This window comes from Panicum virgatum, chromosome 6K, assembly GCF_016808335.1.
Source record: "Panicum virgatum strain AP13 chromosome 6K, P.virgatum_v5, whole genome shotgun sequence".
Classification (NCBI taxonomy): domain Eukaryota; kingdom Viridiplantae; phylum Streptophyta; class Magnoliopsida; order Poales; family Poaceae; genus Panicum; species Panicum virgatum.
Window position 1 is genome coordinate 33,899,847 of NC_053141.1, and position 144,179 is coordinate 34,044,025.

At 43.0% G+C, this 144,179-nt stretch overlaps 9 protein-coding genes, 2 non-coding genes and 1 pseudogene across 16 annotated transcripts; 8 read left to right on the forward strand and 4 right to left on the reverse strand.

The window, feature by feature from the left end:
* Positions 1-3,761: 3,761 nt before the first annotated feature.
* LOC120712283 (momilactone A synthase-like) lies at positions 3,762-5,241 on the forward strand. Its single transcript, XM_039998039.1, has 3 exons — positions 3,762-3,959; positions 4,042-4,137; positions 4,226-5,241. The coding sequence occupies exons 1-3, from the start codon at positions 3,922-3,924 to the stop codon at positions 5,019-5,021; spliced, it is 930 nt and encodes a 309-aa protein (XP_039853973.1). The 5' UTR covers positions 3,762-3,921; the 3' UTR covers positions 5,022-5,241.
* Positions 5,242-23,914: 18,673 nt separating this feature from the next.
* LOC120639175 lies at positions 23,915-24,809 on the forward strand. Its single transcript, XM_039915185.1, has one exon. The coding sequence runs from the start codon at positions 24,002-24,004 to the stop codon at positions 24,683-24,685; it is 684 nt and encodes a 227-aa protein (XP_039771119.1). The 5' UTR covers positions 23,915-24,001; the 3' UTR covers positions 24,686-24,809.
* Positions 24,810-45,223: 20,414 nt separating this feature from the next.
* Positions 45,224-46,052, forward strand: LOC120712285 (calmodulin-like). Its single transcript, XM_039998042.1, has one exon. It carries the CDS (start codon positions 45,452-45,454, stop codon positions 45,737-45,739), a length of 288 nt encoding a protein of 95 aa, XP_039853976.1. The 5' UTR covers positions 45,224-45,451; the 3' UTR covers positions 45,740-46,052.
* Positions 46,053-47,971: 1,919 nt separating this feature from the next.
* LOC120712284 (momilactone A synthase-like) lies at positions 47,972-49,704 on the forward strand. 2 transcript variants are annotated; one of them, XM_039998040.1, is made up of 2 exons: positions 47,972-48,349; positions 48,431-49,704. In XM_039998040.1, the coding sequence occupies exons 1-2, from the start codon at positions 48,312-48,314 to the stop codon at positions 49,404-49,406; spliced, it is 1,014 nt and encodes a 337-aa protein (XP_039853974.1). In that variant the 5' UTR covers positions 47,972-48,311; the 3' UTR covers positions 49,407-49,704. The 2 variants fall into 2 exon arrangements, with proteins under 2 accessions (XP_039853974.1, XP_039853975.1); XM_039998041.1 differs by having other exon boundaries at positions 47,977-48,353.
* Positions 49,705-67,001: 17,297 nt separating this feature from the next.
* Positions 67,002-72,391, forward strand: LOC120712286 (annotated as a pseudogene).
* Positions 72,392-72,836: 445 nt separating this feature from the next.
* Positions 72,837-72,907, reverse strand: TRNAG-GCC. The gene has a single exon. It is a non-coding gene; the product is annotated as a tRNA-Gly (tRNA).
* Positions 72,908-75,023: 2,116 nt separating this feature from the next.
* On the reverse strand, positions 75,024-75,094 carry TRNAG-GCC. Its single transcript has one exon. It is a non-coding gene; the product is annotated as a tRNA-Gly (tRNA).
* A 13,433-nt stretch (positions 75,095-88,527) lies between these two features.
* LOC120712287 (heavy metal-associated isoprenylated plant protein 23-like) lies at positions 88,528-90,509 on the forward strand. Of its 2 annotated transcripts, XM_039998044.1 has the most exons (3): positions 88,528-88,832; positions 88,904-89,137; positions 89,968-90,509. In XM_039998044.1, exons 2-3 carry the CDS (start codon positions 88,990-88,992, stop codon positions 90,252-90,254), a joined length of 435 nt encoding a protein of 144 aa, XP_039853978.1. In that variant the 5' UTR covers positions 88,528-88,832; positions 88,904-88,989; the 3' UTR covers positions 90,255-90,509. The 2 variants fall into 2 exon arrangements, with proteins under 2 accessions (XP_039853978.1, XP_039853977.1); XM_039998043.1 differs by lacking the exon at positions 88,528-88,832 and having other exon boundaries at positions 88,843-89,137.
* Positions 90,510-92,900: 2,391 nt separating this feature from the next.
* LOC120712289 (probable glycerol-3-phosphate acyltransferase 2) lies at positions 92,901-94,664 on the reverse strand. Its single transcript, XM_039998047.1, has one exon. The coding sequence runs from the start codon at positions 94,590-94,592 to the stop codon at positions 93,099-93,101; it is 1,494 nt and encodes a 497-aa protein (XP_039853981.1). The 5' UTR covers positions 94,593-94,664; the 3' UTR covers positions 92,901-93,098.
* A 118-nt stretch (positions 94,665-94,782) lies between these two features.
* Positions 94,783-102,814, reverse strand: LOC120712288 (ribosome biogenesis protein BOP1 homolog). The gene is made up of 17 exons (XM_039998045.1): positions 102,648-102,814; positions 102,452-102,562; positions 102,171-102,325; positions 100,866-100,983; positions 100,350-100,451; positions 99,437-99,596; positions 98,971-99,079; positions 98,784-98,886; positions 98,545-98,695; positions 97,575-97,707; positions 97,386-97,492; positions 97,232-97,302; positions 97,086-97,146; positions 96,679-96,906; positions 96,455-96,539; positions 95,769-95,947; positions 94,783-95,362 (listed from the first exon to the last, which is right to left on the reverse strand). The coding sequence occupies exons 1-17, from the start codon at positions 102,744-102,746 to the stop codon at positions 95,277-95,279; spliced, it is 2,058 nt and encodes a 685-aa protein (XP_039853979.1). The 5' UTR covers positions 102,747-102,814; the 3' UTR covers positions 94,783-95,276.
* An 18,738-nt stretch (positions 102,815-121,552) lies between these two features.
* On the forward strand, positions 121,553-122,649 carry LOC120639176. The gene has a single exon (XM_039915186.1). It carries the CDS (start codon positions 121,626-121,628, stop codon positions 122,409-122,411), a length of 786 nt encoding a protein of 261 aa, XP_039771120.1. The 5' UTR covers positions 121,553-121,625; the 3' UTR covers positions 122,412-122,649.
* A 10,930-nt stretch (positions 122,650-133,579) lies between these two features.
* LOC120712290 lies at positions 133,580-135,173 on the forward strand. Of its 4 annotated transcripts, none has more exons than XM_039998048.1 (2): positions 133,580-133,721; positions 134,019-135,173. In XM_039998048.1, the coding sequence occupies exon 2, from the start codon at positions 134,081-134,083 to the stop codon at positions 134,855-134,857; it is 777 nt and encodes a 258-aa protein (XP_039853982.1). In that variant the 5' UTR covers positions 133,580-133,721; positions 134,019-134,080; the 3' UTR covers positions 134,858-135,173. The 4 variants fall into 4 exon arrangements, with proteins under 4 accessions (XP_039853982.1, XP_039853984.1, XP_039853985.1 ...); XM_039998050.1 differs by having other exon boundaries at positions 133,581-133,729; positions 134,074-135,173; XM_039998051.1 differs by having other exon boundaries at positions 133,583-133,721; positions 134,074-135,173.
* Positions 135,174-144,179: the final 9,006 nt, after the last annotated feature.

Below are 144,179 nucleotides of genomic sequence, written 5' to 3' on the forward strand. Positions count from 1 at the left end.
TGGAGTAGTCGAATGAGTCGCCGAATTGTTGATGATGCTCTGTCTTGAGAATCATCTTCGGGTTGTTGTCTAGATGGACAGTGACTGTGATTCCTGGTGGAGGTGAAGGAATTTCGCAGCTAGTTGTTGTTGGTTCATTCATCTCTGGATCAGAAAGGAAATCATCATAGTCCAAGTCTTCTAACGCTACGGGGTTAGCTTTTTGGTTTGTGGCGTCCGAGAGAAAGGCCATGAAGATTTCGCGATTATGATCGCGAATTTTTGAATTGAGGTCTTCTTTGAGCGGGAGGCCCTGTTGGAACGGTAGTTCTTTCCCTTTTGAGAGTTGCTGCCTCTCTCCCCGATTTGAGTACTGCCGTTCTTCTTTTGTAGTGACTGTGGAAGTCGACTCCTTGTTGGATTCATTCTTCTTGTCCGAGTCAGGTTGTATTGCGAGTTGGCTTCCTTGAAGAACTTGGCCCGAATCCGGGTAGAGTTTCATGTCTGGCTTGACTCGGGAAGAGAATCCGAGAGTGAGTCGCAGAAGGTCTTCGTAGTGTTGGATGTGGTCTGCTGGGGGCCATCCGCCTTCGATTCGAACTGAAAGTTCATTTATGAATTTGCTGTATTTTTCCAAATTGTCCTTTTTTCTGAGGAACTCGTCGGCGATATGCACTGATCTTCTTGCGGGGTGGGGGAATTTGGAGTTTGAACAATATTACACCAGCGACTCATGTAGTCTTCGATTGACACAGAGTCTTCTGCATGGTGGTGTTGTGATAAATGATGATCCCGTGACCTGTGCGAGTCGTCCCACAGCTTCTTCGCTTTGGACTATTCCCAAAGAGCTTCAAGCTTGTCGGGATTAGCTAATTCTTCCATGAATAGATCAATGTCGTGTGACCATTCAGCTAGTTCGTCTTCGGAGATAGTTTCGCCCAATTCTTCGAGATATTTGATGAACGCTTGATCTTGTTCCAGCTCCGGAGAGTTGGAACTCCACTGGTTGGAGAATTCTTCGAGAGAGGTGTTGATGTTGAATGTGTCTTTAGCTCTCTGGAGGCAGTGCTTGATCTTTTCATCAATGTCGTCGACGTTTGAAAAAGTGTTTTTCGACCGCTTCTTTTTGCGAGTGATTTTCTTGAAGCTAGTCTTTGACTTTTTCTTCCGAAGACCTGGTTCAGCGATGCGGATGCAATTGGGAAGTATGGTCTTTCCGTTCGTAGAAGTTTCTTGCTTGGAGTCTTCCAGTACTTTCTCCAAATCCTCTTCTAACTCGGAGAGTGTTTTAGTTCTGATTGCGTCGAATTCGGGTTGAGGTCCGAGAATTCAATTTCTTCGAGTTGACCGATGAATTCGTCTAGTTTGCTTCGTTTTGCAGCTTCTGAAACCTCTAGAGGATCTTGATCATTTGGGCGGCTTTCGAAGCCGCCTAATCCGTCGGCGACGAAGATCCAGGAGCCGACGCGAAAGGAAGTGCCGTTTTCGAGCACAGGATTGTCGTCGAGAGAAGCCATCGAGTTCTTCTGACGATCGTTGGCGAGAGGCCCCACGGTGGGCGCCAGCTATCGGTGTTTTACCGTCAGGTTCTCCAAGGGGTATCCCGAAGAGAGTGGTTATGAGTAGGGACTCGCCGAGATCAGAACACGATGGTGCAAGGAACACAATGATTTAGACAGGTTCAGGCCGCCAGACCATAATACCCTACGTCCTGTGTGGTGGTTTGTATTCCCTCAGGTGATGTTCAATCATTTGGAGGGGTCCCTGCTTGCCCTTATATAATCGGGGGAAGCAGTGTTACATGGAAATCCTAGTCGAGTTCTGTTAGGATTCTAGTCCGAGCGGTTCAGCTAGTTCCCGAGACCATCGACTAGTTCTACTCCTATTCGGGTAGGTACAAAAGAGGTAGGGTACGACCATGTTTCATCCCCTACTCTATAATATTCCATCCTGATGGGCAGTCCTGCTGCCCCAGGTCTGACAGAGGGTGAGGGAGAGGTTGAGGTGACTTGGAGAGTCAATTTGGAGAGCCTGTTGGTTCCACTACCATTTGATAAATTTTTATTTTCTTATCCAGTCTTTTACCTCTTTATTTAGCTGGAATTTTTAGCTAGTCTTTTGGAGATGCTCTAACCCAAGCAAAGGATTGCTGGAACTGAAGTAGCGAACTAGGTCCTCCATCGATCTGACACACCTTCATTTTTGGCTTCTACTAATTTGGATTGATCTGATCTTGACAACAGGCCACAATTGATGATTTCAGCGGATCGATTTGGGGATGCAGCCACATAGAGTTCTTTTTTGGAGTGTCTATCCCCTCACTTGAGTAAAATATCACCTCTTCTCACTCGATTTTTTGGACAACTGGATTAAAATCCAATGGCACTCCTTCATCCTCTACCTCCACTTCATCTTCTACCTCCAGCCTTCCAATGCCGGCCCGCCACCTGCCGCACCCCTTCAGTGAAGGTGAGCTAGGGCTGTGTCGGCCCCTCTCGCCGCCGCTTCCCGCCGCCCTCACCCTCGCCCTTCCTCCGCCGCCCGGGCTGGCGGCACCACTGCCGCCCCCGTGCCCACCACCACCGCTGGGTCGGCCTGCTGCCATCGGTCCTCCTTCTAAGGCCGGCGGTGAGCAATACCCCCCCCCCAAGCAACCCCAAACCCTAACCTTGCCGGAGCTGCTCACCGGAGTTGGAGAAGAAGGTGTAGATGGGGAAGAAGAAAATTCGAGTGAGGTAAGCTTTTCCCTCTTTTTTTTGCCTTTGGTTTTTTTGATGGATTTAGAGAAATTGCCTGTTGGTTTGTTTATAAGGAATTTTTGAAATTGATATGCATCAACTTCACTGCAATTGATTAAGAGCTATGTGCCCTGATATTTCGTAGGCCAAAATTCCATGTATGGCTCTTAAAGAAATGGCAGTCTCTTTCGTAACCCTAAAAATTTCACACTCCCTTCCTTGACTCTACTGTTGCATCCGTCAGACCCATCCCATTATTAGAGTTGCCGTGGTAGGGGAGAATTAGCAGTTTTGGAGGCCTTGTTTAGTTCCCAAAAAATTTTGGCCAAAAACATTACATCGAATGTTTGGACAAATACATGAAGTATTAAATATAGACAACAGAAAAAATCAATTGCACAGTTCACATGTAAATTGCGAGACGAATCTTTTGACCCTAATTGCGCCGTGATTTGACAATGTGGTGCTACAATTAAAATTTGCTAATAATAGATTAATTAGGCTTAATAAATCTGTCTCGCAGTTTATAGACGAAATCTGTAATTTATTTTGTTATTAGTCTACGTTTAATACTTCAAAATGTGTGTCAGTATACTTCAAAAACATTACACCCATTAGAATCTCCTACGCCTGCCCCTGCAATTCCACCCGGCACACGCAGGGCGACCCCCCACCCCAAATTGAATTTGTAAGAATCAGACAGCCTAAAGATCAAACTTGATGCTCGCTTTGACCAGAAAGCTTCATAATCTTAGCTTTCTAGGGTAACCACATAATGCATAACTGCTGCTATACCTTTTGCACTTTTTGCTTTTTTTCGAGAGGAAAACATTCGATAATGATTTCCATTGGTGCTCAAGAAGATCGAAGCCTGTAATTTAGTTAGCGTAGTACTATTCCCGGTAGAGTCTTGATAGTTATTATACCAATTTGGGCATGTTCTTTCTTTACAACTGGTTCTCTATAAACAAAAACTCCTCGTGATCTGTCACTATACCCGTGATGAGCCACAAGTCAAAACACGTTCTCCGGGGAACATTTGGCTCTGCACCGCGATGAGACAAGTCAAAACACATGTCTCCACCAGCACATGGTTTGTCTTTAAGAAGGCTCGCGGCAGCGGAAGACCCTGCCATTAACCAGCTCCATCAGCTCTGCTGCCTGGAGGTGTGCTAGTATCTGTTCAACGAGCAAGCGTGTGGCCATGGCGATGTTCACCAGAGCCTTGCAATTGGCTCTCAGGTAGGTGTGGTCTGAGTTCAGTTTCAGGCTTTCAGCTAGTGTCTGGCAGAACCATGGCATCAATGGATTTCGTGTCTCGCAGGGAGAAGAGGAGCAGGATCATTGGGCCAGGATCGCCGTCAGTCTTCCTCGCAAATTCCTTCTCATCCTCGGCTCCGAGCTCCCAGAGTCCGCAGAGGTGATGTACACAGTAGTGCTCTGTTTTCCTACATCGGAGATGGATGCATGGAGGTGAAGTGTCATGTGGAATTATTGGTGGCCTGTAGGCTGGCCGGGAAAGTCGCCGTCATCACCGGTGGCGCGAGCGGCATCGGCAAGGCGACCGCCGCCGAGTTCGTCAGGAACGGCGCCAAGGTGGTGATCGCCGACATCCAGGACGACCTGGGCCACGCCGTGGCCGCGGAGCTCGGCGGCCCGGGCGCGGCATGCTACACCCGCTGCGACGTGGCCGACGAGGCGCAGGTCGCGGCGGCCGTGGACCTCGCGGTCGCCCGCCACGGGCACCTCGACGTCATGTTCAACCACGCCGGCATCGGGGGCGCCACGGGGACGCCGCCGCCGCTGGGCGCCGTGGACCTCGCCGACTTCGACCGCGTGATGGCGGTCAACGCCCGGGGCGTGCTGGCGGGGCTCAAGCACGCGGCGCGGGTCATGGTCCCGCGCCGCCGCGGCAGCATCATCTGCACCGCGAGCGTCGCCGCGCTGCTGGGCGGCGTGGCCACCCCGGCGTACGGCGCGTCCAAGGCGGCGGTGCTGGGGCTGGTGCGCGCCGCGGCAGCGGAGCTGGCGCGCTCCGGCGTGCGCGTGAACGCCATCTGCCCCAGCGCCATCGTGACGCCCATGTGCCTGCAGAGCCTCGGGTCGTGGCTCCCCGGGATGAGCCCGGAGGAGATCAAGCGGATGGTGGAGGTCGACACGAACCCGATGGCCGGGACGGTGCTGGAGGCGGAGGACATCGCGAGGGCGGCGCTGTACCTGGCGTCCGACGAGGCCAAGTACGTGAACGGGCACAACTTCGTCATCGACGGCGGCTTGTCGGTTTCGGTGGGCAAGACAGCCTAGTAAAGATACCGGCGCCACCATGCCGTGAAGCAAGGATCAATCAGCTGCCGATTAATTTCGGGGGCTATTGGCCCTGTTTGATTCTGCTTTTGTGAACCTCTGAGAAGTAGGATTCGGAGATTCTGCTATCCAGAGAATCGGCTGTCTAAATAAGCTGAGTATTTGACAATTCTAATTATTTCGAGTCGATTATCTGTGTTGAGTGGTAAAATATCTAAAATACTCCTAAGTCTGATGGTATCTCTTTTATATTGAATACAAGCATATATTTCTAAAGCAAGGATTGTATCTTTGGTCCGTTAATCGGAGTTCTAATCAGAATCCGGTGACCGTTTGCTGAGTTAAGGGTTCGAGACCGTTTAGAATTAGAATTATTTCGACCGCGTGATGGCGGTCAACGCCCGGGGCGTGCTGGCGGGGCTCAAGCACGCGGCGCGGGTCATGGTCCCGCGCCGCCGCGGCAGCATCATCTGCACCGCGAGCGTCGCCGCGCTGCTGGGCGGCGTGGCCACCTCGGCGTAAGGCGCGTCCAAGGCCGCGGTGCTGGCCTGGTGCGCGCCGTTGCGGCGGAGCTCGGGCGCTCCGGCGTGCGCGTGAACGCCATCTGCTCCAGTGGCATCTTGACGCCCATGGGGCTGGAGAGCATCGGGGCGTGGCTCCCCGGGATGAGCCCGGAGGAGAGCAAGCGGACGGTGGAGGTCGACATGAACCCGATGGCCGGGACGGTGCTGGAGGCGGAGGAAATCGCGAGGGCGGCACTGTACCTGGCGTCCGACGAGGCCAAGTACGTGAACGGGCACAACTTTGTCATCGACGGCGGCTTGTCGGTTTCGGTGGGCAAGACAGGCTAGGGCAATCCTAATGGGACATTGATGGTAGGAGTAGTTTCTATCTTAATTACCTTGTGGCGGTAGCTTTATTGTGGAGAGAGAAGAAAAAAAGATAGAAACCGTTCCTTACATAGGAAACTGGGTCTTCTCGTGAATCGATACGCTAAGAAACCAGCAAACTCGCATTGGGGAGACTCGGCTCGTTTCTTCTTGCTCTCCCTCGGATTCCTTGTGCCCGCACCCGAACGTGCTTTCCTTGCCGAGCCTGCAGTCGCGTGGCCGCCGGCGGTACATCACGCGGCCGTCCTGGCGCTGCTGCTCGCCGGCTCCCTCGCGCGGCCGTCCAATCTCACCACCACAGCGTATATTGAGGGGTACACATAAAAAATTTGGGATCAATATAAAATTTCAATCTCCGTCAATCGTTAAGCTTCTAGAACCACCATACCAGAATTACTTTGGTTTTTCCCACAGAGTTTTCCAATGATTCTCCTCACATTTTTTTCTGAAAGGTTTTTGGGGAGTTATATATTATATCGCATCTGTTGGTTCGATTGATTACAAGACCACAAGAAGATCAAATTGATTACAAGACCACAAGAAGAAGAAAATTGATCAAGGGGGAGTATTATGAAGAAATTAGAATTAGTGATCAATTTCTATAATAGTTAATTAGATTAGTCATTAGACGGTTACCTATCACGAAAGGAGCAATCCACGAAAGGGCCAACTCACGAAGGGGCCATCTCGAAGAGGCCATACCGAAGGGGCATGTCCCTTTGGCCTCCATTGGTCTTGTATATAAACAGTGATCTCTCTATCAATCAAGATAATCCAACCATTCCTTGTACTTTTACTTTTAACATGCTCACTATGCTTTCAATAAAGTGCGGCATAGTGCCTTTGGTCAAAAAAAAGAATGATTTGGGGAAACTTCAAATTCAGGAGATTTAAGTGAGTGATTAGCTAGAGAATCACCATAGGTATGCTTAGAGATGTTCGAGCATCAGTTACCTCAAAGAAATTTGTTTCATATCCCACTCAAATCCGATGATCAAAAATCTCTGAGAAAATCACCCAAAAGTGCACAAAAAGAAAAAAAAAACTCGGGGACAGGCAAGATGCACACCAAATTTCCAACAGACGGAGAACATGAACATTAGAACATGTAAGTTACAGTGTTGCTCTAGCTAGGAAACCACTCTCATCCTCCCTCTATTGATGGGAACTTGAGACCAAGAGTAATCGCTGTCCTTTCTCTTCCATCCCCTCTCTTGAAGCTCTCTCCTAGCAAGATGCAAAATAAAATTAGGGTTCCAATAGATACCCCAAACCAGCCATGCCTGTGCATATATGGCCCATGGCAAAGATAGAAATACTGCTCATTCGTGAGCCGTGGGAGTGTTCCGTTATTTGCCACGCCCGTTCAGCTGATTTTTACTTGGGGCACACACTGCCACCGCCGACCAATAGACATTCAAGTGCACGTCAAACCGTCGCTGCTTACAGGCCTACAAGCCACGCCCAACATGTGTTGCTTCAAACATGAAAAAAAAACAAGAATATAACACAAGGAGAACAAAAGAAATAATTGACGGCAATCATATATGCATGCTGCGTGAAAAATAAAAGAAAAAGTTATTACTTTCCAAACTGAGTGTGCAAATTAAATAGTTGTGTCTTTTATGTTGACATCTTTAAAGAAGACCACATTTAACAATGTTTGGATTATATTTTTGTGGAACTTTTTTTTAATGAATGTGGAACAATTTGTTTGTTAAACTGGAACAACTGTTTCGCTTTGGCAACCAATTTTTTTACCTTTACAATCAAATTGCTCAAGCTAAAAGTTTTCCTTGTTTATAAAGAGTGTTCTAGCTTCATAGTGAAATTGTTCTAGCTTTATGATCAAATTGTTCTAACTTTATGGGAAAAATATTGTGGTGTTCAAAGAACAGAAAATTTAAAATCTCAGATTAGTAGTAGTATACTATGTTTGTGAAGAATTTTTTCCTCAATAAATAGCATCAACTACAACAGCTCGTAATCCATATGCACATTTGAAACAAGATAAGCATGCGTTTTGTAATAATAGAACAAGTCCACCTTAAGCATACTTGAAAAGATTTAGAAAAATGGATAAGTTTAGAGCATGATTAGGGTAAAATTTGATATAGAAGCCCCATAAAAATGATATAGAAGTGACAAGAAGTGAAAAAAGTAGGAATAAAATTTAATATAGAAATAGAAAAATAAAAAAATAAAATGGGAAAGAGAAAAGCAAATTGGAAACGCAACAAGAACTAGAATGCATTGCGTCGCTCACGTCGTCACGATGTAGCTGACCTGAAAACGTGGGCCAGAAGCAAAGTAAATGGGCAGGAAACATATCGCACCTGGCGGCGCTGAGCCTTTTGTGACGCAGCGCATGAGCTGTGTTAGAGGTAAAAGTAAATGGAATGGTTGGATTATCTTAACTGATAGAGAGATCACTGTTTATATACAAGACCAAGGGAGGCCGAAGGGACATGCCCCTTCGGTATGGCCCCTTCGAGATGGCCCCTTCGTGAGTTGGCCCTTTCGTGATAGGTAACCGTCTAATGACTAATCTAATTAACTATTATAAAAATTGATCACTAATTCTAATTTCTTCATAATACTCCCCCTTGATCAATTTTCTTCTTTTTGTGGTCTTGTAATCAATTTGATTTTCTTGTGGTCTTATAATCAATCGAATAACTCCTTGAAAACCCTTTGGGAAAAATCAGGAGATGCGATATAATATATAACTCCCCAAAAACTTTTCAGGAAAAATATGAGGAGAATCTTTGAAAAACCCTGTGGGAAAAACCAAAGTAATTCTGGTATACTAAGCAAAACTCCTTAAAACCCGGTGGGAAAAATAAGGAGAAACACCATAATATACAATTACTAATGTTAGTAGACCCTTGAGATAAATCCAAAGTCTTAGTCTAATAGCATCTTGACTGTATGGCCAATATGCTTCACATATCATCTTTCAAAAACCCCTGTGGGAAAAATAGATGATATAGCATATACCTTTGCGCTGGCATTGCCTCATCAAAAACTTTATATGAGAAACCTTAAACAGAAAACTCACATAAAGAAAAGAGTGCAATGCATGTCCGAGTATCATCCACCAAAAACCCCATGGGAAAAATGGATGATATCACATGACCTTGTGTTGATATTGTCTCATTAAAAACTTTATATGAGAAACCCCAAAGAAAAAACTCATAGAAAGAAAAGAGTGCAATATGATGTTTGCAACAAGTTACTATTCAGAGAGACTCTCCCCCTGATACTTGTAAATATAAAATTAAATTCATACCAATGTACTCAACACATAAGAAATGTTGAGTATGGTAGACTCGGTGAATATCTCAACTAGATTATCACGTCACTTATTTTGCAAATATTCGTATGTCCATATTACTTATGGAGCAGAACCATCTTAGTGTAGAAATATTACACTAAGTGTAACTTGTCTTCATCTACACAACACAAGTTACATTACCTTTATAGGTAATGACTATTGATTCAATAGAATCAACACCACAGAACTTCAATATGGGATCTATCGTTCTGTCAAGCTATATACATTTATGTGAAGACTTGTGCAATACAATATCAGAATGATTATTGGAATTAACCATTAAATGTCTAGTTAAAGACTATCACTAAATGGTCTTTTCATATGTACATTAAGCCTTTCAATGATCTGGATTTTGAGATTTTAGAGATAACCAGAATCATTATATCCATATAATCGGATCATGGATTATACCAAGATCACATGTGCTATTTGAGATATCAATCTACCAATATTTGGTTGGACTAGCGCTGCTACTAGAAAGCAAATCTTTGTAAAATAATATCCGGCCAAGAACTTTTGCAAGATATATTAGCACATCAATAGCACAGAGATAATGAACCATATGTCCTATTATCTCATCTCAATCACTATGGCATACAATAACCTTTCTCTCTTCTAGAGATAGAACAACCATAGGATACCATCATATTGAATCGCTCAATATGATCTGGATATAGAAGCTTTGTACAAAATCTTGAGAGAAGATGCTTAGATCATAAACACAAATTAAATATTGGTTTAGTCTGTATCTTCCAACTTAAACTCCGTCTTTGATTATCACGCGCTATCAATGTGTGTTCATTACTAATGGTGTCAAATTTATTGACCACCATATAAGACTATGAAGTCCAATCAAGGACATCAAAAATGAACACCCATATGTAATCAACCTTATATCCCATAAGTTTAAGGAATGCACACAAAGTCGATTGTACTAAATTCGACTTAACTACTTTAAGCCATATATTGATTTAAGCAATACACAATATATGTTGCGATTTTATGTATGAGGTTTGGGTATGTGAACTCCTTCCCAAAAGCTTCACAAATATACCAAATCAAGTGATCATGTAAATATATGCAATCACTACATCTATCAACTGTAAAGATAGATGCTTTTGTACCGCCAATCAAAAAATAGTATCTGAAATTTATAACAATTATTTAAGAGAATAATTTGCATTGAAAATCAATGCCTGGGCTTTGCGTAAACACCTTGTGCTACTAGTCTTGCTTTGTATCTCACCACCATATTATTCTCAATCCATTCTAGGATGAAAACACTTATGTATCCCACAGTAAAGATGTCTTGAGATGTTAGCTCCATAGGCTAAAACACCTCTTTTTTGTGAGCAAGACTATCTCTGTATGTACTACTTCATTCAACAAGTTCCAATAAGAGTGTTCAAAACACTCTGCCATGGTTTTACTAACTGGATGACTTGGAATGTTGTATACAATTTATTCAGAGAAATATGTGTCGACACGTGTAGCCTTTCTATCATATAATTCTCCAGTCTATCAAGACTCAAAAGTATCATTAACGACTCATCGTGACTTCCTGAAACGAGAGTCATGGCTTTCCGATATCCTAGTATCAGTATTTAGGTGCACCTAGGAGCTAGATTTGTGGAGACATTCTTCCACCGGGTAATAACCAATATTTACCCACAATATGTTGCCAACCATAGGTTGACCTGCATTTACTATCTTAGAAGAAAAGCCTTCTGTTGCTAGCAATGAATAATCCTGCTTTATGGCCATACTTCTCCCCCTCTTATTTACACTTGTGAGTTGAGTGGATTTATTTGGTACCTCCACTCTTTCTGGCACATAACTTGCAAAGGATTAACAAATTTAAAACATATTTTAGTAATCAGTAAATGCATTTGGCAGTCTATTTACAATATTTTGCAAATAATAGTTCTTTGAACTAAAAAATTAGTCATTTAATACGTGATCCTGAGCTTGAAATGCTTTAAGCATTCTAAATATTTTCCTGGCATTGTATATGGTACTTTAAATCTCCGCATAATGCCTGAAAATGCTTGTTATTAAAATAAACCCAGCATACGGGCTGTAAATAGGTCCTCCTTGAGAGGTTCTAGAAACTTAATGATTGACGGAGATTGAAATCTTATATTGATCCCAAATTTTCTGTGTGTGCCCATCAATGTACGCTGTGGTAGTGAGATTGGTACGTATACAACATAACCCAATCTTACGCAAATAGGAAATCTTCAAGGATTCCCACGTACAGGGGATATGCAATTAATCTTAAGTCAAAATGAGACTTATCTCATTACTTATATGCATAATACAGTCAAAATGAGACTTATCTCATTACTTATATGCCATATCCAATATTGTCTTCTTGTGTTTCCAAACGAAAACACACATTTGGATATAGGAGATATGCAGTTAATCTTAAGTCAGGAGTGTGTAAATCTACCTGACCCCAACACAAAGTTGGCAAATAGCAATTCTCTAACACTGGTTCTCTAATATTTTGATGTCTTTGGTATAGATTTCATTTATCCCTTTGGATATTTAACTGAATTCTAAAGCCAAAACAATCATTTTAAGGCATATAAATTCAGTAGTGTTCAGGATAATGAGCTCACAACTTGAGCAATTATATACCAAATGCATGGCTGAGTGTGGATACTTCACACAATCTAAATCATCTTATAGATGAATCCTTACAACCATAAATACCTGAACTGTCCATACAATGTTTGTATCAGATCTAAACTTATTCTCTTGAATATGATCAAGGAATCTAAGACATTGAAATATGATTTTAAGATAAGATTATCTTATACGCAACATTTTGTACGGGAATGATTGTATGCATAATACAGTCAAAATGAGACTTATCTCATTACTTATATGCCATATCCAATATTGTCTTCTTGTGTTTCCAAACGAAAACACACATTTGGATATCTCTATAATTTGGTAAGATATGAGTCAAATTAGGACATAATTAAATATCCGCAATTGTTAACTCATATCCATAGGAAGAATGATAGTGGTAGAACAAAACAAACTATCATTACATCTCATCAACGATGGCCAAAAATATTCCCTCTTCTTGTCATAAGAACCAGGACCATTTTGCTTCTCCAATTATAGAGTTTGTGGTAAAAAAATCCAGTAGGCACATACCATTCCCACATTGGAATGATTCTCATACGATTTATTTCTATATATGGCAAGAATTTAATGAAATTCTCATCTAATACATAAAAATCCATAAATATTGTCAAGTATCAAATTTATCAATTTGATACCTACAATACTTATGCATTGACAATAAGTATGACATCATAAAATTCTTCCCTTAGTCAATGGGATAAAACCATTGCTACTTTCCACTGTCCATGTGGGATAATGATACCATCTAAAGCGAGTTCATCAAACTCCTCTGAAGTCAATATCCACAACATGTGACAGACCATTGATTTAATTAATTTACACCAAAAGTAAATTAAAAATCACAATGGTGATGTTGTAATTTTTTTCAATGCAAAATTTAGGGAGATCCATATTTTTACTTTGTTTTGGATAACTGGAGGTAGTCAACAAAACTTTAAACCTTACAGCAATTAGAGGTAATCACTACCTCACAGACAATCATTATTAATATGGCACATGTATAGTAGATAATCTCTATGTCCGAGACATAGAGTAGATCTCTCAGTAGTAGGCAAATAAATTGCTGGTGTAGGCACGGTCTCTGGGCTGATATATTTATTTGAATATACCGCAACCAATGCTTAAGACTCTACTACCTGTGTGTAACTTTTAATAATGAATGATGGTAATCACCATAAAGAGTACCATTCGTATATTTCCAAAACACTTATTTGGGAGAACACAACATAGGTAATCATCAAGTTAAAATAAATGTGATGTAGACCTCCCAGCAATGAGCGGATAATCGCTGCCATAGGCACGGTCTCTGGGCTGAATAATTCAATATGAATTAAACACAGCTAATGCCTCGGACTCGATTACTTGTGTTAGAATCCCAAATGTATCCAAGATATAGATATAACAATTTTGCATAACCCCTCAATAATTAAGAAATTCTTAATAAAGAGGAACAATCTTAGTTAAAATGTTACTTATAGAAAAATAACCAAATTTACAATGTTAACAAAGTACTCTATCATATTGATACTGTTTAATTCAGATATTAAAACAGAAAATTTACTAAGCACATAGTGTTATAGATGGATAGTGGCATAAATTGCGCAAATCCTTTAGGGATCAAGCAATGGTTTGGCTGCCATTTTGCCCTTTCTATACTTAGGCCAATATATGCCTAAATACCACAGTCATTAATTAAGCATCGCTTAATTAAGAGGATCCGATTTTGTTGCAATTAAAATAATTGCCAACCAACAAAATTGATAAACTATTTGTATTTATATATACAATTTTCCGGTCTCAAAAGCAAATAATGTATAGGAGTAAAGTTTCTACCATACAAATTCTGTCAGAGTCCATGACTAAAACAGAAAATTATAGACACAGAAAACTTATGTAAACTTTAAACAATGAATGTCTCCGCAATATAATATCTTATGATGCAATTTTTAAAGACTCGTAGTTCTCAAAAACTATCTATTTACTCTAGGTAAATAATTTGCACCATAAGTTATTTAAACACAAGGTTTAAAACGAGCAATTATATCATCAATTATAAATGCAATCTATTGCAAAGTTGTATCTAGTATAGGGGCTAAAAACAGAATATCTAGGACCCCAAATATAAATATGCAGAACTAGATATCTTAAACATGCAGATAAATATATGTTTGGAGACCTTATTTTGAAATTGAATGAGAGAATGGGGTGCTCGGCTTGGCCTGTTGGCCCGGTTAGGCATGCAATCAAGATGAGCTCTCCCTCTCCCAAGGGGTTACTTCTTCAGGAGTCTTCACTCCATCAGTTACCTCGAATACCAACCTTTCTTTGTTTACTCAGAGTCAAAGGCACAGCAAATCGAGTAATTGGGGCTAAGGGACATGTGCCTTGCGGCCCTAGAGACAAGTTCTCTAACTTCAGGAGTAAAACCTATGAGACATGGGATCACCCTCCCAATTGGTGGTAACTCCTTCGACTACCTCGAATACCAACCTTTTTTTGTTCACTCAAAGTCAAAGGCACGGCGAATCGAGTAGTCGGGGCCTTCGGCCCTAGAGACAAGTTCTCTATTCTCTCATCCATAAGACGACCTAATTGACTACTGCAGTACTCGATTTTCGGATGGGACCAGCTCCCTATTCTCCTCGTCCATGAGACGACAACTTATTCAACTACTGCGGTACTCGAATTCCGGATGGGACCAACTCCATATTCTCCTCGTCCATGAGACGACAACTTATTTGACTACTGCGGTACTCGATTACTGGATGAGGCCAGCTCCCTATTCTCCTCGTCCATGAGATGATAACTTATTCGACTACTGCGGTACTCGATTTCCGGATGGGACCAGCACCCTATTTTACTCGTCCATAAGACGACAACTTATTCGACTACTGCAGTACTCGATTTCCGGATGGGACCAGCTCCCTATTCTCCTCGTCTATGAGACGACATCTTATTCGACTACTGCGATACTCAATTTTTGGATGGGACCAGCTCCCTATTCTCCTCGTCCATGAGACGACAACTTATTCGACTACTGCGGTACTCGATTTTCGGATGGGACCAGCACCCTATTTTTCTCGTCCATAAGACGACAACTTATTCGACTACTGCGGTACTCGATCTTCAGATGGGACACACTCTCTATCTCCAAAGATGAATTTATTCATCCATGAGGCGACAATTGATCGACTACTATCATACTCGATCTTTGGACGGGACAAGATCCCTACATCCAAAGAAGACTCATTCTTCTCTTCTGCAAGACAACGAACTATCCGTCTACTCTGGTACTCGACCTACTGATGGGACGTGCTCCCTATCTCGCAAAAAGATCTCTACATCCACGAGACAATTGGTCGACTACTCAGAAGAACATTCGACTACTACTGTACTCGAAGAAACAAATCAAGACAGCCAATATCAAGGCAACCAGCCGATCGGCCGTCAACTCAAAAGAAAGTACTATACATCAGAATGTTAAAAATACTGCAATGGACAATTGACCACACAAAAACCAAGAGGATATTACAACAACTGTCTAAGCCTCTGGCGCTGGCTCCAAGCTACTAATAACCTTATCAGCGATGGGCTTCATCTCCGCAACATATTCAGAGAAACGCTCCTCCGAACAGCCAACGGCAACCCCATCGCCAATAAAGGACAAGTTCACGGAAGGGAGAATGGACTTGACTAAACCTAAGGCATGGGCCAAGTAATCCCGGGAGGTGTCGGAGAAGAAGCCACTGAGTCACTGGAGGGCTTCCCGAAGATGATCCAGCAGACTTTTACCACTAGCTTCCTCATCCTCAACCATGTCGACGACTACTGGAGCCGCCGCTTCAATATCAGCCAGCTACTGGGATAGCTCCCTGATCTGCTTCATATCACTGAGTGTCTGCTTGTCAGCATCAGCTTTGATCTTGGTCAGCTTCTCTACAGCATCTGCGTGACGATACATAATATTTGTCAGATCAGTCACCTCATTATCTTTTCTCAACAACAAGCTCTTAAGCTCTGTCAAAGCAAGGAAAATATGAGAACAAAAAAAAACTACTTAAGGACAAAGAAGAAAGAAGAAAATACATTTCTTCTCCTTGGCAGCTGCCTTGACCTCTCCTTTAGATTGGAGGCCTTCTCCTTTAGAGAAGAATTATCCTGCTCCAAGGTATCCACTCGGGCCTCCAACAGCTTGACCTTCTCTGACTGCTCCCGAGAAGACCTCTCAAGAGCAGCCATCCGTTCAAGCTAAAGCGACTGGTCAGCCGTCAGCTGGATATCCTCGCCAGTCCGACGAAGGAACTCGACCTGCTCCACGACTTGATTGGCCAGACTCTACCAACAAAGCAAGATCAAGACAAAAGTACTCGACAGCACAACAAAAAGTACTCGAGTACAAAAAAAGCTACTTACAACAAGAGCAGAATGACAGCCCAGAATCTCCCGGGCCACAACAGTCGACCCCTCGACTGGCTTCTCCACCTCCAGCCACGGCACGTCCAGCGGGATCAGGTCAACATTGCTAGCGGCCACAGGACTCTTTGGTGGATCCTTAGCTTGCTTGTCTAAAAAGACACAGAGACGTCAACTAAGCTCGACAGAAAAACTAGTCGAACACACCAAGACACCAGTGTCAATGGCAGGAGACTCCCTGCCCACCTCCCCAAGGTCCTGATCCCCCGCCGTATCACCAGCGGCAGAATCAGCCACCCGATCACCCTCCTTTAGCGAACTAGAAGGCAACTGGGCGATGTTCCTAAGGGAACCAAAAATTCCTTTCTCCGATTCATCAAAACCAAGAGCATCGGGACTGCTACAAGAGGAAGAAGTACCAAACACCTCAATCACAATATCAAAAGATCAAATAAGAACATCCGATCAACAGACACACTTACTGAGAGGAGTGCTTCAGAACAAATCTTTTTGCCTTGACAAACTTCGGGACCACGGTCTGCCCCGAACCACTCTGCCCCTTAGCGGAGCCGCTCCCACCAGACTCGGCTGGCGCAGCAGGAGTCGAGTCAACAGGGCTCACGATAGAGCCCACAGCCTGCCTCTTAGAAGAGGAGAAGCCATCAAGAAAAGGCCACAACTCAGAAGAGTACCAATCCATACTCCCCTGTCACTACCCCCGGCAGAAGCGGCACTCTACTTCCGAGTCCTCACAAACTCGACGGATGGCTCATCCGCCGCCCGCTCCTGGACGTCCGATGCCGTCCGACTTACCGAAGGACCTGGAAACAAGATCCAATTACGGTCAAACAAGGATCTAAAGGCAATTCCAAACCAGAATACAAGGAAGTCAGATGCACACTTGAGTCAGTATGCGCCAAGGGCACATCTTCAGTCAGCGGAGGCCTACTCTGATAGTTTTCGGGATTAATCTGCATGAAAGATATCGAATCAACTCGACTACCCGACAAAAAGTACTCGAACTACACTTCAGTCGACTACTCAAAACAGTACCTCACAAGGACGCCTGGCAGCGCTGAAAGTCCCAACAACATTGGCCGTCTCAGGGACATTCTTCAGCAACTCCAACACCCGATCCTTCAGATCATCCTCAGTAATCTTGGTTCGGGTCTAACGGGATGGATCCGTCTCCCCTGCATACTGAAAACCCAAATTGACCCGCCGCTGCAACGGCTGGACCCTGCGCATCGGCCAGCTCGCAATCACAAATGCACCACAAACCTGGTGATCTATCTTCAACCTCTCAATCTCCCCGAGAAGGAAGTTAACCTAGTCCCCTCCACTCCCCTTGGAATTCCAATTCGACTTCTTCACAGGGGGGCCAGGAGTACGAAGAGGAAGGGAAGAAGAAATATTCCTAATATAAAACCACATCGACTTCCAGTCGATGACCTTGTCACTCAAATCATAGGGGATATACTTGGGTTTCCTCCCCTGACGAAATTGCAACCCGGCTCCCCCAACTACATCCACCTTCGAATCGTTGGGATGAGGTTTCAGATGAAAGAAATACTGAAACAAGTCGAAGTGGGGCTCAATCCCTAGGAAGGCTTCACACAAGTGGACAAAGATAGAGATTTGAAGGATGGAATTAGGGGTCAAGTGATGCACTTGAACCCCCCAGTAATAAAGTAGGCCATGGAAGAAATCGGAAACGGGAAAACCGAGGCCCCGAAGAACATGAGGAAGGAAAACAACAGATTCGTTTCTTCCCTCATGAGGAAAAAACTCCCCCACGGATCCACGCCAATGGATCACTTTCTGAAGTTGAAGAAGATGACTCTCAACCAGATTCAAAAGGTGGGAGTCAGCGCACTTACTCGACTTCCACCCATGGACCTCCACCTCACCAACAGCATCCTCGTCCACCTTTCCCTTTGAAGCAAATCTCTTCGGTGCCATTGGAATAAGTCTCTCTCACCTCACGCTCGGGGGCTAGCGGTGGCTAGTTTCTCGCGGCACTCGAGGGCGAGAGCAGATGAGTTTTGCAGCGGCGGAGAAAGAAGAGGGAGCGTGCTAAACCTAGATTTACCGAAGAGGTTAAATAAACAGAGACAGGGGCAGTACGGTAAAAAACAAGAAGTACAAAAGGCGTGAACCTAGTTCCCAGAGTTATCTCAGCCAACAAACCCCTAAACTCATCCCAAAGGAAATACAGTTACAAGGATTACATTCAAATAAAGGAGAATACACAGATCTCGAAGGTTTCACCACTCGAAACCACCCGATCTCAACTACAAAGAGGACAACCCAAAGGCTGATACAAAGATACAAACCTTGTTACTCCCGAAAGGGAGTAATCTAGATACATTTAGGGAGGAAAAGGCTTGTTGTAAGAAGATATGGATGGATCCAGAACTTAAGAGCTTGTCCTTCGAGTAGTTTTTTTCCCACATATAAGATATGGTGGTGAGATTGGTACGTATACAATGTAACCCAATCTTACGCATATAGGAAATTTTCATGGATTTCCACGTACTAAATGCATATAGGGGATATGCAGTTAATCTTAAGTCAAGGAGTGTGTAAATCTACCTGACCCCAACACCAAGTTGGCAAATAGCAATTCTCTAACAGTGGTCCTTTATTATTTTGATGTCTTTCTCGTAGATTTCATTTATCCTTTTGGATGTTTAACTGAATTCTAATGCCAAAACAATCATTTTGAGGCATATAAATTCTGCAGTGTTTAGGCATAATGAGCTCACAACTTCAGTCATTATTTACCAAATGCATGGCTGAGTGTGGATACTTCACAGACTTTAGATCATCTTATAGATGAATCTTTACAACCATGAAATGTCTGATCTGTCCACACAATATTTGTATCGGACTCAAACATATTCTCTTCAATATGATCAAGGAATCTAAGACATTGAAATATGATCTTAAAATCTATTTCACTGTGGCACTTATCTTAACCACACCTTGTGAAAAATATGACCAATAAAATTGCTAATAATTTTTCAACTAATCTCATATGATGGGCAAGTTGATCATTTCAAATTTAGAATGCATCAACAGTGTGAAAAATTATCTTATACGCAACAACTTTGTAACACCCCACACCCCAACACCGCACAGCCCAGCCCTTCCGAGGGGCGAGCCCGCTTACACATAGCACCTTACTTACGCTTTCGTTCTCGCTTCGCGTAAAAGGGTCAATCCGAAGGTGCTATGGCTGGAGGACAAAAGCTTATAAGTTGGTTCCACCCTTGCTCAACTAGCAAGGTGGTACTAAACATGTGCATGCAGCACTCATGGGCTACAACTGGGCCATCTAAATTGGGCCGGATGTCACAAACTTTAACTGGAATGATTGTATGCATAATACAATCAAAATGAGACTTATCTCATTACTTATATGCCATATCCAATATTGTATTTTTGTGTTTTCAAACGAAAACACATTTGGATATCTCTATAATTTGGTAAGATATGAGTTGAATTAGGACATAATTAAATACCCTCAATTGTTAACTCATATCCATAGGAAGAATGATAGTTGTAGAACAAATCTTTGATGTATAACGAACAACCCCTAATTGAGGTTCATGAAATTCTTCCCTTAGTCAATGGGATAAAACCAATGCTATTTTCCACTGTTCAGGGGGATAATGATACCATCTAAAGCGAGTTCATTAACCTCCTCTGAAGTCAATATCCACACATGTGACAGCTCATTGATTTAATTAATTTACACCTAAGGTAAATTAAAAATTATATGGTGATGTTGTAATCTCCAATGCAAAATTTAGGGGATCCATTTCTTTACTTTCCGTTGGATAGTTGGAGGTAGTCAACAAAACTTTAAACCTTCCAAAAATTAGAGGTAATCACAAGGAGTGTATACCTCACAGACAATCATTATTAATATGGCACACGCATAGTAGATAATCTCTATGTCCGAGACATAGAGTAAATCTCTCAGTAGTAGGCAAATAAATTGCTGCTATAGGCACAGTCTTTGGGATGATATATTTACTTGAATATACCGCAACCAATGCTTAAGACTGTACTACCTGTGTGTAACTTTTAATAATGAATGATGGTAATCACCATAAAGTGTACCATTCATATATTTCTAAAACACTTATTTGGGAGAACACAACATAGGTAATCATCAAGTTAAAATAAACGTGATGTAGACCTCTCAGCAATGGGCGAATAATCGCTGCCATAGGCACGGTCTCTAGGCTGAATAATTCAATATGAATTAAACGCAGCTAATGCCTAGGACTCCATTACTTGTGTTAGAATCCCAAATGTATCCAAGATATAGATATAACAATTTTGCATAACCCCTCAATAATTAAGAAATTCTTAATAAAGAGGAACAATCTTAGTTAAAATGTTATTTATAGAAAAATAACCAAATTTACAATGTTAACAAAGTACTCTATCATATTGATACTGTTTAATTCAGATATTAAAACAGAAAATTTACTAAGCACATAGTGTTATAGATGGATAGTGGCATAAATTGCACAAATCCTTTAGGGATCAAGCAATGGTTTGTCTGCCATTTTGCCCTTTCTATACTTAGGCCAATATATGCCTAAATACCACAGTCATTAATTAAGCATCGCTTAATTAAGAGGATCCGATTTTGTTGCAATTAAAATAATTGCCAACCAACAAAATCGATAAACTATTTGTATTTATATATATAATTTTCCGGTCTCAAAAGCAAATAATGTATAGGAGTAAAGTTTCTACCATACAAATTCTATCAAAGTCCATGACTAAAACAGAAAATCATAGACACAGAAAACTTATGTAAACTTTAAAAAATGAATGTCTCCGCAATATAATATCTTATGATGCAATTTCTAAAGACTCATAGTTATCAAAAACTATCTATTTACTCTAGGTAAATAATTTGCACCATAAGTTATTTAAACACAAGGTTTAAAACGAGCAATTATATCATCAATTATAAATGCAATCTATTGCAGATTTGTATCTAGTATAGGGGCTAAAAACAGAATATCTAGGACCCTAAATATAAATATGCAGAACTAGATATCTTAAACATGCAGATAAATATAAGTTTGGAGACCTTATTTTGAAATTGAATGAGAGAATGGGGTGCTCGGTTTGGCCAGTTGGCCCGGTGAGGCTTGCCGGCCTGTAATTGGACAGGCAGCCCATGTGGCTCGGTTGGACATGACCTTGTTGGTCTGTATACGGTCAGGGAGGGCGGTTAGGGAATCGGCGTCGCTGCCCGCTTCGTCGCTGCGCCGCTCGCCGATGCTGCAGTGCCGCCAATGCCCGTCGCCGGATCGACGGCACCGCCATCACTGCGCCTAGCGCCGCGCCCAGGGCCCTGGTTTGGTTCCTCCCCTCTCCCTTGTGCGCCAGCCATGGCCTTTGTTCATAATTTTTTTCTGCATGTACTCGATTAACAATGCAAGAAAAATAAATAAAATGTAAAAATAGTAAGATTGAGATGGAGTTCAGTTATCTCCGTCTCTTGTTGGTCTGAGCATGTCGCCGGCGAGCGGTTGTCGTTCATATGGTCTTCTTTCTTGATCGTCGTGCCCGGCGTGAGCGACGTGGTGGAAGAAGACGTGATGCAGCGGTGAGGTCATGCTTCCTTGCGTCGTCTAGAACCGAGGATCAAATAGCAATCCATTGTTCTAATCTCTGGCTGCGGAGCATAGTCCTTGCGTTGGTTTAGTGCAAGGCTTCGGACCGCATTTTGCTATGAAGAAGATTGCAGCATGGCCGTTGTTGTCTTGTCAGAAGATCGGCTGTCACTTGCTGGCGGTGACGACGTCTCCGAGAACAGCCGCCGGCATGAAGTCATTGTCGAAATTAAATTTAGGCCTCATGGCCTCTGTCCTCTTGTCTTTGCCAATGTTCTCGTCAAGTGCTCGTAGACGCATATCTCAGCGTGTTTCTTGTTGCTCTTGCCGACTTGCCGTGATGGTGCAGAGGCCATCGTGCCTCTGCGTTTGCTTATTGAGAGTTGTCGCCGAGTTCCAGTAGAAGCAAAGCAATTTGACGAGTTCTGTTGTCTCGGTGAGATGGCCAATTGCTCAACGGAGAATAAACGTGACTGATAACGTGTTAGAAGTAAAGGTGAATGGAATAATTGGATTCTTGATTGATAGAGATCACTGTTTATATACAATATCAAAGGAGGCCGAAGGGACATACCCCTTCGGTATGACCCCTTCGTGAGTTGGCCCTTTCATGGATTGACCCTTTCGTGATAGCCCTTTCATAAAAAATAACTATCTAACCACTAATATAATTAACTATTACAGAAATTGATTACTAATTCTAATTTCTTCATAACACTCCCTCTTGATCAATTTTCTTTCTTGTGGTCTTGTTTCTTGTTGTAACCATGACTCGGGCTTATAGTGGAAGAAGGGATCAGATAATAATAATATAAATAGTGTGGACCTTTTTTTTAACGAACTAAATAGTGGACTCACATTGGTATACAGGTTAATGCAGGTTGGTAACATCAAGTGGTGCCGGTTGCTATTAATGTGCCTCCAAAAGTGATGTTCGTTAGAGAATACTCCCTCCGTTCCGAGTGTAAGGTATTTTGGTTAATTCTAAGTCGAAGTAGTCTAAAATTAAGAATAATATTAAAATCTAACACATCAAATAAGTAAATTATAAAAATATACTTCATAATGAATCTAATCATTTCTTATTTGACATTTATTTCAAATATTATTACCCTTTTTATAATTATGGGCAAACTTAATTAGAACAGTTTGACTTAGGACGAACCAACATTGCCGTACATTTTATGACGGAGGGAATATATACTGATGATAGTGGTCAGCACGTATATTTATGCTGATCCAATGCGGGGTTTTGCGGAGATCGCATTGTCATCCCAACAAGAAAGAATGTATACGGCCATGCCTACGTATCTCCTTGCGATCGAAGCTTAGCGACTAAGCATACACACGTCAACATGCACAATCCTGCCTCTGGATATATATAATAAGAGACAATGCAAACGAAAGCTAGGTAGGATCCTATCCTATGCGAAGAATCCACTAATAATTAGGTAAAAAAACGAGAACACCGTATCAAGCATGCTAACCACACTTTCGTCTAGCACACCCAAAAGTCAGTAAATGTCAAAGATCACGCCGCAGGTTGAGCTAATTAACCATTGTTAATCTCATGGGGAATCTTCTTGCAGGCTGCAGCTGCGGCAAAAAGAATCGAGTTCAACTCGTTCTTCCTCCTTCCAACTTGCACGAACTACACATGCACGATGCGGAAGCAGCCAAAAGAAACGCTGGGGGCATCCATCTTTTCGGCAACCGCGGCTTTTGTTGGTTGGCGCATCCTTTACGAGTTTCATTTCCGGAGAAAAAGAACCTTTTGCAAGCTCGCACACGCTCCATCTTTTCTTACAATAATTGACAGCACAACTGCAAGAATGCATAATCACTGCCTGTGGATTGGTTGTCATGAACTGATGAAAGTCCCCTGCAGCCTGCTTGTTATAAATGCTGGTCTCTGGTGTCTTCACTTGTGCAGCCTAACGAGCAACTAATTGTAGCTGAGCTCCATTTTTTTTTTAAAAAAGTCTAAGCTCCAGTTTGTGACGAGGAGCTACAGCCAGTAGTGGCTGCATGCTCATGGCGATGGAGGAGAACTTGTCGTGGTGGCCGCTGCCGGCATGGATGAGCCCCGGCGCGGCGCTGTTCCTGTTCTGCAACGTGCTCGTCGGCGCCATCGTGGTCACCTCCCGCGGGGGGCAGGGCGCGTCCACAACGCGGAGGCTCTGCCGCAGCGCGTCGTCCATGGTCCTCGGCCGGCTCCGGTCCTTCACCATGTTCTCCGTCCTCTTCGAAGAGGGCTACCACCCGTCCCTGGAACTGGAAGCCGAGGAGGAGCAGCATCAACCGGCCGTCGCGGAACCAGCGAGCGCGGCCGCCGCCACAGCATCGACGGCGTCCGAGAGCGCCGCCGCTGAGGAAGTGGCTGGAGGCAACGGGAAGGACAACATGCCCGTCTGCTCGGAAGAGGCTCATGAGCCGGCACGGCAATCGTCACCGCCATCAGCTGCTGTCTCCACGGCCGCCGCCGAGGCAACAGCGGCAGCGGAGCGGCCGGCGGCGACGGTGGCGGAGTCGATCATGCAGCGCGCGCGAGCGTGCCGGCGGGAAGTAGTGGAGGAAGCACTGGAGGGGAAAGCGGCGCTGAACGCGCGGGCGGAGCTGTTCATCCGGCAGTTCCGGGAGGACCTCAAGCTGCAGCGCCTCAACTCCATTGTCAACTACACCCGCGCGCTCCGCCGCGGCGTCGGCCAGTAGATGTGCTTGAACGGCCTTTCCTTTTCTAGCAACCTGATACAGGGTTTATCCCTTTTTGGCAGAAAAATTGCTACCTGCTTCATTTTAATAATGTTCTGCGTTCCAGAGCAGGATAATGACAAATTAATCTGAGGTTTAAAAATATTATAATTTTACAACCGAGCATCAAAATCATTACAGCAAATGCCTATTTGCTTTCCTTCCTGGCCACACCATGACTTGCACTGCTTTTAAGAAAATAACATAGTTAGAGGAAAGCAGTAGAGGTTGAAGACTTTGCAGTATGTTGCCAATATTATTGCCTAGTTCTGAAAATACTTCTAGCATTTGATGTATTTGCCTACTGAAAAGTATTAAAATGCGTCTCGTAATTGATGTATTTGCCCACTAGAAAGTAATAAAATGCTTCTAATAATTGATATTGGAAGTACTGAAAATACTTCTACTATTTGACAAAAATGCTTCTTGTTCTTGTTCACCCGTGAACCTGCATCCTCTCCACACTTCTTCAGCTGTAGAGAAATTTGATGATTCTTTCTTGCTCCACTTCAGATAAGAGCGAGGAACAACTTAAAAGGAGAGTAGCAAAAGAAGAAAGAAATTAAAAAATCGTCAAGAACACTAGAACTCGTACTAATGGCAATGCGGGCGCGATCAAAGAATTTCAAACCAAAACAAACCAATAATCACTATCCACTGTATGGCAGATCTTATTGCATTTCAGATTGCTGGATGCTGATTGCACATAGTGGTAGAGAAATAATATCAGTACAAATGCTAGCGGATGTATGTGGATATACTACTTAAGGCAACTAATCAGAAGTTGCACAATTTTGCCTACGAAGAACCATATTATTCCATAGCACAGAAACATGGGTGTTGCCTACTGAAATATATTGTATTGCTTAATTTGGAATTACATTATTGCTTACTGAGGAAAAGTTGCATGCAACGTTTATGTACTAATTGACAGAAAATAGAAACTTTTCTAAATTGCTTCATGTTCGCTAGTTGGATAGTATTTAAATGCCTACTGAAATTTATTAAAATGCTAATAAAGATGAACTTGCATGCAACCAGTTTCAGGACTGAAGATAAAAATTGTCTCTCATGCAGAAATGCAAAAGCCAACAACCATGCATAAAAAAGCTAACAGGCATGCAGAAAATAATGTTATTGCCTAATAAAAATCATATTATTACCTAATGAAAACATGTTGCTGCATTTATTAAGCTTCAAGGACAAGCATCATCCAACATCATGCAGGTTAATATGTTTACAGAGCACAACAACAACTGATCATAACATTCATAAAGTGTTGAAGCATCAACATTGATCCAGGAAAAGAAATCATGTAAAGAAAAATTTCAACTAACTTGAGTTTTTTGTTTGCTCTTTCAACAAGTCTGCTCCTAACATGTCTCTTCAAGCACCTGTCAGGATCTTAAAGATAGCCATTATAGTAACTCCATGCACTAATCTTTAAGGTATAATCAAGAAATATGATAATGAACTTAGGAGCAACTTAAAACAAATGAGCAGGAAAAAATAATCAAAACCCGTACAACATGATTCCTAGCATTTTATATGCTGGTAAACCAACTCAGCAAGTTAGTGAGTTACAATAGGCTATTTTTAGAAACCTCTTAAGCAATGTGTAGAAAATTACGATCAAATTAGAACATAGACAGCAACATTTTCAAAGATCAAAAAGGCATCATATAGCTACATCATTGGTTTGCATGAGCCTACTCTAACACCAAGCACCAAGCAGTAAGTAAATCAGTAGAGGAAGCTAGCGGATCACAAGCACAAAACTCTATAACTCAGAACTTAAATGGCATAGTTTGGCAATATTGAAATGCTTACAATTCCTATATTGTCTATTTAATTTATGATTCATTTGCACAACTGTAGTCCTTAAATTTTACTAACGAAAAGAGATCAACTTGTCTCTATTTTGAAGGCATATTTCCATGTAGACATGAACTGTTTATACCAAACTAAAAAAACATGTAACTAAAACAATTAAAATATTTATGAATTTTGCCGAAACTGTGTACCTCTCTAACATAAAAGAAAAGTCATATATTCAAATCAAAAGGAGCACCGATTGGTTGCATCACTGGTTTGTGTGAATCTACTCTAACACCAAGCACCAAGCAGAAATTAAATTACTAGAAAGAAAAGGCCAGATCATCATACCAAAAAAATTGCTACCTAAGAACATAAAAGCAAAATTTGACAATCTTGAAACACCTATATTTCCTAATGGTATTTCCTAATGGTGTATCCTGATTTATGATACATTTATACAAACAAAACAAGATAGACATCAAGGGAAGAGAGGATTCCTAAGATAGCATGATTTCTGCAAACCAAAACGTGCGGTTTTCGTCGAGGCTCGGCAGAGGGCCTCTCCAGGTCGCGATAGCTATATATCGCGCATGCTGCAACAATGGGATCCATCGCCTTAATAGATCCGATGTGAACTAGTAACACAAATTCGGCTCATTATGATATTCACATCTGTTGTCATGTGGTTTGTTCTTTTATTTCTCGTGGTCCAAGATAGTATCAGCCGGAGGCCCAAGTCTTTCTACCAGTAGCCTACTACTTGATGTGCTGCCACCGGAGCTGGCCCACCAGGCCACCATCCCACGGTAACAGGCAAGGAGAAATCCGGCAGCTTGCTGTTTCTTGTTTCATTTTTTTGCTCTTTTTATTTCATCCATTACTAGTTTGATTTTGTCACGTCCATTTCTCCTTTTCATTGCACTTTCTCATGTACCCATTCTACAAATCTTTGTAGTCTTATTTTGTTTTTCTATTTTATTTATTTTGTATTTATTTACTTATTTTTTCTTCTATTCCTTAGTAGATGTTTCCTCTATCAATTATTCGGCCATATTGACTCATTTGTTCACTTTATAGATTAAAATGTTCAGCCACATTGACTCATTTGTTCGTGGTATTTATTTCCCATTATCTATCCTGTACAATCAAATGTTAAAGATGTTCAATGTTTTGTTCCTTGCACATTATTATTTGTTCGTTATGTTTGATTCTTTGTTCGTAAAAATAATTATTTATTCATATTGTTAAAATATTTGTTCTCAGCAAATGAACCTAATTATGTAATATTAAAAAATATATTTTAAAAAATATTATACAAACGTAGGCAAGTGTGGTCTTGTTTTGAAGATCTTAATATAAAATGATAATGGTGCAATCTAAATTTAGTTTGGACACACCGTTTAAGATCTATGATTTTTTTTAAGTTCTAAACTTCCTTACACGTGGGGTGATGTCATCGCCTTTGTGTTTTCTATGCATGCACTGGCTCTTTTCTTTTTGGAGTTGAATCGTAAGCGTCGGTTACGTAGTTAATTAATTAAAACACCTAGCTAGGTGGGTTGACGGCCCATTTAGTTGAATGTGGAGAATGTTTTTCAGGTGATGGTTATAGATATTGTCGCCTCTTGTGACATATAACTGCGGGCACAGCTACATATCGCTGAAGTTGCTGTAATAGGCCTTTTTGATTCAGCCCAAGTTCCGATATTTGGACCTTCCCCACTCCCCCCCCCCCCCACCCCCAGAAAAAATTCCTTACATGCAGAAAAAATAGCTGTGATGATGTGGTCCACATGCAAGCAATTCTAAATTTAAAAACCTATAAATAATAAATGGAGTATCCAAATTAAATTTGGATTGCACTATTATCTTTCTCATGACAAAATCTTCAAAACAAGACCGCACTTGCCTATATCTGCATAATATTTTATAAAAAATATTTTTTTAGTACTAAATAATTAGTTTAAGCTACTGAGAACAAATATTTTAACAACATGAATAAAAAATTATTTTTACGAACAAAGACTTTAAACGTAACGAACAAATAGTAATGTAGAATGAACAACACATTAAACATCACGAACATTTGGTTGTATAAGCTAAATAATAGAAAATTAATATCACGAATAAATAAGTCAACAACTCAATATTTTTAAATGGGCTGTCCTCAGCCAAATTGCAGGATTGTTGGGATGCGTAACATGGTCCAATGCTTTTACTAAAGAGGAAAGATTTTTTTTACAAACAAAAATATATACTAAACGAACGAATAATAATGTACAACGAACAAAATATTTTACATATCACGAACATTTAATTCTATAGAATAAATAATGAAAATGAATATCACTAACAAATGAGTCAATATCACTGAACAATTTAATCTACAGTGCGAACAAATAATTTGGCACTGTGAACAAATTAGTTACACATAGACAGCTAAGTTTACATGAAGATAAATGCATCTATATCATAAAAAATATTTCTATAAGCATATATACGCATGCTAAGTTAGCATATAAGAAATAAATTATTTATCGCACCAATTCATATATCTAAAATTAGTACAAAGAAAATAATATATAAACTTAAAATCAACCATATGAACTCACAGAACAAATTTGGATACAAAGTAATGCACCGTATAAAGAAAAGAGAGAAGTCATCGTAAAACACATGGAAGGAAAATATAAACAAAAGGGAGAAAAGGAAACATAAGAAAAAACATTTAAAAGTGAGAAGATAAAATAATGGAAGAAAATATGAAAGAAAATATGGAAGAAAAGGAGTGAAAAATAATTGAACGAAATAAAGAATTAAAAAAGAACAACCAAGGAAGGTATTGTGTGATATAGTCACAAATGTGTAACTTTGTACTAAAAAGTCTATATAAAGGAATTAAAATAAAAATGTAAGAGAGAAATAAGTCTAAAATTATAAATATTGTATAAACTAAAGACAAGTTAAAGTACAAAGTAACCAGCTAGAAAAGAAAAGAAACAGAAAATTACAAAAACGTTACTATAAGATAAGAAATGTTGTACGGACATGAAAGAGAAAAGAATGAAAAAGAAACGGAGAAAATATAAACAAAAGAGAAGCTAACGGAAGGGGAAAAAGAAACAGAATAAAAAGAGTCACATCTCTATACATCCTCGTAACTTTGCAAATCTCTGTTTAACTTAGCATGAGGCCCAATTAAAAAAATACTATTGGGCTAAGAATGTCTCGGTGCTCGGTGGATTGCAATTCTTTCAGGCGATGGGTCTTATTTTTATCGCGCGCGATATATAGCTGTACTGTATAACCGTGCCCTCTGCAGGTTGAAGCAAAGTGCTTGATGTTTGACTTAGCACGTTTTCACGTCAACACAGTCACATCATCACCAAACTTTATTAGAAACTAACACATTTTCACGTCAACACACTCACATCATCACCAAACTTTATTAGAAACTAACACATTGCACCGTTTCTTCTGTGGAACGGCAAACTTTATTAGAAACTAACACATTGCACCATTTCTTCATGTGGTCCCGTAATAAATGGTGGCCACTTCTTCCATTCTCCCGTACGTCGTCTTCTTTCTCCTCCATGCTCCCTTCTCTCTCCGTCGTGGCTGCCTCTTCTGCTCGATTTGCTTACGAAGGAGGGAAGGAGGTAGCACTGGTGCTTGGATTTGGTGCGGTTCGGTTGAGCTCAGGTGCTCAACCGTTGTTGCTTTGGTGGACAAAAAGAGAGAAGCAGGTGCTGCTTGCTTGCATCTCGTAGCAACTCGAACTGAAGATTATATTGGATTGGTGAAGAAAGGGTAAAGATGATATAGATGTTATGCTGCAGGGAATATCGCCGTATTCGAGCAAAATTTCTGCGACTTGCTAGCTTCAGTGAGCGGCGACGGAGGCGGAGCGGCTAGCTGCTGCAGTGCTGCCGCGCGCGGACCTCGAGGTGAGCGGAAGCGACGGCCGAGCAGCTCGCGGCAGACACAGCGGCGGGCTGACGCGTGAGGCCCCGGCAAACGCAGCGGTGGGTCAACACGTGAGGCCCCGGCGGCCGCTTGCCCGTGGTCAGCGAGCGACGACGACGGTGTCTCGTGGGTATAGATTGCAACAGTTAGGCGCTTACTACTTACAAACTGTAACATTCTACCCATGGGCCGGTTGGACCACAATTGGAGTACCATGTATGGGGTTTGGTAGCTTAAAAATAGTACTAAATGGGAAGTTGAGAGTGGGACGATCTAACTTAAATAGCCAACTCTAGAAAATATTGCAACCTTAAGTTAAAACTTTTACGCGAAGCGATGATGAAACCGTAAGCAAATTGCAATATGGCGTGGTCCACTTAGCGTGTAGAGTGAGCATGAACCACAATTGGAGTCATTACATTTGTTGTAACAGCCCAAATCGTGGTTGTTGGGTTGAAATTGGCCCAGCATGCATAGGGATGGCAACGGCACAAACCCGTTGGGTTTTGCTTGCACAGACTCGTGCCCGCGAATACAAAACCCGCCCATTAAAAAACCTGTGACCCATCACGGGTACAAGATTTTGCCCAAAACCATGCCCGCTCGGGTCGTGGGCAACCCACGGGTCGCTCGTGACCGACAACCATGTGCCATGTTGAGGGAGACGAGCGGGCAAGCTGCAACTGCGAGGGAGGCGAGCGGGCGAGTTGCAACTGGGAGGGAGATGAGCAGCGGGTGAGCTGCGACTGGAAGGGAGGCGAGCAGCGGGCGACCTGTGGCGGTGAGGGAGGGCGAGCGGACGGCCTACCAGCGACATTGGGGAGGGCGACCTGTGACTGCAAGCAAGGGAGGGTGGTGTCGGGGGCACAGACCGCCGGCCACCGCAAGCAGCCTGTGCGCCTAGGCGCCTGGCGGCCTGGGGTCTGGATCGCTGGAGGCGTGCGGCACTGCAGGTCTGTGGCTGCTGGGGTTGGGTGGGGCTGGCCGGGTGGGGGAATGCGGCTGCTGCGGGTGGGAGGAGGTGGATTAGGTTTAGGGTTTGGGTGGATGCTCTCTTATATACAATTTATATTGGGCCAGGCGGTTTGGGCTGTTTTGGGCTTAAATGTTGGCTAATTTGATTTTACGGGTTCGTGTTCTATGTTCCCAGACCCGAACCCGCAAACCCGATGGGTTTAAATTTTTGTCCATTAACAGCCCCTCGGGTCGAGAAATTGACCTAGACCAGTGCCCTAATGGAGTAAAAATCTATCGAATTTCGGGTACCCATTGCCAACTCTACGCATGCTAGTGCTGGGAGCACTAGCAACAGCCAGGGAAATAGTCCCATATTACCTAGGCAAGAGGAGCTAAACCAGCTTCAATAGGTGGTCTGAGGAAGTTATTAACTCCGGTCGCAACCTTTTTGTGTGAAGCGAGGACGAAAGCGCAAGTGAGTTAATTAGCAGGTGTGGTTAATTCAACGTGTAGAGTGGATCTTAACCTTTTTTCTAGGCTATGTTGCTACATTGGGTATCAGAGCCAACTTTCGCTGCATGACGGGCACATACGGTTCAGACGATGCCCGGGCATGGTGTGCATGACGCGCGTGGACCCTTTGTGGTCACGCTATGGTACATGCGTTGGCACTAGACCTACGAATGTGGCCAAGAAAGTCGACCCTAAACCTATGTTTTAATTTGTATGAGTAAGCTAGTTCGATAGCTCGATGAGAACGTCGAGTTCTCAGGGTAAATGTGTTGCAATAGCCCAACTCGTGGCTGTTTGAAATTGTCCCAACACGCGTGCTAGTGCTGGGAGCACTAGCAGTAGCCAAGAAAATAGTCCCATATTGCCTAGGCAAGAGGAGCTAGACCAGTTTAAATAGGTGGTCTGATGAAGTTATTAACTCCGGTCGCAACCTTTTGTGTGAAGTGAGGACAAAAATACAAGATAGTTAATTAGCAGTTGTGATACATTCAACATGTATAGTGGATCTTAACTGGCGGCCCGGACGTGAGGGCCACAGCAAGAGCACAAATCCCCATGGCGGCCCGAGGGTTTATCGCATGGGGCTGAGGCGCTCAGGCAGCAGTGGCAGGCCTCCGGTGGTGTGGCTAGCACGAAGAGGTAGCAGCGGATGATGATAATTTAGAAAGTCCTACGTATGCCACGCAGATGTTGAACAAAGCTGTTAACATTTCCTTCCGAATAAAATTGCAAGTCAACACTTTAAAAAACAAGAATACCTCCTTTTGTGTTATAATATTTAGGGTCCCTAATATTTAACAAATGACATAGATGTAAGCAATTTTGATTATTAGCTATGGCTCTATTTTCATAAATTTCTTATACCTCTATCAAGAGATTTGATACTCTATACCGTGCCTTAATCATGATAACAGAAACTGAGAGCACCCGCATGAATAAATAAGGCAACGGATACTAATAATGGGGCACCAAGGTCATTTTATTGCGTCACTATTTTTTTCAAAAAAAATTATAATTGCACTTCTCATAGGATAAATTGAGCTTGTCTCTTAAAATTACTAGCTCGTGCAGAAGCACATGTAACTCCTTAATATGGTCTTCCTTTTCTCCCTCACCTTTCCGTCTAACACTATTTTTCCCCATGCAGGGAACTGGTTATTGCCAATGTCGAGGCCTAGGAGAAGGCAAGTACAATGGCCACCTCGCCATTGACGCACTATACCACATCCTCGAATCACCGACTACATAGGAGTCAGTATAAGCCGTTATACTGACTAATCATCAGTCGGTATAGAGCTTTGCCAACTCCACCTTTTTGTCGCTGCAAGTGCGGGCGGTATTAAATTTTACCGACCGATCATCCAACGCTACATGGAGTTTTTAGCGACTGATAGTTCAACGACATAGTTTATGTGGATAAAAAAAATAAAAGTTGATCTGTGACCAATAGTGCAATTGTGATGCTGTGTTTCAAATGTCCATTGTATCCATCATAAACCCGAAATTATTATCAGTGCATCAACTTTCATCTCAAGATACATCTATCATAAGAACATGGATACAGATTCAATATGAGAATACAAACGTTGACATTGATCACCCATACAAATATTAGTTGTCCAATGTTTTTTCCAGAACTGTAGACAACAAGGGTTCCATATAAGCCAGCAATTACAAGAAGCATATACAACCAAATTTTCCATCACAGTAAACACCAAAAGGCGCTCAGGAACCCCAAAAGACTTAAGTGCAGAGAAGACCTAGCCTATAAGCACAACCTAAAAAGCTACATACCAGGAACACAGCTAACACTTGACTCCTTATAAAGCATCCTCTTGGAGATCCTTGTTTTATGTCTAGGAAGTTCAGAAGAAACACAATTTCAATGAGCTGGAACTGGCAGACAAAAGAAGCATGCCCTCCCTCTGCGATTAGGCATCCTTGCTCGCACCTTGAAGGAAAAAAATAGAAACATACAAAATTAGTATTGAGGGTCTTTTTGTTGTCAAGAATAACCACAGTGCAGCCAATGTGTCCCTTCAAATTATTCTCATCTCTTATAACATCTGTAGTTAATGCCTTTGCGGCATGCTTGAAATTGGGGGAAATCAACCAAGAAAAAGGCATGCAAATAAACCGAGAATAATGATCAAGTGTAAAATTTATAGGCTTTATCCCCTCTCCCAAAATACACACACACGAACACAAGCTATGAGTACACACACACGAACATAAGCATGTAGGTACGCTGAGAACTATGACGAATTGCCAGGACCATAATCTTTATTATCTTCTTTTACACACACACACACACACACACAAGCTATGAGATTACAGTTTGTTAGCTTTTGCAGTTGCGTATTCGTGCTTCATAATTAAGAAACTTTACAGGGAAAAAACTATAATTAAGAAACATACACAAGCAAATATTGGTAACCATACCTAGTTTGTTTACAGTATAATCAAGCTTGAACATACATTCTTTGCCAACTGCAGCTGGTCCTTCAGCAAGCTAAATATGATTGAACACTGCACGTTTTGGTAGAAAATTGAATAGGGCACAGTTATACCATAAGTTACGGTTTCAGTTGTACAATCTAGTAATGCAAGAGTTAATTTATGAACGTGGATGTGATCAGGACCATTGGATTGGCGATCTACTGTCAGAAGTAGTTGGGCTATTTGGGCCAAAACAGATCTAATTTCATTCTTTCTCTGCTAAATATTTTTCCTTTTCCCTTTTTTATTTATTGCACCATTACGAAGTAACATATGAAAATATTTATCCCATATAAACCAACATATTTTTTATATGCAATAGACTGCATATAAGTTTTTTATAATTTTTAAAATTTTAGAACTGATTTACTATTTCTTGTATGTTAAATTAATTTCTATATGGTTATAAAAAATAATTCTAAATTGGACTACACGTGATTTAATAAGATACAAAATGTTGCATAAAAATTATATTTAAAATCGTATGTTCTATTCTAGTTTATAAAATGGAGATAGATGAAAAAAATGCAATTATTTTATAGGGATAATTCAAACTGTTATCTCCAAATTATCACAATAATTACAGTAATATCTCAATGGGGTCAGAAAATTCTACAAATTGATATGACAACATATTTTTGTCTATGAGATTTCTATATGGAAATTAAATAATTTTGATGAAGTGGGAATATACATTGTTTACAAAATGATACATCTCTCATATAGTTTCTTATAACTTGTCATACTTTGAGATTTGAATAGCTTATAAAGTTTTTAACTCGTATGCACCTCAAATTTGTACATAATCTTATATTTACCGTAATATTAGAAAATATGAAATCATATCACTATATGTTATGCAGAAATAATTTTTTATTCTGTACATGGGTGGAAGAAAACAAGACATACGTAAAATTTCTAGAAAACAATAATTAACACAAAAATACCATTAAATGAAAAGTTCATGATTTTAGAAAAATTCAGAAAAAAACAACCATCAAATTTGAAGTTTATTGAGAGAGAAATACCAATTAAAAGTTTTAATTTTGGATTAAAAAGAGAAAGATGAACCATACATATGTTTATCATTTAAAGAGCTTTCCCGACTAACGAATATATGTCCAAACACTGCTAGAAAATCTCTCATTAGTACCGGTCGGGAACCCCCGGTTTGTACCGGTTTCCCGACCGGTACCTCTCCTCCGGTACTAAGTCCACGTGCACTTAGTACCGGTCAGCTGGCCCGGTACTAAACAGTCTGTTTAGTACCGGTTGGTAACACCAACCGGTACTAAACTGCTGGCCACGCCAGCAGCTAGGCCGAGCAGTTTAGTACCGGTTGGTAATACCAACCGGTACTAAACGATTTTTTTCTTTTTGATGCTTTATATTTGTTCTATTTTCCTTTCAATTTCAATTAATTAGTATTAGTAGTCGTACTCGCAGCGGTTTATGTATTTGTACTCGTACTCGTATCTAGAATTCGTATTTGTATATGGAGCAAAGCAAATAAAAAAAATTATATACATACATGGATAAAAAGAAATGTTAGAAATTATATACATACATGGATAAAAGACAATAATATTTACAAGTATGGATTCTCATAAGTTTTTTCCGACAAATTCTTCAATAATTCTAATCATCCGCATCGTCATCGGCACCGACATCCTTCTTGCGGCGTTTGTTGAGTTTATCAGCTCGAGCCACCTCATCCAACAGGAATCCACAGAGTGCTTCTTAAATTGCCCTGATTCTTTCCGGTTCGATGAGGTTCTCTTTCATTCTCCAAATCTGTCAACAACAAATAAACACCAATAGTTTAATTTAGTACTTGCATGAAATTAGATACAAGAAATTGTTACTAATTACGTACTTCGAAGTTTTCTTGTGTCACCCTCTTGGTATCTCTGCAAAAAAAGTGCATGTGCTCACATACTTAGTATCCGCAGAGGTTGGTTCCTTAGTTATGTCTCAAACACTATATATATATACATGTTATGATATATTCATGCTGTTTGAATAAATGAAAGTAGATGTGCGATATTCGTACCGGCTTATTATGGTTGAATTCAAGCTCAGTCGGTGTTGACGCGACTCCTAATTGTGTTTTGAGGAACCGAGACCATGCCCGTTGCATGATATCTACGAGATTTTGATATAATTATGGTGGCTTATTCAAGGAGTCCCACAGTAACTCGGGACCGATCGATTTCGATCACAAGTAGGATCTAGTGGAAACTGTTGATACATACATATGGATACAAGAAATGTTAGATATATACACTTATTGGCTAGTTGAAGTGACTCAAAAAGTGAAAGGACTCACTTGAAGTTGTACGGCAACAGAATGAATGTGCGATCATGCTGCCCTTCCAAGGACATGACTAAATTATTCTCGGTCCGATTAGGATATTGGCGTACACACTCCTCATGTATAACATTCGGATCTATGAAGCCAACGTTGTAAATCCCGATCTTCCGGCATTCTTGCATTTTCATCCTGCACGATTACAAATAAAAGGAGGGAATGAGAAATCTAAATGACTTAGTAGAGCTAGAGTATACAATTGACAGAAAACACTTAAATAGACCATACACTGACGAGGGAATTGTCTAGGGCGTCTTGATGGAATAGAAACAAAAAATGGTCAAAATCAATCCAAATGTCATCCATTCCCCGATAGAAATGTGTATGTTTAATTCGAGCAGCTAGCATTATATACCCCTCTGCACATGCTTTCAAGTATCACTTATGTAACTCACGCATTATTGTTGGTAGGGTGTTAATCGACTCTAGTCACAAATACTATTTTTATTATTTCTACGTATATATCTACAAAATTTTTACAAATATCTACAAATTTACTATAATTTGAAAAAATATCTATAATTTCCACTATTTACTTCATTTGTATAAATATCTACAAATGTTAGACAAATTTACTATAATTTTTTACATGAAAAATATTGTAACCGTTCGTACTATTTTCTATAAATTTTTACTAATGTTCACAAATTTTCACAAATGTTCGATGCAATTCATCATTTTCTATAAATGTTCACAAATTTGTACAAAAGTTCACAAATTTCATCGATTTTAACAAATGTTTACAAAGTTCATAAATATCTATAGACATTCCATCGATTTGAACAAATTTCTAACAATTACATCAATTTTCTGCAAATTTCTAACAATTAAATAGCTTTGCTGACGTCAGCCCCAGTTCTCACAAATGGCGACGGCGGCAATAGCGGCGGCGGCATTCGAAGCGGCGGCATTGGAGGCGGCGGCGCTGGAGGCGGCGGTGCCCGAGATTCCGGATCCCCCGGACGACAGCGCGGATCGAGCGGCGGACGGCGTGGAGGATCGTCGCAGGGCGCGCGGTGGACAGCGCGGAGGAGGGCGGTGCGTTCGAGGTGGCATACGTCGGCGCGCGTGCGGATCGTGCGGAGGCCAGCGCGGAGGTGGCGCTGCGGACGGCCCGGGGCAGCGCAGGAGCCGGAGGCGGAGGGGGCCGGGAGCTGCGCGGCGGCGAACGGCGGTGTGCGCGCGCAAGGAGGCGCCAGCGGCCGTCGTGGAGATCGGGGGCGCCCGCTTCCGAGGAGGAGAGGGCCCGGCGTCGCGGTGGAGGAGGCAGAGGTGCGACGGGGCGTCGGCGCGGAGACAGAGGCGCGGCACGGCGGCGGGGTAGATGCGGAGTGGCGACCGGCGGCAGCAGCGGCGGCGAAATCGATCTGGGCGGAGGTGAGAATTGAAGGTGAGGGGGAACGGCCGGGGCTGTGTTATATATATAGGGGTGCCACTTTAGTACCGGGCCAAGGCATCGCCCGGCACTAAACTGGTGCCAGCGCAGATTAGTACCGGGCGTAGCCATGGCCCGGAACTAAATGGCCACATTTAGTACCGGTCAAGGGCATCGCCCGGTACTAACCTGCCCCATCTAGCCGGAAAATTTTCACGTAGCTCTTTAGTACCGGGCTAAGATTCAGCCCGGTACTAATCAGCTAATTAGATAGCTTTTCTGTTTTTTTTAGTGTTTTACATGTTGTTTATTTATAATAAACTAATTATAAATACAAATATATGTTGTTTTCACCATGCAAAATTATATTTCTGTATTATAGGTCACTATGTTGGATATATTTAATGTGTATGCACTTAATTTATCATATTGAGTCTAAATTTTTTTAGGGAAAATCCGATTCATGCCACCACAACTCCGTGAAATTGGGTGTCATGTTGAAAATCATGCCACTCAATGGCATGATTTTCAACATGAGATCCAATTTCAAGAAATTGGAGTGGCATGGATCCAACTGACCCATTTTTTTATATCTGTTTCAATTGTGTTTTCTGTGCAAACTATTATATAAATGCATAAAAATTAAAATATAAGTTATTTCGTACACCATATATTACATCAATCACTTGGTTACATGAACATGAAAGTATAACATAATGATTACACATTATTGTTTAATTGAACATTGACAACCTTTCTTTTTACAAAAGTCCCTTGATCATGATCGAGGCGTAAGTAAGGAGCGTCCTCTTTGGATAACAGGATGCTAGGGTCAACATCGATAGAGAATGGAGGATGGTCGTAAAATTGATCAAAGTCTTCTGACTTGTCCGAAATGTCTTCAACTCCAACGATTTTTCTTTTTCCTGGAAGAACTATGTGGCGTTTTGGCTCATCGTCGGACTTGCCTTGATTTTTCTTAGGTTTGCTTGCCATGTCCTTCACATAGAAAACCTGCATCACATCCTTAGCGAGGACGAATGGTTCATCTTTATATCCAATCTTTTTGAAGTCCACTATTGTCATTCCATACCGGTCTATCGTTACACCGCCACCTGCTCGGTTCACCCAATGGCATCGAAACAAAGAAATCTTCAAGAGGCCATAGTCAAGCTCCCATATTTCCTCTATGACACCAAAGTAGCTGTACTTATTTCCATCATGGCCTATTGCATCAATACGCACACTACTATTTTGGTTCGTGCTCTTTTCATCTTGGGCTCTTGTGTAAAACGTATATCCATTGATCTCGTATCCTTGGTATTGCATGATTGTGGCCGATGGTCCCCTAGCAAGCCATTGTAGTTGTACATCAATCATGCTGTCACCTATGAGTTTTCTTCTCAGTCAAACCGCAAAACTATCTATGTGATGACGTGTAATCCATGCCTCAGACTTCCCTATGTTTTCATATCGGACAATATTGATGTGCTCATCCATATATGGGGCCACGAGGGATGAATTCTGTAGAACAGTGAAATTTGCTTTGCGGATTTTACTTTCAGGGATGTGCATATTAGATTTCTTACCTAGTGTGCCCTTTCCTTCCAATTGCCTATCATAGTGTGACATGGGGACCCAATCGGACTAAATTCATCAATAAAATCAACACAAAACTCAATGACCTCCTCTGTTCCACAGCCCTTGGCGATACATCCTTCTGGCCGAGAACGATTCCGAACGTACTTCTTTAAGACTGCCATGTATCTCTCGAAAGGGAACATATTGTGTAGGAATACAGGGCCTAAAATGTTTATCTCTTTCACAATATGAACCAGGAGGTGGGTCATAATATTAAAGAACGAAGGTGGAAAGACCATCTCAAAACTGATAAGACGTTGGACCACATCATTCTGTAGCCTTGTGAGCTTATTTGGATTGATTGCCTTCTGCAAAATTTCATTAAGAAAGGCACATAGCTTCACCACTGCTAATCTTACATTTTCTGGTAGAATACCCCTCAACACGACTGGAAGTAATTGGGTCATCAAAACGTGGCAATCATGAGACTTTAGGTTTGTGAACTTTTTCTCAATCATATTAATTCTTCCCTGCATATTCGAGGAGTAACCGGACGGTACCTGCATATTAATTCTTCTACTCTTTGCTGAGAGTGTAGCTAGCAGGACGTAAGTAGTGCTGTCCATTTTCTCTCTTCTCAGGACGTAGGTCTTCTCGTTGTTTTGTTTCTATCAAATCACGTCTTGCTTCTAGTGTATCTTTTGACTACCCATACGTACCAAGGAATCCTAGCAGGTTCACGCAAAGATTCTTCGTCAAGTGCATCACATCGATTGCGTTGCAGACCTCCAGGACATCCCAATATGGGAGCTCCCATAGTATGGACTTCTTCTTCCACATTGGGGCATGGCCGTTTTTATCATTCGGAACTTGTTTGCTTCCACGGCCCTTTCCAAACACGACATGGACATCCTTCACCATCGAGAAAACACGCTTCCCGTTTCGAAATATAGGCTTAGCACGAGTTTCTGGTTCCCCGTTGAAATGTTTTCCTTTTCTTATTAAGGGGTGGTTGAGGGGAAGGAATCGACGATGACCCATGTACACGACCTTCCTACAATTTTTTAGATACAAGCTGTCGGTTTCTTCTAGACAATGAGTGCATGCCTGGTATCCCTTATTCGACTGTCCAGACAGATTGCTAAGTGCAGGCCAATCATTGATGGTAACAAAAAACAATGCTCGCAGGTCAAAATTCTCCTGTTTGTACTCGTCCCAAACATGTACACCTTACTCCTTCCACAGCATCAAAAGTTCATCAACCAACAGTCTTAGGTACACGTCAATATCATTACCCAGTTGTTTTGGGCCTTGGATAAGCACCGGCATCATCATGTACTTCCGCTTCATGCATAGCCAAGAAGGAAGATTGAACATACAGAGGGTCACAGGCCATGTACTGTGACTGCTGCCCCACTCGCCGAATGGATTCATTCTGTCCGTACTTAAATCGAACCTTTTGTTCCTTGGGTCGTTATCAAAATCTGGGAAATCTCTATCCACGTTTCTCCACTGGGACCCATCCGCAGGGTGTCTCAGCATCTGATCTTGCTTACGCTCTTCTTTGTGCCACCGCATCAATTTAGCATTGGATTTATTTCTGAAAAAGCGCTTCAAACGTGGTATTACTGGGAAATACCACATCACCTTATCGGGAACTTTTTTCTTGACGGGCTCCCCGTCGACCTCACCAAGATCATTTTGCCTGATCTTGTACTGTTTTGCATCACAGACAGGACAAGCATCCAGTTTCTCATATTCTTCGCCTCGATAGAGAATACAATCGTTAGGACATGCGTGAATTTTCTGTACCTCCAATCCAAGAGGGCAAACAACCTTCTTTGCTTTGTATGTTGTAGAGGGTAGTTCATTTCCTTCTGGAAGCATGTTCTTTACGATTCCAAGTAGCTCCTCAAATCCCTTATCGGTGACACCATTAGCTGCCTTCCACTGCAGCATTTCAAGTGTGGTACCCAACTTTTTAAGCCCCTGCTTGCAATCTGGATACAATAATTTTTTGTGATCCTCCAACATCTTCTCAAACTTCTTTGACTCTTTTAAAGTTTCACAGTCTCTTTGTGAATCCACTAGAACCTGACCTAATTCATCAGGTGGTTGGTCTTCTGCTGCATTTTCTCCAGCCTCGTCCATTTCTTCAGCATCATCCATGGGTTCATCTTCAAAGTCTCCCGCTTCATATAGATGAGCCTAGTCTGCAATATTATGATCATCATCTTCTTCACCATCTTGCATCACAACTCCAAGTTCACCGTGCTGAGTCCAAAGAGTATAGTTATCCATGAAACCCTTTTCATAAATGTGGGCGTGTAGAGTGCTCCTCTTGGAGTATTCCTTTTTATTTTGGCAAACGCGGCACGGACAACACATAAAACCTTTCGATGACTTGTGGGCCTCCGCCGCATCGAGAAAAGACTTTAGACCATTAATCCACGCCATGGTGCACCGGTCGCCGTACATCCATTGTCAGTCCATCGATCTTCAATTTTGAATTAAGTAACAACATTATTTTACTTGTATTCATATCATTTAAATTGGCACATAACATAATGAAATACAAAAGCCATTTTTGCGAATTTAACATTGAAATACAAAATTAATAGAAGTCCAAATTAATAAATACATGTTGCGAAGGCTTTGTTTCAGGGTCACTTCCTCTAAAACCATCGAGGATTTCATTATTGGGACCAAGACCGTACTCCTTCATCGCGTCCTCATATATACCGCACCGCATCGTGGATATCGATTCTAGCCCCAAATATCAGAGTTTTCACCAAAGGATCAAGGTTAACGACATATTCACGATCCGAAACATACATTTTTTAAACTTCTCGATGGTTTCCATATGAGCCCCAATAAATACATCATTAGAGTGCCAAAATAATGCAACTAAATGCATAACAAATACCAAATGATGCATTCCACAACACATACATAGATTCCACAACACATACACATTTTATTCCACGACACATACATTCCACAACGATCACCCCCACCGGTGCCACTCCCTCCAGCTGCTGAAGCTATATTTTACTGGAAAACACTATTATTTTTTACAACATTATAAATTCTTACAATTACAATAAAATCTGAATAAATTAATTAAAATAAATCACATTAATTTGCAAATTGATTGAAAAAACTCTTACAATTACAATGTAAATATGTACATCATTATATCCTCATATTCGAATTGCACAGGCACTTACAATGAAGTCTGAAATGTAATGAAATTAGAGTTGCTATTGAGGTATTAATCATCATTGTGTGCTGTGCTATGTCACAGCTCTCTCTAAGCCCTTATTCTTCGTCGGTCTTGACCTCACCCTATCTACATAATGAAGGGTCTAGAAAGAGCTGTGACAGAGCAGGCACAATGTGACTAATGCCCCAATAGCAACACTACTTCGTTTACATTTCACACTTGCTGGTAAGTGTCTTTGAACTACAATGCAAAATCACATTAATTCTCAGTCAAAAAAACTTGAATAAATTAATTGAGAGAAATCTCTAATTAATTGAAATAAATCTCTATAACTCCTAATTATTTTGACACCCTTCAGTTCCAGGAGAACACTCTTTTCAATATCCAGAAACCATCTAGAAAAAAAAGACTTTATTTCGGAAAATGTATATGTCGGTAACCTCGACCCTGCGGTGATGACAATGCCTTTCGGGGGGGCACGGTGCGGTATAAGGATGTCACCAATCGGCTAGTCGCAGCACCAACATTTCCGATTAATAGGAACACAGCACTTGGCACAGGCAGCATGCTCGTTGATATGCTCTCAGTGCAACAACGGCCACACTGACTGCGTCAAATGCTGTCTTCGTATCAATCGGAAGTGCTGGTGATGCGACTAGCCGATTCGCGACGTCCATATAGCGCATAGTGTTTCCCCGAAAGATAGTGTCATCACTATTAGATGGAGATTAACGACGTATACTTGTTTCGAAATAAAGATTTTTTTAGCTTATAGATAGTTTCAATGTGAGCCTGAATAAATACATCACTAGAGTGTCAAAATAATCAATTCATAATAAAAAAATCTATTATAATTCTTTTATTAGTTCATTATAAAAAAATTAACTATCCACATTATGGTTATATCTACTACAATCACATGTTTTGTCTACACTCATTCTAAAAATTTCTACTATCCACATGCTCATCTAAATCTAAAAATAAAAATATGCTACGGTCATTTGTAATATATAGAAAATGATTGAAAAATATGTCAATAAATTTTTCATATTCAACCTAGCCAATAAACCTACTCCCACATTCAAGTCATCGGTTCTATATATCTCAAATCATTGTATAAATCAAAGAAATCATACTCATCCTCACTATTTCTAAAAGTTACAAATTTCTCTAACTATAGAGCATAAAACGAAGAATAAAGACTATCAATGAAGAGATGTTGAAGTTGCAAACCTTTGGCGTACGTGGATAACTAGAACACTCACTAAAATTAGAACAAATGGCGACAACTCTCTAAGGGAAGAACAACCCCAAGCTCGAGCTTCTCTGGTGAAATGGCACTGGCTCGGGCTCGGGGAGGAAGAAGGGTGCCAATTTATAGTGGGCGCATTAGTACCGGCTGGTGGCTCCAACCGATACTAACGCGCCACATTTAGTACCGGCTGGAGCCACCAGCCGGTACTAAATTTCCTCGCGGCAGTTTAGTACCGGGTGGTAGTTCCAGCCGGTACTAAACTGTCACTAGCTGTCGGTGGCAGATGTCAGAGTCTGTCGGTGGCGGACTTTAGTACCAGCTGGAGCCACCAGCCAGTACTAATAGGCTCCCAGGGTCACTGTTCCTTTGGCCCGGTACTATATTTGCACGTTAGTACCGGCCAAAACCGTGACCGGTACTAACGGCCGCGGACAAATGTGCGTTTTTCCAGTAGTGAAAACATCTTATAGCAACATATCCTCAGACCTTAAACACAATTAAATATACCGACAAATAGTCTATTGTGAGACCTTGAATCGCCGACTAATAGTTGGTTATATTTTTTACCAACTGATAGTTTGTTGGTAATGATAGACTTCTACCAACCCACGTGCAACGCTATTTTGGTGTCGTGGTATAGCGACAGACACCCCTTCATCACAATATGGGGCAGGGGCAGTGGTCGTTGACTCCATAAGTCTTTTTATAACTCATAGCTAGGGCATGCACACATCACAGTACACAGGTCTGTCACGTCATCATCGATCGCACCTGGGCTCATATAATTATTTATGCGTTGCAGCATGAAAAGTTTCATTAACGGTTATAATAGATGACAGAGCAGTTATTAAACACATGTCATGTCACGATCTGGGACTTCTCCTGGTTTAGCACCTCCCCTGCTTCCCTCTCTCCCCTCGCGGCAACCGTATGTCAAGGCCCCTCGCGGCGGCGCAGCACCACCTGCAGAGGCCTAGCCCCCGGATCCAGGCGGGATCCAGGCCACACCTTGGCGCGGGAGGCGAGCCAGCCCCCAGGCAGGTCCTTGCAGGGTGACTCGGGCCAATCAGCGCGACCATGGACAAGGTGGAGCAGCAGCCTATTGAACCGATCGAGAGAAGAAGAGGTGGAGCAGCAGCTGTCCAAGCAGCAAATCAAGGACAAAGATGGCGACGGTATGCCTGCGTTCGCTGGGGCAGATCTCGACAGAGGAGGAGCTGACCCTCCTGACGCGCCATATGCATGAGGCCAGCAGCGCCGACGAGGAAGAGCTCCGCGAGGCCTTCCGCATCTCCGACCAGGACCAGAGCGGCTTCATCTCCCACGATGAGATTCGCCACGTCCTCCAGAACCTCGGCGAGCGCCTCTCCGGCCTCGAGCACTGCCACCTCAACTCCACCTGCTCCAGCTCGCTCACTGCTGAGGCGGCCGAGTCAGGATCAGCCGCGTGTTAGACGACCTACAGATTAGTGCGACGAACCTGACGTCCTCACAGGATTTGCTAGCCGAGGTGGAGGGAGAGGTTGAGGTGACTTGTTGAGTCAATTTGGAGAGGCTGTTGGTTCCACTATCCTTTGACAGTTTTTATATTTTTATCTAGTCTTTTATCTCTTCATTTAATTAGGATTTTTAGTTAGTTTTTTGGAGATGCTCTAACCCAAACAAAGGATTGCTGGAACCGAAGTAGCGAACTAGGTCCTCCGTCGATCTGACCCACCTTCATTTTTAGCTTCTTCTAATTTGGATTGATCTGATCTTCACAGCAGGCCGCAATTGATGATCCCTCTGTTTCATTCTCTACTTCATCTTCTACCTCCAGCCTTCCCGCCCTTCCAGCGCCGGCCCGCCACCTGCAGCCACCCCTTCGAGCTAGGGATGCGCCCCACCCGCCGCCGCTTCACGTCGTCGTCGTCCTCGCCATGGCCCCGCCCAACCGTCATCCTCCACCCCCGCGCACCACCGCTGGGCCGGCCTGCCGCCGCCGGTCCTCCTTCTAAGGCCGGCGGTGAGCAACCCCCCCCCCCTACCCCACCCCAATAACCCTAACCTTGCCAGAGTTGGAGATGAAGGTGTAGATGGGACCCCCCCCTAGTACCCCACCCCAATAACCCTAACCTTGCCAGAGTTGGAGATGAAGGTGTAGATGGGGAAAAAGAAATTTCGAGTGAGGAGAGCCTCCAAATCACTCGAATGAGGTAAGTTTTACCATTTTTTCCTTTTCTTTTTCCAATGAATTTAGAGAAATTGACTGTTGGTTTGTTTCTAAGAAATTTTTGAAATTGATATACTTCAACTTCACTGCACGTCTGAAATTGATTAAGAGCCATGTGCCCTGATATTTTGTAGGGCAAAATTCCATGTATGGCTGTAATTAAGAGTTCCCAAAATTTTTCCAACGCTGCAATAACTTCGAATGTTTGACCACTAATTAGGAATATTAAATATGGATAATTGATAAAACTCATTCCACAACCCCCGTGTGAAATTGCGAGACGAATCTTTTAAGCCAAATTGGACCATAATTAGACAATATCATGCTACAGTAAACAACCTTTAATAATAGATTAATTAGGCTTAATAAATTTGTCTCGTGATTTCCCGTCTATCCATGTAATTAGTTTTATAATTAGATTATGTTTAGTCCTTCTAAACTTCGATTGAAAATTGCTATGGTGAATTTCGTTCAAAAATTTTCATGATCTAAACACGAAATGGTAGTCTCTTCCGTAACCCTGGAAATTTCACACTCCCTTCCTTGACTCTACTGTTGCATCCGTCAGACCCATCCCATTATTAGAGTTATTGCCGGTGGTATGGGAGAAGTAGCCGGCTTTGTTTAGTTAAAAAAATTGGCCAAAACGAACATCAAATGTTTGAACACATGTATGGAGTATTAAATGTGGACAAAAAAATAATTGCACAGTTCACATGTAATTTGCGAGACAAATCTTTTGAGCCTAATTGCGCCATGATTTGACAATGTGGTGCTACAGTAAACATTTGCTAATGATAGATCAATCAAGCTTAATAAATTTATTTCGCAGTTTACAAGCGGAATCAGTAATTTATTTTGTTATTAGTCTACGTTTAATACTTCAAATGTGTCTATGTACTTCAAAAACATTACACCCAAAGAGCTTTACACCCATTACAATCCCCTACGCCTACCCCTGCAATTCCACCCGACACAAGCAAAGGCGAACTCCCCCCACCCCCACCCCCGCCCCCCAATTGAATTTGAGCATCTCCAGCAGACTACTTATCTTTCATACCTTATATATTTTCTCTCTCCATTACCAATAATTTTTTTTACATTTTTGATAGCAACTGTTATAGCAGATTACTCAACGGATAGGATGGAGGTAGAAACCCCCTACATTTGAGGGAGAGGGAGATGTGTTTTGACGATTGCCAAAAAATTTTTGGTATTAGCGATGGAATTGGTAGTCTGCTGGAGCATCACCCATTACCTAAAGGGCAGGTTTTTGATATTGGAGAGAGAGATAGGTAGTCTGCTGGAGATGCTCAGACAGCTTAAAGATCTTGTTTGGATTTGATGCTCGCTTTGACCACAATCTTAGCTTTCTAGGGTAACCACATAATGCATAACTGCTGCTTTACCTTTTACTTTTTTTTTCAAGAGAAAAACGTTGTAGAATGATTTCCATTGGTGCTCAAGAAGATCAAAGCCTGTAATTTAGTTAGCATAGTACTAGTCCCGGAAGAGTCTTGATAGTTGTTATATCAATTTGGGCATGTTCTTTCTTTACAACTAGTTTTCTATAAACAAAAACTCCTCGTGATGAGCCACAATTCAAAACACGTCTCCGGTCACCAAGATTCTAGGGGGATCATGTACTGATGTAAGCCCGCGATGAGACAGAAGTCAAAACACATGTCTCCACCAGCACATGGTTTGTCTTTAAGAAGGCTCGCGGCAGCGGAAGACCCTGCCATTAACCAGCTCCATCAGCTCTGCTGCCTGGAGGTGTGCTAGTATCTGTTCAACGAAGCAAGCGTGTGGCCATGGCGATGTTCACCAGAGCCTTGCAATTGGCTCTCAGGTAGGTGTGGTCTGAGTTCAGTTTCAGGCTTTCAGCTAGTGTTGGCAGAACCATGGCATCAATGGATTTCGTGTCTCGCAGGGAGAAGAGGAGCAGGATCATTGGGGATCGCCGTCAGGCTTCCTCGCCAATTCCTTCTCATCCTCGGCTCCGAGCTCCCAGAGTCCGCAGAGGTGATGTACACAGTAGTGCTCTGTTTTCCTACATCGGAGATGGATGCATGGAGGTGAAGTGTCATGTGGAATTATTGGTGGCCTGTAGGCTGGCCGGGAAAGTCGCCGTCATCACCGGTGGCGCGAGCGGCATAGGCAAGGCGACCGCCGCCGAGTTCGTCAGGAACGGCGCCAAGGTGGTGATCGCCGACATCCAGGACGACCTGGGCCACGCCGTGGCCAAGGAGCTCGGCGGCCCGGGCGCGGCATGCTACACCCGCTGCGACGTGGCCGACGAGGCGCAGGTCGCGGCGGCCGTGGACCTCGCGGTCGCCCGCCACGGGCACCTCGACGTCATGTTCAACCACGCCGGCATCGGGGGCGCCACGGGGACGCCGCCGCCGCTGGGCGCCGTGGACCTCGCGGACTTCGACCGCGTGATGGCGGTCAACGCCCGGGGCGTGCTGGCGGGGCTCAAGCACGCGGCGCGGGTCATGGTCCCGCGCCGCCGCGGCAGCATCATCTGCACCGCGAGCGTCGCCGCGCTGCTGGGCGGCGTGGCCACCCCGGCGTACGGCGCGTCCAAGGCGGCGGTGCTGGGGCTGGTGCGCGCCGCGGCAGCGGAGCTGGCGCGCTCCGGCGTGCGCGTGAACGCCATCTGCCCCAGCGCCATCGTGACGCCCATGTGCCTGCAGAGCCTCGGGTCGTGGCTCCCCGGGATGAGCCCGGAGGAGATCAAGCGGATGGTGGAGGTCGACACGAACCCGATGGCCGGGACGGTGCTCGAGGCGGAGGACATCGCGAGGGCGGCGCTGTACCTGGCGTCCGACGAGGCCAAGTACGTGAACGGGCACAACTTCGTCATCGACGGCGGCTTGTCGGTTTCGGTGGGCAAGACAGCCTAGTAAAGATGCCGGCGCCACCATGCCGTGAAGCAAGGATCAATCAGCTGCCGATTAATTTCGGGGGCTATTGGCCCTGTTTGATTCTGCTTTTGTGAACCTCTGAGAAGTAGGATTCGGAGATTATGCTATCCGGAGAATCGGCTCTCTAAATAAGCTGATTATTTGACAATTCTAATTATTTCGAGTCGATTCTCTGAGTTGAGGGGTAAAATATCTAAAATGCCCCTAAGGCTGATAATATTTCTTTTATATTGAATACAAGCATATATTTCTAAAGCAAGGATTGTTTCTTTGGTCCGTTAATCGGAGTTCTAATCGGAATCAGGTGACCGTTTGCTGAGTTAAGGATTCGAGACCGTTTAGAATTAGCGTTTGGCGAGTAAAATAATAAAAAACTAAAGTTCTCGACTGACACACTATGCTAATCAATATATATTTATAATTTTATATGACTTCCTGCTACGTACAGGCATATTAACTAGTACAAGCAGAATTCAATAATTCTTATGTTTTTCTGAGTATCTTGATCATATAATTATATTATAATTAGATCACAAATTATGATTCACACCATTATTAGAAACGAGAAAGCAAAAATCCGATCCAAATTTCCATGAATTAATCACAAAAGCAGCGGTAAAAAAGCTTACACAATTATAGAACCAAGGCAAGCACCGAACTAGAAGTCTAGAACAGAGGCAACAAGACAAGAAGCAATGGAGCACAAATTAAACACGGCACCCGCAGACAAGCATTCATAGGTCTTGAGGGACTTGGAAACGACGATGCTCGCTTGCTTGCTTCTGAATCGATGAAGCTTGCTTGCTTGGTCGGGGGACGGAAGGGCCGGTCGCGGAGCTGCTCCACATCGGGGAGAGCAGGGGTGTGAGTCAGCGGCGCCGGAGCCGCTCCACATTGGGGAGGGCAGGGGCGCGAGTCAAGGGCACCAGCGCAGCTCTCCTCGGAGGCGTCGTAGATTCGGAGTCATGGAAGAGGGGCGGCGGCGCACTAGGGGCAGGGAGGAGGCGCCGGAGCCCGAGCAAAGGCGTCGCAGGGAGAGGGCGGCGGGGAAGGGGTGCACATGAGTGGCATCGGAAGGAGAGGGCTGACGGGAAGATAGAGCAGTCATTAAAAAAAATCACTCGCTTACTAGGTACGCGAGGTTTGGGACGCGTCGGGGAGAATCGGACTTTCAGTTGTTTTGACGATTTTTTTATAAGTGGCGGCCGATAGAAGCAAAAATTAAATGAGACGTTTGTGTGGACTTTTTGGCTTATTTTCATCTAGAATCCGCTTATAAGCGGAAATAAACAGGACCATTAGCCTAACCTCCCTCGCTCATGTAGAATAAGCTGTGCATTCTTGACTTCTTGTGCGGTCGAGAACAGTCCAGCGCTCATTCAACGCAGCTGCTGTGATTCAAGAAAATATCGCATGTCGTTTGGCTCCATCCGAGCAGTCTACCTCATGTACGGATTCATGGCGTCAACTTTTTGTCCGTGCCGCCGGGGACACAAGGAACCGACGGTTTCCGGGGGCTGTCGCCATCGGCCTCGTGGACCTCGCGTGTGGTCTCTGTGGAGACCTGTTATGTAATGCGCGCCACTGCCCACTGGCATGGCAGATACTCCCTTCGTATTTTTTTTACATGTGAGGTGGTTAATAAGCACCGCCTAATCTTCTCTCCGCGAAGTAAGTATTATAATAAACTGTAAACATATTGAATGATGAAGTGGAAGAGGAAGATGAGATAAGAGATAAGAAGCGGGCAGTAAAATTACTACGAAACTAAAAATTTTTGGGAGAGAGACAAATAGATCATATATTAATGGTGAAGGACTAACTACTATAGAAATGAATTGAGAGATAGGCCGCAATGATCATTAAAACCAGCAACCATCTGTACTATTAACCTTTCTCTTAAAAGTGCATCGGTTTCTTCCTCCGGCGATTAATGAGTCCATCAGTTTCTCCCTTGCATGCAGCCCGTCCGTTAGCCTCCGAAGGACCGGAATGAGCGGCAAGAGGGGATGAATGAGAGCCGATAAAAAAGATCTCTCCGAAAAGTTGATTCCAATTCACTGCTCAAAACATCTCTTTTCTAATCGTGAAGATAATACGAGTCAACTAGTCACATGCTCATTCTAGGAGCGATTAGGAATCATTTACACAAAATGGAAACAATGCGGAAATAAAGCACGCATCAAACAAAAACTTGCATTGAAAAGAGGCTAAACCACCTCTAAAGCACCCTAACTAAGCATGCATAAATTAATTAAAACAAAGTAGTGATTAGTAACATGGATTAATTAAATCTAAGCAGGGTTAGCGTGAAGGATTAATTATGTAAATAAAATTCAAACCATATTAGCACTTAGATTAACGAACAAGCATGCAACATATTGAAAGAATAATTAATCGGAGTATGTATGCACGATGAATAAACAAGGGCCACCTGCTGTTGTGCTCCAGCGTGTGGGCCTGCCGATTGGGCCTGGTCTGCGCTGCTGCCTGACCCGCTGGGCCGCTGGCTCCCACGCGCGCGATTTTTTCTTTTTTATATTTAAAAAAAACAAAATTTCAAAAATATATGTCCGTTTCGAAAAATTTCGAAAATATACCCCGGTCGCCCCGGCGACAGACCCTAAATGTAATTTTTTCTTCTAATTTGCAAATAGGTGCCCGGCCGGGGGCGTGCGTGTGCAAGGAGGACCTGTCGCCCCCCCCCCCCCCCCCCTCGGGCGACCGGCTCTTGCCCCCCATATAAGCATTCTACTCTTATTTCCTCCTCATTTGAGCCCAAAAATTCCACCAGAAAAAAAAGAGAGGGGTGAGGAGAAGGGAAGCGGCGAAGCCCTCCCGGATTGCGCACTTGTGATCTGCAGGTTAGTACATTTAGCTTATGTATTTTTTCATTGGTATTGTAGAGTAATTTAATTTAATTAGTGCTATAGTAGAACCATTTAAGTAGGAGTTTAATGATACTTTAGTTACGTAGTAGTAAATTAGTTTAGAAAATTAGTATTACGCGTTTATAATTACAATTGCAGTACTATTAGAGACGTGTTTATAAATTAATTACGATTTAGAATAGAATTTCGCATATGCAGTATAGAATTTGAGTGTCATCGCGTAGTTATGAATACTTATATGTTATAGTTGAAATTCATACTTAGTTTTTACGAATTATTGAATAAGATAGTGAAGTAAAGAGTATAACTCGATAAGTATTCTGTGATATACAGATAGGTCGAGCAAGATGCAGTTTCAAGTATTTTTTGGTGACTACAATGTTTTGTATGGGCCAAATGGAGTAGACATTTTTGCCTTTAAGTGCACATCTAGCGCCATAGATAAACCTCTGGAGAGGAATTTTGGTTCCATATGTAAGTGGCTGCAGCGTGGGTTCCATGTTGATCCGGAGACACATGTGATGACCGTCCAGTCTCTTGTTAATATTGGAGGTAGAAAGTGATTTATGAGAATTGACGATGATACATAGCACTGATGACTGGCAGAAATACATGTAAGCTGCTCTAGAGCATGGGTGGCCTCTGGCCATTCTTGTTCAAATCCGGGAGAAGAAACAAAATGAAATCCAACATGGTGCGGATTAAGAAACTCCGAGTATTCGAAGAGAGACCAACTATGTTGAGCAAGATGAGTCAGAAGAGATAGAGAACCAAAACATCGGACCACAGGGCCTTACTGATGAGGGAGAGAGGATACATAGCATTGTGGACGAGATGGAGGCATATGACCAAACCGCAATAGAGATGGAAGAATATGAGGGCTCATCTGATGACGAGCAGTACTCATTGCCAAAATAGTGGAAGGAACATGGTTTTGCAATCATGTCGCAGAAGACGTACGAAATCAGGAGTGGGAGTACAGAGGGAATGAGGTAGTGCAAGGTGCAACATATCTAAACATTGAAGCCGTAAAAGATGCTGTGAGATTATGGGCAATATCATTGAAACGAGAATTTAGAGTCGTAAAGTCTGGCAGTAAAGAATATGAGGTGAAGTATGTTAATGATGGATGTCCATGGCGAGTACATGCATTCAAGGGAAAATGGAAGTCGAACTGGAAATGTTCCATTGTGATAGAGCACACTTGTTTGCTGTCAGAAGTTCTTCCCTCGCATCGCAATATATCATGCGACTTTGTTGCAAAGCAAATATATGGGTTGATTATGGACAACCTAAATTATGAGCCAAAAATGATTGTTCGACACATTGAGCAGACTTACCAGTACACCATTAGTTATTTGAAGGCATGGCGGGCTATACAAAGGGTGTTCGAGATGCGGTTCGGCACATACGAGGCATCATATGATAACCTACCTCGTATGTTATCCTAGATTGCTGCTAGAAATTCTGGAAGCTTTTATTACACATACCTCGTACCAGCCGTGACTAGGGGCAAAGCATTCTGCAACGAGCCTTCTTTTGCCTAGGTGCCTGTGTTAGGGCATTTCAGTGTTGTCTTCCAGTGATCTGCATTGATGGCACATTTCTGACTAGAAGGTATAAATGTCAGATACTCACCGCAATCGGGGTAGATTGCAACAACCAAATAGTTCCGCTAGCATTTGCATTTGTTGAGAATGAGAACTTAGACAGTTGGTATTGGTTCCTTAAACGAGTGAAGGTTCATGTTGTTGCTGCACGTCCAGATGTGTGCCTTATTAGTGATAGGCATGCAAGTCCGCTACAATCAATACTGAAATTGCAACGTGGAACTGCGACAACGCCTCCATTGTGGCCCGATGTCCAAAACAGGTGTTGCATTAGGCATATGCTCCATTAGAACTAACTACGATTCAAACTCGACATTATGTACATGTCCAGTGAATGCAAGTTAGGTACGAGACATACATACAAGCATAATACATCATTAACAATACTAAATGCGAATGCATCTTAAACCGATGAACATCATATGTTATAGATCATGACATGAAATCATCTAGGTCGTCATCCCAGTTGACAGATGGTGGTGGTGCAGGTGGTGTAGTATGGCTCGACGAACCTATTGTCTTTCCCTTTCTCTCTTTTCTAGATCTACGTTCATGTACAGGGGGGAACATCATGTGTTGGAGGCCATGGTTTGGGGGCCATAAAGTCATCCATGTCGTCATCCCAGTTAACACAAGTTGGTGCTTGAGGTGCTGCAACATGACTTGACGAACCTCTTCCCATTCCCTTTCCCTTTCTCTCTTTTCTGGATCTAGGTTCATGTACAGGGGAAGGAACATCATGTGTTGGAGGCCATGGTTTGGGGGCATGAAGTCATCCATGTCGTCATCCAAGTTAACACAACTTGGTGCTTGAGGTGCTGCAGCATGACTTGACGAACCTCCGGTTATCTGTTCTTGTGGAGGTCAAGTACTATCACCCGAAGATCTTCTCCACCTCATTCGTCTAGTTTGCGGCATAAGTCCACCGAAGATACATACTAATTTACGGAAATTTGATATCGATTTGTTAATCAACTCCGTGCCCTCGGGATAATCCTAGCATATAATTAAACAATAATGTTACTGTTTCAAACATATGGATTCCAAATGACGGACGGGATTAGAACTGAATGAGAGTTACCTTAATATGCATCTCATACACCTCTGGCCGCATCCATATCTTACAAGAACTTTGTAAGAATCTAATGATATTAAGATGATTCGCTAGTTCACATACTCTCATGTATATCTTCCGACGTTCTAGCAGGTGTCCCTTTACATTTTGCGTTGCAATATCTCGAAATAATGTGAAATCTTTAAACTCTACTACTTTGAACAACACCATCTCTATCGTACCATCCGCTAACGGATCCAACTTCTTACTGATAACAAGATGGGTCATGATATCAAGTATTATACTAGATTTTTTTTCGGTACATGAAAATCCTCCACAATTGGAGGCAGCCATTGCAATATCAATAAGGTAATGTCATAATTCTATTCTAATTCATAATTAATTTAAAAATAAGTCAATAATAGTACTGAATTTGTAATACTAAACGAGTGTTCTAAAGCACCAAATCTAATTCAACTAATCCGCTAATTAAATTAAATTGTTATACAATACCAACGGATTCATACGGAACTTACCGGTAGATCACAAGTGCGGAATTCGGCAGAGTTTCGCCTGCTTTTCTTCTTCTCACCCCTCTCTTTTTTTCTGAATTTTTGATGTAATTTTTGGGCTCAAATGAGAAGGGAATGAAGGTCATGGCTTATATATGGTGGGAGACCCCTGTCGCCCGTGGGGGGGCGACAGGCCCCCCACCCCCTGCCAGGGACCTCTTTGCAAATTCAAAAAAAAAATACATTGAGGGCCTGCGCGGGCGACAAGACCTCTGTCGCCCCTGGCCGGGCGACCGGGGTCATTTTCGAAATTTTTCAAAACGGATATATATTTTTAAATTATTTTAATATAAAAAAGAAAAAGAGAGGACGTGGGCCTGACCGTGGAGCGCGCCTCCGGCCCGTGGAGGCTATGCATTGCCTGGATGGCTGGATTCATCGTCTGGAGCATCAGAGCATGTTTAACTGGCCAACGTGGGATATATGCTCTAATTAAAATTTTACAGCCCATCATGGACGCGCTACGGCTCCGATTGCATGCATGCATGCAAAGCTAGTCCATATTTTTTTTTCTTTTTTCTCTTTCGGACTTTTCTTTCCGTCTTTATCTTTCTGTTTTCTTACTTTTTTCCATATTTTCTTTTCTTTAATTTTTTTCCTTTCATTTTGTCTTTTGTAGATTCTTTAACAAAAAATCATATATTCTTTACCATTATCCCTCACAAATAATGCAACAAAACAAGATCACATATGAATATATTTAATTTTTATTTTCTATTTATTTTCTTCTTACATTTATTTCTCTTGTTCTTTTCTTCTCTTTCCTTCTATTTTTATTTTCCTTTCTTTTTCCAATCCTTGGTGTCTATTTATTTATTCTCATGTATATAATCTTTATTTAAATTTATAAGTATGTTAACAGACTTACATGTACTATACTATAAACTATGTATTCACATTTAAGAGCGACTTGTGCTTAATGTATACTAATTTATTTGTATTGTAGACTCATAAGTTGGGGTGTGAAATGATTAATTTCCTTTATATGCTAACTTGTTTAGAATGTTTATATATATTTATAAAAATAAATTTATGATGTAGATGCATTTATTCTCTATAAAATTATCTATATGTGTGTAACTCATTTGTTCGCAATGCCAAATTATTTGTTCGCTTTGTAAATTAAATTGTTCAGCGTGACTGACTCATTTGTTCATTATATGCATTTTTTGTTATTTATCATATACAATCAAATGTTCGCTATGCTTAATATTTTGTTCCTAGCATATTATCATTTGTTCGTGATGCTAAGTTGTTTGTTCATAGAAAATTATTATTTGTTCGTGTTGTTAAAATATTTGTTCCCAGTAGCCGAAATTACTTTTTAGTACAAAAAATTACTTTTAAAAAATATCGTGCAAAGATAGACGAGTATTGTCTTGTTTTGAAGATCTTATCATAAGAAAGATAACGGTGCAATCAGAATTTAGTTTGAATACATATTTTATGATTTATGTTTCTTTTAGTTTGAAACACTTTTGCATGCGGCTGATGTCATCAATTTTTGTCTCTACTTGCACGTATACATATTATGTTTTCTTTGGTGGGAGTACATGCTAATTTTCCGGTGAAGTTTGAGGGACCGGAAATCCAATTATGCATAACACGTGGTGACAGGTCTAATATGCGACGAGATCTAATGTGCCAAAATAGATGACCGCACCCCGCATCCCCATCACTTGAAGCAATCAATAATCGTGTCCCCTCCGACCTGCATGCGTGGGCCTGCGAAGCAGCGAGCAGGTGAGCCATCTGCCCCGCACTGCTCACCGGGCCGCGCTCTGACTTCGCATCCGCACCGCTGCAGCAGAGCACTCGAGTTCTAAGCCTCCACTCGCTCGTGCCCGACCTGAAGCATAGAAAGAACAGCAAGAACACAAGAGCTCCCCAAACATTAAAACCTAAATCCTTCCTGTATACAAAACGAATCGAGATGAAACTTGAGACACATGTTCATCTCCTCATGGATTGAAAGATCTAGGAGTGAATTCAAAAAATCTCAAGCACACACCACGATTTCGGAGGAAAAAAAAAGACCTCCACAAAGAATGATTTGGGGATATGCTCGTTACGCTTTCAATAAAGTGGGGCATAATGCCTTTGGTCGAAAAAAGAATGATTTGGGAAAACTTCAAATTTAGGAGATTTAAGTGAGCGATTAGCTAGAGAATCACCATAGGTATGCTTAGAGATGTTCTAGCATCAATTCCCTCAAAGAAATTTGTTTCAGATCCCACTCAAATCCGATGATAAAAAATCGCTGAGAAAATCACCCGAAAATGCACAAAAAGAAAAAAAAACTCAGGGACAGGCAAAAGGCACACCAGATTTCCAACAGACGGAGAACATGAACATTAGAACATGTAAGTTACAGTGTACTCTAGCTAGGAAACCACTCTCATCCTCCCTCTATTGATGTGAACTCGAGATCAAGAGTAATAACTCTCCTTCTCTTCCATCCCCTCTCTTGAAGCTCTCTCCTAGCAAGATGCAAAATAAAATTAGGGTGTTCCAAGAGATACCCCAAACCAGCCATGCCTGTGCATATATGGTCCATGGCAAAGATAGAAATACTGCTCATTCGCGAGTCGTGGGAGTGTTCCTTTATTTGCCACGCCCGTTCGGCTGATTTTTACTTGGGGCACACACTGCCACTGTCGACCGATAGACATGCAAGTGCATGTCGAACCGTCGCCTTACGGGCCTACAAGCCACGCCCAACATGTGTTGCTTCAAACATGAAGAAAGCAACAATATAACACAAGGAGAACAAAAGAAATATTTGGCGGCGATCATATGTGCATGCCGCGTGAAAAATAAAAGAAAAAGTTGTTGTTTTCCAAACCGAGTGTACAAATTAAATTGTAATGGCATTTTTTTTGTCTTTTATGTTGACATCTTTAAAACTAGACCACATTTAACAATGTTTGGATGATATTTCGTGGAACTTTTTTTATGAGTGTGGAACAATTTGCTTGTTAAGCTGGAACAATTGTTTCGCTTTGGCAATCAATTTTTTTTACCTTTACAATCAAATTGCTCAAGCTAAAAGTTTCCCTTGTTTATAAAGATTGTTCTAGCTTTATAGTGAAATTGTTCTAGCTTTATGATCAAATTGTTCTAACTTTATGGGAAAATGTTGTGGTGTTCAAAGAACAGAAAAATTTAAAAGCTCAGATTAGTAGTAGTATACTATGTTTGCAAAGAATTTTTTCCTCGATAAATAGCATCAACTACAACAGCTCGTAAACCATATGCACATTTGAAACATCTTAAGCATGCATTTTGCAATAATAGAACAAGTCCACCTTAAGCATACTTGGAAAATATTAGAAAAAAGGATAAGTTTAGAGCATGATTAGGGTAAAAATTGATATAGAAGCCCCATAAAAAATGATATAGAAGTGACAAGAAGTGGAAAAAAAGGAATAAAATTTAATTCTAGAAATATAAAAAAATAAAGAAAAGAAAAATGGGAAATAGAAAAGCAAATTGGAAACACAAGAACTAGCATGTATTGCGTCGCTCACGTCGTCACAATGTAGCTGACCTGAAAACGTGGGCCATAAGCAAAGTAAATGGGCAGGAAAGATATCGCACCTGGCAGCGCTAGTGAAGGTTAGGGTTTTCTTCGTTATATAGTGTTCTCAGCGAATGGGTTCATGGGCTCATTTGGGCTGGGCCGAATTTTTTGAGGCGGACACTTTGTACATGTCCGTCTCCGTAAATTATTAACCGAGGCAGTTGTTTTAACCGCCTCAGTTAATAAAACAACTGCCTCGGATAATATATTTTGCGAGGCGGTTTTTTTAACTGCCTCGGTTAATAAAAAATGACCGCCTCGGTTAATCGCAGGCATTAACCGAGGTGATTTTTTAACGTTCCCGCCTCCAAGGCCTTTTCAAAGCGCCTCGATTAATCAGTTTTTTTGTAGCAGTGAGCCTTTTGTGATGCAGCGTATGAGCTGAAACTGAAACTTTGGGCAGCCAGATAGCATAAAAAAGAGTAAGGGTACTGGCACCGTGAAAACACTTCTGCGATGGAATCCATCATTGCACCCCCCCGCACGTAATCCTTAACATTAGCATTCGTGTATGTCCCGCGGTGGTTTGGGACACCACATGGGCACTTTTTTACACGCAGATGTCTATGCTTTGCTCCCTTCTGCCGTTTTCTACATATCCATATGATATCAGCTAAATTCAACAAAAAAGTATTAATTTTAAATGAATTTTTAAATAAATTTTGATAGTTGCACATCTAGATAGAATAATTTTGTTTAAATTTTGTGTAAATTAGTGGAAGATATAGGTTATGGTTTTTAGGTTGCAGTCTACAAGCACCGATTCCTTTCACTCCCCTCCTCATCTATGTCCCCCCTCGCAGCACTGTTGGGGCCTACGTGAAAAAATATTAGGAAAAAGGTTAAGTTTAGAGCATGATTATGGTAAATTTGATCTAGAAGCGATAAGGAGTGAAAGAAAAATGTAAGAATAAAATTTACTTTTAGAAATAAAAAGAGAAAGAAAAGGAAAAAAAGGAAAAAAAACAAACCAAAAACGTAGCAATAACTATCACGTATTGTAGCGCTCACGTCATCTCGTTGTAGGCATGGGCCAGAAGCAAAGTAAATGGGCCAGGAAACACAATACACCTGGCGGCGCTGAGCCCCCCTATGATGGTGCGAATGAGCCGAAACTTTGGGTACTCAGATAGCATAAAAAAGTGACAAAACAAAATCTATAATGCAAGCGCAGGCAATATTTAAACTATAAGGCCACGCCATTTTCGCGGTCTGCTAGAAGGGCCACGTTAGCCTAAAATATTAGCTACATCCGATTCGGTCTGGATGGCTCGATCCACTTGTGTTTTTTTTGGCTCATCTGATATGGTTTGGACGACTCAATGTGGCTTATGGACATCTCATAACTTGGCAGCATTTGCCGCATCGATCCATCGCTCTCATTAACAGTCATCTAGCAGGTACTATGTCCAGACATGATGAATATATTTTTCCTATTCACTTAGGCCTAATACAATGATACTTCTATAGTGGGCCAGCAATAAATGCCATGCATGTGATAACAAAGGGTAAAAGTACTCTTGGTTAAGCACCAAATGCGAACATTTAGGCAACACAAATTTAGTAACCACACCAGTAGTACATGCATGTGATGTGACATAACAAAAATGTAGTTGTTCATGAACATGGAAATTTCCTATAGCAAATAACGTGTTGTTTATGTGCTACACCGAACCAGAGCATAGTGCTAGCGTCCTTCCTCTGACCCTTGAAAGGGACATGAGGTGCAGATTGGTGGGCTACGCACTATTACATGCATCGATCCATCCTCTCACTCGGCTGTTCATCTTGAAAGTGACATGTGGTGCAGATTGGTGGGCTACGCACTATTGCATGCAGTGATCCATCCTCTCACTTGGTTGTTCATCTTGCAGTATGATTCTTTAGCTCCTGTCTTTTTCTTATTGCCATGTTCCCACAGTCATTGCATCCCAGATTCCATCTCATGCCTATATAAGCATGACATTCCCTTCATTTCAATGAACCCCTTCTCCACTTTTGCCCTCGTTCGGTGCTTGTTGTACTACCTGCTTGAAAACCTATTCTCAGATAGCTCATAACTGTAAGTTCCAATAGTACGATGAGAACCATGTTGTACTGGCATATTAGAACACTCAACAATTTATACATACTGCTATTGAAATGAACATAATGAAAAGTCACGGTATATATGCATACATAGGAAACAAAGGATGTAATGGCCGTGCTTTATAGGGAGGCTGTATGTGGTTGTTGCATGCACATTGTGTCTCCTAGAAACTAGACTATTTATTTGCTATAATTCTAATTTTGGTTGTAATCAATTCTTTCTACTACAATTTTCATATTCTTGTTGTTTCTTCCCATGCATTTCCATTTTTTCCGTCCAACCAATCCTTGAATGTATTTTTATTTTACTATTTTTTACATATATGTATATATATATTTATATATGTAACTGTATCAGTGTATATTTAGGTAATTTTATCGACATTGGTTCATAATCCAGCTGCCAATCTAAAGATAGTCCATACATCAAGAGCTATCCTAAACTTTGGCCCAAAAAACTGACTTCAAAATTTTGGCCCAGATATCCAATCTAATCCAAATCACCAAATCAGTCATGTTCCTCCTCTTCCCGTCACACCCAAGCCGGCCACCCCCAACCTCATGCGCCTCAGGCTGTGCCTCCGGCACCGGCGGCCGCTCGTTGCCCTACCTGCCGCTGCCCGCATCCTAGAAGGTTTCACAGGGCCGCTGCATCGCCGACTCGCGCATCCGCCCCACGCTGCACCGTCGCCTGCGCCTCGGCTCCCGCGGACCCCTGCTCCGGCTAGACTGCGGGTCTTCCCGGCACCCCGCACGGCCACGCCTTGGCCCCAGATGCTCGGCATATATGCACTAAATTTTCTCTCTTATATATTTTTTTATTATTATACTTCCTTTGCGTAGATGCGGATTCGGGCCTGACAAAAAATACAAATATAAGAGGACAAAGCTCCAAGTCTTCCCACTGGCAAATCATATTCATAGTTGAAATAGGTTCAAATTAAATTTTGTAGAAATGTTAGAGCAGGCATTCATGGTATTTAGTTTGGAAGAGTGCTAGGGATTGGAGTAAATAGTATAAGAATTGTTTGATTCATTGAATGAATATAAACTCCTGAATCTTTCTCCGGTGGTTGAATCATAAATGACATGCAATTGTGCAAAAATAAAGCAAAAAATTATAAGAAAAAACACCAAGAACAAAGGTAGGCATGCGTTTAATAATATATAATATCTATACTTTTAAGTAAATGAAAACAAATCAATTTAACCATCAAACCGTACCACATCTTTAGCAAGAAGTATGTCACTTCAATACCCATAGAATCAAACAATTTTTTCACGGAAAATAGAATCACTTCAATACCCATAATTTGAGAGGATTGTCAGGAATTAGAAAGTATCATAAAATTATTTTTTCCTTCATCATTGACTGAGCTCACAAAAGCTATCTCCGTTACTGGAGTTAGAAATGACATGAGCAGAAAATTAAAGCAAAACAAAATTGGTAAGGAAATGTCATCAAAGCATCCCAAAGAATTGGTAGAATCATTGGATAAGATAGGCATGCGTCTAATATATGATAGAATATCAGGCTTTCAGTAAATGGAGATGAAATCATTTAAAATTTAAATTTAACTACATCTTTAAGTAGCAAGATGCTTGCTACTCTAATAATCAGACAATCTAGTTTTCGCTCACAAAAAATGAAATAGCTAAACCATTGTCGATTCAGTACATTTAGCCCTGGAAACTTGTTTCACATTAGGACCAAGCCTGTCCAGCTATCATTGTATCGATGTTTTCAGCCCATTATGGCTCCTGCCTTTGGTTGCTCACATCTTTCTGGCACATCAGCTTATTGATATTGCATCGAAGAACTATAGAGTTTGATTCTCTCGGTCTAATGTAAATTATTTGTCCACTTTTAGTTTCTTTGAAGGATCTTTAGTGAAATTTAGGAATTTGGGTCATGCAAACAAACATTTTAATGTTATTATTGCCGTGTGACGTGTTTGCATTGTCATGGTCTAGTGGCTGGCAACCAGCCGCAGCGAAGCGCGGGCATGGTGGCTAGTATATATATAGTCTCCGCCTCTTGTCCTACCTCTGCTTCTCTTCCAAAAACTAAGCAACTGACTGAAGTGGCATACCGATCAGTGCAACTGGCCTAAACGGCATGCCGTTCAGTGGTTGTTGCGTGTCAAAGCGCCAACACTTGGTGCTCTAGATCACAAGAATTCTCACATTGAATTGCGGTCTTGAATACCTTGTTTTAAGAAATAGGAAGAAGCCCACTTTACACCCCAAAAGTATAACAAAAGTCCGATTTTCAACCTTCAACTACAAAACTAGATAACAAAAGCTATCCAACTGTTGAAATAGGACAAGTTTGGCTCTTAGGGTAGTTTCAAAGATGGGTTTGTTAATAAAATTGAAAATTTCTAATTAGATCTAAAAATAAAAAAACATTTTAAATAAAAAAAATAAAATGGGTACCAAAACTTTTCTAAAAATATAGCATATATATTTCTATTTGAATCTTATTTATTTAAAAGTAATAGACATAACTACAAGCAACCAACTATTATGAAAATAAAATGGATCCAAACAACTGAGAAGTAGAGTGCCAATAGATAGGGTACATTTATAGAAAACTTTTGATACTAGTTTCATATTTTTCTAATTTAAAATGAATTATTTATGATTTTTTAGTTTAAATTTGAATATTTATTTTTCTAAAAAAATGAAAAACCACCTTTGAAACCACCATAAGGGTCAAACTTGCCTGATTTGTTGAAAATCGGATTTTTATGATAGCTCGAGGGTGCAAACTACAATTTTCCCTAAAAATATATTTGTGTGATTGAAATTTTATTTTATACATTTGGTATAGGAAATATAACTTTTTTAATTGATTGAGGATGATGTCTGTACTTTCTATCCTGACTTGCATGAAGCAAGGAATGCTTGTTTCAGGGTTTTTTTTTTGGGTGGAGGGGGATACGAATTACTATTCCCAAGCAAGATTCAGTCCAACTCATTCTTTCTCAACTCTCAATTATGATTTATAAATAATGAATATACTTTTGTCCCAGGAACAACATAAAAATATTCCCATAAAATATAAAAAGATATAATGGGGAATTGTTGGTCTGGGGGCTATCAGCATGTTAATATTTGCTCCAGCTCGTTAATATGTTAAGATTTTTTTTTCAGCTCGTTAAGCTTGCCAGCGGCTCCGCTAACAAGCAGAGCCGAGCGAGCTAACTAGTTTTTTTTATCCAGCCTTACTCCTTTACAATTTCAATTGGTCACGACCAACAAAATAACTTCACATGCTCTTGTCTCCATGTACAACATCATTTTCTTGTGATCATGAGTGCTCAAGAACCGTAGAAGGATAACACATTTTTATTGGAATTTTGGAGCTGAGTAAGGATAGGATAAATCTCGATTTTTCCAAGACATTGATGTTTCAACAAAGGAAAATGTTAATGCGGGATTCCAGTTTGAAAAGGAACTCTATATTCTGATAAATTTGCTTTGTTAAATATACATAAATATGATAGAGATCAATATAATTAGAGTTGTTGTTCCGAGATCAGGTTTGCTAAGCAACATTTATTTGCAAAAGTGAAAGACCATCACTTTCCTTGGGATCAAAAGGCAACACATTTTGGTTAAAGCAAAATTTATTGCGCAAATTCACCGGTGGTCCTTAAACTTGTCTTGAGATCTCATCCAGGTCCCGGTACTCTTAAAATGTACATAACACTCCTTAAACTTGTCTCACGCTCTCATCCCGCTACTTAAACTTGTCTCGCGCTTTCATCCCGCTCCTTAAACTTGTCTCGCGCTCTCATCCCGCTTCTTAAACTTGTTCCGAGTTCTTATCCCGGTCCTTGTACTCTTAAAAGGCACCCCTAAACTTATCCCACGTTTTTATCCCAATCCATAAACTTGTCATATACCCTCATCTAGGTCCATATGCATCTAAAATGCAGTATCTTTTTAAATAAAACTTTTACAAATTATTTCAAATTTGATTGGATCGAATTCAAATTTGTTTTGGATTTTAATTGTCCCTCAAAGTGGTTCAAAAGTTTATGGATAAATTATCACGAATTGAATGTAAAATATCAAAATCTCTAAATAACTTAGATTTGAATTATATTTCTAATTTTTTTAGGATTTGTTGGAGCAAAGGATAAATGATTTTGATATTATTTTAATCTCCAAAAAAATCAAGTATTAAATAAAATTATTAAAATAATAACTCTAGAAATCATCAAATATTGTATCCAAGATAATTACCTCATGAATTTTTTATCAATTTTAAGTGAGATTAGAATTTGATTTGCAATTCTAAAAATTTGAAATAATACGTATATTTTTTTCTAAATATTTACTTGTCATATAATCTCATCCAGGTCCATATGCTTCTAAAATGCACTATTTATTTAGAAAAACTTTTGCAAATTATTTCAATTTTGTTGGATCGAATTCAAATTTTTTTGGAATTCAATGTTCACTCAAAGTGGATCTAAAATTTATGAATAAATTATCATGAATTAAATGTAAAACATCAAAATCACTAAGTAACCTAGATTTGAATTATTTTTTGGGTTTCTCAAGATTTTTTTGGAGCAAAGGATAACTTATTTAGTATTCTTTTAATCTCTAAAATGAAATCAACTATTAAATAAATGTATTAAAATAAAAACTCTAGAAATCATCAAATATTGTATCCAAGATGATTGCCTCACGAACTTTTTATCGTTTTAAGTGAGATTAGAAATTGTTTAGAAATTATAAAAGTTTGAAATAATTCATATATTTTTTCTATATATTTTGAAAGTATATGGACTTGTTTGAGAGCGTAGGATAAGTTTACAGACCATTATGTGCATTTCAAGAGTATGAGGACCGTACAAGAACTAGGGACAAGATTGAGGACCAGAATGAGAGTGTGGGACAAGTTTAAGGACTATTATCTGTACTTTAAGAGTACCGGGACCGAGATGAGAACTCAGGACAAGTTTAAGGGCCATTGATGAAATTTAATCAAATTTCTTTGTGAGAGGAAGTACCCACTTTTTTATCTTGCGAGGAGAGGAAGTATCAACTTAACATGATGCAACATTAAGTATTTCAAAATCCTTGCGGTGGTGGAACTTGTCCATCTGAATTCAAGTCCTAAACTTAGCAGGGGTGCTCACATTTTTCTAAATTTATTTTAGGATTTAACCGGCGCCATTCTTTCAGTGGTAGACAACGTGCCCATCAATAGCGAGGCGACTATGGTGACTTTATCAATCTCGAGAATCTGGCGGCTCTATGTTTACTTGCGTATATTCATAAGGGTGAATGTGCGTGCGTGTATGTGAGTGTTTGCGTATTGTTTTTTTTAAAAAAAAGCTACACTATTGTCTTTGATAAAAATAGTACTTCATATTGAATTTAGAACATTACAATTATGTGTATGTCCCCTATTTTAAGGTACATATTTACAAAAAGTTCACAAATTTACAATGTTATGTTACCGGGAGAACTTACACACAACTAACTAATATTTTCAAACTAAAGAATTCAAAAGCTATAATAGCCTATCTTTTAGGTTTCCGTTGCAAAAAAATGTTTAAAACAGGATCTGAGAGAGAACATTTGGGGAATATAAATTATTTCTTCATGCTAAGTGTGCAGTTTTATGTTTACTCAAAGTTGAATGTTCGTTTGAAAAAAAAAGAAAGGAGAAGATGTTGAATGAAATGCAGTGCAAAGGCAAGCTGCAAAACCCTGCTAAATCTCGCCGAGAGCCCGAGACGAACCATGGGCCATGCCCATGCTCCCAATTCCCAAATTATATGTCCCGCCTCCTCTGCCGCCGCCACCTCTCCTCCTCCGTCTTCGCCTCCGCCTCCGCGGCCTGCCTCAGCGAGCTCGCCTCCCTCCTCGCCGCCGGTCGCTTCCACCGCTCCGTCGACTTCGCCAAGTCCCTCCTCCTCTCCTCCCACCCCCCCGCCGCCAACGTCCCCGACCTCTACCACGCCCTCGCCGCCGCCGCCGCCGCCGCCGACTGTCACGGCGACCCGGCCCCTCATTCCTTCCTCTGCGACGCCGCCTCCGCCCTCGTCGTTGCCTCCGCGCGCCTCCGCCAACCCGACGGCGCGCTCCGCTTGCTGTCCCTCCTCGCCAGCGCGGGCGACGGCGCCGTGCGTGCGCCGCTGCCGTCGCTCTCATCCTGCAACCTCCTCCTCGAGTCCCTGCTCTCCCTCGACCGCCACGCCGACGCGCGTGCCGCGTTCGGCGTTCTCGTGGCCGCCGGGGTACGCCCGGACACCTTTGCGTGGAACAAGGCCATCCAGGCCTCCGTCGCCGCGGGAGACCTCGATGAGGCCGTCGGCATGCTGCAGCGGATGGGCCGCGACGAAGGGGCTCCTCCGCCCGACGCCTTCTCGTACAATGTGGTCATCGCGGGACTATGGAGGGCAGGGAAGGGCAGCGACGCTCTCAAGATGTTCGATGAAATGGCGGAGAGGGGAGTTGCGCCAAATAGGATCACATATAACACGATGATCGATGGGCATGTCAAGGGTGGGGACCTGGAGGCTGGTTTCAGGCTGCGGGATCAAATGCTCCATGAGGGCCCAAAGCCGAATGTCATCACTTATAACATCCTGCTGTCAGGGCTGTGCCGTGCTGGCAGGATGGACGAGACGAGAGCCTTGTTGGATGAGATGGCATCGCATAGGTTGGTTCCGGATGGTTTCACATACAGCATTTTATTTGATGGTCTCACTAGAAATGGAGATTCATGGACCATGCTTTCTTTGTTTGGAGAGTATTTGAAGAAGGGCATCATGATTGGGTCTTACACTTGCAGTATCTTTCTGAATGGTTTGTGCAAAGAAGGAAAGGTTGCAAAGGCAGAACAGGTGTTGGAGATGCTGGTGCACACGGGATTGACCCCAACACGAGTGATCTACAACACTCTAATCAATGGCTATTGTCAGATTCGGGACCTTCAAGGGGCCTTCTCCATATTTGAGCAGATGAGATCACGTCACATTAGGTCAGATCACATCACTTATAATGCACTAATAAATGGTTTGTGCAAGGCAGAGATGGTGACCAAAGCAGAGGATTTGGTGATGGAGATGGAGAATAGTGGAGTGGATCTGAGTGTGGAAACTTTCAATACACTGATTGACACTTATGGCCTTATGGGAGGGCTGGCCAACTTGAGAAATGTCTCATTGTTCTATCTGATATGCAAGAGAAGGGTATAAAGTCAAATGTTGTCTCTTTTGGTTCAGTTGTAAATGCTTTTTGCAAGAATGGAAAAATCCCAGAAGCTGTAGCAATCTTGGATGATATGATACACAAGGATGTTTTACCAAATGCACAGGTCTACAACTCAATCATCGATGCTTATATAGAGTCTGGTGCCATTGAGCAGGCTTTTGTTCTTGCTGAGAAGATGAAAAATAGTGGAGTATCTGCAAGTATAGTTACCTACAATTTGTTGTTAAAAGGTCTTTGCAAAAATTCACAAATAGACGAAGCTGAACAATTGATCTGCAGCTTAACAAATCACGGGCTGAGACCTGATGTTGTCAGCTACAATACTATAATATCAGCATGCTGCAACAAGGGCAATGCTGGTAGAGCATTGGAGCTTCACCAAGAAATGCACAAGTATGGCATCAAACCTACACAGAGAACATACCATACACTTCTTAGTGCATTGGGTAGTTCAGGGAGAGTACATGATATGGAAAGTCTGTATCAGCAAATGTTGCACAAGAACGTGGAGCCTACCAGTAGCATATATAGAATCATGGTCGTAACTATGCGAGATTCGGCAATGAATCAAAGATGGAATCTCTGAAGAAGGAAATGTTAGAAAAAGGAATCGCCATTGATGACACTGAAAGTACTAACTGTGAGCTAGATAGGAGTATAGAAAGTCCAATTTGATTGTATTGGTTTGAAAGGTACAGGCTGGAGGGCTGCCTATTATGTTAATATAAATAAAAAAGACTTTCAGAGTTACGGTTCAATTGTACAGAAACAAAAAGAAATAGCAGTATGCAGCTCAAAAGGTACATTCTAGGTATATTTGATCTGAATCATTTGCTCCTGATAAGACCCAGGTCACTTATTTCTTTTTTAATCTTATCTAGCAGTGTATTTGGATCAACTTTTTTTATTCCTCTATTGTAGAAAACTCGTGCACCATACACATGCTCCATTACTTCCTAGGTTGCAAGGACAACGGAGGATATTATTCTGAAAATTTTGTCATTGCACCTCACGGACAGAATGGTATAGTTGATCACTATTTCCTTATCTTACTACTGTGGTTCTCTAAATTTACTATATAATTTATGTACAGAATTCAGGGCATATGTTTTTAGTTATGTACTGCAACATCTTTTGTTTGCCAAATTGCCGTACCTAAAATGAAAAATGACATTTCCTTTACCGATGAAGCATGTAAACACTTATTAGATTAAAAACTAGTTAGATGTTGTGAAACTGAATAGGTTGTGACAAGAAAATAACTTGCTAATAATTGCTGTCACTTTTGTTGCTTTCTGACTTTCCACTGATTTATTTTATTTACGACTTCTATCATAGGTTGAAAGATAATGATTGAATGATCCAAAAGTACAAGGTGTTAAAACTGATGCTACTTTAAGGTTGTTTTCCTGTTACTGACAAAACAAATTGTACTAGTTTTCATTGATTTTTCACATCTCTAAAGATGTATATTCATATTACGAATACTCAAAAATTGAAATTATCCTTGGGTGGTATGGTATCTACTTATTACTCGACTTGTTGATTTGGATAGTTGCAGTGTATCTTGAAAATGAGGAATAGCATCTTTGGATGAAGTTGCTATATCATAGCTCGATGCCTCTATGCTGTGATTTGTTATGTGTATATGGCTATATGCAGTTCATTTCGATTGGATCCCACTTTTCCTTTTGTACTCCCTCCGATTCAAATTGTAGGTTGTTTTGGCAAATCTAGATACATAGTTTTTGCTATGTATCTAGACATAGCATATATTTAGGTGCATAGCCAAAACTATCTATTTAGATTTGTCAAAACGTCCTACAATTTGGAGCGGAGGGAGTAGCTCTGAACATTTATCTACATTCCTGTTCTCTGCAGTAAATATATTTTCTATTCTGAAACCTGATAGTTTTTTTGTATTCATTCACCTTTTTGTAGTTCTGATATTCATTCATGACATAATTTTCTATCCACCAGAAGAGAAGGTGCAGTACATCTCCAAGTAAGATCAGCTTACGCACTCATTCTTGATTTGTAGTAGTCTCGGACCCTTGGAGTATACTTTTTCCTAGAAGATGCCACTTCCTTAAATGTAAGCCATCGATTGCAAGAAGATAGGACTGTACCAAGTAGCAAGATATATAAAACAAACCCCAGCTATTTTCTTTAGAAAGCTTTTCGGCTTTTGCTAATTTCGCCTATCTATTTGCTCCTTACACTTAATATTTGTTATTTGGTCCTCAATAGGATCTCAACTAAAGGTTTTTGTTGACCTATAAAACAAGGTCCCTGTGAAGATTTGGCCAACTAGCCTTTCACTTGACAGATTAGTTTCACAATCTCATCCTCGAAGTTATATATGCGGGCATGCGGCTACAGCATCTGTCAATGTCCAGGCCAACTATTCATGTTGGTGTTCACACTTCACAGTAGTTACTTGCCCACATGGATTGGACCTGTAGCACTTTTTAGTTAAATTGTTTTTTTTTCTGTCAGCTTAGCTAATTAGTCATTCAAGAGCTGTATTTACACGCAGTACATTACCAATTCCAGGTTCACTATCTGGTCAATTAGATGTAGACTGCTGTGCAGTCAGGAGTAGTGGATTTATCTCTTGGTTTTTCAGTTTTTCGCTGACAGCAATTAGAAAGTTATTGCTTACATTGTTGTGGATAGTACTTCCTGAAACAGAAGTTGTTATGAGAGTAAAGGCAGAATCCCTCAAGAATTATTCAACATGCTATACTATAGATCAATGAGCAGTCATCGTCATACTTATTTCTCATAAGACAATTTCCGCAGGAGTGAACTCAAGAGTGTTGGCTGCCCCCATAGTGGCTGGCTGCAAAAGGTAGTTCGTCTAGATTGGAGATCAGGCATAAGTTCAGGGAAATGCATAGCAGCATGGCAACTGCAAACAGTAGAGTATGGAGGCCTTGGTGTTCTACATCTAAAGCTAGCTGGTTGTGGTATGCACCTGAGATAGATCTCGTCGCAAAAGGTACATTATGGGCACAATTGTAAATCTTTCCAAATTGATTTTGAGCTTAAGTTCCAGCCATGTTTGATAGCCAGAGTGATGATGGAAAAATTGCTCCTTTTTGGTGAATTGGGTAGAGGCACCGCAATAAGAAATGTAGCACCCGACTTACGGGAGCTTGTTACTATTAAAACAAAGATGCTACAGATGGTCAAACAAACTCTTCACCAGGAACAGTGGATCAGGGGTATTATCAGCCTGTTGTCAGTGCAAGCTTAATCAACATAGTAAATCTTCACGGAAGGGCAACACAGGGAATCGATGATGGACATGCTCAGGTCAGCACAGTGCTGCATCAGCATTCAAGGTAATTTTTTTTCAAGGATCGATATTGATCTCTAGTGCAATAGCACTTTGGGAATCTTGAGTACCACTCTTGGTATGAATTTTGTATGCTGGCTCTTCAGAGGCAGCTTTGGACACCATAGCATATGAGCTAGAGTTACAGATTATGCAATGACTCACGACCAAGAAACTGAAACAGCAGGCCACGTTCTTACCAAACGTGTCTTTCGCTCTTTGCTAAGCAAATGTTGAATTGCTGTAACCTTCCAGGTGAACCAGATTGGTGGTTACTCCTAAGATGATTGGCGCAGAAAGTCAGTCGTCAGCCGTGTGAACAAACCAGGGAAGAAGCTCATGACTGCAAAGACTGGAAGGTTCCAACCATAGTCCGCTTATCATTTTTCGCTTCAGGTATCTGCCAGGGTGGTTTACGTGAGTAGGCATCTGGTGGATTTCATTATTTGTTGATATTTAATACTTTGGATGCGAAATAACTATAAGAACAGCGCAACAAGCTAGTGTTGTTCACTATACCAATGCCAGAAGGAAAAAAGAAAGAAGAATATTCTTCTTTTTTATAGAGTGAGTAAGAGTTTCCATCCTACGCTTCCCTGTTTTACAAATGCGGTTCTTTCGATTTTCGTGGTATGGTATCTTTTTCAATACACTTTTGAATTCCAGGGAATTAGACAACCCTGACATTTTCTCCTCAAGGTACAGCTGCAGCGGTATGCATCTTTTCTACTAAGATGTTCTGTGGGATTTTCTCTGAATTTCTAAAGACTAAACGGTAGGACAGTTGGGGGTACGAGACTATGCATTCCACGAGTGCCAAATCATCGGGCACTCCAGTCCCTAGATAGCAAGTCACTGTGACATTTAAAATACAGGGGGAAATGAGGCGAAGAGATTAAAAAACTTAATGCACCAGTCCGCTGATAGTGAGTCAATGCGACGTTTAAATACAGGGGGAAATAAGGCGAGAGGTCAGCTAAATACAAGGGAGAATGAGGTGAAGAGATTAAAAAAATTTAGTGCACCAGCCGGGAATCGAACCCGGGTCTGTACCGTGGCAGGGTACTATTCTACCACTAGACCACTGGTGCTATTATGTGAGATAGCCGTTTCACATGATTAATTCAATATTTGTAGAACTATACATTAAGCCTCCACATGGTTTGCAGTGAGCATTCTCTCTTTTAGTACTACAATGGTGGTGAGTGGTGACTGCATGCATCTAGTGAATTTTTTTACTTATTCCAATAGTTTGGATGCGAAATGCTATATCAATGATGTAGCAAATTAGTGTTGTTGATTGAGCAAAAGCCATTGGGCAAATCATAATTGAATATTCTTTGTCTTTTATGCTTTATAGAGAGTTAATGTTCTGGAATGGAGGCGTTTTCTTCTTACGCTTCCCCCAATTTACAAATGCAATATTTTTTTGTATGCATCTTGTTAAAAGATGTAATAGGAGTTTGGGACTATTAAGTAGGGCTGGAAATGAGCCGAGCCGAGCGAGGCTCGGCGAGGCTCGGTGCATGAGCGAGCCGAGCTTGGCTCGGCTCGGTAGTTTGGCGAGCTCGCTGAGGAGGCTCGGCTCGGCTCGAAGCCGGCTCGCTGAGGAGGCTCGGCTCGGCTCGAAGCCGGCTCGTGAGCCGGCTCGAGCCGGCTCGCGAGCCTGGCACAAAATATATACTATGCATTTAGTATACACATTATAAGACATTGACTAGTGCATATAAATATATAAAGCGCATACATGTGTTGAAATGAAAGTAATCAATAAACAATAATCATATTAAGCATAGATATAGATTAATATTGATATTGTCACACCACAGGTTAGGGTTAGAGTGTTTCATAATAGCCTATGAACCATTATGAGCCTCAGTGGACTGAGCTCGCGAGCCACAGCGAGCCGGCTCGGCTCGGCTCGTCATTTTCACGAGCCTGAGAAGTAGGCTCGGCTCGGCTCATTGGAGGCTCGCGAGCCGCTCGCGAGCCGAGCCGAGCCGAGCCGAAGCGAGCTCGAGCCAGCTCGCGAGCCTCGAGCTATTTTTCCAGCCCTACTATTAAGTACAGTGTGAAATGAGATTAAGGAATAATTAAAGAATAAAGGTTATAAGGCCATGTGCAATGGAGAGTTTCATCTCACTGTTACGTCATAAAAAGTAGAATGAAACCAGGAATGAAGCAACCCTACTATGGAGTGTTTCATCTCACAGTTTCAAGGATTATCATTCCATTTTAATTGCTGAACAATGTTGTGATCCAGTGCACTAAGAACTGTGTTGATATTTTCGATTCTGTTCAAACCAAGCACTAGAACACTAAAAATTCTGAGCCTTTCTTGAACAAACTGAGAATTTATCGCATCACACCATCCATGAAATTTACATCATTCCAGTTCACAACCCATTTTCAAAGAAAAATAATAAAATAAAAATGCCTACAAGACTAATCATGTCCCCTCTATAAGCTGAAAATTATTAGATTATCATTAACAAATAATGAAAAATACCAAGTACAAGCATGAACAGAACCACGAACTACATGTACAGATCCATCTCGTGTTCCTTCCTTTTTGTACACCTTCTCCTTTGCCATTTTATAGTGAAATTAGTAAGACAACCTGTAATAAAAACAAATATGCAAATATTCAAGGTTGGAGATTTCAAGCTATCTGAAAACAATCAAAATGAAAACTGGAGCAGAGTGATACCTTGTTGTTTGTTTTAGCGAGAGGTCTCCAAGTACCCGTGAGAAAAAAAGGTGTTTAGTCCAAGTTCAAATATTCCAGGTTTGCTCACATGAAGCACACACATATTAGTCAGTCAAATGGCAAACATGTCCAGATAACAGCACACAAATGGTAAAGAATTAACTTGACTCTTCATCATTGTTACTGAACAGTTTACAAAACCACCTGGTGGATGGCCCATTGGCCCCTGAAATGTACAAATTAATTGTAGTGTGCAAACTGCCAAAAGGGACTTTATCTAATCCAGAAATTCAGAAACGAAATCACACGACTTAGAACAAGTCGGAGTAACTGGCCCACAAACATTTCTTTTCTCAAACTGTGGGCCTTATGCTTTCGTAGCCTAGCAGATAAACAAATGCACAGATCTTTTGAAGCACAAAAAATAAGTCAGATGACCTCCACTTTTGAAAACGGGGGGAAATAAGACTGAAAGAATAAAAAAAGAAAAAAGCTCATGCACCAGCCGGGAATCGAACCCGGGTCTGTACCGTGGCAGGGTACTATTCTACCACTAGACCACTGGTGCTTTTTGTTTTCGGATTTCAAGTCATTGTAACAAATAGACTATTCCAGACATTTGTTAGGATTTGGTGCTTTTATGACTAAAAAATATGTTCATGTATTCATGCTATGAAGGCCTATTTTGGAAAGTCGAACTTTTTCCCAGCTTTGTACTAATCATCGTTCCAAATAGTACTGCGCTACACTACATGCGTTGCATCAATTAACGTTCAATTTTATCACAAAAAGTCGTCCATGCACTTCTTGCCCTGTTTTCTCGTATGAACTATGCCTTTGTGCTCGTCAATAGTGACCTGTGGGCGCCAATCAAGCCAGAGGAAGCTTCATCAGAAAAAAGCAAGGCAGAGAACGAATCACCCAGCTGATCATTGGTGATGGCCAAGAGCTCTCTGATGGCGACGCCTACGTACCCTACGGAGAACTAACATCCTCTCAAGTCCTGATCAGTCGTTTCCACCGGCCGGCAGGCCGGCGATGCTCCAAAATCTCAAATTCCTCCAAAAAGAGTGGCTCTATTTTCAAGCTTCAAGGATCGTTGCTTCTTAAAAGCTTCGCTATGCTAGTGATGGTTCCTATTACCCAGCATGCATGCCTGATGATGCATCGTGATCGGAACGGTGCGCTGCAGTAGCTTTGACCAAAATAATGGCCACATATTCAAACTGATTAATGCGCAACCGGTTGCGCATCGAAACCAGGCGAAGAAAAAAAGAGTATGGGCAGATATTTTGGATCCATTTTTCACAATGTTTTCTCTTTCTTTTTTCTCGATCGCGAATGTTTTCTCTTTCTAATTATTGAGTGATCAGAAATAATGCACATTAGGCACTAATAAGGGCATGATACTTGAAATTTGGCTTATCAGAAATATTATGTGTCTAAACACAATATCGTACATCTGAAGGGTTCCAGACAAAGGCATTCCTTAGCAAACATGAGAACGTGTTGTGCCAATAATTGCAAGGTATATGTTCCATTTTGGGTAGAAGGTCACTGTTTCCAGCTCAGTCCTACATTTTGCAGTGTCTACACACTGCCTCATCACCAAAGTTCTCATATTCCATCACCTTTCATCCTTTCCGGCACAGCCAGCTACGCATGCAAAGGCCGCAGAAATGCAGTACTACTACAGTGCCTTAAAGCTCTCCCAATGCTTGCCTGATCTATTGATTCCTAAATGATTGTATGCATTAACAGTAAGAAAAGATATTCAAAGTTACAAAAAGTAACAAAAAAGACATATTAGTAAGGGACGCGGAACTAATATGGGTCTAAAATTCCATATTAGAGACATGCTTCAACTGCACGCGTCTCTGATCTGGTGTTCACCCACAACTGTACATCTTATTAGGAAAATCGTGAGTTTTTTTCGCGACCGTGTCTGAGCACGTATTTTATTAAGAAGAAAACAGTTTACAGACATTTCTTGTAGTAGGCCAAACATAGGTTGACCTACTCAAGTACACAAATGACTAAAAACAGAGAAAAAATCGAAAAATGCCAGGAAAACAAACGGCCTGCAAACTAGCTAAACAAAGACTACAGAAGGGGAATGGTGTGTTTCATATAGTTGACTTATGTATGCACGCTTTGTAAACTCTACTCCAAGAAATATGCTTAGCTAGCCAACATTCGCTTGCACATAAAATTATTTTTTGCCATCGGTTATTGACTCAGTGGTGCATGTGCCTAGATAGATATACGTAAGATTCTTATGTCAAAAAAGATCTTCCTACATTTTTGCACTGCTCCAGCTGCTGTCTCCTCTAATTGGAACGATTCAGTCTACTGGTGAAATCGTTTAATTTATTAATCCAGAAAAATCTCCTACTGAGGTTTGTGTGATAGAACCGCCAAATTAAAACTCTAATTAAGCGTAATGGCCGTCATTTGAACGCATCGGGCTCATTAGCTTAATGGCTTAATTTGGCGGTCCTTTCTCAACCCACGTCCCGATCGAAACATCACCGATAGTCCCACGCGACGGTGGGCGCAGATGGTACAAGTACGACACATTTGAAAATACAACAAATATACATAGAACTTGACCTTAAGTTTTACAAACCGAGTTTGAATAAATACGTAATTCACAAACTTTACATTACTGAAATCCTATTTCATCTAGAGGAAAGGGGCCTACAGCTACCAAAAGTGAGCCCTAGGGAGATCCCTAACTAAACGTCTGGCTCCACGACCACCCATCCCTCTGCATCCCGGCGGATGAACTTGGCGCAGCAGGGGCAAAAGTCTACCTCTGCATGCCCTGAAATAATTGTGGCAACAAACCCTGAGTATACTAATACTCAGCAAGGCTTACCCGACCAGTGGGTATAACTTAGCCCACATAGCTAGACATACAAGGCTTTTGGCTGGTAGTTATTTTGCAAAAAAACACCTAGGGTTGATTCCTTACTTTCAATGTTTTAGCCACAAGTTTCATATGGAAGACTCTCATCTAATGTTGGCATATCTACTCAATCATGTTGGAGCAATACAATAATGATTCAGATAGTTCCATCATTTATCACTAACACTTCTAGATCATTTCTACGAGGTGACAAAGAGACCAAGGCCCTCATAACCGCGAGACACGGCGAATCGATCCGATTTAACCTTGCAAGGTGGACCTAACCAACACGGCCCGCATAAGCCCCGTCGGACCACACGCACCAACCCTTCCCCTCCCCGCCTCGAACTATAGGACCGCCCCACCATCATATGGTCAGTCGAGCTCAACATGAGACCACCAAAAGTAATACATGCATTCCCAATTCTCTGCGACTACTCGACTACCCCAGGAGGTGAGATGGAGTCCTGTACTTTCGAAGCAAGGCAGTACTAGGCTTACCGGTTTCGACTACCTCCTACTCCCGGCATGCGGTTAGTACAATTCAATCCCCGATCAGCACTGCCACAACGACCGGTCCTTAACCGACACAGACGGGGCTAAGACAACCAAAAACCCTGTCCTGCTGCCATACCTAAACACCATCCCCGCCCGGTCTCACATCTCCATATCCATTTCCAAAACGCAAGTACTGTAATATAATTAGACATATCCTTTGTCTCGCGAGTAACTGGAAATTACTCGACTTCTATATATCCTATATCTCGCGAGTGACAAGAAGTCACTCGACTTCTACCGAGAACTCTTAAGCATAGCATTACTATCATCCTATTATACTAGTATAAACTCAAGGAACCCTAGAGATCATGCAACTAGAGCTTCAACCAATTTCTATACGTAAGGCACAAGTAATAGATATACATATAGATGGAATAAATTTAAAATTAATAGGTTGTGCTCCGGGGCTTGCCTTGCGCTTGTTGCTCGACACTAAGTTCAACCGGGCCTTGAGCCGGGTGCTCACACCTCTCTTCCTGGGCTTGCGTCGGCTGCTCTTGCGGTGCCGCAATCACCTCAAATACGGTGCCCTCAGCTGCGGATGCTACACGTATGCATATGGAATAAATGAGTGCAGCCCAAAGATGTAACTACTTTACTTTAACTAAAAATACCTTGCGGACCGTCCGCACCCAAGGGGCGGACCGTCCGCCGTACTAGTCTACCGACCCCCCTAGAACCAAGTATGTCTCTGGACAAACTTCCATCTATATGGCGGACCGTCCGCTCACCCTTAGCGGACTGTCCGCAGTACACCTACGCCCACCCACCAGAGGCAACAACTTCTCTGGAACACTTTCTAAAACCGCCTGCGGACTGTCCGGCCACCCTTGGCGGACCGTCCGCGGTTCACATAATCGATCTACCAGGGATGGCTACGCCTCTGGACAAACTCCTTGACTCTACTGCGGACTGTCCGCGCCCAAGTAGCGGACCGTCCGCTGTCAAATCCTGCGAACCCCACCAGAGACATCGTCTCTGGAACAATTTCAAGCCCCAACGGCGGACGGTCCGCTCCCCTATAGCGGACTGTCCGCAAGCGACTCTGCTAAACTACCAGAGACGACACCGTCTCTGGATGAAACCTAACTTGACCTGCGGACTGTCCCCCCCCCCCCCGGGCGGACCGTCCGCGACTCCTATCTTTGACACCGTGCACCAGGCGGCCACAAGCGCGGCGACGGCAGCGGCGGTCGCTCACCGACGCCGGCAGCACCCAACGGAAGGGGAACAAGGCTAGGGAGCACAAGCAACTTACCACAAACCCGTTCCCGCGGTCGGTTAGAGCGGAGGACGTCTGGAGAGGCGGATCGACAATGGAGCAAGCTTCAAGGGGCTCCAATGGTGACCCGCGGTGGTTGAGACGATTCAGCCGGGGAGGAATGGGGCTAGGGGTCGGAGAAGGTGGAGGAGGGGCTCGGGAAGGTACTCTCGCAAGGAATCGAGGAAAGATGGCCGGACAAGGGAGATCGAGGGGAGGGGCGACGTCGAGGCGAGCGGTCGGGCTCTGCTCGTCTCGGGACGGGGTGAGCAGAGGGAGGAGGAAGATATGACAGGCGGGTCCCACAAGGAGGTAAATATCTGGGCGTCACCTCGGGTGGACCGTCTGCCGGCCCGGTGCGGACCGTCCGCGAGGCGGTTGTTACAATCCTACCCCCTAAAAGAAATCTCGCCCCGAGATTTAAGGAAGGGCTAAAGGGAGAGTTATAAATTTGTGTGTACCTCGATAGACTTGTAGCAATTCCGGACATTTAGTCCGAACAAATTCCTCCGTCTCCCAAGTAGCTTCCCGCTCGGAGTGATTGCTCCATTGCACTTTATAGAAATCACTGGTTTGATTCCGAGTGACCCTGGTCTTGTGATCAACAATTTTAATTGGATACTCCGGATAGACGAGATCGGGCTCCAGTTGCAATTTTTCTATATCAATCACCTTTTCTGGAACATGGAGGCATTTCTGGAGCTGAGAGACATGGAAAATATTATGAACTCCGGACAAGTGAGCAGGAAGCTCTAGGCGGTATGCCACTGGTCCACACTGCTCACTAATACGAAAAGGCCCAACATAGCGAGGTGCGAGCTTTCCCTTCACACCATAACGTTGAACCCCTTTCATTGGAGATACCCGCAGGTAGGCATGATCCCCCACTTGAAACAGAATAGATTGACGCTTCTTATCCGCGTAACTCTTTTGTCGGGATTGGGCAATCTTCAAATTTTCCTGAATAACCTGAACTTGCTCTTCTGCTTCATTCACCATATCGGGCCCAAAGAAAGTTCTCTCCCCAGCTTCTGACCAATTCAATGGCGTTCTACATTTCCGTCCATATAAAGCCTCAAATGGAGCCATTTTGATGCTTTCTTGATAACTATTGTTATAAGCAAACTCGGCCAATGGCAAGTACTCATCCCATTTCTGGCTGTATGTGAGCACGCAAGCTCTAAGCATGTCCTCTAATATTTGATTTATTCTCTCCGTCTGACCGTCAGTCTGGGGATGATAAGCCGAGCTGCGGAGGAGCTGAGTGCCGAGGGCGGCATGAAAGTGCTCCCAAAACCGGGCAATGAACTGAGCACCCCGGTCCGAAATGATTGTTTTTGGAATCCCATGAAGACTCACAATGCGATCTATATATAGCTGAGCATATTGCTTCGCCGTATGTGTGGTCTTTATTGGTAGAAAATGGGCCGACTTGGTGAGACAATCTACAATAACCCATATCGAGTCATGCCCCTTGGAAGTTTTGGGTAGACCGACAATGAAATCCATACTAATGTCTTCCCACTTCCAGGATGGAATACTCAACGGCTGCAAGGGGCCGGCTGATCTCAAGTGGCTAGCCTTAACCCTCCGACAGGTGTCACATTCTGACACATAACTAGCGATTTCCCGCTTCATCCTTGTCCACCAAAACCGCTATTTCAGATCCTGATACATCCTGTTGCTGCCCGGATGGATAGAATACCTAGAGAGGTGAGCCTCATCAAGAATTTGTTTCCGGAGTTCTAAATCCTTAGGTACTACCAGCCGGTTCTTAAACCATAACACACCATCGCCATCTAGCTGAAAACATGCCACACGAGGGTCACTTTCCCTGAGCCTCTGCCTAATCTTTTCCATGCCAATATTATTTCTCTGAGCAGCAATAAATTGGATCCCGCAGTGTGGGAGTGAGGGTAATATTGGTAAGTGTACCCTCAGCGACTATAGCCAGATTCAACTTTTCCATCTCTTGGCATAGAGTTGCATGCATAGGCATTGCTGAGGTGTAGTTGCAACTTGCCTTTCTGCTCAATGCATCTGCCACCACATTGGCCTTACCCGGGTGATAATGAATTTCCAGATCATAATCCTTAATCAATTCCAACCACCGTCTCTGGCGCAAGTTCAGCTCATTCTGAGTAAAGATATACTTTAGGCTCTTGTGGTCTGAGTATATATGAACAGGGTTGCCCAGAAGATAATGGCGCCAGATTTTTAATGCATGCACTACCGCTGCCAACTCCAGATCATGCGTAGCATAATTCTCCTCATGCCGCCGGAGAGCTCTGGAAGCATAAGCAATTACCCTCTGGTCTTGCATGAGTACACAGCCGAGGCCCGTTCCTGTCACATTTCATACATATCAAGGGCCGAATAATAGCCAGCTGGATTCAACAGGGGTGAGGACACAGTGAAAACTCGTACCTAATGCATCACAATATACATCAAAGGGCCGAGTAATATCCAGCTGAGCCAAGACAGGGGCCGACGTCAATAACTTTCTCAAAGCAAGGAAAGCCTGTTCACATTTGTCGTCCCAAGCAAATTTCACCCCTTTCTTAAGCAATTCTGTCATGGGCCTAGCAATTTTGGAGAAGTCCGGTACAAACCGGCGATAATATCCTGCAAGCCCAAGAAAACATCGAATCTCGGGAACAGAGGTAGGAGCCTGCCACTCCAGGACATCCTGAATCTTGCTAGGATCAACAGAAATCCCTTTGTCCGAGATGATGTGGCCCAAGAACTGGACTTCCTTGAGCCAAAAATCACACTTGCTGAATTTGGCATACAACTTGTGCTCCCGCAGGCGCTGAAGCACAATGCGGAGATGCTCTGCGTGCTCTTCTTCATTTTTAGAAAATATAAGAATGTCGTCGATGAAAACCACAACAAACTTATCGAGCTCAGGCATAAACACTGAGTTCATGAGATACATGAAGTGAGCAGGTGCATTGGTTAGCCCGAAAGACATGACCAGGTATTCATAAAGCCCGTATCTGGTGGAGAAAGCCGTCTTGGGAATATCCTCAGCTCTAATCTTTATCTGATAATATCCCGAGCGGAGATCAATTTTTGAAAATACCCGGGCCCCGAATAGCTGATCAAACAGGATGTCAATCCGGGGAAGTGGGTATTTATTCTTGATTGTGACGGCATTCAAAAGTCTATAATCCACGCACAACTTGAGGCTTTCACCTTTCTTTTTCACAAAGAGTGCAGGACAGCCCCATGGTGACGTGCTAGGATGGATATAACCCTTATCAAGCAGTTCTTGCAATTGCTTCTTTAGCTCTGCTAGCTCATTGGGCGGCATCCGGTAAGGTCTCCTAGATATCGGTGCCGTACCCGGTTGCAATTCAATGGCAAATTCCACATCACGGTCAGGTGGCATCCCAGGTAAATCCTCCAGAAAAACGTCCGGGTACTCACACACCACTAGTATGTCTGCCAAAGCCTTGCCCTCAGTGTGATGCACAGTGGAAGTGGTTGACTCAAAGTTCTTTAAAGGTAAGGTCATGGACCCTTGGTCAAATGGTTTTATGTGTACAGAATGTGCATTAGTGTCCAAAAGAACTCCCTGTTCCTTCATCCAGTTCATGCCAAGTATAATATCCACTCTTTGAGTTGGGAGTACTATAAGATGTGCCATAAATCCTTTTCCTTGTAACTGAAGAGGCACTCGCCTGACAACTTGGTTGGTAACTAATTGACCCCCGGGTGAATGGATTTGGCATGTTCTCTATTTTCAATCCCAGCCTAATGGCGCATTCCTTGCTAATGAACGTATGAGATGCCCCAGAGTCAAACAATATGGTGACGGGATGATCGTTCACAGAAAACGTACCCGCCATCACTGGAGCTCCCTCAGGAATATCCTCGAGGGTGGTGTAGTGCACTTGCCCCGGCTTGAAATGCGCCACATTTTGCTTCTGGCTCTGCTGACCGGACTGCTGGCCCTGCTTTGGCGGCATTGGGCAGTTCCGTGCAAAGTGACCCGGCTGCCCACAGTTGTAACACGGAAACAAATTGGGGCGCACCCCGGCTGCTGCACCCAGATCTTCTGCTCATTTTGCTGAGGGGCAGGAGGCCTGGCTGTCCCCTGTGGCTGAGGGTACTGAGGGGACCTGTATCCCCACTGCTGCTGTGGCTGGTGCTGAAAGGGGGCACGCTGTGGGCCCGACTGCACCAGGCAGAACCTCTGAGGTGCACTGCTAGAAGACCCCACAGCCGGTGACTTTCTTTTCTTCTCTGCTTTATGAGCCAGATGGGCATCCTCCTGCACAATAGCCCCATTGACTAGCTCACTAAAAGTGTTGAACTTGAACATTGCCAGGAGATCCTGTAGCTTGCTGCTAAGCCCCTGCCTGAAACACGCCTGCTTCTTCTCATCAGTATCCACGTGATAACCGGCGTACTTTGAGAGCGTGTTGAAGTTCTGGGCATACTGCATCACATTGTTGCTACCCTGCTTTAGGGCCAAGAACTCGGTGAGCTTCCTGCGAATGACCCCTGCAGGAATATGATGTGCCCTAAAAGCCTCTTTGAACTCATCCCAAGAAAACCGGGTGCCAGCAGGAAACATAGCCACGTGGTTGTCCCACCACGTGCGTACGGGACCCCTAAGCTGCTGTGCTGCAAATGACGCCTTGTCGTCGTCATTGTAGGGATATAGCGTGAACTTGGACTCTATAGTCTTAAGCCAGCTGTCGGCCTCCAACGGCTCGTCGGCCTTGTGAAACAGTGGCGGCTGGGTCCCCAAGAACTCCTGGTACCCTGGAACAGGTGGCGGGTGGTGTCCTGGCCGTGGTGCTGCCCCCTGCTCCACAAGCTGACGGAGGAGCGCCGTCTGCTCGTCACGCCCAGTAAGCATGGCCGCAATGGCCTGGGCCAAATCAGGAGGATTCGGAGGTGCTGCCATTCTGCATTGAACCATGACAAGATGAGTTCCTTTATTCATATGAATTAAAACAATACCGATAGTAACTAATCTTGCTATTCATGACACATTGCAGAATGTACAGCTTAAAAACAATTCAGTGTAAAGCTGGCAGGCGAGGCTAGGCAGTTCGACCGGTTCAGTCCGCCGATCTGGCTAATCTACCCTGGTCCAGCCGAAAAGGTATGGCGGACTGTCCGCTGTAATAGGGCGGACTGTCCGCTGTACAAAAATTCTAGCTAAACGGACCGTCCGCTAAGCTTCTGCGGATCGTCCGCTCTACAAAATGCAGACCCAACTCGATTTCAGATGGTTCTGTGTAGTTTTACTCAACGGCCGGCGGACCGTCCGCGGATCATGACCGGACCGTCCGCCAGACTAGAGCAAATCTTCAAACAGTCTGTCCGGACCCGCCGACAACACTTCCAAATTACTCCCACCGTGTCTGTAATTTCCAAACTACAACGGTCCTTAGGGCCTAAAACCCACGCCCCTATAACTTCTTATGGTAAAACCCCAAAAATACTACAAAAATGAGATGCAGGCTCGCCCTACACTCAGAATTCATTTTTATATTTTCAGAAAACCTTAAAATTAGTCATGCTTGTACCACCCTCGGTGCGTTTCGGCTCTGATACCAGCTGTGACAGAACCGCCAAATTAAAACTCTAATTAAGTGTAATGGCCGTCATTTGAACGCATCGGGCTCATTAGCTTAACGGCTTAATTTGGCGATCCTTTCTCAACCCACGTCCCGATCGAAATATCACCGATAGTCCCACGCGACGGTGGGCGCAGATAGTACAAGTACGACACATATTTGAAAATACAACAAATATACATAGAACTTGACCTTAAGTTTTACAAACCGAGTTTGAATAAATACGTAATTCACAAACTTTACATTACTGAAATCCAGGTTCATCTAGAGGAAAGGGGCCTACAGCTACCAAAAATGAGCCATAGGGAGATCCCTAACTAAACGTCTGGCTCCACGACCACCCATTCCTCTGCATCCCGGCGGATGAACTTGGCGCAGCAGGGGCAAAAGTCTACCTCTGCATGCCCTGAAATAATTGTGACAACAAACCCTGAGTATACTAATACTCAGCAAGGCTTACCCGACCAGTGGGTATAACTTAGCCCACATAGCTAGACATGCAAGGCTTTTGGCTGGTAGTTATTTTGCAAAAAAACACCTAGGGTTGATTCCTTACTTTCAATGTTTTAGCCACAAGTTTCATATGGAAGACTCTCATCTAATGTTGGCATATCTACTCAATCATGTTGGAGCAATACAATAATGATTCAGATAGTTCCATCATTTATCACTAACACTTCTAGATCATTTCTATGAGGTGACAAAGAGACCAAGGCCCTCATAACCGCGAGACACGGCGAATCGATCCGATTTAACCTTGCAAGGTGGACCTAACCAACACGGCACGCATAAGCCCCGTCGGACCACACGCACCAACCCTTCCCCTCCCCGCCTCGAACTATAGGACCGCCCCACCATCATATGGTCAGTCGAGCTCAACATGAGACCACCAAAAGTAATACATGCATTCCCAATTCTCTGCGACTACTCGACTACCCCAGGAGGTGAGATGGAGTCCTGTACTTTCGAAGCAAGGCAGTACTAGGCTTACCGGTTTCAACTACCTCCTACTCCCAGCATGCGGTTAGTACAATTCAATCCCCGATCAGCACTGCCACAACGACCGGTCCTTAACCGACACAGACGGGGCTAAGACAACCAAAAACCCTGTCCTGCTGCCATACCTAAACACCATCCCCGCCCGGTCTCACATCTCCATATCCATTTCCAAAACGCAAGTACTGTAATATAATTAGACATATCCTTTGTCTCGCGAGTAACTGGAAATTACTCGACTTCTATATATCCTATATCTCGCGAGTGACAAGAAGTCACTCGACTTCTACCGAGAACTCTTAAGCATAGCATTACTATCGTCCTATTATACTAGTATAAACTCAAGGAACCCTAGAGATCATGCAACTAGAGCTTCAACCAATTTCTATACGTAAGGCACAAGTAATAGATATACATATAGATGGAATAAATTTAAAATTAATAGGTTGTGCTTCGGGGCTTGCCTTGCGCTTGTTGCTCGACACTAGGTTCAACCGGGCCTTGAGCCGGGTGCTCACACCTCTCTTCCTGGGCTTGCGTCGGCTGCTCTTGCGGTGCCGCAATCACCTCAAATACGGTGCCCTCAGCTGCGGATGCTACACGTATGCATATGGAATAAATGAGTGCAGCCCAAAGATGTAACTACTTTACTTTAACTAAAAATACCCTGCGGACCGTCCGCACCCAAGGGGCGGACCGTCCGCCGTACTAGTCTACCGACCCCCCCTAGAACCAAGTATGTCTCTGGACAAACTTCCATCTATATGGCGGACCGTCCGCTCACCCTTAGCGGACTGTCCGCAGTACACCTACGCCCACCCACCAGAGGCAACAACTTCTCTGGAACACTTTCTAAAACCGCCTGCGGACTGTCCGGCCACCCTTGGCGGACCGTCCGCGGTTCACATAATCGATCTACCAGGGACGGCTACGCCTCTGGACAAACTCCTTGACTCTACTGCGGACTGTCCGCTGTTAAATCCTGCGAACCCCACCAGAGACATCGTCTCTGGAACAATTTCAAGCCCCAACGGCGGACCGTCCGCTCCCCTATAGCGGACTGTTCGCAAGCGACTCTGCTAAACTACCAGAGACGACACCGTCTCTGGACGAAACCTAACTTGACCTATGGACTGTCCGCCCCCCCTGGGCGGACCGTCCGTGACTCCTATCTTTGACACCGTGCACCAGGCGGCCGCAAGCGCGGCGACGGCGGCGGCGGTCGCTCACCGACGCCGGCAGCACCCAACGGAAGGGGAACAAGGCTAGGGAGCACAAGCAACTTACCACAAACCCGTTCCCGCGGTCGGTTAGAGCGGAGGACGTCTGGAGAGGCGGATCGACAATGGAGCAAGCTTCAAGGGGCTCCAATGGTGACCCGCGGTGGTTGAGACGATTCAGCCGGGGAGGAATGGGGCTAGGGGTCGGAGAAGGTGGAGGAGGGGCTCGGAAAGGTACTCTCGCAAGGAATCGAGGAAAAATGGCCGGAGAAGGGAGATCGAGGGGAGGGGGTGACGTCGAGGCGAGCGGTCGGGCTCTGCTCGTCTCGGGACGGAGTGAGCAGAGGGAGGAGGAAGATATGACAGGCGGGTCCCACAAGGAGGTAAATATTTGGGCGTCACCTCGGGCGGAACGTCCGCCGGCCCGGTGCGGACCGTCCGCGAGGCGGTTGTTACAGTTTGAGAGCGTCATAGTGTGTCCAACTTTAGCTCGCTCGCCAAGCACTCACTTTTCACGTGAAAGTGAGTACACGGACCAATTATAGGGGGTGCTTTCTGGAAAGAAAAGAAAAGAAAAGACATCCTAGATAATGCCTATACAATAATCAAACTAATACTTTTAGGAAATCACCTTCTTATGGAAAAAAAATTGGTCATTGTCACGTTGATCTTCTGAACATTGAAACCAAGCACTCGATAATTTTTGTAACAAGTTGTGATAAGCATGAGTTGTACAGTTTAATTTTGCAAGAACTAAGAAACGGATATATATATATATATATATATATATATATATATATATATATATATATATATATATATATATATACGGATCAAATTTTTTGCAGTTTTTCTTGCAAAGGAGCGAGAAGGAACTGTCAAAATCCAGAGAGTGGATTGCCGATCTTTCGACATTTAAAGATGGACATAACTTAATTTCCTAGCGGATACAGCGGCCCTTTTGCATATCCCATTCTCGACTTTGGAGGCAAACCAATGAGGTCGGATTACTCTTTTGTAATTTTAACATTAAATCCGAAATCCTTGGGGAAGGGAGGAGAACCCTAGTGGTCATTGGACCAGCCTCTAAAGTAGGCAACCAGGGTTCAAACCCTTGCGGTACCGTTCTCGCTGCGATTTCGAGGGCTGGCATCTGTCAGGCATATCATAGAAAGAACTTATTAGAGTATTCTAGCCTCTGGCCCCTAATTATTCTGTAATATCCAAAAAATAGTGGCACAGTAAACTTCATTCCTTGTTTTGTTTCCTTTATGTAAGATGATAACTATTTTCCTTCTTTTTTTTACACCGTGTTAGTTTTGTAGAAGTTAATGCATATGGCTTTGCTACTAGATATGTAGTCCGGGTAGTCAATAGCACTCTTCTTTCTAATAATATAAGAGACACCTCCCTCCTGCCAGTTTATTTAACAAAGAAAAAAAAGAAGTCAGTTACATTACTGAAATCTAAGCAGCGAAGAATGTAGAAGGATGCCTTTGGACAGATTAGCAGATTAGCACAGGAATAAGTATACGATAGAGTAGCATCCTTTATCGAAATGGTCAGTCATGTATGCCTTTATTTGTGAGCTTATTAGGGATCCATTTCTCCTTCTGAAAGCGAAAAAGCCCATTGCGTATTTAGAACAATCTTGTCTGTTTTGTGAGCAGTACTGTAGCAGCAGCCAAGGAAGGAAGAATGGCGCATCTTGGCATCTCTAGATGGAAAGCTATCTCCCGTCAACTACCTATAACTCATAGGTAGGCAGCAGGCATGCATGGTTGGTTACATAAACCTCACCTCCTTTCTTAATGGTTCATACTCCTTTCAGAGAGCTTTGCTTGGCCATTTCGAGGGAGGAGGAGGATTAGTGCAAGTGATCTTCTTCTAACTAGGTTGAGTTAATTGGAGGGCGCCATGGGAGCCGTGATGTCGGCGCTGGCGGGAGCCAGCAGGGAGAGGCAGAGCAGGAGGAGGAAGCAGTTCCACACGGTGGAGCTGAAGGTGAGGATGGACTGTGACGGCTGCGAGCTCAAGGTCAGGAACACTCTTGCCAGAATGAGAGGTATGCGTTTGGATTTACCTGAATTGTTTTCTCTATAGTGTTTGACAAATATGATGCATGTGTACCCTAAAATAATGGGATCCCATAATAAATTAAATTAATGGTACGATCAACCACAGCAATCTTCCCCAGGTTTAATTAGTTTAAGTATATTCAGCTGCTCCAACCGAATTAATTAGTGTCTTACGCCACATATATATTTTCCATCCTTAGTCCTTACCATGTGGGTTCCACGTGTGTATGAATTAGTTAAAGTGATTATGTCAAGTCAATGAAAAAAATCAGAGGTTAAGTTCTCCGCCATATGATTTTCTAATCAAATTGCTCTCGTTGAAGAATGGCTTGTTCTGGTATTGGAAAAAATATATACTACACTTCGGTTCCACAGCATGGGACCATTCGATAGATCAATTTAGTGAACTTAAGACTCTCAAGCTACACACGCCACTCATCACTCATCCAAACTAAGATTCCTTGAAGAACAATACTGGAAAGTCGATACACGGCCGTATGTGTAACGGACCTGATGCCCGATGGTGGGTGGGAGTCAAACACGATCGTATCCTGAAAATGTGGTGGACTGGTGGTGCCACAAGTTACACGTCTCTGGGCTGCTATCGATCGACTCCTAATCCTTTCTTGTCAGCAAAAACTCAGCATGAAAATCTTTTGCAATGACTCTGCGGTGTTGGCTTCTGGAAAGTTCGTTACGCTCTTGCATCCGCACGTACTTCAAACATCCTTCTTCAGAATTCTACCTCGGTCGTTTTTTGCTATGAATTCAGTATTGGTTAAGTCCTTGATGATGGTCGATGGATATGATTTGGCAGGGGTGGAGTCGGTGGAGATCAACCGGAAGCAGCAGAAGGTGACGGTGCAGGGGTTCGTGGAGCCGCAGCGGGTGCTCCGGCGAGCCCAGTCCACGGGGAAGCGCGTCGAGCTGTGGCCCTACGTGCCCTACACCAACCCCTACGTCGCGCCGCCGGTGTACGACAAGAGGGCGCCGGCGGGCCACGTCCGCCGGGTGGACGCCCTCATCGCCCCCGCCGCCGGCCGCGAGGAGGACCTCGCCACCATCTTCAGCGACGACAACCTCAACGGCTGCTCCGTCATGTGATGCTGTAGCTCATCGATCACAGAAGCGACCCCAGATTTGAGTGAGCACGCTATGCGTGTTTGTACGCGCGCGGTACCGTAGGTTTTTGCAAGAGCTAGCATGCCCTTTGTTTGGATGAAGAAACTACTTTCTACTAGCTAGTAATTGGTACAGTATTTACCAAGAGATGAGCAAGATAAAAAAGAGATGGGCACGATCACCATTGAGAAATTACGAACGGAGTTAATTGATTGATGAGGGCCTTTTGTAGCTTTATATTCGGTGATTCCTCAACCATGTTTCTTAATCGCTGGATTGTTTCTACTACTTCCTTCGTTACAATTTGTAAGGCATTCAAACTTTTTTAGAGTCAAACCATCTATCTTCAGTTGGGCCTTATTTGGGCTAAGAACATGGGCTGGGCTGACTAACTGAGGAATGGGAACTGAGGAGGCTTTGGTCCACAACAGGAACAGCGGAACAGACGACGCTCGCTTCGGCGAGGATTCATGCTGATGCTGCTCTTGAATCAAGATCAACTCAGCGGCGGTGACGCCAAGGTCCTGCAGGTCGGGCCTCCTCCTCGCCATCCTGATGCTGCTCTTCTCGCCTGCCTTCACCGGCCAATCGCCACGCCTGAGCTTTGTCTGACTGAGGCCCCTCACCGAGTTCTCAGTTCGTGACTTTGGTTACCGGAAACAAGTTCAGTTCTTATTTTGTTGTTTGCACATAAAACAATGCTGATTTCTCAAGATGTTAATATTGTAATGGGTTCTATGGTTTGCACGTGCAAATTCAGAACAAATGGAACAGAGATTCATGGGGTTGCAGCATTACGAGCGAGATGGACTCTGACGGACACGGATCCTGGCACTGGCAGTGGCAAGGAAGCACATCACAGCTAGGATGCACGGATACGGGTACGTGTATCGGATACGATACGTATCGGATACGCGGATACGCTATTTCAAGAAAAACACTAATACGCGGATACGGATACAAATTTTTTAATAGAAATAAAAACATACAGCAACTTGCAGTCTTATAAATAATTTAAAACTTAGTTCCAAACAAGCAAACATGATTCCACAATGGATTCTTTTTCATTTGCTGCGCATCAATTTGAATCGGAGCACGTTCATCACGTCCAGCCATCTTCTAGAGTAGGTGCTACCGTGCTAGTGCTACTGGGAGAATGCAAAGCCAAAGAAAAAACCTATCACTATCAGATCAGAGATTCAGAGGCGGAGGCTAGTGCTAGTGCTAGTGCTACTAGTGCTAGTGAATGTAGAAGCATAGAAGGGAAGGGAAGAAGGAATTACCCAATAGTCAGGAGCAGAGGCGTCCGCGGCGTCGGGCGGGGTCGCAGGTCGCGCTGGCGCCTGGCGGATGCAGGACGCGCTGGGCTCCGGCGGCCAGCGGGAGGCGGCGACCGACGCGTAGGGCTCCGGCGGCCAGAGGGAGGCGGCGGCGCGCAGCAGCTAGAGGAAGAGGAAGAGGGGACCAAAGAAATCAAGCAACAAGAACTCACTAACTCTGCTGAAATAGAATAGATCGAGAATGGGGAGAGGAAGACGAAGTGGGGAGCAAAGAAATCGAGCAGCAACCGGCTATGAACTGAAGAAGAAGAGGAGATCGAGAATGGGGAAGGGGATTAACTCACCGGAGGAGCTGGATCCACGTCGCAGGGGCGCGGAAAGTCCACTGGCGAGCAGGGACGTTGCTCGTCGCCGGCGAGCAGGGGCGGGTGCTCGTCGCCGGCGAGCGGAGGCTCGTCGCCGGTGGCCGGCGGGCGGTGAGCGGATGTCGCGGCGTCCCCGCGCGGGATGCGGCGCGGTGCGGGCGTGCGGGAATGCGGGGGAGAGCCAGCATCGTGGCTAGGGCGACGGGGATATGCGACTTCTTGTTGGGCTGGGCCGTATCCACGAAAGCTGATACGCCGTGTCCACCAAACCGATACGTATCAGCACACGTATCCGAATTTCGCGAAAATAAAAAAAATCGGATACTCCTCGGATACGTATCCGACGCGTATCGGACACGTATCCGTATCCGATACGTATCCGATACGCGATACGCGTCTTCCAGCAAGTATCCGTGTAACGTAGCATCACAGGAACACAGTGAGCTGTAGCAGTCATGACGAGTGGGAGGAGGCAGAATGAGCCACTGATTCGGGTGTGTTTAGTTGGTGAAAACATTTGGGTTTTGGTACTATAGCACATTTCATTGTTACTTGACATAATATCCAATCACGGATTAATTAGGTTTAAAAGATTCATCTCGTACTAATCAGTTAGACTACGTAATTGGTTATTTTTTCAATCATATTTAATGCTCCATGCATGTGTCCAAACATTCGATGTGACGTGCATATGTCCGAATATTCGATGTGATGAGTACCGTAGAAAATTTTTTAGAACAAAATGAGACATTGAACAAAGCTCGGCAAGCACACACTGCCAGGCAACTTTAATGCACGTGCTTTTCTATTGGGACATGAGCTTCAGTAAGTGTTACATTTTATTCCATAGATACAGTTTGGAGTTTTCAGTCCATTTTTTCCTCATGACATCTAAAACTAATAACAAAATAATAATAAAGTATTATTGAATACAAGGGCGGAGCTTCATGCGGGCCAAAGGGGCGCATGGCCCCCCCGGCTGTGCAAATTTCACACGTAATGAACAGTGATTTTGACCCTGTTCATTACTGTAGCAAAAGGATGGCCCCCCCTCATTTTTCTAAAATTGAAGATCAAGCTCCGCCACTGATTGAATAATTAGCTGCTTGTCCTAACTGCCATAGATTTTAGAACGGATCCGCGGTATTAGTTAGTATTTTCAGTGGCTAGTGGCTATTTCTTCACTTGGTCTTGACGACCCCTTCGTTCCCGGCGAGCAGCAGGTACTTGTCCTTCCTCGTCAGGGCCGTCCCCTCGAACCCGAGCGCGGAGGCGAGCGCACGCTGCACCTCGTTCGCCACCTCGATGCTGCTCTTGCCGCTCTCCGTGTTCACCGCCTCCAGAAACTGCACGATGTACTCCGGCCGGGGGTTCATCAGGAAGTGGACCGAGTCGAAGCTCTTGGCCACGGGCGACGGGGACGTGGCGTAGAACACGGCCGTGCGCGCGTCCACCGCCACGGGCGTCACCTCGGCGGCGAGCTCGGCGAACAGCGGGCTGAACCGGAGCAGGTACGGCTCCCGGCACGTCGTGCCCTCGGGGCACACGACCACGTCGCCCCGCGCCAGCATCGACGACATCCGGCGCCGGTCCTCGTCGCGGCTGCGGGTCAGGCGCCGCAGCGGGATCGGGGAGAGCACCTCCGACAGGCGGCTCAGGCTGTACGTCACGGCGGCGACGGGCCGCCGGAGAGCGCAGGCGATGCCGACGGGGTCCAGAAGCGTGCGGTGGTTGCAGGCGTAGAGCCGCCCGCCGCGGGGTTCGGCGGCGGCGGCGCCGTCCTCCGCCGCCGCGGGAGTGGGGGTGGGTCCGATGACGCGCACCCTGACCCCGGTGAGCCCGGCGACGACGCTCGACAGGCGCCACGGGAGGAGCACGTAGATGGCGATGCGGACGACGGCGAGGGCGACGGCGAAGGGGAGGTAGATGTACATGGCGAGCACGGCCGCCGGCGTCGGCGTGAACGCCAGCCGGCCGTCGTGGAACACCATGGGCCTCGGGTAGTCCTTCTTCTTCTTCTTCTCGGTTCGCTTCAGGGCAAGCCCGAGTCTCTCCGTGTCCAGCTCGCCTCCCTCCATGACGCCGGTGACGTAGCGGGCCCCTCCCTTCACCTCCGCGCCGACCACCACGTCGAACCCGACGTACTCCGTCAGGAACGCGTCCACCATGACCGCCGGGAACGACCGGGTCACGGCGGCCACCTTGACGCCCTCGGGCAGCGCGCCAACGGCCTCCAGCGCGGGCACGTCCGCCGCCGCCCGGAAGAAGTGCCTGGGCAGCACGGCCCTCCCGATCCTGGCCGCCTCGTCGCGGCGCAACCCGCAGAAGGCGACCATGGCCATGGCCCTCACGCGCGCGCCGTGGGGGAGCGCGCGCAGGGCCGGGTAGAGCGCGAGCAGGGCGAGGCCCCGGGCGTAGCCACCCGCCTCGACGGCGACGAGGAAGTACGGCGAGAACAGGGCGGACGGCGACGACGGTTTCAGGAGCAGCGCGTCGACGCCGAGGCCGTCCTCACCGATCCGGCGGGCTCGAGGCAGCGGCGCGGCTGCAGCCGGGGTGGCTGCCTCGCCGCGGCGGCCGAGGATGCCAGCGACGAGACGGCGTCTGATGAAACGGTGGAGGTGGAGCGCGCGGCTGGCGAAGCTGTCGGTCGTGCTCGCCGTGCACACCTCCATGGTCGTCGCTTTCTTGTTGCTTCGGAATATGGTCCAACGCAAACAATGGTCTGACTATATGTTGAGGTATATCCAACGTGACAGGCTGACAGTCGGATACACAATTGCGGACTCACGGCAGCAACCGGCTCGAATTCGGACTGGACTTGGCAGGTCCTATTCGCGGACCCATCGGAACAAGGCAGCGGGGTTGGGGGTAAATAATCTCAGCCTTGATAGAGCCTAAGATTCATGGTACAAACTGAGGGGTATCGGTTTTACATCTGCTAGCTACAGCTTCCACATAACGGAAGAATACAACGGCCTACCCTAAGATCTGTGTGACAGCACCTCAATAGCTTCTGGAGCAGTTGGAAGCTCCAGGCTAGGAAATTTTGCTGCCAAACCACTAGCATCGGTTTTGTTACAGTTTGAAGTGTTGTTTTCGTATTGCTGTTACACTGCTACAGGAGTTCGGTCTCATTTGAATGTTTCTCTTCAGAAGTAAGATCCTCCACTAAACCAGTCAACCGAATCAAAACTGAAAGACTGGTGGCTTCACACGCATCAGCCGATCCAATTGTCACATCATCCAAGCTTCTGTTAGGGGCTTGTACCAGAATATAGCGGTCGTCACCATACCAAGCCCTAATGACAGGCTAAACATTTGCCTGTTAAAATCAGGAACCGTCCTTGCAAGAATGCTTAGTCGCAGTACAGTCGAATCACGGAGTCAGCACCAGCAGTGAACAACCAAGGTTGTTTCGGATGGAACTTGCAGTCCAGAACCCCTGCAAACCCAGAAAAGTGGTTAAATATTTGCCTTGAGATATCCCGGAGCAACATAATGAACCTGTACCCAGGGTAAATAATTGTTATTCCAAAAGAAAATCAAGTTATTGGTTTGCCATGCCCTGAATATCATCTTCGCACTCAGCTCAGCATCTCCAAGAAAAACTAAAGAGCACCAAACTAACATGGTCTAGTTTCTCTAGTAACAGATGCAACTATTTTTATCTAGCAGGAAGGCAACTATTTTGCTTATGAGTTCCCCAACAAAAGAGTGATACGTTAGCCTCATAGTTGGGTTTAAGACCAGTATCTGAACTACATGGATGAAAACAGTTAAAAATCTATCCAAGTGAACAAAAATCTAGAAGAAAACAGTAGAAACTATTGAACCAATGACATGCATACCTCTTCCATCCAAACTAGAATGACCACGAAGAATTTCCAATGGTACAATAAGTGGGTTCTGATTAAGATCGGAATAGACCATTCCATGACATACATAGGCAGTACAATCCTCAGAGGATGAGGCAAAAAGAGGGTACTTTCGGTGAAAAGTAACATTGGTAATATCCTTTGAGTGGATCCTGAAATTTAGCAAATAAGTTACTGGTATATCAAAATGAAAAAGAAGTAACGGATTAAATGCAAAATTGGCAGACAACTGTGCAAATTTTATATCAAAAGATGTTGATGACAACTGTAAAAGTGCAAGCAGTGACCACACCAACCAGACAGCAAAGCATATGGCCCATGTTGTACAAATATTGCAACACATTTATCAAATATTAGGTTGGCGGAAAGTCCTCAAATAATGGTGGCCGAAGAGGTTATGATCAGAACACATAATGAGCAACCTAAACTTATTTAAAGGAAGAGGGACACATGAAAAATAAGCTTTTAAGATGCTCAATATTAATTCCATTATTTCTCCGGGGAGAGACTTCCAGGATCCATACCAGTAGGATTGTTCATATACCATGCATAGAATTTAACAATGCCTATAATGGTAACCTTGACGACACATATAGAGATCTAGAAAAATTACATGTCTTTTATTTTCAAAGGGGATTGAAATAAGAGAAGATACATACTTTAGAGTCTTGTATGGTCTTGTAGATAGATCAGTATCAAACCAGCATAGTTTGCCATCTTTGCTTCCCACAATAACATTATCACCTACACATAAGAAATGTGATCACAATAGGTGTACAGCCAATATTGATACTAACCTACCAACAGGTACAATCAGTTCGGAGCGACTCCTTAGAAGACTTCAAAATTCTTAAAATTACTATCAAGCTGACTTGTGACCTACCACCAGGATGGATTGAGATGGAGGAAATCTCACGGAGACCTGACTCCAGCTTCTTTACCAATTGTGCCTTCTGGAGATCATAAACCCGAACAAACTTCTTAGTAGCAACAAAGAACATCTTCTGACTTGGATGGAATGTTGCCGCAACAGGAAGGCCTGGCAGTTTACGGAAAGGATGGTGCGAGTGCTTTTTTGTGAGCTGATGCAGCAATACAGCTCTTGTATCACGTACAAAGGAATTAAGGTGTACAAGGGGAATAAAATCACGGTGTCATAGAACCACAATATTTAATGTGGCCACGCAAGTGAACATAACTAAAACTTGAGAAGGGTTACACAAAAAGAAAACGAAAACCAGAACAGATGGAAATTAAAAAAATCAATAAGACAGGATTCATAAAGGATATCACTTGGCACAACTGTGGTGAAGTAATCTCCCTTAAAATGCCAGTCCACATTTGACACAGCCTAAAGAAAAAACAAATTAGTAAGCAAGCAAAGCAACTTATTAAGTTCAAAGGGAAAAAATTAAGTTAAAATATGGGTACCAGACCTTATGATGAATCAAGGTGATTCCATCAAGTGTTTCATGCCTCATCCACCTCACAGCTGGTTTCTTACCATCTGCAATATAATAATAGTATTTCAGAAGACTGAAGAAGACAGTAATACAGTGGAACATTTTATTGGCTATCAATTTAACACACCAGTATCATCTTGAGGAGCCATTTCACCAATCTTCAGGAGCTCTTTTGCCCTCATTTGCACTTCTTCACTCCCCACCTCAGCATTAATAAGTACCAGATCATGTCCACTACATCAAAAGAAAAAATGAATGACAACAATACATAAAGCTTATAGACAGAAGAAATATGCTAGAACAGCAAACGGCATACACAATAGCAGCAAGAATAGGCCTGTCAGGTGAAGGATTCCAGGCAATATGACGGACATCACCTCCGACATTCCAAACTTTAAGACAGCGACCAGTTTCAACCTCCCAAACACGAATTGTACCATCGCGAGAACCTTCAGAAAAGAGTCAATAGTAACTTAATATTATCATGCTCAAATTGATGAAATCTTCTAAAGTGGAGAAACATGCTCATGTCAGTTAACCTTATATATCACAGGTTTAAAATATTCCATGTGTAGTAAAACAGAACCCCCCAAGTTTAAGTTCGCCTTAGCAGTTGCAGCTGTTTCTCAAAAGCAATTTTGGTTTATTACTTTTTGCATAAAAAAATGCAATTAATCCCCCATATAAGAACTACTTGACTTGATTAAGAACATATCTTCACCACAGGTTTGCTTAGCAGTTAGCTTATGAGATTATTCACCTCCCTTCCCATGTGCATTCAGTAAGAAGTGTAATACTTCCGTTCTTTTATATGCAGGGAAAACTGAGCTATACATTTCCCTACAATATCAAGCTAACCAAATTCTAGATTTTCTTAAAGAAACAACTATTACTTTTGCAAAATCAATTCCATGATATAGTTAGTGCTACTAGAAGGGAGGACCTGGCGCACTGGTAGAGACTCTCCACTTGTGGCCCGAAGGTGCTGGGTTCGAACCAGCCTCTTTGCAAAGTTTTAAGAGAATTTTGCAACGGTAAGGCTGTCTAGGAATTCCCTTCCCCAGACCCCCACCTCGTGTGGGAACTTTCAGTAGTTGATCCGCCCTTTTTTTATATAGTTAGTGCAACTATTTTTAAGCAATGAATTGCAACATATCGAAAACCAAATACGTGAATACAACATCAGAGTTCTTTTTGCATTAGTTATTAGCAGTCCATTTGTGTATCAAAATGTTCTGTGAATGTATATTCAGATAAATACAGAAAATAATATCATTAGCACATACCAGATGCAAGCCACTGCCCTGTTGTTTCAACTGAAATGGACGTCACAGGACTAGTATGGCCCTTGAACTCAAGGTAACAAGTTTTTGGGTATGGCCTCAAATCCTTTTTACTTGGTAACTTGGGCTTGAGTGACTCAGGGTCAATATTTATCTGACATCAAATGATTGGTACAAATTATAGACAAATATTGTCTTTAAAAGCAATAAATGGTACTGAAATAGTGTAGGGCTGAACTTACACGCTTTTTGCGGGTTCTAGGGCATAGATAAAGATCTAGACACCGATCAAAACCTTCCCGTAGTGCCTTCTCATATGAAGGTACACTTCGAAGGGACTCAAATCTGGTGAAGTGAGAGACTTAAAAGTCAAAATGCTGACCATACAAGTCAATGGAGAATGAAAAGGAAGAATGATAGACATGGTACCGTTTCGGAATGAATTTTGGACGATCCTCCTCATACATAAGCTGGTATGAATCTATTTCCTCTTGTGTCGGAATGTATTCAACAGAGGGATTATATGACTCTTCATGACCTGGATACCCATGAAGAATCAATAGAAATTTACTGAGTATAAGAACCACTAAGGCCCTGTTTAGTTCCCAAAAAAAATTCTACAGTACCCATCACATTGAATTTTTGGACATATGCATGGAGCATTAAATGTAGTTGAAAAAATAACTAATTACACAGTCTAACTGATTAGCACGAGACGAATCTTTTAAGCCTAATTAGTCCATAATTAGACATTAATTGCCAAATAACAACGAAAGTGCTATAGTGTCAAAACCCCAAAATTTTCACGAACTAAACACGGCCTAAGTGAAAACATTGTTTCAACAAGTTCCAACAGATATAGAAGCTACTAATGCTGAAAAAGGAATGGCAATACCTGGTAAATTAGGTTTAGGAGCGGGAATGTAGCTCAAGCCTTGCCGCTTATTGTCTGCTGTATCAGTTTCATCACCCCATAAAAGATATAAGTTAGATTCCTCCTTTGGCTTGTCCAACTTTATCCATCCATTACGAATGGCTCTCACAAGTTTAACAACCTGTCACCAGAACGCATGAGCTCAAAGGTAAGACTGAGCGGTGATGCAAATAACTTAAGACCCAATACAATCACGGAGCAGTTTAATACAGAAGATCCAAAACAGGCCTTATGGTTACTGACACTATTATGCAGGATCTACATCACAAGATTTTGTCCTGATCAAACAATAAACAAGCTCCGCAACAGAATGACAGTAAGTTATGTAAGCTCACAAATTCACTAGTGAATGCATAGCTCAGTCACAATCCAGTACTGTTACTTCCTAAATATGTGGTATGATGGGAGGCCTTTGTGGGCTGGCGCATGTGCCATGTGCAGAGGAATTGGACAGTACTGTGCCTGTGCAGGTGACTTGACATGCCGATTACCCCATAATCACTGCGGTGTGCAGCATTACAAGACCACCACCAAGTTTGTAGCCACTGGCTAGGTGACTTTTATTTTATATCAGCTAGGCGCCAAATTTTAAACACTGTAATTATAACATGAAATAAAGTAGTACGCTGAATTCAGAAAAAAAAAAGGGCAGAGATATCTAATCATAAAAAAAGAATTGAATGTTTAACTCAGGACTACTCATTATACTGCTCAATGGGATACATTATTTAAATGAATCAGTATACAGAATCTGGAAAGTAAACAGTAATAAGACATTCATAATCCAAGCAATCAGATTTTGAAAAAAAAAAACTGAAATAAAATAAAGAGAATGGTCCAAAATTACAGGAGATAGATGAAATGGACTACGTACCTTCTTCTGCTCCCACTTTGAAGGCACAAATCGCCTCTTTGGTTCAGGGGCACTAGAAAGTGGATGGCCTTTATCCTCATATTCAAACCAATCAACATAATCCTAGAATAAAAGTTAATCAGTATGCTGCATCCGTGCACTATAAACATAATATGGAGAAACCAAAAGAAATCATTTAACTGCAAAATAGCAATCCATTTGCATGAATCTGGATAGCATTAATTGGCACCATACATAAAAATCCAAAACTATGGATGTATATATCAGTAAAGGTTATTACCAGTGACAACAAGTCGTAAAGAGCCCATAAATTAGCAAGGAATAAGCAAGCATTACACATTGCACTTGAACTACCGACAGAATAAGATCTCATATAAAAGTTCTAATAAAATGCAGGTGTCCAGTCATCCACAAAAATAATACTAGGCTATTCCGCCGTTGGATGAGCATATACTTAACATTTAAACTTGGCACATTGAGCAAATATATATAATGGATAAGGATTGTAGTACATACTGGATATGGATCAAAATTGGCATGTGGAGTCTTTCCCTTTAACAATCTACTAATTATCTTAGCCTCTTCCTTTGTAATCTGAACCTCCTCATCATTATACTCATCATAGATCTTTCTCCTACATTTGGTGACGAAGAAAAGAACTTACAAGATTAAATTAAATGAGCAAGAAAAATTATACTGAATGCAAGGTCGCAACAACCAAATGGTACAAGGTGTAAGGATAAAGAATTTGCATGCAAGGTAAACAATCGGATGCATCTGTTAAGTGGCACAAGGATATTCAAATTTTCAATATTTGATTTCAATAATCATGGTCATCATAGGTTCATGCATATTCTGAAAGAAACCTAGAGGTGTAGGCTGGAGCACTGAATCAAAATGATTGTCGATCCCTTGTTTATTGGGTGTCCTTAGAAAAACTATAGATGTGGAGAAATGTCAGGCAGATAGATTAAACCAAAATGATTTTCAAGAACTTTATCATTCCATGTCCTGTAATAAGATCTAGAGATGTACAGAAATGTCATGTGACTAAGCCTTCTTGACAGCAATTGAAAGCTCAATTTTTCCTATCAGGATGAAATGATTTAACTGTTTAAGTTAACATTCTTAGTGGTAATAACCAAAATGCTAAGGCCCAATCCATAAGTAGGATGAGCCTACAAACATGTCTGGGGTAACAAGGATTAGCGCAAAAATATCAGGCCATTATTGGGTAGGGTGATAACTCAAGAACAGAATCTATGATAGATGTGAGATGTCAGCATACCAAGCAAGCCCAGATGAAACTAGCACAAGTTATTATCCCAACAATTACAATTGATTTGCTGAAATCAGTTGCGGATAGATTAAGAAGGCGCTCTTTAATGTTAGAAATCTCATATATAAGCCATGGCCACAGACATATCTCCAATTAGCTCATTCAGCCTAGAGATTTTTTAACCCTGCAATCTCCAGAAGAAAACACAAGTTTTGGCAGAAACTGTTTACCCTACCATGCTAAAAACACAGGAAAGAAGTTAGCTCAGAGGCACCTCTAAAGATGTGCAAATTGGAAAATAGCTTCCAATGTGAACTTGAGAAGTTCCAGGGCAGCTTATTTGTGCTCTGCTGATGTTATTTTTCAGCATCGGGTTGGTAACCAACCACCAAGCAAATCATCCCAAGTAATGAATATATTGCATCAAAACATGTCTCAGTGGCATGGGGCAATTCTCAAAGCTTAATCATTAATCCATTCAATAGTGGTCAAAATTGATGACAGCTGATTAAGTGTCTGCAACAGAGAAGTTCAAGACTTACCAATTCTTGGCATCGTCCGCGTTTCTGAGGTAGGCTTCAATTCGCCCCTCCCTATCGCGCTTCTTGATCTTCCTCCCGTCGATGTCATACCCAATGTGCTCTTCGTCCTTGTACCACTCCAGAGGCATGTCCCCCACGGTGTTCCTTGGCGCCACCTGCAAATAACAGTAACAACATTTAATAAACTCTCTAATACTCAGGCAAGCAACAAGGAAAAAAGCAAAACAGTCCGTGAATCAGCAGCTGAAGCAACGCAAACACCAAGGACACGAATGCTTCACCTCATCCTCCGAGGAGTCGCTCTCTTCGGCAGCCGCTGCCTCGTCAGAATCGGCGTCGGAGCCGGAGCCGGAGCCGGAGCCCTCGCCGCTGTCCTCGAACGACAGCGACTCCTGCATCCCACGCAAGTCAAAAATTGAACGGCGCAAAAACAAATTGGGGGTAAATGTATATATATTTAAAAAAAACCCCTCCCACCTCGTCGTCGTCCTCGGACCAGACGCCGTCGCTCCACGAAGAGTCGTCGGCGGAGAGGTCGTCGCCCTCGAGCTCGTGCTCCCCGTCGCTGTGGCCCATTCTCGGCGCGGGAAGCTTTGGCGTGCTGTGTCCGCTTGGGAGAGGAGGCGGGCGGCGGAGGTGGAAGCGGGGTCTAGGGTTTTAGGACCGCAGAAGAGGAGGGGATTGGCGCTCTGGTGGGAGGGTGGGCCGGGCCACGGAGGAGCGGGGAACCGGTGGGTGGGTGGGCCGGGCCACGGACAAACCAGTTTGTCAGCCCTTGGTGGTAATGGGCCTGCAACGCTGAGCGTCAGTTTGAAATTTTGAATAGGCAGTGGATTCTCCCAACTTCCGAGACTGAGAAACACCAATCCAATCCTTAACTTTTAATACAGGTATGCTTTCATCAAAAAAAAAAACTTCTTTTTGGTGGGACACCAATCCAGTAGGAGAATATGTATTTTTGCAACAATTCAAATGATAGCCTTCAGAAATGACACCAAGTCCACAAATCCTCAAACTCAGCATTGGTTGTTTCATTTACGACTAACTATTTTTTCTGCAACAGGAAAGATGGACATCGATAAAGAAGTTTACATAGTTATAGTTATTTGAGTAAAATGTACCAGAGGTTCACCAACTTATAAGAGTGTGACATTTATGGACTTTCAGAGTTTGTGGACCTAAATGACATGAGTTACAAGTTTATAGACCTAGAAATGCAATTTCAAAATTAATGGACCTAAGTGACACCCTCTTACAAGTTGATGGACCTGTGATGCATTTTACTCTAGGTATTTCGTCAATGTGTTATCAAGAGTAAAGCACGCGTCCATGTGTTCATGCGTTCGTGCGCACATATCATGTGTTATGAGTTGTTCGCCTAATCATTTATCCGTTTAAATGCTACATAGTAATCAGTTATTTCCATTTAATTATATTAGCAATTTACCCTGTTCAATGGGCTGATTTGTTTTATTGTATAGTGTCAGTGTTTCTTACACCGGCTAGAGATTATACACCGTGATTCTCCAAACATCTCTATACGCTCGTGCATGAACACCGGTTGCATGACCCGGTAGTACCCGGGGATCTTCCACCTGGTACTAAAGCATATTGCATCAAAAAAAAATTGCAAATTTAGGAAGAGGCCCGCACATTGCGATGCCGCAAGTCACAAGCTACACGATTTTTCACACAAATGTGTGCGCGTGAAATGGATGGGATTCAAATTCGAGATCTTTTACCTTGTGTGTACCTTTCGTGCTCTCCTTTTGAAGTATAACCCGTGGAAAACATATTAATACCGGATGGTAACATAACTGGTACTAAAAGGTCCAATTAGCACTGAATGATGTTACCAACTAGTACTATCATCGGAGAACTCTTTAGCATCGGATGGTAACACCAGTCGGTACTAATGACTTTGAAAATACCGAGCAAAAGAAGGACCCGATATTAATGCTATGGGTATGTTTGGATGAACTCATAGCTATTTTTCTAGTAGTGTGTTGCCGCTGCTTTGGCCTTTGCTAGCAGCGGAACATATGCCGGTGCACGCTCTCCGCGCGACTCGCGGAGGCGGCGGAACGAACGGGTGGACTGACCAGGTCGTGGTCGCCGCGGGTAACATAAATACCTGGCCGACCGACCGCACCAGGTTGTAAGTTAAAGCGACAAGTCTGATAGCAACACGAAAGGAAAATAAAACAAGTCTACTTCAGTACCAAAGTTGGTTTCTATAGTCAGGTATTTTTGAAATTAAATTGTATTTGTAATCGAGACAAATATACTCGAACGATATGATCGAGCTGCTAGCCTAAGGTTGTGGAAAAGTGTGCCAACTGTGCGTATTCATACACACAAGAGGACGTACACATGCACGGTACCGTGTCGCCCTTCAAGTCAAGCACAATTATCTGTAATACTCCATCCATTTTTATTTACATATCGTATTAGCTTTGTCCTAAGTTAAACTTTACTAAGAAAAATATAGCAACAACTATACTATCCAATATATACATTAATTAACTTTTGTAATACTTCCTCCATTTTTATTTACATATCGTATAAGCTTTGTCCTAAATTAAACTTTACTAACTTTGATCAAGTCTGTAGAAAAATATACAACTATACTATCCAATATATGCATTGTCAACATATACTTCATGGTGGATTCAATGAAACAAAATTTGATATTATAAAAATTATTATCTTTTCCTATAAATTTGGTCAAAATTTATCAAATTTGACTTAGGACAAACCTAATACGACATGTAAATAAAAAAAAGAGCAAGATCTTACTTCTCTCTTGCTTATCGTTTCGACTCAAAGGTACATGTAGAAGGATCAGGTGTGCTTGTTAGTGTAACAACTGTGTGCACGATCTAGACGGCCCACTTTAAAATCCAACGGTCACATTCACCGCCACATATATGTTCACTATATAGTGACAACTATGCGCTGGAAACTGAAAGTGATCAGAAACGTAAAATACTATAGTTGCATGCTAACTTGCTGAAATATATAATCCCTCCGTCCCTCGGAATATAGCTACATTTAAGTTTATCCCAAGTCAAACTGTTTAACTTTAACTAAGAACTGAAAAATATTATAAAGACAATCAATGTATAACGATGTTAGTAGATTCATTGCAAAACCAATTATCGTAACATGTACTTTTTTCTATTTAAAATAAGTTTTTAAAAGATATTGTTGGTTAAAGATAAAAATGTTTGACTTAGAACAAAAAAAATGTTGATATATTCTGAAACGAAGGGAGGCGGCACTTTCTCATAAACTCAGGGGCGGATGTAGCGTGGGGGCTGGGGGTGCGCCAGCCCCCCCTACGTGCTTGCACATCAAGGAAAAATAGGGGAGGAATGAGGGGAAGAAGAAGAGAAAAAAGAAGGATAGGGGGGGCTGGAGGAGGAAGAAGGATGTCAGCCCCCCTGTCCATGAATCCTGGATCCGCCACTGCATAAACTCACAAACTGATGCAAGACAATACCAGACGCGGCACACATGGAAAACTGAGAACATTGAAAAACCAACAGATTTGTGTAGCGTGGTTTCACAAACATTATGCATGTCAGATACATTTCTCTATATGAGTGGCCGACAGATTCTATTATTTTTCTCTAAAGTGGCTGATGACCGTTCTCCTATATAATTTGTATTTTTATCAAATCATCAACTATATAATTAATTTTCAGTAAACTCATTACCCACAGTTATGATATATAGTTATCAAGATGTAGTAGAAATGGTTAGCCTAGTAGTGAAGAAAGGGATGTGTCACACATTCAAACTTTCTTCATCAGTACGCTTCTGTTCTTTTATTCGCCTTTTTTTGTTGACTTAAAACAAGCTGGATTAAGACGGTCGTCTCGGTCGTCGTCGTTAGATAAGGCAGCGGTTGCCGGCACGGCTCGATCGACGTGTATCAACCGCGGAGACCCTGGCCGGGCCGGCCGGCCGGTCGCTGCGTGCGGAAGTCGTCGTGGACTACGTGCAAGCAAGCTAATAATTGTTACGATCGAGTACGTAGCTCCTGTGCCATCTGTTCTAATAAGAGACTTGATGAATGCTCCTGTCACTGTTCTTGCTTTCTTTTTACAAGATGTTATCCTGGTTAATGATCTAATAAGGATGTTTTAGTTTGTATTCCTTCTGTTAAAAAATTTGGATCGTTTTGAATTTTCTAAATTATATATTTTTGCTATATATATATATGTTTTAAATAGCAGGCTAAGCCATTTTGCTATCTATATTCAAAAACAGGTTATATCCAGCTATAGCGGACTATAGCGGTAGCTAAGAGCTAAATTGTACATAAAAACTTAGTTAAATCTCTCTCAAATAGCTATAGCCGGAGATTTAAAACCGTGATATATATATATATATATATATATATATATATATATATATATATATATATATATATATATAGGGGAGCGCTATTTAACAAGCAGCACCTCTTAAGTCAAGAAATAGATAACCTAACTGAAAAAGTAGTACCCCGTGACCGGAAAATTGATGTTCCAACCGGAAAATGCTGAAGAGTGCTCGGGAATCCAGTTTGTAACCGGAAAACTAGCTTCATTACTGGAAACTCGATGTTGTAGAAAATGGTAAATAGATGTCGCTCGTGGCTCCCTAGCCGGAAATCTCTTCGCTGTAACCAGAAAAACTTCCTATTTTGGGTCCCACAACTGGAAAAGGGTGCACTAAAACTAAACGGTAATTGGTGACTGGAAAATGTTGACCCATATATTTTAGATAGATGATTGTTAGTGCTTGATTGTGGAAACTGGGAAAAGACTTCATTCACCCCTATAGTGATAGAAAAATCATATGGTTGTTAGCGTGTGGTTGTGAAACCGGAAAAAGACACATTTGAACCAGAAAAAAATTAATCTATAGCTGTAAAAGCTGATTCGTTGTAGTTCAAGATGAAAAAAATAGAATTCCTTTTTTCCGTAGGGACAAATGTATCATGCTTTGTGGCGTGGGGTCCACAAAACCCTTCAATATGGTAGGTTCTCCAAATTTCAATTTCAAAAACCAAACCCACAAAATAATATTACGTATATTTCCGATTATAAATAAGCAATTTCCGGTTGTGGATACTACTGCTTTGTCGAAGGTTGTGTCACTGTTAGATTTTCTTGTCACAATGTTCAAATTGACTGAATCGATTTCCAAGGGTGGTACTCAGTCACGTTGAATTGATTTGCGGTTAGAACCTTGCCGGTGGCAAGATGGATAGTCGTGACTCAGCTAAATTTTTCGGTCACATGGACTGATTTCTGGTTAGGACTTTTAATTTTACGGTTGCGGCTAAATTTTCCGGTCACGTAGACTTATTTCCGGTTTGAACCTCTTAATTTTCCAGTTGCAAGATGAATGGCCATGACACAGCTAAATTTTCCGGTCACGTAGACCTATTTCCGGTTTGAACCTCTTAATTTTTCGGTTACAGGATGGATGCTAGTTGGGGCTTGGGTCATTGCGCTAAATAAATTATTCAGCACTCTGGGTGTTAAATAGAGAATATATATATAATAAATAAATACTATAAATTTAAAAAACCAAAACAGCCTAATAAATCTTGAAATGGATGGAGTAGCATGAAAACAAACAGAACATACATACGTCCAGAACATATATATAGTACGTCCAATCCAATCATATAAAGTGAAGGTCTACGGCGCAACATTTGTTGTACGGCCAAGGCGGCCGACGACGGTTATCCAGCTAGCTAGCATGCTTTCAATTCGTCGAAGCAAACCCAAACAACGCTCTCTGTTTATTCAGTAGGCTCGTGCAAGAGTATCAGGCTACTGATTAGCCAAAGCAAAGCTGATTAACATGCATGCATATATAGCGCCTCAGTGGCGGCTGAGAGGGCTGCTTCTGGAACTTCAGCGTTAGTTGCACTGTTTTTCAACGATAACGGCAGCCGGGTGTCTCCTGTAAGTTTCAGCGAAATTTGCTTCCCGTCTAATTATAGCTTATGTACACATCAATATGGATGGATCTGTAAACTATCCTTTTAATCAATTGCATAACCGGCCATAATAAGCTTGTCAGGCCAACTCACGAATCAGTACTCCAGCCCACGGTACCTTGCACTCCAAGGAACCGAAGGAAGATACGCACGGGATGACGCGCACGTCGTCACGTCAACTACTTCTGGCAAGTGTGCTAGTAGTGAACTAGTGATTAGCACAGAAATGTACTATCTGTGGATGGCTGGATGCCGTAAACACATAGTTAATTGAAAACATATCAGCTACAAACCGATCTTTTTTTGAAATTATGCAAACTTCAATCTGGGCCACCAGATCAACATCCAAAGGGCACGGAAAGGGAGTAATTTTACAATTAACCGACCGCCCTTGGATTAGGTAACCACACTTTTGCAAATCTCTCCTCCCACTCCCCCTGCGCCCTCCCCTTGGATGTTGATCTTGTGGCTCAGATTGTAGTTTGCATAGTTTCCACGGATAGATTGGTTTGCACCTGATATGTTCCCTAGTTTAATTACTAATTAATGTTTGCTCAGTTAAACAAACCTACATATATGTTTGCTCAAAAATGTGTTATTTGGCTCCTTCTCTTTTTATGTAAAGTGAAGTGCCCATTTTTCAGCCATGCATCAACTAGGAATGTTTCACGGTTTCGAAAAAAAATATGAGCACTCATACTGTCATACGCAACCACACATAAAAATTGTACGTATCCAACTATATATAAGCTACTCTGCTCTCCATCTCCACCCATTTAAATCCTACTAGTCTATCAACCCGTGCTCCCGCACGGGCTAGTTAGAGATCTAATAATTATCTATCTCACGCTCTCTTTAACTAATTAAATATTCTAATCCAGTACTGCAAAAATACATATTTATTATTATATAGTTGTAATAAATGTGATAGGTTTAGTTACTAACAATTTTCTCTTTTTGCATCACACCTCTATATATGTTTGATATGTGTTTAATTGAGCACTTTGTTTGAGCTATGTGAACAACATGAAAATTGGTATTCTTATCTCTTCTCTTGTATGAATATATGGTGACAAACACCTTATGGTTAGTATATATGTTTATATAAATAATAACATAAGTAATGTATTAATAATGATAGGCATAGTAATTTAGAATTTTATATTGATGAGCTTTAAGATTTTATTATAATAACATAAATTTTGTTTCAGATCTGGGGTTGATTTTAACTTTTATTATCTTATCATTGGATAATATATATGAAAATTTAGGGATTATTTGATATTATTTTATAATGGCATAAGTGGGTAATTTATATGAAGATTAGGGGGTTACTTTAGATTATTTTTTATAATGACAGAGGTGGTTAATTTAGATACATGTTTAGGGTGTTACTTTAGTCTATTTTTATAATGGCAAAGGTGGATAATTTATTAAAAAATATAACAGATCCAATGGCTATTATGGTTAGAATTGCCGAATTGATGGCCGGATGTTTCTGATTTTTGTGAGAATTTATAGGATTTCTCTATTTTTAGACTGTTTACTAAGGATCCTAGGTGGCTTCACCTAGAGGCTTCAAAAGAAGCCTCCAATTAGTAATAGTAAAGATGCCTAGTAGCTATGTATTTGGTATCTTATTGCGTTCTACGCAGTGTGTATCAATAGCCGTTCCACGACCGAATAATGGCTAGTGTGTGTTGCTAGCTAGGTTCGAATCATCAACTTAGTGCTAGTGTTCACTAATATATAACTGTACGAGTACACATATGACATATATGTGCCCACCTTGCTTGTGAGATCGACCTTGGTTTATTCCTAGTGTTGGTAGGAAACGCGTGTGAGGCACGTAGCATTATCTATCAATATACGTCTCATGCCGTGTGCTGCCGGTAAGTTGCGGGGAAAATTCGATCAGCAGCGCACTTAATAAGCATTACTACATAATAATACGCGCCACACGTCTTCGCCGCGGAACCTTAATTACCATTGTATCCTTGCTCAAAAAGTCTCTATAAATAGAGCAAGCACTGTTGGAGAATGGTACATTGGTACCAGCACGTTAGTGCCAGTCCAATTGGAGCCGGCACTAACGTGCATGAACCGTACAAAGCGGGCACGTTAGTGCCGGCTAGATTCTCCAGCCGGCACTAATGTGCCATCCCCCAACGGTCAGCCCGTCTGCCACAACGGTCAAGAGACACGTTAGTGCCGGCTGGGAAATCTAGCCGGCACTAATTTGGTCAATTGCATGTTAGTGCCGGCTGGTAGTTCTAGCCGGCACTAAACGTACACACTTAGTGCCGGCTAAATCCACCAACCGGCACTAACTTGCCCCGCATAAGCAGGCACTCCTCCTTCTTCCCCAGCCTGACCATTTCATTTGGCCGAGCTCCTCTCTCTCATGGCGTGTTAGAGGGGAGGTGCTGCCCATTTCCCTCCAAATTTGTGAGGATTTCACCCATCCAAGTGCACCAAAGGTTAGTAGCTTCTTTCACTCTTCTTTTCACGGTGTTTATTCTTTGTTTCATGCTTTCTAGATAAAGAAAATAGTGATTTTAAGGTTGAGGAAAAATGAGCATAATTTTCCGATTTGTTCATTAATTTGAGCAAAATAGAATCAATTTGTTACTTTTTAGAGAAGGTTTTCTAGATAATTTGACTATGACACATTTAGAATGATTTTTTTGAATTATTTCACGGGGACATGTGTATATGTTATTATGCAAAATTTTAAGGATTTTAAGGATGAGGGAAAATGGGCATGATTTATTAATTTGTTCATTAATTTGAGCAAGGTAGAATTGATTTGTTGCTTTTTAGAGAATGATTACTATATAGTTTGACTATCACACATTTAGAATGATTTTTTTGAATTATTTCATGGTGACATGTGTATATGTTATTGTACCAATTTATTTTGCTATTTAGTTTAAATTTACTAAATAGGTGGCCTATGACACATTTACATTTTTTTTGAATTACTTCATAGTAACCTGTTTTTACTTTTTAGGGATAATGAGCATGTTTTTTTTTAATTTGTACAGATGGACCGGCAATGGATGCAAGGAAGCCGGAGCACCTCAGCGTGGATTCAGGGTTTAGATTCTTTTCTCAAGGCGGCAATGGCAAATAGGTCGCCAAAGGGTTTAATGTATTGTCCATGCAGTGTTTGCGAAAATAAAAAGGAATTCCGAAAAAGAGATACTCTATGGAATCACCTGGCCTTGAATGGTTTCATGAGTAACTATAGCCTTTGGACTAAGCACGGCGAAGTTGGAGTTATGATGGAAGATAATGAAAAAGATGACGATGGTGATAACAATCTTCCAGATTGGGCATGGGTTCATGAAGCAGGTGGCTTTCAAGATGAACCAATGGACGAGGGTGAAGCAAATGTTGCACAAGAGGAGTCACCTGACGAGCTAGGTCAGGCGTTGCTTGATGCACAGAAAGACAGTGAAACTGTGAAGGAGGCATTAAAGTTGGAGAAGATGTTGGAGGATCACAAAAGACCGTTGTTCCCTAGTTGCAAACCGGAGCAGAAGAAGTTGGGTACCACGCTAGAGATGCTGAAATGGAAGGCAACTAATGGTGTCACCGATAAGGGATTTGGTGAGCTATTAAAGATTGTAAAGAACATGCTTCCTGAGGGTAATGAACTGCCGTCAACAACATACGAAGCTAAAAAGATGGTTTGCCCTCTTGGATTGGACGTGCAGAAGATTCACGCATGTCCTAACGACTGCATCCTGTATCGCGGCGAATACGAGAACTTGGAAGCTTGTCCTGTTTGTAGCGCATTGCGGTATAAGATCAGGCGAGATGATCCAGGTGATGTTGATGGGCAGCCGGTAAAGAAGAGAGTTCCTGCAAAGTTGGTGTGGTACTTCCCTATAATACCACGTCTGAAGCGCTTTTTCAAAAACAAGGATAACGCTAAGTTGATACGGTGGCACAAAGAAGACCGTAAGGAGGAACACATGATCAGACACCCAGCAGATGGGTCCCAGTGGAGAAACCTTAACCGAGAGTATCCTCAATTTGACAACGACCCAAGGAATATAAGATTTGCTCTAAGTGCGGATGGAATGAATCCGTACGGTGAGTTTGGCAGCGCTCATAGTACATGGCCCGTGACCCTATGTATGTTCAACCTTCCTCCTTGGTTGTGCCTGAAGCGAAAGTTCATCATGATGCCGGTGCTTATAGAAGGGCCAAAAGAACCTGGCAACGATATTGATGTGCTCCTGCAACCCTTGATGGATGATCTCTTACTGCTCTGGAAAGAAGAAGGAGTACATGTGTGGGATGAGTATAAACAGGAGTCTTTCAACCTCCGAGCTTTGCTTTTTGTATGCATCAATGATTGGCCTGCACTTGCAAAACTTTCTGGACAGTCGAACATGGGATACATGGCTTGCACCCACTGTTATGATGAAACCGATGGCATTTATTTGAAACACTGTAAGAAGTGCGTATACATGGGCCATCGCCGATTCCTTCCTACCAATCACCCCCTAAGAACCGAAGGGAAGCATTTCAAAGGAGAGCCCGAAACTCATCATAAGCCTCTGTTCCGTAATGGAAAGCGTGTGTTCTCGATGATCAAGGATGTGAAGGTAGTATTTGGAAAGGGTCCCGGTAGCCAACCTGTTCCGAAGGATGACCAGGGACATGTTTCAATGTGGAAGAAGAAGTCTATAATGTGGAACCTACCTTATTGGCAAGTCTTACAGGTTCGCAACGCAATTGATGTGATGCATCTGTCGAAGAATCTTTGCGTGAACCTACTAGGCTTTCTGGGAGTGTATGGTAAGTCAAAAGATACATTGGAAGCAAGGCGCGATATGCAGCAGCTAGCTGGACGACAAGGCTTGCAACCCGAGAAGAGAGACAAAGGATGCCACTATTTAAAACCTTCCAGCTATAATCTGAGCAAAGAGGAGAAGGAAAGTATGTTCGATTGCTTGAACAGTATCAAGGTCCCGTCTGGGTACTCCTCAAATATACAGGGCATAATAAATGTGAAAGAGAAGAAAATCCAAAACTTGAAGTCCCATGACTGCCACGTCCTGATGACACAATTACTTCCGGTTATACTGAGGGGTGTTCTACCGGAAAATGTGAGATTGGCAGTTGTAAAGCTTTGTGCATTCATGAATGAAATTTCGCAAAAAGCAATTAATCCAAATAATCTAATAAAGCTGCAGAAAGACATTGTCGAATGTCTTGTCAGCTTCGAGATGGTCTTCCCACCTTCCTTCTTCAATATTATGACACACCTTCTAGTTCATATTGTGACAGAAATAACTATCTTGGGTCCTGTTTTTCTACACAATATGTTCCCTTTTGAGAGGTTCATGGCCGTATTGAAGAAGTACGTGCGCAAACGTTCTCGCCCAGAAGGATGCATTGCTAAGGGCTATGGAACAGAGGAGGTCATTGAGTTTTGCGTTGACTATCTTCCTGATCTCAATCCGATTGGGCTCCCCGTGTCACACCATGAGGGGCGACTAAAGGGAAAAGGCACACTAGGAAAGAAATGTAATATGAACATCTCTTGTAGTGAATTCAGCCAAGCAAACTTCACGGTTTTTCAGAATTCATCCAAGGTGGCTCCATATATTGATGAGCACATGAATATTATACAGTCTGAAAATCCACAGAAGAATCTTGCTTGGATTACACGCCAACATATAAAAACTTTTGATGGTTGGTTCAGACGAAAATTATTGGGCAACAATACAGTTGATCAAGAACTTCAATGGCTGGCTAGGGGACCATCAATCACTGTCCAGCAATACCAAGGGTACGAAATAAATGGGTATACATTTTATTCGAGAGCTCAAGACAAAAAAGCACCAACCAAAACAGTGGTGTCCGTATGTGTATAGTAAACAGTAATGGAGAAAAGAACAATTACTATGGTGTCATAGAAGAGATATGGGAACTTGAATATGGACCCATAGTTGTCCCTTTATTTCGTTGTGAATGGGTGGCTGGAGGAGGCGTAACGAAGGACCGGTATGGGATGACCATAGTTGACTTTAAAAAGATTGGATATAAAGATGAACCATTCGTTCTAGCTAAGGATGTGACACAAGTGTTCTATGTGAAGGACATGTCGAGCAAACCGAAGAAGAAGTCGGATAAGACGCCTGAAGCAGACAAGGCTGGAAATGAGCCGAAACGGCACATAGTTCTTCCCGGAAAAAGAAAAGTAGTTGGAGTTGAGGATATTTCGGACAATTCGGAAGATTATGACCAGATTGATAACCTTCCTCCATTCTCAGTTGACGTTGACCCTAGCATCCTCTTATCCAAAGAGGACACACCTTACTTACGTTGTGATCACGCTCAAGGCACTTTCGTCAAAAGGAAGATTATCAATGTTCCAGTAGATAATAATAATGAGTAGTAGTTTTATATAATTTATATATTGATTTCTCTCAATCAGTGATGTAATGTAACGCACCGCGTCGTATTTGTCTCAATTCTCGATACTATTCGTCCAATTAGAATACAATATCATCTTCAGATAATATTATATTTTTGCATGATATAAATATTATTTACTTTCACTAATTTTGCATTACTAGGAGTGTTGAAACATTAAATTATAAACAAATAATCAAGTAATTTGCGAATTGATTACAGCATTGTATAGGCTATTACAGAAAAGACTTTTGAATATTTTTGCTTGGATCAAACTGAATTTTTTTTGATTTATTACGAATAATAGAAGCATACTAACATATAAACTCTATAAACTACACATAATTGATAATGGTAGCATATTTGTTAATTTACTTCAATTGCTATTATTATTGTGTAGATATAATTACTATAATTATTGTTCAGCTTAAAAAATTAAGATATAAATTTTTGTTATATTATTCTAATAATTAAGTTTGTTATGAATAAATTTAAAAATATTATAAAATTTAGTGTAAATGGGAACTGACTGGCCATTTTTCATGGAACACGTTAGTGCCGGCTAGCCTTACCAGCCGGCACTAACGTGCCCTCGTGACGTCAAATTGGCACGTTAGTGCCGGCTAGTAAACCTAGCCGGCACTAAACTGCGAAAGTTAGTGCCGGCTAGGATTACTAGCCGGCACTAACGTGCCAATCTGACGTCACGAGGGCACGTTAGTGCCGGCTGGTTAGGCTAGCCGGCACTAACCGAGCCATCCCCCGCCCAACAAATTACCCCCTTCGCCATATTTTTCAGATCGCCCAACAAACCCGCCCGCGTGCGCCGCCACCTTCTTCCCCGGCCGCCTTCTTCCTCGCCCGCGCCGCCGCGCACCTCGCCGCCCGGTCCGTGCAGCCGCCCCTCGAGGTCATCCCCCGCCGTCGCGGCTGCCCCCACCGCCCCCCAGACCACGCCGCCCCTGCCTCCGCCGCCGCGCGCCTCGTCGTCCTCACGCGTGGCCCGTTTCGCGCAGCCCGGCTGTCCCCGCCGCCCCGACCACGTTGTCCCTGCCCCCGCCGCCGCACGCCTCGTCGACGTCCTCGCGCGCGGCCCGTTCCGCGCAGCCCGGCCGCCCGGCTGCCCCTGCCGCCTCGAGGTCCTCCCCTGCGCCTCGTCGTCCTCCCCTGTGTAGGTTTAGAATTGTGCACCCATTTACCTAAACATGGACATGGTAACACGTTTCTTTTTTGATTTCCATGTAAATTGTGTCATGTTTCAATGAAAGCAAACATTATTTGATAGCCAAACATCATGGCTATATTGTATTAGAGCATGACTAATATAATGGATTTATTCACCAATATAATAGCATCTGGCGTAAGGGACGAGATGATGAGCACATGGCCATTATAGCTTTTTAATTTGTGGTAATAATAAGGTTTCATGGCCATCTGAAAGTGCTAAGCCACCTGAAAATTACTTCTCAGCAAAATAGGAAGATCCTGATTAGCGACTGTAATTTGACATGATATGGGCAGTTTGTACATGAGGCCTCGGATGCATGCGTACCCATAGACTTAAATTGATTCATGCTTCCTGCAATGAGGATTCATGCCCATCTGAAAGACTGAAAGTGCTACATGCTACATGAAAATTACTTCTGAACCAAATAAGGAAAATCAATGTTAAATTCAATTCCAACCACTATAATCTAGATCACTAAGGATATATGCAAGCTATTGAGCTGTGTATAGTGTATACAGAGTGAAGTTAACTTGGAGCCAAAATGACAATCAGCACTTACAGACTACATCAATACTCTACATCAATCACTTTCATTTTTCTGTAGAGATTCAACTAAACTTTTTACATCAATAGCAACTGAATGGCTAAAATTAGATTATATTTGGCCTCCTGGTTCTATCAAAATGTTCAGCTGCCCCTTAATGCAAATAATTTCCAGTTTACTTCAAATTAATAGTACATTTATCATATGTGGGTTACCTTCATTGTTTTTCAACACGTAAACAACTACACCTAGCCTTTCTGATACATGACCATGTTTCTAGCATAATGATGCATACAAAACAGCTGCTATTGTTTTTGCTAATTCAGTGCTATGCACTTCGCTCCCCTGTTTGATTGTGAGCTTTTTAGACATGCATGTCTCCCGCCAAGAAAACTAAAATGATAACTGAATATTTGAGTAGTAGTATTCCTAAATGGGATTTTGTTTGGCCTCAAGCTGGCTCCATGAGAATGTTCAGCTGGTCCTAATGTGTTTTATCTGCCATTTTCTTCAAAGTTAAAACTAATCATAAACCAGCTGAAATACGACTGAATTGTAAACAAAAAAAAGTTGATGAACCAGCCAAGTTTAAGCAACTGTAGGGCATGGTGAATTGCGTGATGCCTCCAGCGTCTGTATGCATGTGTGTTTACATGGATGCATTTGCACTCCCTGTACTAGGAATTTTGTCTTCACTGCATGCTTGCTGTTGCTGAGATGCCCATCCTTGTGCTGATGTGCTAATCCAAAGCTTGGTGTGTTCATCCTCTCTGCCCCCACGGATTTGAACCGCAGTCAACAGAAGGTATTATAGTACTGTTTATGCTCAATTCTTGGTACAAATTTCTCCTTAATTCAGCCATGATTCAAACAAAGTGTGTGGCTTGCTGCTTTTTTATTGTTTCAGGTAGTGGAAATGGATCCTACGGACAACCAAGACGAGTTAATGCACGACCTCATTCGTGATAGTACTCAGTACGTAGCTCCAGAGTTTGATGAGGACGAGAACGATGGCAGCCAATTTTTAAACTTGCATTATCATGGCGACGAGGACCAAGATATTAGTGGGGAGGAAGAAGAAAATGTCGAGGAAGCCGAGGTATAAAATTTCAGTGATTCTTTCAGGCATCAGGATAAACGTTTTCTCAATATATATTGTTTGTGACACATGCGGCCCAGCTACGAATTATTTGTGTTATGTTGCTAGCTTTATTGATGATTTCAGTCCTTGTGTAAGGAGTCGTGCTCCAGCTAAAAATTCTTATGAATGTTTCAGTCAATAAGTTACCTAATATCATGATAATTTTCGATCTGGAACCCTTGCTTGCGGGTTATGAAGGTTACGCATACCTGCCGCGACGTCCACTAGTTGCTAGCAACCCGCTTGATAAATTTGCGATTCTTTCAGGCATCAGGATCGATGAAGCCTAAACGGAAACGTGGCTCCAAGAGGAAGATGGTAGGATGTATGACCATCACGGAGATCAACGAAGCAACCGGCGAGCCACTAGCTCCTGGTCAAATTAAGACAACATTTGTAAATCAATTGGGATATCTTGTTAGGGAATCCGTCCCCATAAAGTATAAGCTTTGGAAGAGAAATAAAGTCTCTGATCGACCTGAAGATATCGTGCCAGATTCAGAGAAAGATTTGTTATGGAAAGAGGTGTCGTTGCACTTCAACTTTCCCCCAGGCAAAGCTGACAAAATAAAGGGATGGGCATTTAAGAAGATGGCAATTCAGTTCGCCTCGTTCAAGAAAAAATTGGTGGCAAACTTTGTCAATAAGGGCCTCACACCAGATTTTGATAAAGTTTGGAAGAAGCAACGAGAGTGGTGGAATGAATTCGTGAATTATAAGCACAGTGCTGACAGCATGGCAGCTTCAATTCAAGGCAAAATGAATGCTAGCAAAAAGAAAAACTTCTATAGACTTGGGCCCGGAGGTTATAAAGTTGCCATTCCGAAATGGGAAAAGATGGAAAATAATTTAATTGTAAAAGGAATCGTACCGCAAACCTTGAGTTGGCCCAAACGAGCAAGGTATTACTTCTATGCTCATGGAGGCACACTAGACCCCGACACTGGAATGTTTGTGACTAGCGACGTACTAAGAGAGGCTGCCCAAAGACTCGAGGACGCAATGAGGCGTACCAAAGAAGGAACCTTCCAGCCCAACAGAGAGAATGACGAGCTGACTTACGCTCTTGGGAATGCGGAACACACTGGACGGACCCGAGGCGTGGGCGTAGTTCCATGGAAATATGGCTTTTTCGGAGATCTCGAAACCTACCGAAGCCGATGCAGAAGCAAGGTAGTAGTGGCTGAGAAGATTCATAGCCTAGAAAACCGGATAATGTCACTTGAGGCAGCAGTTGGGCAACGCTCGGACCAACCAGCTGCCAATGTGGAGATCAGCCCCTCTTCTCAGCGTCGTAGCAGTGTTGCTTCCACGGAGCACCCTAATTTGGGTGCCGACAGGCCGAGGGACCCCATTGACGACATCACCGTTAGGACCCAATGTGAGCTTCTGGTTCTTTATGGGAAAAAGCTTAAATTTTGTGCTGAGGGTTATGCGGAAGTCCAAGAACAGGGCGGGACAATACATTGCCAGCCAATTCCTGAAGGATTCGCCAGAGTCTTTGTTGACCGAATTACTGAAGAACGCTGGGAAGACATGGACCTCCCGATCCCTATAAGTCCTGAAGAAACAGAACTACAACATGCCGTACACACATGGATCGCGTGGCCAAAGCGCGACATAAGATTGGTGCAAGCAGACACAGATTCCGCTCGGTGCTCAAGGCAAAGATCACCAACGCCAGCTGACAGGAATCCTAGTGTTGGCCCACCTTCTCCACCGCCTGCACGGGACCCCAGCATGGATCCGCCATCACCAGCCGCACAAAGTGAGCCAATTCCGGCATCATCACAGGCCGCACAACAGAATCAGAGTCAGCGACATAAGGCATACACGGTACCTTCGGTCCAGCCATCTCAAAAGCAGCAAAGAAAGAAGAAAAAGAAGGCTCCAGAAGAGGAAGAGGCAGAAGAATCGTTTCAAACCTTCTTGCTGAAGCGCAAGCTACTGAGGGAGGCTGCGAACAAGAAGCCAGAAATAGATCCGGTTGCAAAGGCACACTTTGTTAAACACTTCATTAAAGATCCCACCAAGGAGAAAGAAAGAGAGTCGGATTATGATCGGCAGATCAGAAAGTGCTACAGCAACCCCAAGAATCGCCTGATTAATGCAAAGACCGTTCCCCAGCTCGGAGAGTAGTCCAAACAATCGATCCCTCCGTTGATAGTGCTGCATGAAGACTGTCCCGATGAATCAAGAGATCCGTTGACCATGGCTGGGATGATATTGCAAACTGATCTAACAAGGGCTCAATTGCTTGGGGAGGCCCTACAGAATGCCCGCGGCAGGAAAAAATTTGTACTTGGTGAACCTTTGATATGGCCAGAGTTGCTACCATTCCTACCAACGAGAATGGCCGAGTTACACAAATGGTATGCCGTGCAATCTAAAGCTAGTAAATTAGAGATGTTCCCAGCTCGGATTAAAGATGAGCATTTCTGGCGGGGGGCAGATGATGTATATATCGAGTTTGCATCACTCTACGATTTATACCATCAAGATGCCCTTCCCAAGTCCCTCGTCAGTGTATGGTGCATGTAAGTATTGTCTCTCGTTTCATTATTTTAGCCTTGTGTGTTGACTGATCCCCGTTTTTCTTGTGTCCCGTAGGTCAAAAATTCAAATTTGCCGAAAGAAGAACTTCCATAACGTCGGGTTCTTCGACCCCGATATTATACACGAGAAATCGCTAGCGCTAAATCCTGGAGACATAGTCAATGTTATATACAGGGGGTTGCGTAAAAATAGCATGTGTCCCTTCATTCTCTTGCCATACAACCATCAGTGAGTCGTTCTTTGTTAGACTTTTTTTTCAATCCCTTCGTATTAATAATACTATTTAATAACTATTATAATCAACATTAATTGGTTATGCGTATGTATATGCACAGCTTTCATTGGATATTGCTTTGTATTCGGATTGAGGAGCACAAGGTCATGGTGTACGACTCGTTAAGGCAAGATAAATCAAAGTACCAAGATATCATCGAGGTGGTAAATACTGCATGGGGTCGCTACCTCCACAAACACATAGGCTTGCCCATAGGTGAAATCGAGCCTCTTCATTGGGTGACTGATTTTCCGGTATGAATATACTCTCGCTACTAATGTCATTCGCAATAAACATCAGAAAAATTCTATATCGTAACCCACGTTTGTCCATAGTGTTGGAGACAGGGCCAAGGAAACAACTTATGTGGATACTACGTATGCGAGTGGATCAACTCTTTTGCAAGTGAAAAAGGGCAAATGACAGTGGAGGCATTCAATATACGTGAGCACAATCACATCTGCTCATTATTTTAATTCATTATTTTTTATTCTCATGTTTTTATCGAAAAATGTGACAGCGTTGGCGGATGAAAGAAGAACTCATTGAAATCGCTCGGATCAGGGCAATTCAAGAAGCTATATGCGGATTTCTACTCGATGAAGTCATAAATCCTAAGGGCGAATTTCATGGCGATCTCCGTCTAAGCGTCGCCCAAGAAGATCCGACGACGAGGAAGCTGATACGTTATTATAGTTGATGTGCGCAATAATTTGTAATATCTCATGTTATTTTGAATTCCTAAGTGTTCCATACATGACAAATATATATATAAATATATAATGTTAGTGTAATATTCTGTTCTAATAATACTATGCAATGCAAAGAGTACGACTATGTAGTCACATACGCTAGAAATACGTATAGCCATACGTATAAAAACGAAAAGAAAAGAAACAAAAAGAAGAAAAAACATTTAGTGCCGGCTAGTAATATCAGCCGGCACTAACCTTGCTGTCAGGACTCGGGCGGGGGCGGGCACGTTAGTGCCGGCTGGTATTACGGACCGGCACTAACATACGTACGTTAGTGCCGGTCAGAGTAGCCGGCACTAACGTCTGTCACGTTAGTGCCGGTCATTTAGTGCCGGCCACAGGGACCGGCACTAAGCCGTCCTGTGACCGGCACTAAGGTGCCGTTCTCCAACAGTGAAGGTCTACCTATGCTTCAGTCGTTTCTTATTGCGTGCTACGTACTACCTACAAAGCCCTCTAACGAACTTTTCTGCTCTTAAGGAAGAATCTAGAAGCCTAGAAGTTCATTCGCCATGAAGCAGTACAAGGATCCGCCGGCCGAGATCTTCCACCGCGCGCACCCGGCGCACGACCTCAAGCTGGTGCCCGGCGGCGGCGCCACGTTCATGTGTGACGGCTGCAAGGAGCCCGGCGAGGGGGCCCCGGTACGCGTGCGGCTGCGGGGGCGTCAGCTTCGATCTCCACCTGCCCTGCGCCCTCGCCGACGAGGACGACGCTCTGCGGCACCCCCTGTTCCCCGGCCGCGATTTCTTCTTCGTCCCCGAGCCCCCGCGCCCCCGGTGGACCAGACGATCTGCGACGCCTGCGGCGAGCCCGCGCGCGGGTTCGTCTACCACTGCTTCGAGGCCGACCTGGACCTCCACCCCTGCTGCGCGTGCCTGCCGGGCCGCCTCCTCCAGGACGGCCGCGTCTTCGAGCTCCGCCGGAAGGCGTCCTCGTCGTCGCGGCCGTGCGGTCTGTGCGGCGACCGGCGCCGCGGCTTCTGGGCGTACCGCTCCTACTTCGACGGAGAGGCCGTGGACCTGCACGTGGCGTGCATGAAGGACATGGCTCGCCTAAGCTGGGAGGCGGCGCGCATGAACCGGGTCGGCGGCGGCCACCAGATCGTCCAGGCGAGCCTGCCCAACATGGATCGTACGCTGCAGAGCTTGCGCAGGGACAGGCGGAAGAGGAATGGGTTCGACAGGTTCATCGGGATCGTTTGCACCGTGGCGAGCATCATCATTGCAGTCATCTTCGGCAACCCCGTGGCGATGATAGCCGCCATTGCAGGGCCTGGCGGTTTTCTTCGGGGTTAATTAGTTTTTTGTTAGGGATTGATGGAGTTGCTAATAAAACATCTAGGAACACAAAAGGGTTAATTTTTTGTTACCTTTTTTGTGAGTTACTTGATGTATTCAGCAGGGGTCTTTTGTATTTCATTCATTTGAAGAAGATCTATTCATGAATATTTATAGTGTAGCCTTTGTTATTCAACCACTATTGAGTTGTAAATTAAATTTCATACTCATCTTATTTTTCTGTGTTTTAATTGTATGTTACTTAGTACTATATGACTATTGGAAATGAAGAGATTGTCGTGGTGCTATAATAAACAGATTTACTCCTCATCAACGGATATGATGTCTGTCTTTTGAATTTCCAATGTAACTTACGAATACATCATGATCCGATCCTAACAAGATTTTTATTGGCGCCTTAGCCTCTATTAGCCTGGAAGTTTCTTGTCTCTCAATCATGCAACTTATAATAAAGTATAATCAATAGTAGCGTAGTATGTCTTGTTTTGCAATGCGCAACTTCCTGGGAATTATTAATAGCGCTGTTAGCTAGTGATCGACTGGAAAATTGGAGTATTCAGCTTCTCTCTCTGTATACATTTTTTTTCTACAACAGTCGACGTAACTTGGTCGACACGTACATGTGAGTAGCTCGATCGAGTCAACTGTCATGACCTTAGGCATACACGCTACCTTATCGTCTCGTCCGAGCAAGTATGATGATCTATATCTGTGACACCCTAGATGTCTGCACAGTAGAACTGCATTTATTTTATGCATCATATGCTTAATTTGTGTGAGCAAGGGTCTTATTTTAAAAATTTAAGGTTAATTGTGTAAATATGATTTGATGCAAGGTCTTTTTTATAATTTAATTTGAATAGGGTGTGCAAATGTTGCTTTTGTGAAGGGTTTATTTGTAAAATTCAGTGTAATCATTACATGGCAGGGAATTTTAATTTTTAGTCTAAAATTAAAGTGAATTTGCTTTGGAAAAGACAAAAGTCCATTAAATTCAAAATTCTTCCTATGTTTTCAAAATAACTCTTTAACCTTTGGTCAAATCAATTTTTGCACAACACCAAAGTTGTAAATCTTGAAAAGTTGAACAACTTTCATGTTGGGAACTTTTTCATTTGAGCCCTAGTTTAGGAGTTATTTTTATTTTACAGTAGGACCCCTGAACTTTTCAGAAATTGCAAAAAGATCCAGCCTTCATCTTCCACCTCTCCCTCTCAGATTCGCTCTGCCCCCGGCGCAGAGCGGCGCCGCCCGCCGCCAAGGAGGGCCGCCGGCCACTTACTGCTGCTCCACCGCCCGACGCGGCACCCCCGCAACCCCCTGGCCCCACTCCCCTCCGCGCTGGAGCACTCCTCCCCTTGCCACGCCGCCCAGTCGAGCTCCGCGGCCGCCACCTCGCCGCCGCCACGGCTAGCTCAGGGAAAAGCCCGGCTTCCCCATCTCTCGCGCGCCTCAGTACCAGGAGAGTCCCCGCAATGCATTCCCCTCACTCGTTCGCCACATCCCCGCCCCAAACCCCCAGAACACCGCCGCCGTCCGCCCGCACACCGGCGAGCTCGAGCTCACCGTCGCTCCGGCCCTCCAGAACTCCTCCGCCCACGCGGACCCCGGCAATAGCTCTGCCTCGCTCTTGCGCAGCTCCCTGGCCATTCCCCTTCCACCCTCGACCCCCGGAGCAACCTCGCCGCCGATCCCGTACTCCGACCGCCGCTGCTCGCCGTCGACGAGCCTCCTCCGGCCGCCTCCTCCTCGACCCAGATCCTCTAGCAGGTAGCGCTTGACGCCCTGAAGCTTCCTAGCCCCTCCACCCTCGCCGCCGGCGATCAGAGCCGCCGGAATCGGCCGGTCAACACCCCACCTCTGCTCTGACTCCGGCCAAGGGCCTATCTGCTAGGATTCAAAAACTTCTAGGGACCTATCTGCAAGTTTTAAATATTTTTCCTTTTGTTTCTAGGCTGAACTTTGAAAATGCCTAGAAGTTCGTAGAAAAATCAAAAAAATACATTTGGATTCCTTGTTACAAGACCTACAAGTTTTGTTACATACACATCTTCTGTTTTGGTCTGCATGTTAATCCAAGAAAAAGAATAGAATTAATAGGCTTTAATTGTTTTAGGAGTTGTACTCAGTAACTTCACGTGGTTTTTGGCTAGAATATGTTTTGCAGTGTTACTAGTACCTGGTAAAAATTTGAACCCTTTTTGACATCATTAACTAGCTCAAAGTTTCAAGATTCCTAGATCTACTGGTTTTGCTAATGTATTTATGCTGGTAGAAATATCAAAGTTCTATGTGTGAAATTTTTTTCATGAATGCATGTCACTTAAGCCTTGCTGTTGTGCAAGTTTGAAAAATTTTAGATTTGTTTAGCTATTTATTTGATTTAATGCTTGTCAAGTAGACTTTAATTGTGATAAATAGTTTCTTTGTTTAGAAAAATCTGAGAATATTGGTGAAACTCTATTTTGGTCATATGTTCACGTCTGTAAAATTTATAATCCAGAAATATTATAGAACTTTATGTGCTCATTAGTTTTACCATATGTGGTTTAATTTTGTCAAAATTATTATTTCTGTTTTATGACTAGATAAATTCTGAATCATTTATGGATCGTTCATAATCATACGAAGCCTGTTCTGAGAAATTTTGAGCTTCATAAGTGTTATAGTTTATTCTGTAGAATTTAATCCTGTTCTTGGTGTTGACAGAGTAAATGTTTTATTTTGAATAATTGGCTGCATGAAATGGCATGAAATTTACAGGATAGAGTGCTCTCTGTACTTCCTGTTTGAAGTAATTTTGTTGAGTTTAAATGCTATTTGTGTGCTGAGTTACTTATTTCTTAGCAAATCATGATTTATTTGCTATATGAACTAACTAAAACTTACTCTGTGAAGATAATCAAGTTGTCTTGTGAGGTTAATCATATTGTTTTGTGTAGTAAGACATGTTAAATAACTACTCTATAAATGATTGACCATATGCTAAGTTATGTTTGCTAATTGTTAGATTGCCACTTTATTGCAAAGTGTGTATGATTGTAATATCGTTTCTTGCATTACATATAGAAACGACTGTTCTAGCTGACGGGGCGTACGAGCTGATCCCGGAGTCCGAAGGAGGTGATCAAGAAGCCCAGGTGAACGTCGCTATACTGACTGAAGACCCGGACCAAAGTCCGGAAGAGCCCAAGGCTGATCTAGCTAGTGACTACCGCGAAGGCCAGCCCCGGACATAAACCCAGTATTTCAAATTATACACGTTATATACTGTTTACTTGTGCATTTACAGTTCTTAGGATTTGAATTGAAACCCTAGATGCATGATCCTAGGAACCTATGTACTGAACACTAGACTTGAGTTCGAGTAATTGCTATGCTTATAGGACCGGTAAAAGTCGAGTGATTGCCTGTCACCCGCGAGCTTAATAGGAGTTGCTTGTTTTCTTTTATCTGCAATCACTATAAGGACGTCGGACGGGGTCATGTTCGATATCATGACTTTGGGTGAGACCCCATCTGTGTTGATGAATTCTGCTAAGGTCGCGGTGTGTGGTAGAGGTGGTTAAGTGTTTGAACGTACTAGCCACATGCCGTAAATATGGTACGCGGTAAGCCTAGTAGCTGATCGGACTGGTGAGTGGATATACCTTTCACTCTCTGTTAGAGATAGGTTTTTATGTTTATGTTGCGCAACACCACGGGTGCAGGGAGGAAGTTGGTGCCCTATAGTCGGAGAGAGTGACCCTATCCACAAGCCGGAATGAAAGGTCAACGGTTGTTTGGGAACGACCCGACGGTGTTCCAAACGTTTGTGTTAGGTTTACCTTGCAAGGTTGGAAATCCGATTCAAATCGTCCGTCTCTCGCGGATATTGAGACCACTTGATCCCTTTGCCACACAGAGTAATAAGAGTAATATTTTTATGATCAATCTTGATGTTTGACTAAAATTCTACCATGATTGATTAGAAGTAGTTGCTTACATAGAATGGTTAATTAACTAGAATATTGAAAGCTAAAATATAAAATCAAGGACCTACTCTTTATTGTTTTTTAGCAAAAGGAAAACCAGAGCCTTACAGAACCCTGCATAGCCTAGCTAAGTGGACTAAGTATATCCGTTGACGGTTAAGTCTTGCTGAGTGATACTTTGCTTGGACTAGCATGGTATCCTTTTGGCGACGTGTTGTAGCCGTCGTGTTTTCTTTCCGCTGCTTAAACTCTGAACTTTAAACTTGTATCTTGTTTAACGTTTTACTGAGTTTGGACCTGTAATAATACTTTAAACTTGTTGTAATAACTGTTATACATGTGTTGTAAAATATATGGTTGTAATATCTCTGGACTCGCCTTCGTGCGGAGTATGCTTGTTCGATCCGAGATCCGGTGGTTGTATCGAGATGTTACCCGACAGACCAAGAATTGTTCCGTTTGAAGTGCGTTTGAGTCGGAGTTGTCTTTATGGTGATGCCCAGCGCATTTGACCCGGAATAATTCAGGTGGTTCTGCCACAGGATCTTCTGTCGCGCTTACTTACTTCGACTCAAAGGTACACAGACAAAGATCAGGTGCTGTCGAAGGTACGACCTGAACGGTCCATTTTCAAATCCCACAGTCGCATTCACCGCTAGTGATGAGGCGTTCTGAACAATTTCATGGCGCAATTTATGTATATATATGCATGCCCAATTGCATATATTCCCTCCATCACATAATACCAGCCAGACAACAGTATTTTTCTCTCACGTCAAACCAGCACCAGCCACCAGCCACAACCAACCAGCAGTACTTTTTTCTCATAATAAATCAGCACCAACCACCAGCTACAGCCAGCCGAACAGAGTGATTGAGCATTTTTAAGTTTGATCAAGTCAAATTTGTTCAATTTTAACTATAAATATTACTAGATTCGATATGAAAACAATTATCATAATATATGAGTGTTTATATTTAAAATAATTCATTCATAAGAATATTGATGGTCAAACTTGAACTAATTGGACTTTGACCAAACCTAGAAATGCTTACATTTAAGGACAAAGAGAGTACATAGGATCACCGTGTGGTTTCTCACTTAATTAGGTTCTGTTTGGAACCAAGTGCTAATAGGTGAAAGTGTTAAACCTTAGCACTAATGTATCCAAACATGAGTGCTGATAGGGTTGGTTAAAATTTAGCCAAGACTCAAAAACTTTAGCAAACATATAGATGCTAAAGTTTAACACTCAACTTTAACTCCTCTAAATAGACCTTTAATAATCACGTTGCTGAGTCCACCAGTGACTATTACTCATTCCGTCCATGATGTGCAATCCCGCGTTTGAAAAAAAAAATCTCATAAAAAGTGCAATCCTAGAAATTAGATCTCAACTACCTACCTAATTAAGTGATTAGATTTAATGTACATGTCAAAACTAACTGCATGTGGTCAACAAAAATGAGTGAGAGTCTTTTCACACCACGACTAATTTATCTGGAAAAAAAACTATTCATCAGACCGATGGAGTAAGGCCGTGTTTGGTTGCAGCCTGTAAAATTTTTGAAAAGGCATCTTTCTATATTTAAAGTACTAAACATAGACTAATCACAAAAATAATTACAGAACTCGTCTGTAAATCGCGAGATGAATCTAATGAGCCTAATTAATCTGTCATTAGAGGTTATTTACTGTAGCATTACTGTAGCAATTTAGCATCTAATTACAACCTAATTAGGTTCATTAGATTCGTCTCGCCATTTACAGACAGCAGTCGCAATGCATTTTTTATTTCGTCTAGATTTAAGTCTCCATGCAGGTGCCGAAAAAAAATTGGAATTTGGAATTTTGTAACTGAACACGGCCTAAGCATGAAAGTTCCATCAGCTGTATGGTACTTCCTGCAAATGTGATAGCACTTTCTGAGGAACTCACAAGCTGCATACTCGTACGCGACACACATGAGAAAAACTGAATATTGCAAAACTAGCAGGTATACGTACATGTACGCGTGACCGTGGTTTCACAAATTAAAGGGACGCGTCAAGTACGAGTAACTGCTTCCTTGGTACGCCACTAGTACTCATTTCTTTTATTTCCCTTTTTGTTGACCTCAGATAAGCTAGATTATGGCAGTCGTCGGATTGTTGGCAGCGGTGGTCGGCATGGCTCTTCATGTTTCCAGAAGATTCCAGGCGCAGCGTAGTATGCACGCGCTTTTGAATATATAGGCTTCGGAGAACAGACTCATCATCGGGTAGGTCGAGGTCGTCACTCGTTAGGTTCTCCGCCGCAGGGATTATATTGTCAACCGAGACGACAAAAACAAACATGGCATGCTTGCACGTATACCGTGCTAACTGCTAACAACGGCCGTTGTCATAAGAAACGTAACTATTGTTTAAACAAACACGCGTATATGTTTGTGCTAAAGTCCTCCACCATGAATTAATCTAAAGTCGTCCACACATACGCGTACAGTTAAACTTGCTTCCTGATATTGCTTAAGGATTAATTAATAGAAGTTTTGGGTAAGTCCGGTCAGATTTGCAGAAAAGAAGCTACATCGATAATATCTTTGAAATGGAAGGATAAAAACCAAACATATGTTTCGGTTTGCGTTAAAATATCTTCAGAATCTTATAACTCTATTCCATCTTATCTTAAAAATATATTTTTCACAGAAATTGACGCTATTTAACCCAAGCAAGTAGCTAGCTAGGAGTAGTTTAGATTTCTATTTAGGATTTTAAAGCAACTCTACCAGACCTCTAAATAAGTTTTCATATTAAAAATCACACTCCAATAGACCCTCTACTAAAGCCTCTATTTTGAGGCCTTCGAGAGGTCTCCAAGTCTCTTTCTCCACCCTCTATTTCTAGAGGGTCCTTAGGGAGACCTCTATTCCTGGAGGGTCCTTAGGGAGACCCCTATCCACTAACAAATGGGTCCTACCCTTTAGATTAAAAGAAGAATGTGAGATTTAGAGGACACTACTAGAGTTGAAGTTAAAAACTAGCCCTCAATGCAAAAAAAAAAAAATTACTTGCATTGTTAGTCAGATTGATGAACTCGTCCTTTTGGCATGTACTCCCATAGTTTCTTGTCTCTCAATCATGCAACTTCAAAGTATAATCGGTAGTAGTTTAGTAAGTCTTGCTTAATGCAACTGCCTGGGTGTAGCTGTTAGCTAGTGACTGACTGGAAAATTGCAGTCTTCTGCTTCTCTGTCTGTATACTTTTTTTTTTCTAGAACAGTCGACGTAACTTTGTCGACACGGACATGCGAGCAGCTCGATCGAGTCAACTATCAAGACCTTAGGCGTACACGCTACCTTGTCGTCCTGCAAGCAAGTATACACGATACTAATCAGTATCTTCCCTCGCTTATTACTTCGACTCAAAGGTAGACAAAGATCAGGTGCTGTCCAAGGTACGATCTGAGCGGTCCATCGTCCATTTTCAAATCCGACAGTCGCATTCACTGGTACTGACGGGGCGCGCGCGCGGACTCGGCTACCTTTTTCTTACAACAACAATAATTTTGCGTGCTATAAATTTGCTGAAGCAACAACAGGCGCAATTGCATGCTCGATCGTCGTTGAGTCCACCAGTGACTACTGATTAAGCATGAAACTATGAAAGTTCCATCAGCTGTATGGTAACTTCCTGCAAATGTGATAGCACTTTCTGAGAAACTCACAAGCTGCATGCTCGTACGCGCGCGACACACATGAGAAAAACTGAACATTGCAAAAGCAGCAGGTATACGTACCTAAGCGCGGCCGTGGTTTCACAAATTAAAGAGACGTGTGCCAAATACAAAGTACATATCCGAAACCTTAAACTAAACTGTTTGCCTGGCACGCTACTACTGCATTTCATTTATTTCCCTTTTTTGTTGACTTCAGTCGTCGGTCGTCGTCGGATTATTGGCAGCGGTGGTAGGCACGTACGGAGACGACCCTGGCCGGCCGGCTTATCGATCCAGTCGTCGAGGTGGAACCGGGATATTCTCCCGTATTAAAGATTGTTTTTTTACTTGTCTCTTTGACGGTCGTCCAAAGTAACTAAGGGAGCTAAGTTTTTTTATAATACATAAAAAATATAAATTTTGGAAAAAAGAAAAATATTGTAGGTACCCGACGAAAAACGAGCCTAACTTATATGCTCACCGCCGACGCAAGCGCGATGTTTCCAAAAGCTTCCAGGCGCAGCGTATGCACCGTACCTAAGGTGCACGCGCTTTTGAATAGGCTCCTGAGAACACGATGACGAATTCCACGACGACGAGTTCTCCAAGCTCCAGAGTAGTAGCTAGATCTAGAACTAGGGGTGGTAATGGGTCAACCACGAGTTCTCCAAGCCTCCAGAGTAGTAGTTAGAACTAGGGGTGGTAATGGGTCATGACTCTAGTGATATCTTCACAATCCAATAAGATTTTTAAATTTTTTAACTTAAAATTGTATAAAATTAGAACTTAATTTTTTTGGAGCCCGACTCTTAAATTTTCTAATTTAAAATCTTAAACTCTTTACCACACCTAGCGGCTAGAACAGACCCATCATTGAGTAGGTCAAGGTCGTTACTCGTTGGGTTCTCCGCAGGCATGCATTAATTGTCAACCAAGACGACACCAACGACACGGCATGTGCTTGCACCGTGCTAACTGCGCTAACGGCCATTGTCATAAAAAACGATTGTTTGATTTCTAAGGTCGTCCACAATGCATTATTATATTCTAGTAACATAGCTAGCCCTTTTTTCGAATTAATTTCGATCAACGGCACGTAAATGTACTGTGTTCGACGGCAATGCCGTGTTGATGCATGCCTATAATAATTACGTTACAGCCAAACTCTTGTTTCCGGATATTGCTCAAGGATTAATTAATAACTAGGTGTATAGCCCGCGCATTTACGCGGTTAGTATTAAAAATTCAAAAATTTGCATGTAGTTGTATCCTTACTTAAAGGTTATATTAACCTTTTACCATACATCATCCTATTCATTATCGTAAATTATATCTTATTGTTGATTAAAACAATTCAACTGTGATCTACCTATAATAACAATTTGATTAGTTGAGCTTTAATAATATTATGCAGATAATTATTCTTATTTTCATTTTATTTTGATTGATTGTTGTTAACTTTAGTTTTTATTAATAATATATATTTGTAACTGATACATAGCTAAATAGTATTTTATATTTAATTTTTTATAATGACTTTGATGGATGATTTTTAATTAGGCACAAGGGTATTTCCAGACCGCAAAGGACATCGAGGCCCCCCTCGAGGCGGTGGTGGCCAGTTCGACGACATGCTTAAGAAGTCGTGCCCTTACCACAAGGGCCCGGTCAATCATACCCTCGAGCAGTGCGAAATGCTCAAGAAATATTACAACCGCGTCGCGCATCGCGACGAAGACAAGAAGAAGGATGCTGGCGACAAAGGTGGAGATGACGAGTTCCCCCCCAGTGTAGAACGCCTTCTTCATCTTTGGAGGAGCAACGACGAATATGACTTCTCGGCAGCGCAAGCGTGAGCGCCTGAAAGTCTTCTCCGTCACCAAAGCCACGCCATCCTACCTCGATCGGTCGAAGGATACCATCACCTTTGGCCGCGAGGACCACCCCGACTATATCCCGCATCCGGGACGGTATCCTCTCGTTGTCGATCCCATCATCGGCAACACCCGCTTCTCCAAGGTGCTCATGGACGGAGGCAGCAGCCTTAACATCATGTACGCCCACACCTTGGAGCTCATGGGGATCGGACTGGACAAGCTTCGCCCCAGCAAGTCGCCATTCCACGGCGTTGCGCTGGGGAAGCGAGTCCAACCCCTCGGCCAGATCGATCTGCATGTCTGCTTCGGCACGGCAGCTAACTTCCGCAAGGAGGTACTCACTTTCGAGGTGGTGGGGTTTCGAGGATCCTATCATGCCATCCTTGGTCGTCCTTGCTACGCCAAGTTCATGGCCGTCCCCAACTACACCTACCTCAAGCTGAAGATGCCGGGTCTAAAGGGCGTCATCACCATCGGCTCTTCGTTCGAGCACGCCTACGAGTGCGACGTTGAGTGCGTTGCGCGCGCGGAAGCCCAAGCGGAGGACGTGGCCCTCACAGCCACCCTCGACAAAATGGCAAGCGAGGCCTTGGACTCCACGCACCGACACGCCGGGAGCTTCGAACCCGCCGAAGGTATCAAAAAGGTGCCCCTTGACCCGAGCCACCACGAATGGCAGTGGTGGGTAATTTTTATCGTAATGGCAGTGGTGGGCAATTTTTATTTTTCTATTTTTTCTAATTAACGTGAAAATTTTTAGACCTTGAGAGCAAACGTGGAAGCTCCGTTTATTGGCCAAATAATAAGATAATAGATGTTTTGGGTAAGTCCGGTCAGATTTTAAAAAAACCAAACATATGTTTCGGTTTTGTGTTAGAAATATCTTCGGAATCTTATAACTCTGTTGCATCTTATCTTATAGATATATATCTTATCTTCGATGCAAGTCAGCAAGTGTTAGGACTTTTGTTTGCAAATGATATATGAAGGATGATTTGATGGTGATTTGTTTTAGTTCTATTTGTTCGTATGTTTATTTTGCAAAACACAGTAAAGACGCATACGCTCGTATACCAGCACACACAACCCTATCCCTATGAGCACCTCTGAGCCGGCAGATCCTCAAGATGGAGAAAGTCACCACAGACGCCTCGTGGCCATGCCGCCTACCACTGGAAGAATAGCACCGGATAAATTCTGAAATAAATTTAAATTTAGGAAAATGCAAGCACCCGTATCGAGTTGAGGACTAGAACCCGGATGGCCAGGTTCCACAATAGGAGCCTTACTAGCTGAGCTTTGATCATCAGTTTGCCATTTGTCCGATTCGTATGTTTAATCCCAGTGGATGGACTTATGCTTAAATCCTTGCAGTATGCTAGATGGGGCTTATTCTTGTGATGGAGCAAAATATCGATATCTACTAGTCACACATGGATGGGCCTGATTTTAGTTTGTGACGACATATGCAGTACATGTTTGTGACACGGTGTTGTGTGCACGCATTTCCTCCGTGCACCCACTGGAATATAAGGGCACGCAGTGAAGGTTATTCAGTTGACTAACTTGTCAATTAACCTAGTAGCACCGACTATACATACACGTCATTTTCTTTTGCGGAACAAAGAGTGCATACACGTCTTGACCGAAGAACGCTTGGCAAAAGGCTATACTTATAAATACAGAGGCATGGCTCCTTATTAGCTAATAAGCCTGTAACCGAGACGACTGCCTATTGACGTTCTGAATCAGAATCAGGTAATAAGGTAAAGAGTTTATGATTTTATATACTAGTTATTATCAGATGCTATTTTCAGCTGTTCTTCGATCTAAAATCAGAATCAGTTATATGTTTTATTACGCATCTAGATATGCTACATAGTAAAATCAATTATCTAAAAAAATCAAAATGACCTATAATTAGAATTGGAGAGTTTTTATGAGATGACGTATCAAATATGCATGCGGTAGTAATAATAATATTTGCTCATCAACATCGATCGATCTTAAGTTTGTTTCCTAATTAATTATTAGTGAACTTTACTCGATCTGCAGGGCCCTTCCCTGTGTGATAATCTGCAGCTGATGAGAAGAAGAATCCTGGTGGTAGGTTGACCATGAAGATGTACGAGAAACCCCCGCCGGAGATCATCCACTCGGGGCGCAAGCTGAAGCTGTTAACCAGCGACGACGATCCCCGCTTCAGGTGCGACGGCTGCCACGAGCCTGGCTACGGCCTCAGGTACACGGACAACGGCGGCGGCGGCCAGAGCTTCAACCTGCACACATGCTGCGCCCTCGCGGAGAAGGAGCCCACGATCAAGCATGGACTGTTCGGCGACCTCAACTTCGAGTTCCTCGTGGAGCCCACGCCCGTCGTCAGGGACACACAAACCGAAACAATTTGCGACGCCTGCGGCGAGGAAGCGCGCGGGTTCGTCTACCACTGCTACAAGAAGGACCTCGACCTCCACCCCTGCTGCGCGAGCCTGAAAGAGAGAGCACTCCTGGACGGCCGCGTCTTCGAGCTCCGCCGGAAGACGTCAAGGCCGTGCCGCCTATGCGGCCACCGCCACAGGTTCTGGGCGTACCGCTCCAGGTTCGACGGCGAGGACATGGACATCCACGTGGCGTGCTTGAAGAAAATGGCCCGCGAAAGCTGGGATGCCGCCTACAATAACCGGGTCGGCGGCGAGCAGATCCTTCAGGTGAACGGGTCCAGCATGGACCGCATGCTCCAGAGCTTTGCTGGGAATAGTCAGAGGAGGGGTGGGTTCGACCAGTTCATCAAGGTCTTGGGCAACTTGGCGAGTATCATCATCGCCGTGATCTTTGGAAACCCCGTGGCGATGATGGCCGCCATAGCGGGACCCGGTGGTTTACTTCGGGGCTAGACTTTAATCGATTGATCGAGCTACTTAAAAGTATCAAGAAGTTTGTGGGGTTACTTTTTACCTTTTCGTGAGTTTGCTTGGTGTGCATTATTTCTTATCTATTTCATCCAATAATAGAAGATTGGTGTATTCGTGTATGTTTAGGTGTAGTCTTTGCTATATTCGACCATATTTCATTACTCAGTTGTATGGACAGACAGTAAGATTTTGGGCTTGTTTAATTTTTTTCTTTAAACTTACGTATGTTACTTTTGTATGATATGACTACTGGATTTGTATATATAGAGACTATATATAAAATTTGGTGCTAAAAGGATGTCTGTCTTATGAATTGCCGATTCAACTTATTATCCTAGACAAAGTGCAGTTGTCTCCAGACTACACGATCCTAAAAGAAAATTAAATTGGCTCTAAGTATCCTAGCTGGAAGTTTCTTGTCTCCAAAAAGAATTGACTTTAAAATATATAGTTCCACAGTAGAGTTGAAGTCTTGTTATATGGAAAATGAAAGAAAACATATAACATCGGTGTATTATTAAACAACACTTTATTGTTTTAGTGCAACAACTAAGATATATATATGTATGTATTGCTTCTCAAAAAATAAGATGTGTGTATACATACAGTTTTTTTAGAGTAGTGGGCGTAATCACGTAAATCCGTGGACACGTACATGTAATTAAGTAGCTTGAGTCAAGTGTCAGGACCGCAGTTACGGTCAAGAACGTTACGCGTACAAGGTTGTTACTTAGCTGCAGCAGAGAATTTCGAGGACATGCATCATGCAATGCAACCATGGCTCTCGGTTGGTAGTAGGCAGTTGTGAATTCTGATGTGGACATACGGCATATGCCTCAGGGGACGGATGGGATTGAGGATCACCAACTTTGGATCGCGTCAACTGAGCTGCGGTTCCTTGTGGTGAAATATATCCATCCGGGATTTGAATTCTCAACTCACTTTATTTTAGATTTAACCGGCACTATTTTTTCAGTTGTAGGCTATGTGCCAGTCAATTATAAGACAGACTTCATCAATCTTAAGATCTGTTGGGTCACTCTTTCAGAAGTGCTCATAATAAGGATAGGGCTGGGGTGTCTGTATTTGAATCCGATGCTGCGGAATCTCATCATTTGAATCAGATGCTCTAGATTGCATTTATGCTATGCAATACAATCCAGATTTCCAAGAGGATCGAAATCCAGGAGTTCCGATTTCCATGTTCTATATGAGTTGTATTTTTGCATAAGAAAAGGTGTTCAGCCTAAGAATAGCTTTATCTTATCAACTTATGACTGTTTTGCCTCATTTCACTCCCGCCTTGATTATAAAAACTAGGTACCTAGCTTACACATAAGAAAATATCTCATTTGTACAAACTGTATAAGTGCCGGTTCCGCAACCAGTACTGAGCCATTATAGGACTAAAATTCCCGATCATAAGTACCGATTGCATGATTCAGTACTAAAAGCAACTTTATTAGCTTAAAATGTTCAAATTTTTTTCTAAAATAATATTTCAGATCTGAAATATGTCACGTGCAGTTCGTAGTATTCAATCTCGGGACTTCTTGCGCCTCGCTCATACTTGCTTTATCGTCTCACCTACATAGCCAATCTGATTGGAAGAGAGACACTTTCCTTTTCAAATTATTTTGTGGAGGACTTTTAGTACTGGTCGGTGTCAGAGATAGATCGACGGTCGGTATTATTAGTTTATTACTAACCAGTATCAGAGGCTTCTCGAGCCTTTCATCCACCCTAAAACACTTCAAATGTGAAAAGATTCCATTTCAAAAAATTTACACCTGCAACTAAACAAGGCCTAACTGTCTGACTGATAAGTACACAAGGTTCTCTGGTGCCTCATCGGTGGAAAAAAACATTGGTCGTTTCTGGAATGTGATAGTATACGCCACTGTTGTTTCAACGACGACAACGTGTTTCTCGTAAGTTTCAGCGAAATTTTCTTCCCTTCTAGTTCTAGATAGCTTAATAAGGCTTGGTTATATGGGATGCTTTTCACCTTGGCAGACTAACTGGTGTACGAGTCCACTACCGTACCTTGCACTCCAAGGAAGATTAAGCACGGACGGTACGCGTTAGCTCCTGAAGATAGTTGTGATTACCAACCAGAACCGCACGTCTTTATTTATTTGGACATGAAAAACCGAAGCAGCTCTTGGTCAACCATGCATGTGATGTGTGCATGGACCATGGAGAGCATGTAAGCCCGGTGATCTATGAACAAGATCGAGATGCGCGGTAGGTCAGCGTATACGTCTCGCTCACAGGCGCCGTGCCGATCGAGCTGTATTCCAGCGACCGCTGACCACGTACGGATGGCTAAGCGATGATGACCAGCCGGATCACGAACCGATCGATCGGTCTGTTGGCCGTCCTGCTTCCTTAACCTGCCATCAATCACTACTACTCCATCCGTTTTAGATTATTAGTCGTTTTAGTTTTTTCAGGTGCATAGATTTTATTATGCATGGGACGGAGGGAGTAGCTAACTTCTCAGAACGTATAGTGGTACTGTGTATTTGATTGAGTAGCTAACTTCTCACAAAGTATAGAGATAGATAACGCCATCAGGCATACGCGCTTATCATCAGGCGAACTGAATCGGTTAGCTGTAGCCTACAGTATGTGTGTATATACTCTTACGGCAGACGACTGCTGGCTTGAGCAAAAACCCGGAGGACATGGACCTTGCGGCCCTGCAGCTCTAGAAGCGCTAGATAGCCATCCCGGCCGTGACTTGGACGACCAAGAGCAGCAAGCAATTATAGGTGGCCAAGCGCAGCGTTTCCAAAGTTTCCCGCGGGTCAGGCGTGTCCTGTAGAATGTATTCACTCCGTTCTAAATTATTAGTCGTTTTGATTTTTCTAAAATTATTATTTTTGCTATATATCCATCTATATATATATTGTATCTAGATGTGCAGTAAAATCAATGTATCTAGAAAAACCAAAACGACTAATAATTTAGAATAGAAAGGGAGTAATATTGTACACTGTTGAGAGTATTTGGACGAACAAATCAACCAATGCCGACCTGTTGGTGAGCTGTCCGCTGATAATATATACTTGTCCAAAGCTGTTCAACAAAAACCGTTAATTGTCAGCCACCTTAGACGATGACTGACTTGTGCATGCACAGAGGGGGTGACTTGGACCAAGTAAATCAAGTACTTAATTGCTCATTTGCATTGATCTCTTCTAGATAACCCCTCAAACTATTGAGAGCAGAATACTTCACCCCTGAACTATAAAATCGGGTATTCTACCCGCTCAACTATCTAAAACTGGTCAAATAACCCCTCAAACGGTTTTCAATTGAGGTTTTGCCACCATGGATGATGACGCATGGTGATGGCCCACATGTCAGCCACACCCCCCCCCTCTCCTCTCCCTCCTCTTCTTTGTATCCATGTTGTTACAAGGCATGGGGCCATGGCGCCGGCGATGGAGCTGCACGCGTTCTGACAAGGTGGGCGGCGAACGTGGAGTAGTAGCACACTCACGGGCTCCAAAAGACGGAAGTGAACCAATTTGGAGAATCAAACAGGGCCAGCAATGACCGGGTGGGAGTGCTCACCGTGGGGTTCTTAGCCGCGGCATTAGGTGGCTTGGGCTCGGTGGTGGGAGAATGCTTCAGCGCACGATGGCCCTAGATGAGGCATCGAAGAGGTCGATGGGGCGGAGGAGGTGCTGGTGGCCCAAGGAATCAGCCCAAGACAGCTCAGATCAGTGGATTTGGGGAAGCAGCGCGATCAGCTGGAAACAGAGGAGACGTCGGCGCCACGACATTCGTACGCTGGGCCTCCAGGAACACCTCCTCCTCCGTGCAGTCCGGCCACGTGGCAACGCCGACAAGCCTTGTGCTCAAGCCGGTGAAGGAGGCGAAACAATGACGAGCTACCACGACGACGAACATAGTGAAGACGGACGTCAAAGCTCTATCCTGCAGCAGCAGAGGTTGATGTGGCGCCGGCAGAGCTCAATTTGGAGGCAGCGGATCTCGATCTAGGCCCACGCATCATCCACCACCCCATCATGCCCGTGCCTCCTCGCGTACTCGTTGCCCATCACTACAGCAGGGACGGTGGTGCCATGGCGCAGCACCGGCCCCAAATCCCAGCCCCCAGTTTTCTTTCCCTTCATCCATTGCCACCACCACGAGCTCCTTCCCCGACGCCGGCCAACAATTTGTTCTCTCCGGTGAGCCATTCCTCGATTCATCGCACCCGCAGCTCCTCTTCCGTCCCTTCTACCTATTTTAGGTGTCACCCGGCCCTTTTTCTCGCCGTGCAGATCTCCTGATGTCAAAGCTCCACCTGATCTCATCATTTGAATCAGATGCTCTAGATTGCATTTATGCTATGCAATACAATCCGGATTTCCAAGAGGATCGAAATCCAGGAGTTCCGATTTCCATGTTCTATATGAGTTGTATTTTTGCATAAGAAAAGGTGTTCAGCCTAAGAATAGCTTTATCTTATCAACTTATGACTGTTTTGCCTCATTTCACTCCCGCCTTGATTATAAAAACTAGGTACCTTACACATAAGAAAATATCTCATTTGTACGAACTGTATAAGTGCCGGTTCCGCAACCAGTACTGAGCCATTATAGGACTAAAATTCCCGATCATAAGTACCGATTGCATGATTCAGTACTAAAAGCAACTTTATTAGCTTAAAATGTTCAAATTTTTTTCTAAAATAATATTTCAGATCTGAAATATGTCACGTGCAGTTCGTAGGATTCAATCTCGGGACTTCTTGCGCCTCGCTCATACTTGCTTTATCGTCTCACCTACATAGCCAATCTGATTGGAAGAGAGACACTTTCCTTTTCAAATTATCTTGTGGATGACTTTTAGTACTGGTCGGTGTCAGAGATAGATCGACAGTCGGTATTATTAGTTTATTACTAACCAGTATCAGAGGCTTCTCGAGCCTTTCATCCACCCTAAAACACTTCAAATGTGAAAAGATTACATTTCAAAAAATTTACACCTGCAACTAAACAAGGCCTAACTGTCTGACTGATAAGTACACAAGGTTCTCTGGTGCCTCAGCGGTGGAAAAAAAACATTGGTCGTTTCTGGAATGTGATAGTATACGCCACTGTTGTTTCAACGACGACAACGTGTTTCTCGTAAGTTTCAGAGAAATTTTCTTCCCTTCTAGTTCTAGATAGCTTAATAAGGCTTGGTTATATGGGATGCTTTTCACTTTGGCAGACTAACTGGTGTACGAGTCCACTACCGTACCTTGCACTCCAAGGAAGATTAAACACGGACGGTACGCGTTAACTCCTGAAGATAGTTGTGATTACCGACCAGAACCGCACGTCTTTATTTATTTGGACATGAAAAACCGAAGCAGCTCTTGGTCAACCATGCATGTGATGTGTGCATGGACCATGGAGAGCATACATGTAAGCCCGGTGATCTATGAACAAGATCGAGATGCGGTAGGTCAGCAAGATGGGGCAGATGGTGTAGGTCAGCGTATACGTCTCGCTCACAGTCGCCGTGCCGATCGAGCTGTATGCCAGCGACCGCTGACCACGTACGGATGGCTAAGCGATGATGACCGGGCGGATCACGAACCAATCGATCTGTCTGTTGGCCGTCCTGCTTCCTTAACCTGCCATCAATCACTACTACTCCATCCCTTTCAAATTATTATTAGTCGTTTTAGCTTTTCTGGCTGCATAAATTTTACTATGCATGGGATGGAGGGAGTAGCTAACTTCTCAGAAAGTATAGTGGTACTGTGTATTTGATTGAGTAGCTAACTTCTCGGAAAGTATAGAGGTAGAGAACGCCATCAGGCATACGCGCTTATCATGAGGCGAACTGAATCGGTCAGCTGTAGCTTACAGTAGGTGTGTATATACTCTTACGGCAGACGACTGCTGGCTTGTGCAAAAACCCGGAGGAAATGGACCTTGCGGCCCTGCAGCTCTAGAAGCGCTAGATAGCCATCCCGGCCGTGACTTGGACGACCAAGCAGCAATCAATAATTAGCGGTAGGTCACTGCCAAGCGCAGCGTTTCCAAAGTTCCCCGCGGGTCAGGCGTGTCATGTAGAATATATTCCATCCGTTCTAAATTATTACTCGTTTTGACTTTTCTAGATATATTAATTTTACTGTGCACCTAGATATAACTTTTCTAGATACATTGATTTTACTGTGCATTTAGAAAAGTCAAAACGAGTAATAATTTAGGATAGAGAGGGAGTAGAATTGTACACTGTCGAGAGTATTTGAACGAACAAATCAACCAATGGCGACCTGTTGGTTAGCTGTCCGCTGATAATATAATACTTGTCCAAAGCTGTTCAACAAAAACCGTTAATTGTCAGTCACCTTAGACGACGATGACTGACTTGTGCAAGCCCAGAGGGGGTGACTTGGACCAAGTAACACCTTAGACGATGACTGACTTGTGCAAGCCCAGAGGGGGTGACTTGGACCAAGTAAGTCAAGTACTTCATTGACTGACTTGTGCAAGCCCAGAGGGGGTGACTTGGACCAAGTAACACCTTAGACGATGACTGACTTGTGCAAGCCCAGAGGGGGTGACTTGGACCAAGTAAGTCAAGTACTTCATTGCTCATTTCCATTGATCTCTTCAGTACGGAAAAGTCTAGATAACCCCTCAAACTATCGAGAGCAGAATACTTCACTCCTGAACTATAAAATCAGGTATTCTACCCCTCAACTATTCAAAAAAAAACCCGTCAAATAACCCCTCAAGCGGTTTTCAATGGAGGTTTTTCCACCGTGGCTGCTGACGTGGATGATGACGCGTGGTGATGACCCACATGTCAGCCACCCCCCTCTCCTCTCCCTCCTCTTCTTTGTATCCATGCTGTTATAGGGCAAGGGACCATGGCGCTAGCGATGGAGCTGCACGCGTTCCGACGAGGTGGGCGGTGAACATGGAGCTCCTTCCCCGATGCCGGTCGCCATTGATTTGTCCTCTCCAGTGAGCCATTACTCGATTCATCGCACCCACAGCTCCTCCTCCATCCCCTCTACCTATTTGAGCTGTCACCCGGCCCTTTGCATCGCCGTGTAGATCTCCTGACGTCAAAGCTCCACCTGCCGGTTCTCCATCGGGTTGCCTCCTCGCTGTCGTTCTCCATCCTTGAGGACCAATAGTGTTCAACCCTAGATGACGAGTGATTGACAACGTGGTGTGAAGTTGATGTCTCTTGGCTCATGATGTGCAGGCGTAGGATGCAACGTGGTGGTCGACGGATGTGGTAAAGGTCAAGTGAAAGGTTCGTCTCGATAGACCAAGGGCGGTGAAGGACAAATGCGAGTAGGCTTGGACTGAGGGACCCTAGGGGTTCGAGCGGAGTCATGGGCAATCCGCGTGGTGCACGGAAGAGCAAGAGTACATGGAGCACGAGAGGATGACGAAGACGGTGTTGGTCAAGTCAAGCAGGAAGACGATGGCAAGCTCAAGTACGCTGCCCCGTGTGGTGGGAGCACGAAAGACTTGAAGGTGTCGGAGCTTGTCGGAGGCTGGACACGCGTCGACATTAGAGGTGGCAGGTTCACCGGTTTGGGCCACAAAACCGGGAGCGCATCCGGTGGGGCCGGTTGGCGGTTGCAGAGGGCACGTGGCGTCATCGCGAAGCTTGCGTCGAGGCGAAGCAAAGTCGTGAAGGCGGCGTGTCCATCCAATGTTTCTATAAAAAGTTGGACCGTTTTGTTCCTACGTGGGCGTGTATCATAGTTACTAGTGTAGGGATATTTTAGTCATTCACTGAGTACCTCTTATTAATATGCATGGCTAGTTGGATATAGTTCTTGCTCTCTCCCCTTATTTTCAATTTATTCTTGTGATTTTTGTGTTAGGGTTTGTTGAAGATTTTGATTGGAATGGATTGCCTAACCTCCTTTTGTCCTCTGGGGTTCAAGAGGTATTTTCAAGCCATTTTCAATTCGCGAGATTTACTTGATTTTTTTTACGAACTTCGTTTTGGATATGTTAATCTTTGAGGTTGTGAATATCTCGTTTCGTTTCGATTCGTTGGGATTTGAACGAGTAATTTGAAGTTGAAATTCGGTTTTCGCTCTCGCTTTTCCCCGTTTCTCTCTTGTTCTTGCGCAGGGAGCTCCTTCCTGCTCGGCTCCACGCGTTTGGTGTGCGGCATGCAGTGCGGAGGGACACGAGGCCGACGCCAGCGCGGTTCGCGGCAAGCGCGCGTCGTTCCCGGCGCGACGGGGCGCGGCGGCCAGCAGCGCCAGCCAGCAGCAGCCGGCCCGTGCACCAGGCCCAGCTCGGGACAGCAGCCCGCAGCCCAGGAGTAGGACGGGGCACACACGGGCCAGCGATCAGCCGCTGCAGCAGCAGACCTTTTTCATTTTTATATTAAAAAAACAAAATTTCAAAAATATATGTGGAATAGAGAAATTTTCAAAAATAGGTGCCTGTCGCCCTCCTAATGGGCGACAGGGTGCCTGTCGCCCACTGGATGGGCGACAGGACCTAAATGTAAAAAAAATTACATTTAGGTCCTGGCGCCTAGGGCGCATTAAACAGTGAACTTGTAAAATCGATATAAAATTGTAGAAAATCGGAAAAATACAAACTCATCTGTTATGGATTCTATGAAACAAGATCTACAACTTTTGTTACATAAAGTTTTTCATTTGATCAATGTATCTAAATCAAGAAAAATAGTTCTTGTACCTAGAAAAATTTGAAATAATTCATTTGGTCTAGTTGTGCTTATCTAAAATTTACCAAACTTTTTTTATAGCTCTTAGGAAATAAAATAATGGTACTGTAAAAGTTATGGCTTCTAATACTCAGTATAGCAGCATGGATAAATAACCCATTTAAACTAGACATATTGCAAGATCTAATTAAAAAGCTTATTCTAGAAATGTTTTCTGGGCCTACCAATTTTGTACAAGTCTATGCTCACCATATGCAATACTCTGGCCAAAGATGACATGCATACAAAGGATGGATCTTGAGATTTAAATAAAAGTGCATTAAACTGATATTTAAAATAGAGCAAGATACATTGATCAAATGAAAAACTTTATGTAACAAAATTTGTAGATCTTGTTTCATAGAATCCAGAACAGTTGAGTTTGTATTTTTCTGATTTTTCTACAATTTTATATCGATTTTACAAATTTACTGTTTAATGCGCCCTGGACGCCAGGACCTAAATGTAATTTTTTTTACATTTAGGTCACGTCGCCCATCCAGTGGGCGACAGCCACCCTGTCGCCCATTAGGGGGCAACAGGCACCCATTTTTGAAATTTTTCA

Bases quoted from the DNA above. Each gene is read 5' to 3' on its own strand.
- LOC120712283 (XM_039998039.1), top strand. From the start codon at position 3,922: ATGGCGATGTTCACCAGAGCCTTGCAATTGGCTCTCAG. The intron at 3,960-4,041 runs GTAGGTGTGGTC...CGTGTCTCGCAG, and splicing joins GCCTTGCAATTGGCTCTCAG to GGAGAAGAGGAGCAGGATCA. The intron at 4,138-4,225 runs GTGATGTACACA...GGTGGCCTGTAG, and splicing joins AGCTCCCAGAGTCCGCAGAG to GCTGGCCGGGAAAGTCGCCG.
- LOC120712289 (XM_039998047.1), bottom strand. From the start codon at position 94,592: ATGGAGGTGTGCACGGCGAGCACGACCGACAGCTTCGCCAGCCGCGCG.
- LOC120712287 (XM_039998044.1), top strand. From the start codon at position 88,990: ATGGGAGCCGTGATGTCGGCGCTGGCGGGAGCCAGCAGGGAGAGGCAG. The intron at 89,138-89,967 runs GTATGCGTTTGG...ATGATTTGGCAG, and splicing joins CACTCTTGCCAGAATGAGAG to GGGTGGAGTCGGTGGAGATC.
- LOC120712290 (XM_039998048.1), top strand. From the start codon at position 134,081: ATGAAGATGTACGAGAAACCCCCGCCGGAGATCATCCACTCGGGGCGC.
- LOC120712285 (XM_039998042.1), top strand. From the start codon at position 45,452: ATGGCGACGGTATGCCTGCGTTCGCTGGGGCAGATCTCGACAGAGGAG.
- LOC120639175 (XM_039915185.1), top strand. From the start codon at position 24,002: ATGCTCATGGCGATGGAGGAGAACTTGTCGTGGTGGCCGCTGCCGGCA.
- LOC120712288 (XM_039998045.1), bottom strand. From the start codon at position 102,746: ATGGGCCACAGCGACGGGGAGCACGAGCTCGAGGGCGACGACCTCTCC. The intron at 99,080-99,436 runs GTATTGCCATTC...ATGGGTATCCAG, and splicing joins TCCTAAACCTAATTTACCAG to GTCATGAAGAGTCATATAAT. The intron at 95,948-96,454 runs GTATGTATCTTC...GCTAAATTTCAG, and splicing joins AGACCATACAAGACTCTAAA to GATCCACTCAAAGGATATTA.
- LOC120639176 (XM_039915186.1), top strand. From the start codon at position 121,626: ATGAAGCAGTACAAGGATCCGCCGGCCGAGATCTTCCACCGCGCGCAC.
- LOC120712284 (XM_039998040.1), top strand. From the start codon at position 48,312: ATGGCGATGTTCACCAGAGCCTTGCAATTGGCTCTCAG. The intron at 48,350-48,430 runs GTAGGTGTGGTC...CGTGTCTCGCAG, and splicing joins GCCTTGCAATTGGCTCTCAG to GGAGAAGAGGAGCAGGATCA.